The following is a 144,179-nucleotide window of genomic DNA, read 5'->3' on the forward strand; positions in this document are numbered from 1 at the left end:
TGTCCGAATATAGTCGTCCAATATATCAATCTTTATGTCTCGACCATTTCGAGACTCCTCGTCATGTCCGTGATCACATCCGGGACTCCGAACAACCTTCGGTACATCAAAACATATAAACTCATAATATAACTGTCATCATAACTTTAAGCGTGCGGACCCTTTGGGTTCGAGAACTATGTAGACATGACCGAGACACCTCTCCGGTCAATAACCAATAGCGGGACCTGGATGCCCATATTGGCTCCCACATATTCTACGAAGATCTTTATCGGTCAGACCGCATAACAACATACGTTGTTCCCTTTGTCATCGGTATGTTACTTGCCCGAGATTCGATCGTTGGTATCTCGATACCTAGTTCAATCTCGTTACCGGCAAGTCTCTTTACTCGTTCCGTAATACATCATCCCGCAACTAACTCATTAGTCACAATGCTTGCAAGGCTTATAGTGATGTGCATTACCGAGTGGGCCCAGAGATACCTCTCCGACAATCGGAGTGACAAATCCTAATCTCGAAATACGCCAACCCAACAAGTACCTTTGGAGACACCTGTAGAGCACCTTTATAATCACCCAGTTACATTGTGACGTTTGGTAGCACACAAAGTGTTCCTCCGGTAAACGGGAGTTACATAATCTCATAGTCATAGGAACATGTATAAGTCATGAAGAAAGCAATAGCAACATACTAAACGATCGGGTGCTAAGCTAACGGAATGGGTCAAGTCAATCACGTCATTCTCCTAATGAGGTGATCCCGTTAATCAAATGACAACTGATGTCTATGGCTAGGAAACATAACCATCTTTGATTAACGAGCTAGTCAAGTAGAGGCATACTAGTGACACTCTGTTTGTCTATGTATTCACACATGTATTATGTTTCCGATTAATACAATTCTAGCATGAATAATAAACATTTATCATGATATAAGGAAATATATAATACTTTATTATTGCCTCTAGGGCATATTTCCTTCAGTCTCCCACTTGCACTAGAGTCAATAATCTAGATTACATAGTAATGATTCTTACACCCATGGAGTCTTGGTGCTGATCATGTTTTGCTCGTGGAAGAGGCTTAGTCAACGAGTCTGCAACATTCAGATCCGTATGTATCTTGCAAATTTCTATGTCTCCCACCTGGACTAAATCCCGGATGGAATTGAAGCGTCTTTTGATGTGCTTGGTTCTCTTGTGAAATCTGGATTCCTTTGCTAAGGCAATTGCACCAGTATTGTCACAAAAGATTTTCATTGGTCCCGATGTACTAGGTATGACACCTAGATCGGATATGAACTCCTTCATCCAGACTCCTTCATTTGTTGCTTCCGAAGCAGCTATGTATTCTGCTTCACACGTAGATCCCGCCACGACACTTTGCTTAGAACTGCACCAACTGACAGCTCCACCGTTCAATGTAAATACGTATCCGGTTTGCGATTTCGAATCGTCCGGATCAGTGTCAAAGCTTGCATCAACGTAACCCCTTACGATGAGCTCTTTGTCACCTCCATAAACGAGAAACATATCCTTAGTCCTTTTCAGGTATTTCAGGATGTTCTTGACCGCTGTCCAGTGATCCACTCCTGGATTACTTTGGTACCTCCCTGCTAAACATATAGCAAGGGACACACCAGGTCTGGTACACAGCATTGCATACATGATAGAGCCTATGGCTGAAGCACAGGGAACATCTTTCATCTTCTCTCTATCTTCTGCAGTTGTCGGGCATTGAGTCTTACTCAATCTCACACCTTGTAGTACAGGCAAGAACCCTTTCTTTGCTTGATCCATTTTGAACTTCTTCAAAACTTTGTCAAGGTATGTGCTTTGTGAAAGTCCAATTAAGCATCTTGATCTACCTCTATAGATCTTAATGCCTAAGATATATGCAGCTTCACCGAGGTCTTTCATTGAAAAACTCTTATTCAAGTATCCCTTTATGCTATCCAGAAATTCTATATCATTTCCAATCAGTAATATGTCATCCACATATAATACCAGAAATGCTATCGATCTCCCACTCACTTTCTTGTAAATACAGACTTCTCCAAAAGTCTGTATAAAACCAAATGCTTTGATCACACTATCAAAGCATTTATTCCAACTCCGAGAGGCTTGCACCAGTCCATAAATGGATCGCTAGAGCTTGCACACTTTGTTAGCTCCCTTTGGATCGACAAAACCTTCCGGTTGCATCATATACAACTCTTCTTCCAGAAATCCATTCAGGAATGTAGTTTTGACATCCATTTGCCAAATTTCATAATCATAAAATGCGGCAATTGCTAACATGATTCGGATAGACTTAAGCATTGCTACGGGTGAGAAGGTCTCATCGTAGTCAATCCCTTGAACTTGTCGAAAACCTTTCGCAACAAGTCGAGCTTTATAGACAGTAACATTACCATCAGCGTCAGTCTTCTTCTTGAAGATCCATTTATTTTCAATGGCTTGCCGACCATCGGGCAAGTCAACCAAAGTCCATACTTTGTTCTCATACATGGATCCCATCTCGGATTTCATGGCTTCAAGCCATTTTGCGGAATCTGGGCTCACCATCGCTTCTTCATAGTTCGTAGGTTCATCATGGTCTAGTAACATGACCTCCAGAACAGGATTGCCGTACCACTCTGGTGCGGATCTTGATCTAGTTGACCTACGAGGTTCAGTAATAACTTGATCTGAAGTTTCATGATCATTATCATTAACTTCCTCACTAATTGGTGTAGGTGTCGCAGAAACTGATTTATGCGATGATCTACTTTCCAATAAGGGAGCAGGTACAGTTACCTCATCAAGTTCTACTTTCCTCCCACTCACATCTTTCGAGAGAAACTCCTTCTCTAGAAAGGATCCATTCTTAGCAACGAATATCTTGCCTTCGGATCTGTGATAGAAGGTGTACCCAACAGTCTCCTTTGGGTATCCTATGAAGACACATTTCTCCGATTTAGGTTCGAGCTTATCAGGTTGAAGTTTCTTCACATAAGCATTGCAATCCCAAACTTTAAGATACGACAACTTTGGTTTCTTGCCAAACCATAGTTCAAAAGGCGTCGTCTCAACGGATTTCGATGGTGTCCTATTTAGAGTGAATGCAGCCGTCTCTAAAGCATAACCCCAAAACGATAGCGGTAAATCAGTAAGAGACATCATAGATCGCACCATATCTAATAAAGTACGATTACGATGTTCGGACACACCATTACGCTGTGGTGTTCCGGGTGGCGTGAGTTGCGAAACTATTTCGCATTGTTTCAAATGTAGGCCAAACTCGTAACTCAAATATTCTCCTCCACGATCAGATCGTAGGAATTTTATTTTCTTGTGATGATGATTTTCAACTTCACTCTGAAATTCTTTGAACTTTTCAAATGTTTCAGACTTATGTTTCATTAAGTAGATATACCCATATCTGCTCAAATCATCTGTGAAGGTGAGAAAATAACGATATCCGCCACGAGCCTCAATATTCATCGGACCACATACATCTGTATGTATGATTTCCAACAAATCTGTTGCTCTCTCCATAGTTCCGGAGAACGATGTTTTGGTCATCTTGCCCATAAGGCACGGTTCGCAAGTACCAAGTGATTCAAAATCAAGTGATTCCAAAATTCCATCAGTATGGAGTTTCTTCATGCGCTTTACACCGATATGACCCAAACGGCAGTGCCACAAATAAGTTGCACTGTCATTATCAACTCTGCATCTTTTGGCTTCGACATTATGAATATGTGTATCACTACTACCGAGATTCATTAAAAATAGACCACTCTTCAAGGGTGCATGACCATAAAAGATATTATTCATAAATAGAACAACCATTATTCTCTGATTTAAATGAATAACCGTCTCGCATTAAACAAGATCCAGATATGATATTCATGCTCAACGCTGGCACCAAATAACAATTATTTAGGTCTAAAACTAATCCCGAAGGTAGATGTAGAGGTAGCGTGCCGACGGCGATCACATCGACTTTGGAACCATTTCCCACGTGCATCGTCACCTCATCCTTAGCCAATCTTCGCTTAATCCGTAGCCCCTGTTTTGAGTTGCAAATATTAGCAACATAACCAGTATCAAATACCCAGGTGCTACTGCGAGTATTAATAAGGTACACATCAATAACATGTATATCACATATACCTTTGTTAACCTTGCCATCCTTCTTATCCGCCAAATACTTGGGGCAGTTCCGCTTCCAGTGACTAGTTTGCTTACAGTAGAAGCACTCAGTTTCAGGCTTAGGTCCAGACTTGGATTTCTTCTCCTGAACAGCAACTTGCTTGCTGTTCTTCTTGAAGTTCCCTTTCTTCTTCCCTTTGCCCTTTTTCTTGAAACTAGTGGTTTTACTGACCATCAACACTTGATGCTCCTTTTTGATTTCTACCTGCGCTGCTTTTAGCATTGCGAAGAGCTCGGGAATTGTCTTATCCATCCCTTGCATGTTATAGTTCATCACGAAGCTCTTGTGGCTTGGTGGCAGTGATTGAAGAATTCTGTCAATGACGCAATCATCCGGAAGTTGAACTCCCAGTTGAATCAAGTGATTATTATACGCAGACATTCTGAGTATATGCTCACTGACAGAACTATTCTCTTCCATCTTGCAGCTATAGAACTTATTGGAGACTTCATATCTCTCAATCCGGGCATTTGCTTGAAATATTAACTTCAACTCCTGGAACATCTCATATGCTCCATGACGTTCAAAACGTCGTTGAAGACCCGGTTCTAAGCAGTAAAGCATGGCACACTGAACTATTGAGTAGTCATCAGCTTTGCTCTGCCAGACGTTCATAACTTCTGGCGTAGCTCTTGCAGGAGGCCTGGCACCTAGCGGTGCTTCCAGGACGTAATTCTTCTGTGCAGCAATGAGGATAATCCTCAAGTTACGGACCCAGTCCGTGTAATTGCTACCATCATCTTTCAACTTAGCTTTCTCAAGGAACGCATTAAAATTCAACGGAACAACAACACGGGCCATTTATCTACAATTAACATAGACAAGCAAGATACTATCAGGTACTAAGTTCATGATAAATTTAAGTTCAATTAATCATATTACTTAAGAACTCCCACTTAGATAGATATCCCTCTAATCATCTAAGTGATTACGTGATCCAAATCAACTAAACCATGTCCGATCATCACGTGAGATGGAGTAGTTTCAATGGTGAACATCACTATGTTGATCATATCTACTATATGATTCACGCTCGACCTTTCGGTCTCTGTGTTCCGAGGCCATATCTGCATATGCTAGGCTCGTCAAGTTTAACCTGAGTATTCCGCGTGTGCAACTGTTTTGCACCCGTTGTATTTGAACGTAGAGCCTATCACACCCGATCATCACGTGGTGTCTCAGCACGAAGAACTTTCGCAACGGTGCATACTCAGGGAGAACACTTTTATCTTGAAATTTTAGTGAGAGATCATCTTATAATGCTACCGTCAATCAAAGCAAGATAAGATGCATAAAGGATTAACATCCCACGCAATCAATATAAGTGATATGATATGGCCATCATCATCTTGTGCTTGTGATCTCCATCTCCGAAGCACCGTGCTTGTGATCTCCATCTACGAAGCACCGTCATGATCACCATCGTCACCGGCGCGACACCTTGATCTCCATCGTAGTATCGTTTTCGTCTCGCAAACTAATTGCTTTTACGACTATCGCTACTGCTTAGTGAGAAAGTAAAACTATTACATGGTGATTGCATCTCATACAATAAAGCGACAACCATATGGCTCCTCCCAGTTGCCGATAACTTGGTTACAAAACATGATCATCTCATACAACAAATTATATCACATCATGTCTTGACCATATCACATCACAACATGCCCTGCAAAAACAAGTTAGACGTCCTCTACTTTGTTGTTGCAAGTTTTACGTGGCTGCTACGGGCTTAGCAAGAACCGTTCTTACCTACGCATCAAAACCACAACGATAGTTTGTCAAGTTGGTGCTGTTTTAACCTTCGCAAGGACCGGGCGTAGCAACACCCGGTTAAACTATAGTGAGAGAGACAGACACCCGCCAGTCACCTTTAAGCAACGAGTGCTCCGAACGGTGAAACCAGTCTCGCGTAAGCGTACGCGTAATGTCGGTCCGGACCGCTTCATCTCACAATACCGCTGAACCAAAGTATGACATGCTGGTAAGCAGTATGACTTATATCGCCCACAACTCACTTGTGTTCTACTCGTGCATAGCATCAACGCATAAAACCAGGCTCTGATACCACCGTTGGGGAACGTAGTAATTTCAAAAAAATTCCTATGCACACGCAAGATCATGGTGATGCATAGCAACGAGAGGGGAGAGTGTTGTCCACGTACCCTCGTAGACCGACAGCGGAAGCGTTATCACAACGCGGTTGATGTAGTCGTACGTCTTCACGATCCGACCGATCAAGTACCGAACGTACGGCACCTCCAAGTTCTACACACGTTCAGCTCGATGATGTCCCTCGAACTCCGATCCAGCCGAGTGTTGAGGAAGAGTTTCGTCAGCACGACGGCGTGGTGACGATGATGACGTTCCACCGACGCAGGGCTTCGCCTAAGCTCCGCAACGGTATTATCGAGATGTAATATGGTGGAGGGGGGCACCGCACACGGCTAAAATATCGTATATCAAGTGTGTATAGAGGTGCCCCCCTGCCCCCGTATATAAAGGAGCAAGGGGGAGGCCGGCTGCCCTAGGCTCGCCAAGGAGAGAGGGGGAGTCCTCCTCCTAGTAGGAGTAGGACTCCCCTTTCCTAGTCCTACTAGGAAAAGAAGGGGGGAAGGAAAGAGAGGGAGAGGGAGAGGGAAAGGGGGCTGCGCCCCCCTCTCCTAGTCCAACTAGGACTCCTCCTGGGAGGGGGCGCGCCACCTCCTGGCTGCTGCCCTCTCTCTCCCCTCAAGGCCCACTAAGGCCCAATACTTCCCCGGGGGGTTCCGGTAACCCTCCGGCACTCCGGTTTATTCCAAAACTTCTCCGGAACACTTCCGGTGTCCGAATATAGTTGTCCAATATATCAATCTTTATGTCTCGACCATTTTGAGACTCCTCGTCATGTCCGTGATCACATCCGGGACTGCGAACAACCTTCGGTACATCAAAACATATAAACTCATAATATAACTGTCATCGTAACTTTAAGCGTGCGAACCCTTTGGGTTCGAGAACTATGTAGACATGACCGAGACACCTCTCCGGTCAATAACCAATAGCGGGACCTGGATGCCCATATTGGCTCCCACATATTCTACGAAGATCTTTATCGGTCAGACCGCATAACAACATACGTTGTTCCCTTTGTCATCGGTATGTTACTTGCCCGAGATTCGATCGTCGGTATCTCGATACCTAGTTCAATCTCGTTACCGGCAAGTCTCTTTACTCGTTCCGTAATACATCATCCCGCAACTAACTCATTAGTCACAATGCTTGCAAGGCTTATAGTGATGTGCATTACCGAGTGGGCCCAGAGATACCTCTCCAACAATCGGAGTGACAAATCCTAGTCTCGAAATACGCCAACCCAACAAGTACCTTTGGAGACACCTGTAGAGCACCTTTATAATCACCTAGTTACGTTGTGACGTTTGGTAGCACACAAAGTGTTCCTCCCATAAACGGGAGTTGCATAATCTCATAGTCATAGGAACATGTATAAGTCATGAAGAAAGCAATAGCAACATACTAAACGATCGGGTGCTAAGCTAACGGAATGGGTCAAGTCAATCACGTCATTCTCCTAATGAGGTGATCCCGTTAATCAAATGACAACTCATGTCTATGGCTAGGAAACATAACCATCTTTGATTAATGAGCTAGTCAAGTAGAGGCATACTAGTGACACTCTGTTTGTCTATGTATTCACACATGTATTATGTTTCCGGTTAATACAATTCTAGCATGAATAATAAACATTTATCATGATATAAGGAAATATATAATTCTTTATTATTGCCTCTAGGGCATATTTCCTTCAGGGGCATGCGTAGTAGTACTTTGCTTCGAGGGCTAATAAACTTTTGCAATAAGTATATGAGTTCTTTATGACTAATGTGAATCCATGGATTATACACACTCTTACCTTTCCGCAATTTGCTAGCCTCTACGGTACCGTGCATTGCCCTTTCTCACCTCGAGAGTCAGTGCGAACTTTGTAGGTGCATCCAAACCCCGTGATATGATACACTCTATCACACATAAGCCTTATTATATCTTCCTCAAAACAGCCACCATACCTACCTATTATGGCTTTTCCATGGCCATTCCGAGATATATTGCCATGCAACTTCCATCGCTTCCGTTTGATGACTTGAGCATTCATTGTCATATTGCTTTGCATGATCACATAGCTCACATAGTAGTTGTGGCTCAGCCACCATTCATCATTTTTCATACATGTTATGCTAGATCATTGCACATCCTGGTACATTGCCAGAGGCATTCATATAGAGTCATATTTTGTCATAGGTATTGAGTTGTAATTTTTATTTCTTTTGAGTTATAAGTAAATAGAAGTGTGATGATCATCATTATTCATTTTTAGAGCAGTGCCCCAGTGAGGAAAGGATGATGGAGACTATGATTCCCCCACAAGTCGGGATGAGACTTCGGACATTGAGAGAAAAAGAAAAAGAAAAAAGAAAAGAAAGAAAAGAAAGAAAAAAAAGAAAGAAAAGAAAGAAAGAAGAAAATAAATAAATAAACAAAGAGAGAAGGGGCATTGTTAGTATCCTTTACCACACCTATGCTTCAAAGTAGCACCATGTTTTTCATATGGAGAGTCTCCTATGTTGTCACTTTCATATACTAGTGGGAATTTTTCAATATTGTATTAGATGCACACCCACTTAGTTTTCATATTGAGCTTTCATACACTTATAGCTCTTAGTGCATTTGTTGCATGGCAATCCCTACTCCTCACGTTGATATCAATTGATGGGCATCTCCATAGCCCGTTGGTTAGCCGCGTCGGTGTGAGACTTTCTTACTTTTTTGTCTTCTTTATATTTACCCCTATCATCATACTCTATTCCACTCGTAGTGTTATATCCATGGCTTGCACTCATGTATTGCGTGAGGGTTGAAAAAGCTGAAGCGCGTTAAAAGGTATGAACCAATTGCTCGGCTTGTCATCGGGGTTGTGCATGATAAATTCTTTGTGTTAAGAAAGCCGAGCATGACAAGACTATATGATTTTGTAGGGATAACTTTCTTTAGCGTTGATATTTTGAAAGACATGATTGTTTGTTGGGATGCCTGAGTATTGATGTCTTTATGTCAAATTATAGACTATTGCTTTGAATCACTTATGTCTTAATATTCATGCCATGATTAGATATATGATCAAGTTTATGCTAGGTAGCATTCCACATAAAAAAATATCTTTTTTCTATCATTTACCTACTTGAGGATGAGCAGGAATTAAGCTTGGGGATGCTGATACGTCTCCGTCGTATCTATAATTTTTGATTCTTTCATGCCAATATTATACAACTTTCACATATTTTTGGCAACTTTTTATATGATTTATTGGACTAACCTATTGATCCAGTGCCCAGTGCCAGTTCCTATTTTTTGCATGTTTTTTGTATCGCAGAATATCCATATCAAACGATGTCCAAATGCAATAAAATTTTACGGAGAATTATTTGGGAATATATGTGATTTTTGGGAGTTGGAATCACCGCAAACGGAGGCCCACACAGCCCACAAGACACTAGGGCGCGCCAGAGGCCCCTGGCACGTGGTGGTGGCTTGTGCCCTCGTCAAACGTCGGTTGGAGCTCTACTTCAGGCGCAAGGAAGCTTATATCCGAAAAAAATCATGTTAAAATATTCACTCATCTTAATTAGCGAAATATTCACTCATCTCTTATCACAGTCCGTCGGTCGTTGTTAATCACAAACAACAACAACAAAGCCTTTAGTCCCAAACAAGTTGGGGTAGGCTAGAGGTGAAACCCATAAGATCTTGCAACCAACTCATGGCTCTGGCACATGGATAGCAAGCTTCCACGCACCCCTGTCCATAGCTAGCTCTTTGGTGATACTCCAATCCTTCAGGTCTCTCTTAACGGACAATTGGGTTTCATCTCCATAAGAGTGGCTGAGTTTTTACGTTGGCTCGCCAAGCCTATCACAACCCTCCTCCTTTACCCGGGCTTGGGACCGGCTATGCTGAGACAGCATAGGCGGAGTTCCGTCGCTGTTAATCAATCGACGAAAATCGCCGTGGAATCATTTTTGTTCTAGCTGATTTGTGGGTGTTCATTCATGTGTCCACAATGCGAGCACAAATCGGGCAACTGTGGTCGTGGACAGTCGGAAACGAAGTTCTATCTCACCATTCCAGATGACTTCAGGGAGTGCTCTGTCGGAACTAGGGTTCCGGCAAAACCCTTACGGTTCGAACTCTAGGGTGCGCGCGAAGTTCTTTCCCTCCCACCGATCCACGCCCTAGCTTGCTAAGAACTCACGGACAAACTCAACGAACTCGCAACACAGAAAGACACGAGATTTATACTGGTTCGGGCCACCGATGTGGTGTAATACCCTACTCCAGTGTGTGGTGGTGGATTGCCTCGTGGGCTGATGATGAATAGTACAAGGGAAAGAATAGCCTCCTGAGGTTGAGGTGTTCTTGTGCTTGGTGCACTTGTGCGGTGAGAGTGCGACTTGATCCTCCTTTCTACTGTGGTGGCTAGCTCTACTTATATAGGCCCTGGTCCTCTCCCCAAATATTGAGCGGGAAGGGAGCCAACAACGGCGGGCAAATTTGAAAGGGGACAGCTAGTACAAGCTATCCTGACAAAAGCGGTCTTTGCCTGCAAAAGGCTCTGGTGATGACGCCGTCTTGGGCTCCATGGTGACCTCCGTCTTGCCGTCCTGCTGGTCTCGGTCTCGTTGAACCGATATGGAAACCTTTGCTTGACGCCTTGGTACTCCGCGCCTGCACCTGCTTCCTTAGCACCAAAGAGGAAAAAAGGACGCTGCGCGCCCTGGCGCCCGCCTGGCGCCTGCCTGGTGTCAATCGTCATGGCTCACGTCACGAGAGCCTCGTGAGGTTTGCCCCGCCTTGATATCTCCGCTCCTCGTGAGCCTGCCTGGCTAGGCCGCTCCTGAGGAGGTCTTGCATCGTCCGCCTTGTGAGGCTTGGCCCCTCGCGAAGGTCTTGATTGCCTTGTTGATGAAGATGGGCCGTACGGCCCGCTAGCCTAGCCACGCCATGGGCCGCAGGCAGGCAAGTCTGGGGACCCCCATTCCCAGAACGCCGACAGTCGCCCCCGGGCCCAAGGCGCGCTCAGGCTTGGCTTCGAGGCGAAGCCAAGGGTCAGGTACGGAGCGCCACGGGCCCCAAAAGGCTGCGGCCTCGGTTGACTCGTGGCGGTTGATTGGACGTGGGCGTCTCCACTTCCCCACGCTGCCTCGGCAATTGCCCAACTTAACAAAAGGCTGGCGCAGACAGCGCTTGCCTTCATTGCTTCTTCCTCGCCTCGCTCCAGATCCCATTTCTCTCTTCCCACCACCAATACCTCCAGATCTGCTCCAATCTTGTTCTGCACCCGCGACAGATGGCGCCGCGTAGGGTCCAGTCCTCCACGGCGCCGGCTTGGTACGAGCCAGCTCTCGAAGTGCCCACCGTCACAGAAAAGAGCGTCGCTTCCACGCACCTGCTAACGACGGGGGAGAGCAACGAATGGGGGAAGACGGAGCTCCGGCTTGCCTCTGACGTGCCGGAGCCTGAGGGGAGCACCTTCTCCCCGTTTTTCTCGAGCAGCGTCACCGTCGGGTTGGTTCCTCCCTTCTCTGATTTCTTTTATGAGGTCCTCGACCATTACGGGCTGCAGGCGCTGCACCTCCATCCCAACTCTGTCGTCCTCCTGTCCTTCTTCGCCTACTACTGCGAGGCGTATCTGGGCGTGATGCCGTCCGTGGGGCTCCGACGCCACTTCTTCCTCCTTCACGTCAGTGACGGACACGTCTCCGGGTGCGCCAATTTTGTCGCGTCCGGCAAGGCCAACTCAATCTCGAGCACCGGGAAGAGGGCCGACAACATCCGGGCCAAATGGGTCATGATGGACGCTAAGCGCGCCCATCCGCGCCTGGTACTGCCGACAGAGGCGCCCCAGTCCAACAAGGGGTGGCTCCGCGCAGAGCTTGCCAACTAGCGAGCATTGCCGGTGTTGGCGGAGATGCAGGCGGACCTGAAGCCTGGCAACGCGAAGGCGGCGAAGGTTACAGGGGCCATGCTCCTGAGGGAGTTCCTGGTGCTGTGCGTCGCCCCGCTTCAGGCGCGTGCGCGTCCCTTGTGGGAGCTCGGAGATGATGAAGACAAGACCCGCCTGAGACAGGGGGCCCTTCTTGGTGTCAAACTAGCCGTTGTCCTGCGCCTCCTGGTTGGGGAGAACCAGGTGTACCCGCCGAGCGTCTTTACTCCTTTGTTCCTGCGCGAGGACTGGGAGCCATTTGCGGTTTCCAGGCCGACCTTCGATGCGTGCGGGCTGGTGCCGCCAGCGCTCGCTGGAGCTTCCGCAGCACCGAATCCGGTGGACGTGTCCTCTGACGAGTCCCGTGGGGAGGAGGAATAAGAGGTGGACTCAGAGAAGACTCTGGAGGAGGTGGGGGAGACTCCTCATTGGAGCAAGGCCGAGATCGTCCGCGGCCTTCTTGACGACGCCGAGGCCAACGCTCACCAGGAGGAGAGGGAGCGACCTCTAATCCCGACAAGGGGTAGGTCATCGTTGGTTCCTCGGGATGCTGCCTCCGTCTTGATGCCTCCTGAGGCCGGCTCCGGCCCTTCTGCCGCCGGGGCCCGCGCGCCCACTTCTCAGGCCCCCACGCTGTCCGGCTTCAAGCTCCCCAAGAGGAAGGTGGAATACGTCGCGGTGGATGGGTAAGAGCCTTGAGCTTCGTCTTGTCCCTGCTTGTACTCGTCATTTCCTGACGTTCACCCTTGGTTGATCAGGCCGGTGCCCTCGGCGAAGAAAAGGAAGGAGGATGCGACGGCCGCGCCTCCCTCCGCAGGGAAAGGAGGTAGCAGCAGCACTCGCACTTCCCCAACCCGGTCACCCTCGCGAGGCCTAGAAGGGAATCGCCGTGTGGAATCAGCCCCCATGCCCCCACTGGCCCCGGAGGTGCCGGTGTCTGGCTTGGCTGGAGGGGTCCCGGCTGCTCCGGAACCCGTATCCTCCCAGGCCTTGGTGACGACGTCGCCTCCTCCCACTGCTGCACCTCCACTCCCAGGTTCTTCTGCTCCTGCTGCTGTTTTGGAACACGCTCTTTTGGAGATGACCCAGTTGCGGACAGATCTCCTAAGCGCGGACCCGCGCATGGTGGCCGGGTGTCTGGAGCTGGCCTCTGGCTGGCTTCACTCCGACTTGGCGGTCCGCGCGGCACTGAGCCAGGCCGCAGCATCTTCCGAGAAGGAGAAGCGAAGTGCCGTCAACGCTGCAGCCGATCGTGAGGCGGCGCTAAAAGACACTAAGGCCGCCCGCGACCGCTGCCAAGAGCTGGAGGACGAGTTGCAGAGCCTGCGCGACAAGCACGCCGAAGAAGCGCGCGGCCGCGTAGCAAAGGAGGAGGAGGTGAAGGCCCGGGAAGACACCATCAAGAACCATGACGCTGAGCTGGTGGAGCTTGGGAAGACGCAGGCCACCGAGCGCGTCCGGTTGGAAGAGCTGGAGCGGAAGGTGAAGGCGAGGGAGGCCGATCTTGACGCCAAGGCGCGGGTCCTGGCCGAGGACCGCGTGGCCTTTGCCGATCTCGAGAAGAGATCTCGCAAGGCACTGAAGACGCTCTATGAGCACAGCCTGGAGAAGTCGCTGGCCACCGATGAGGATGGCCCCGCCCGGCTGCTTCCTCTCTTGGTGAAGGCGCTCGAGGAAGTCGTTGATGGTGTTGGTCCCATGGCGGAGGCAGAAGCTCGCATCCTGTCTTCAGCTGCATTGACTCGCGTCTTCAGCCATCTGTACCTCCGCGACCCCAACGCTTGTCTTGACGAGCTGCTGGAACCCGTGGCTGAAGATCACAGCGCAGCCGCAGCCGTGCAAGGTCAGGTGGAGGCTTTGCTGAAGAAGTTCCGCGGCTTTGTCTCCGCACCCTTGTCCGGCGATCCTACGGCTGATGGTGCAGGTGAAGACGACGTCACCCACGGAGGAGCACCTTCCGCCGGTGATGGCAGTGTTCAGGGGTGACCTGCGGCTAGTTTCCTGTTTCGTTCCTGCAACATGCATCAGGCCTCATGGAGGCGTTTAGACTTTTCATTTGATATTGTGAGGACAATATGTTTGGAATATTTGCTTCAAGATTTGGTGCTTTCCTTCCTATTTGCTTTGTGTTCTGCGTCGGCAGGGCCCGGCCCCGCGCATACCTCAACCGCCGTTGGGCCGACCGGAGACCACGACGGACCAAGGAGTGAGGGGCTACGTGACCAGTTAGGCTCCTGAGTCGGGATGCTCAGGAGTCCCCCTTGACGTGCAAATAGCTTATAGGGAGAGTTCGTGGGGATAGATTAATGTTCTACGTCGGCAGAGTCCGGCCCCGCACATACCTCAACCGCCATTGGGCCGACCGGAGACCAGGACGGACCAAGGAGTGAGGGGCTACGTGACCAGTTAGGCTCCTGAGTCACGATGCTCAGGAGTCCCCCTTGACGTGCGAACGGCTTCCATACCTGTCCTGGCCGAGGCCTCGGGAGGGGCGTGCGACGACCAGGTCCGGAGACCTGGTTGGGTGGCGTGCGCTTGGGCGTGACCCGAGCGCAGCCCCCGTGCCCAGCCCCCTCGCGCGGCTCTCCCGAGGGGAGGCGTTGCGGTGAGGTCGGACGCTGAGCTCTGGGGCTCCCTGAGGTTGGTACGACCATGAGCCGCCCTCAGTTGTTTATCACCAGCGCGGAGCATAGTGCTTCCGCTTGTGCACGGGCATAGCCGCTCCTCGGCAGTGTCGACGGCCAGCGCGGAGCATGGTGCTTCCACTTGTGCATGGGAGGGGGCCCCCCTCCGGGAGGAGCCCCCGGGGCGTGTACAGCCCCGCCCTGACACGTGGCTTGCACGGCAGGGCTGCGAGGTGTATCTGGGCACTTGTGAGCCAGCGCGGGACTCGCGAGGCCCTACCTCAAGGCGGGTTGCGCCTGGTCTTGAGTTTTGATGGCTGTATGTTCCTACAATGCGGTTAGGTGCAAGCACTCTACGTCCTCAGGTCCCGGCCCTCGAGCGAGCACAACCGTCGCTGGTATGCCAGGTCGCGATGTTGTGGTCAAGGCCAGGGGGTGAGGGCTGGAGAGCCAGTAAGAGCTCCTGAGTCGCGATGCTCAGGAGCCCCCCTTTTAACGTGCAAGCGAATTGCACGGGATGAATGGACCCATGGTGGGTGGCGATCGAGCAGGTGGTAATCAGGCAGATTAAGCACAGAAGGCAAACCAGCTTAAGTAAATGCAGAAAGATACATGCCACTGAGTCAGGCCCGAGTGGCTTGGGGATGATGCAGCCCGAGGGGCGCCCCCAGCAAGGTAAGCTAAAGACATAAGCAAAGGATACATGCCACAAGGACGGACCCACGCGGCCTGGGAATAATGCAGCCCGAGGGGCGCTCCCTGCTAAATGAACTTGGAAAATGTCACCTGGTTCTGTCGACGAAGAAGAGTTGGTGCAGCTGAAGGCGTGCGTCGAAGGAATGGCTCCTCACGAGCCACTGGGGCCCTGAGCCTCGGGAGGCTCTAGGGGCTCAGGTGGTTCCCTGAGGACCATCTCCATCTCCGCCAGGACGGCGTGGTGCCTGGCCTCCTGAGCTGCCATGATGCGCTGCATGTTGTGCTGATAGGCTGACGATACGCTCGGTAGGCCAAAGGGCATGCGAACGTTACTGTGCGGCGGACCCTTGCAGTGCCCCACGCGCGAAGTCCAGAAGAGCTCCTGTGATGCAGCCCGGTTGAGCCCTGGGACGTCGATGCAGACATGCGGCCCAGCATCCTCGCCTAGATGGGGGGCTGTGCCTCGTGAGCGGCGGTCGCCGCGCATGACCCTTGCGTCTTGCAGTTCCTGAGTGGTCTTGGTGATGAACTCGTGAGCGGTGGGTGCTCCCTTTCCTGTGATCTCCTGAGGGAAACGTGGCACGAAGCACGCCTACAAGTGGTGCCCAAGCGCCTCCCTAGTGATGTGGGCAAGGTCCGAGGCCTTCCAGAAGAAAGCCCCCGAGCCCTGCCCGAGGAGGGCGCCGGGCGCGCCTTCCTATGTGACGGAGGGAGGCGCCCCTGAAGCGGGCGCTGATCCTGATGAGGTTCCAGCTGCGATGCCACCCTCCTGAGGCCCGACACGGCGCAACTACTTCTTGGGGATGGCCTCCGGAGGGCCCTCACTTCTGCTGTCGGGGTCGTCGATTGCTGCAGGTTGGAAGGCGCGCTCGAGGGAGTACACCGCATCTCTTTCTTCACATGGGACCGTGATGATTCCGCCGCTTCATGGCATCTTGAGGACGTTGTAGCCGTGGTGGGTGACGGCCATGAACTTGGCCAGGGCTGGATACCCGAGGATGGCGTTGTACGACAGACAGATATGGGTGATATCGAAGTCGATGAGCTCGGTGCGGTAGTTCTTGTGTTCCCCGAAGGTAACAGGGAGGCGGACCTGCCCAACCGATGTGGTGGAACCGTCGGTCACCCCTGAGAAAGGCTTGGTAGGCTGAAGTTGCTCGTATGGCACTTCGAGGTTGTCGAATGTGTCGACGGACAGGACATTGAGCCCCGAGCCGCTGTCGATGAGGGTCTTGGTGACTTGTACATTGCGGATGACTGTGGAGCACAACATCGGGAGGGCGCCAGCAGTGGCTGCGCACTTGAGCTGATCTGCCGAGTTGAAGGTGATGGCGCACTAGGACCACTTGAGTGGGCGCGTGGCCTCGAGCTTGGGGAGGACTGCGTTCACTTCACGGGCAAACTGTTTGAAGATGCGCTACGAGGCTGGGACCTGAGCTCCGCCCAAGATACGGGCGATTGCACGCGGCTCCAGGAAGCCCCCAGCCCCCTCCTCTTGGTGGTGGTCGTTGTTCCTCCTTGGCGGTGGCGGCAGGGGGGGAAGACCGGCATTGCCCTGAGGGTGGTCCTCGCGAGGCTGGTCTCTCCAGGCGCCCTCACGAGGATGATCCTGCCTGCGGTCCTCACGAGGACGGTCACGCCACTCCTGGCGTGGGCCACGGTCGTCCCAGCGTCCACCATCACGTCCTCCTCCAAGGCCGTAGCCACGGTCGCTGCGTTCGGGGCGTCGACTGAAGCGTCCCTCACGGATGGCTCTGAGCTCTTGACAGTCACTGGTGTTGTGGGTGTTCAGGTTGTGGAAGGCGCAGAACGGCCGGCTGTTCTTGGATGACTCGGGCTGATCTCTGTCCCGCATGGTGTCGGGCTCCGCTGCGAGCACGGCCGCTTCCTTGCGTTCACGTCCTTGGCCTTGGCCTTCTTTTCCTCTGCGCCCCCAGCTGGCAGCTCGAGGAGGGAAAGGCGCCCCTCCTGAGCTCTTGCGCACTTGGTCGCCAGGTTGAACAACTCCTGAGACGTGCACAACTCCTCGTGGATAGCGAGCTCTTCCTTCATTTTGACGTCACGGACGCCGTCGGAGAACGCGGAGATGATGGCCTCGTCCGTGACCCTGGGGATCTTGAGGCGAGTGTTCTTGAAGCGCTGGATGTACTTCTGGAGGGTCTCTCCTGGTTGTGGCTTGATGCGGCGCAGGTCGCCCGCGGCCGGCGGGCGGTCACGGGTGCCCTGGAAGTTGGCGACGAAGCGGTCGCGCATCTCGTCCCAGGAGGAGACCGAGCCATGCGGCAGGTTCAGGAGCCAGGAGCGGGCACCATCCTTGAGAGCCATAGGGAACCAGTTCGCCATGACTTCCTCATCGCCGTTGGCTGTTTCGATGCTCAGCTCGTAGAGTTGTAGGAACTCCGTGGGGTCGGCGGTGCCGTCGTAACGAGGGGGCAGATCCGGCTTGAACTTGCCCGGCCAGGTGACGCTACGCAGCTCGAGGGCCGCCTCAGAGGTGGAGCCTAGTCTTGATGAGGTCCACGCGCCGCCACCGCAGGTAGCGCGCGGTCTTGACGAGGTGGCACGGGGAGCGCAGGTGCAGCTTCTCGCGGCCGAGGGATTTCTTGGCAGCTCCTCTCTTCGTGTGCGGGCAGCGGGCGTGGTGGATCGCACCGTGGGGCCGCGCGCCTTGGCGCCAAGGCACAGTCTTGGGGCAGAGGTGGTGGAGGCGCGCCATGGGCCACGTTGCCCGTGGCTGGCGGAGGGTGAGGCAGAGAGAGGGACGGCGCCAGGGAGCCCCTGCGGCGCAGACGAGCTCGGCAATGCGGTCGAGCCACTCCTCGTAGAGGTCGTCGACCGGGCGGTAGCGCAGGAGCTCGTTTGCCGTGAGGAGCGTGGCCCGCGCGTCCATGGGAGCGCGGCGTGCATGAGACGTAGAACCGGCCGGGGTCAGCGATGGAGTGGCGGTGCGGCCGTCCTGCCGCACCGATGAGTGTAGAGAGGATGCTTACTGCTCGTTCCCCGCCGGACTGGTGGCGGCATTGGCGGCGGGAGATGGAGAACGATGAGGTGGCCCGCCGACGGGAGCCGTCTGAGCAAAACGGGCGGTGAGGGCAGCCCGACGCTCAGCTCGAGCGCGGCGAGCGTCCGCCATGGCAACGATGGAGCGACGGAGCGACGGATCGATGAAAGGGAAGCTACGACGCACCCCTACCTGGCACGCCAAATGTCGGATCTAGGGTTCCGGCAAAACCCTTAAAGTTCGAAATCTGGGGTGCGCGCGAAGTTCTTCCCCTCCCAACGTTCCACGCCCTAGCTTGCTAAGATCTCACGGACGAACTCGACGAACTCGCAACACAGAAAGACACGAGATTTATACTGGTTCGGGCCACCGATGTGGTGTAATACCCTACTCCAGTGTGTGGTGGTGGATTGCCTCGTGGGCTGATGATGAATAGTACAAGGGAAAGAACAGCCTCCTGAGGTTGAGGTGTTCTTGTGCTTGGTGAACTTGTGCGGTGAGAGCGTGACTTGATCCTCCTTTCTACTGTGGTGGCTAGCTCTACTTATATAGGCCCTGGTCCTCTCCCCAAATATTGAGCGGGAAGGGAGCCAACAACGACGGGCAAATTTGAAAGGGGACAACTAGTACAAGCTATCTTGAAAAAAGCGGTCTTCGCCTGCAAAAGGCTCTGGTGACGCCGCCGTCTTGGGCTCCATGGTGACCTCCGTCTTGCCGTCCTGCTGGTCTCGGTCTCATTGCACCGATATGGAAACCTTTGCTTGACGCCTCGGTACTCCGCGCCTGCGCCTGCTTCCTTAGCACCAAAGAGGAAACAAGGACGCTGCGCGCCCTGGCGCCCGCCTGGCGCCTGCCTGGTGTCGATCGTCATGGCTCACGTCATGAGAGCCTCGTGAGGTTTGCCCCGCCTTGATATCTCCGCTCCTCGTGAGCCTGCCTGGCTAGGCCGCTCCTGAGGAGGTCTTGCGTCGTCCGCCTCGCGAGGCTTTGCCCCTCGTGAAGGTCTTGATTGCCTTGTTGATGAAGATGGGCCGTACGGCCCGCTAGCTTAGCCACGCCATGGGCCGTAGGCAGGAAAATCTGGGGACCCCCGTTCCCAGAACACCGACAGTAGCCCCCGGGCCCAAGGCGCGCTCGGGCTTGGCTTCAAGGTAAAGCCAAGGGTCAGGTACGGAGCGCCGCGGGCCCCAAAAGCCTGTGGCCTTGGTTGACGCGTGGTGGTTGATTGGACGTGGGCATCTCCGCTTCCCCATGATGTCTCGGCAACTGCCCGACTTAACAAAAGGCTGGCGCAGATAGCGCTTGCCTTCATTGCTTCTTCCTCGCGTCGCTCCAGATCCTCTTTCTCGCTTCCCGCCACCGATACCTCCAGATCTGTTCCAATCTTGTTCTGCACGCGCGACAGATGGCGCCGCGCAGGGTCCAGTCCTCCTCGGCGCCGGCTTGGTACGAGCCAGCTCTTGAAGCGCCCACCGTCACAGAAAAGAGCCTTGCTTCCACGCGCCTACTGACGGCGAGGGAGAGCAATGAATGGGGGAAGACGGAGCTCCGGCTTGCCTCCGACGTGCCGGAGCCTGAGGGGAGCACCTTCTTTCCCTTTTTCTCGAGCAGTGTCGCCGTCGGGTTGGTTCCTCCCTTCTCTCATTTCTTTTATGAGGTCCTCGACCATTACGGGATGCAGGCGCTGCACCTCCATCCCAACTCTGTCCTCCTCCTGTCCATCTTCGCCTACTACTACGAGGCGTATCTGGGCGTGATGCCATCCGTGGCGCTCCTACGCCACTTCTTCCTCCTTCGCGTCAGTGACGGACACATCTCTGGGTGCGCCAATTTCGTCGTGTCCGGCAAGGCCAACTCAATCTCGAGCACCGGGAAGAGGGCCGACAACATCCGGGCCAAATGGGTCATGATGGACGCTAAGCACGCCCATCCGCGCCTGGTACTGCCAACGGAGGCGCCCCAGTCCAACAAGGGGTGGCTCCGCGCAGAGCTTGCCGACGAGCGGGCATTGCCGGTGTTGGCGCAGATGCAGGCAGACCTGAAGCCTGGTAACGCGAAGGCGGCGAAGGTTACAGGAGCCATGCTCCTGAGGGTGTTCCTGGTGCTGCGCGTCGCCCCGCTTCAGGCGCGTGCGCGTCCCTTGTGGGAGCTCAGAGATGATGAAGACAAGACCCGCCTGAGATAGGGGGCCCTTCCTGGTGTCGAACTGGCCGCTGTCCTGCGCCTCCTAGTTGGGTAGAACCAGGTGTACCCGCCGAGCGTCTTTACTGCTTTGTTCCTGCGCAAGGACTGGGAGCCATTTGCGGTTTCCAGGTCAACCTTCGACACGCGCAGACTAGTGCCGCCAGCGCTCGCCGGAGCTTCCGCAGCACCGAATCCGGTGGAGGTGTCCTCTGACGAGTCCCGTGGGGAGGAGGAAGAAGAGGTGGACTCGGAGAAGACTTTGGAGGAGGTGGGGGAGACTCCTCCTTGGAGCAAGGCCGAGATCCTCCGCGCCCTTCCTGACGACGCTGAGGCCAATGCTCGCCAGGAGGAGAGGGAGTGACCTCTCATCCCGACAAGGGGTAGGTCGTCGTTGGTTCCTCGGGATGCTGCCTCCGTCTTGATGCCTCCTGAGGCCGGCTCTGGCCCTTCTGCCGCCGGGGCCCGCGCGCCCACTTCTCATGCCCCTACGCTGTCCGGCTTCAAGCTCCCCAAGAGGAAGGTGGAAAACGTCACGGTGGATGGGTAAGAGCCTTGAGCTTCGGCTTGTTCCTGTTTGTATTCGTCATTTCCTGACGTTCACCCTTGGTTGATCAGGTCGGTGCCCTCGGCGACGAAATGGAAGGAGGATGCGACGGTCGCGCCTCCCTCCGCAGGGAAAGGAGGCAGCAGCAGCACTCGCACTTCCCCAACCCTGTCGCCCTTGCGAGGCCAAGAAGGGTATCGCCGTGTGGAATCAGACCCCATGCCCCCACTGGCCCCGGAGGTGCCGGTGTCTGGCTTCGCTGGAGAGGTCCCGGCTGCTCCGAAACCCGCAGCCTCCTAGGCCTTGGTGACGACGTCGCCTCCTCCCACTGCTGCACCTCCACTCCCAGGTTCTTCTGCTCCTGCTGCTGTTTTGGAACGCGCTCTTTCGGAGATGACCCAGTTGCGGGCAGATCTCCTGAGCGCGGACCCGTGCATGGTGGCCGGGCGTCTGGAGCTGGCCTCTGGCTGGCTTCACTCCGACTTGGCGGTCCGCGCGGCGCTAAGCCAGGCCGCAGCATCTTCCGAGAAGGAGAAGCGGAGTGCCGCCAACGCTGCAGCCGATCACGAGGCGGCGCTAAAAGACACTAAGGCCGCCCGCGACCGCTGCCAAGAGCTGGAGGACGAGTTGCAGAGCCTGCGCGACAAGCACGCCGAAGAAGCACGCGACCGCCTAGCAAAGGAGGAGGAGGTGAAGGCCCGGGAAGACGCCGTCAAGAACCGTGACGCTGAGCTGGTGGAGCTGGGGAAGACGCAGGCCGCTTAGCGCGTCCGGTTGGAAGAGCTGGAGCGGAAGGTGAAGGCGAGGGAGTCCGATCTTGACGCCAAGGCGCGGGTCCTGGCCGAGGACCGCGTGGCCTTTGCCGACCTCAAGAAGAGATCTCTCAAGGCACTGAAGACGCTCTACGAGCAAGGCCTGGAGAAGTCGGTGGCTACCGATGAGGACGGCCCCGCCCGGCTGCTTCCTCTCTTGGTGAAGGCGCTCGAGGAAGTCATTGATGGTGTCGGTCCCATGGCGGAGGCAGAAGCTCGCGTCATGTCTTCAGCTGCATTGACTCACGTCTTCAGCCATCTATACCTCCGCGACCCCAATGCTTGTCTTGACGAGCTGCTAGAACCCGTGGCTGATGATCACAGCGCAGGCGCTGCCGCAGCCGTGCAAGGTCAGGTGGAGGCTTTGCTGAAGAAGTTCCGCGGCTTTGTCTCCGCACCCTTATCCGGCGATCCTGCGGCTGAAGGTGCAGGTGAAGACGGCGTCACCCCCGGAGGTGCACCTTCCGCCGGTGATGGCGGTGTTCAGGGGTGACCTACGGCTAGTTTCCTGTTTCGTTCCTGCAACATGCATCAGGCCTCGTGGAGGTGTTTAGACTTTTCATTTGATATTGTGAGGACAATATGTTTGTAATATTTGCTTCAAGATTTGGTGCTTTCCTTTCCTATTTGCTTTGTGTTCTGCGTCGGCAGGGCCCGGCCCCGCGCATACCTGAACCGCCGTTGGGCCGACTGGAGACGAGGACGGATGAAGGAGTGAGGGGCTACGTGACCAGTTAGGCTCCTGAGTCGCGATGCTCAGGAGTCCCCCTTGACGCGCAAACAGCTTATAGGGAGAGTTCGTGGGGATAGATTAATGTTCTACGTCGGCAGAGCCCGGTCCCGCGCATACCTCAACCGCCATTGGGCCGACCGGAGAACAGGACGGACCATAGAATGAGGGGCTATGTGACTAGTTAGGCTCCTGAGTCGCGATGCTCAGGAGTCCCCCTTGACGAGCAAACGGCTTCCATACCTTTCCTCGCCGAGGCCTTGGGAGGGGCGTGCGACGACCAGGTCCGGGAGACCCGGTTGGGTGGCGTGCGCTTGGGCGTGACCCGAGCGCAGCCCCCGTGCCCAGCCCCCTCGCGCGGCTCTCCTGAGGGGAGGCGTTGCAGCGAGGCCGGACGCTGAGCTCTGGGGCTCCCTAAGGTTGGTACGACCACGAGCCGCCCTCAGTTGTTTATCACCAGCGCGGAGCATAGTGCTTCCGCTTGTGCACGGGCATAGCCGCTCCTCGGCAGTGTCGATGGCCAGCGCGGAGCATGGTGCTTCCACTTGTGCGTGGGAGGCCCCCCCTCCGGGAGGAGCCCCCGGGGCGTGTACAGCCCCGCCCTGACACGTGGCTTGCACGGCAGGGCTGCGAGGTGTATCTGGGCACTCGTCAGCCAGCGCGGGACTCGCGAGGCCCTACCTCAAGGCGGGTTGCGCCTGGTCTTGAGTCTTGATGGTTGTATGTTCCTGCAATGCAGTTAGGTGCAAGCACTCTACGTCCTCAGGTCCTGGCCCTCGAGCGAGCTCAGCCGCCGCTGGTATGCCAGGTCGCGTTGCCGTGGTCAAGGCCAGGGGGTGAGGGCTGGAGAGCCAGTAAGAGCTCCTGAGTCGCGATTCTCAGGAGCCCCCCTTTTAACGCGCAAGCGAATTGCATGGGATGAATGGACCCGTGGTGGGTGGCGATCGAGCAGGTGGTAATCAGGCAGATTAAGCACAGAAGGCAATCCAGCTTATGTAAATGCAGAAAGATACATGCCACTGGGTCAGGCCCGAGCGGCTTGGGGATGATGCAGCCCGAGGGGCGCCCCCAGCAAGGTAAGCTAAAGACATAAGCAAAGGATACACGCCACAGGGACGGACCCACACGGCCTGGGAATAATGCAGCCCGAGGGGTGCTCCCAGCTAAATGAACTTGGAAAATGTCACCTGGTTCTGTCGACGAAGAAGAGTTGGTGCAGCAGAAGGCGTGCGTCGAAGGAATGCCTTCTCACGAGCCACTAGGGCCCTGAGCCTCGGGAGGCTCTGGGGGCTCAGGTGGTTCACTGAGGACCATCTCCATCTCCGCCAGGACGGCGTGGTGCCTGGCCTCCTGAGCTTCCATGATGCGCCGCATGTTGTGCTGATAGGCTGACGATACGCTCGGCATGCCAAAGGGCATGCGAATGTAGCTGTGCGGTGGACCCTCGCAGTGCCCCACGCGCGAAGGCCAGAAGAGCTCCTGTGATGCGGCCCGGTTGATCCCTTGGACGTCGATGCAGACACGCATCCCGACATCCTCGCCTGGATGGGGGGCTGTGCCTCGTGAGCGGCGGTCGCCGCGCATGACCCTTGCGTCTTGCAGTTCCTGAGTGGTCTTGGTGACGAACTCCTGAGCGGTGGGCGCTCCCTTTCCTGTGATCTCCTGAGGGAAACGTGCCGCGAAGAACTCCTCCAAGTGGTGCTCAAGCACCTCCCTCGTGATGTGGGCAAGGTCCGAGGCCTTCCAGAAGAAAGCCCCCGAGCCCTGCCCGAGGAGGGCGCCGGGCGCGCCTTCCTATGCGACGGAGGCAGGCGCCCCTGGAGCGGGCGCTGATCCTGACGAGGTTCCAGCTGCGATGCCACCCTCCCGAGGCCCGGCACGGCGCAACTGCTTCTTCTTGGGGATGGCCTCCAGAGGGCCCTCACTTCTGCTGTCGGGGTCGTCGATTGCTGTAGCTTGGAAGGCGCGCTCGAGGGAGTACACCGCATCTCTTTCTTCACATGGGACCGTGATGATTCCGCCGCTTCCTGGCATCTTGAGGACGTTGTAGCCGTGGTGGGTGATGGCCATGAACTTGGCCAGGGCTGGATACCTGAGGATGGTGTTGTACGGCAGACGGATGTGGGCAACGTCGAAATCGATGAGCTCGGTGCGGTAGTTCTTGCATTCCCCGAAGGTGACAGGTAGGCAGACCTGCCCAACCGGTGTGGTGGAACCGTCGGGCACCCCTCAGAAAGGCTTGGTAGGCTGAAGTTGCTCGTATGGCACTTGGAGGTTGTCAAATGTGTCGACGGACAGGACATTGAGCCCCGCACCGCCGTCGATGAGGGTCTTGGTGACTTGTACATTGCTGATGACTGGGGAGCACAGCAATGGGAGGGCGCCAGTAGTGGCTGCGCACTTGAGCTGATCTACCGAGTTGAAGGTGATGGCGCACTGGGACCACTTGAGCGGGCGCGTGGCCACGAGCTTCGGAAGGACTGCGTTCACTTCACGGGCAAACTGATTGAAGATGCGCTGCAAGGCTGGGGCCTGAGCTCCGCCCAAGATACATGCGATTGCACGCAGCTCTTGGAAGCCCCCAGCCCCCTCGTCTTGGTGGTGGTCGTCGTTCCTCCTTGGTGGTGGCGGCAGCGGGGGAAGACCGGCATTGCCCGGAGGGCGGTCCTCACGAGGCTGGTCTCTCCAGGCACCCTCGCGAGGATGATCCTGCCAGCGGTCCTCACGAGGATAGTCACGCCACTCCTGGCGTGGGCCACGGTCGTCCCAGCGTCCACCACCACGTCCTCCTCCACGGCCGTAGCCACGGTCGCTGCGTTCGGGGCGTCGACTGAAGCGTCCCTCATGGATGGCTCTGAGCTCTTGACAGTCACTGGTGTTGTGGGTGTTCAGGTTGTGGAAGGCGTAGAACGGCTGGCTGTTCTTGGATGACTCGGGCTGATCTCTGCCCCGCTTGGTGTCGGGCTCCGCTGGGAGCACGACTGCTTCCTTGCGCTTCAAGTCCTTGGCCTTGGCCTTCTTTTCCTCTGCGCCCGCAGCTGGCAGCTCGAGGAGGGAAAGGCGCCCCTCCTCAGCTCTTGCGCACTTGGTCGCCAGGTTGAACAGCTCATGAGACGTGCACAACTCCTCGTGGATAGCGAGCTCTTCCTTCATCTTGACATCACGGACGCCGTCGGAGAACGCGGAGATGATGGCGTCATCCGTGACCTTGGGGATCTTGAGGCGAGTGTTGTTGAAGCGCTGGATGTACTTCTGGAGGGTCTCTCTTGGTTGTTGCTTGATGCGGCGCAGGTCGCCCGCGGTCGACGGGCGGTCACGGGTGCCCTGGAAGTTGGCGATGAAGCGGTCGCGCATCTCGTCCCAGGAGGAGACCGAGCCGTGCGGTAGGTTCAGGAGCCAGGAGCGGGCACCATCCTTGAGAGCCATAGGGAACCAGTTCGCCATGACTTTCTCGTCGCTGTTGGCTGCTTCGATGCTCAGCTCGTAGAGCTGTAGGAACTCCGCGGGGTTGGCGGTGCCGTCGTAACGAGGGGGCAGATCCGGCTTGAATTTGCCCGGCCAGGCGACGCTACGCAGCTCGGGGGTGAAGGCGCGGCAGCCGGCCATGGATGCCGGGGCTCGCCTCAGAGGTGGAGCCTGGTCTTGATGAGGTCCACGCGCCGCCACCGCAGGCAGCGCGCGGTCTTGATGAGGCGGCGCGGGGAGCGCAGGTGCAGCTTCTCGCAGCCGAGGGATTTCTTGGCAGCTCCTCTCTTTGCATGCGGGCACCGGGCGTGGTGGATCGCGCCGTGGGGCCGCGCGCCTTGGCGCCAAGGCGCAGTCTTGGGGCAGAGGTGGTGGAGGCGCGCCATGGGCCACGTCGCCCGTGGCTGGCGGAGGGTGAGGCAGAGAGAGGAACGGCGCCGGGGAGCCCCCTGCGGCCCGGACGAGCTCGGCGACGCGGTCGAGCCACTCCTCGTAGAGGTCGTCGACCGGGCGGTAGTGCAAGAGGTCGTTTGCTGCGAGGACCACGGCCCGCGCGTCCATGGGAGCGCGACGTGCATGAGACGAAGAACCGGCCGGGGTCAGCGATGGAGTGGCGGTGTGGCCGTCCTGCCGCACCGATGGGTGCGGCGAGGATGCTTGCTGCTCGTTCCCCGCCGGCCGGTGGCGGCGTTGGCGGCGGGAGACGAAGAACGACGAGCTGGCCCGCCGACGGGAGCCGTCTGAGCAAAACGGGCGGTGAGGGCAGCCCGACGCTCAGCTCGAGCACGGCGAGCGTCCTTCATGGAAATGACGGAGCGATGGATCGATGAAAGGGAAGCTACGGCGCACCCCTACCTGGCACGCCAAATGTCGGATCTAGGGTTCCGGCAAAACCCTTAAAGTTCGAAATCTGGGGTGCGCGCGAAGTTCTTCCCCTCCCAACGTTCCACGCCCTAGCTTGCTAAGATCTCACGGACGAACTCGACGAACTCGCAACACAGAAAGACACGAGATTTATACTGGTTCGGGCCACCGATGTGGTGTAATACCCTACTCCAGTGTGTGGTGGTGGATTGCCTCGTGGGCTGATGATGAATAGTACAAGGGAAAGAACAGCCTCCTGAGGTTGAGGTGTTCTTGTGCTTGGTGAACTTGTGGGGTGAGAGCGCGACTTGATCCTCCTTTCTACTGTGGTGGCTAGCTCTACTTATATAGGCCCTGGTCCTCTCCCCAAATATTGAGCGGGAAGGGTGCCAACAACGGCGGGCAAATTTGAAAGGGGATAGCTAGTACAAGCTATCCCGACAAAAGCGGTCTTCGCCTGCAAAAGGCTCTGGTGATGACATCGTGTTGGCCTCCATGGTGACCTTCGTCTTGCCGTCCTGCTGGTCTCGGTCTCGTTGCACCGATATGGAAACCTTTGCTTGACGCCTCGGTACTCCGTGCCTGCGCCTGCTTCGTTAGCACCAAAGAGGAAATATGGACGCTGCGCGCCCTGGCGCCCGCCTGGTGTCGATTGTCATGGCTCACGTCACGAGAGCCTCGTGTGGTTTGCCCTGCCTTGATATCTGCGCTCCTCGTGAGCCTGCCTGGCTAGGCCGCTCCTGAGGAGGTCTTGCGTCGTCCGCCTCGCGAGGCTTGGCCCCTCGCGAAGGTCTTGATTGCCTTGTTGATGAAGATGGGCCGTACGGCCCGCTAGCTTAGCCACGCTATGGGCCGCAGGCAGGCAAGTCCGGGAACCCCCGTTCCCAGAACGCCGACACGCTCGGTATGTTCAATCTCAACCTACCACGGTAGGCATGGCCTAAATTTGTGAACATATACCGTCTGTTGCTACATTATCTATATATTTGCATCAAATCTTTGTTACATTATCTATTTTTAATTCTATATTTTTGTACTTTGCTTTCATCTATATACATCTGGGCTATTCTGTTACACGTAACAGAATATTATTCCGTTCCCCTACTTGAACTGATGAATTCAAGCCGTTGAACTGATGAAATTCGAGCGGTTGAACTCATGCTTTGTGTTCCTGTTAAAAATCGTCTTCTTTAGTTCAAATTTTTGTGCAATGTTTTTTGTTGAAACGTGGTGTGTAATATATCGTTGGAAAGCTCTTGACATCCACATTACAATCTTTTAATTTGTTTTTGCAAAAAATTATGATTTAAGAGCAGTTTTGAAAAAACCGTTTTTTCCAAACCGAAAACGCGAATCGTATTTTGGACTTAATTTTCAAACAATTCGTCGGAATTGAGCAAATGAGATGGCGTTGGAAAGCTTGTGAAAATCCACATCTTCCATATATCTACTAGTTTTTCAAATTCTATATGATTTAAATGTAATTTGAAAAATGGTGAAATTCTGGTCAAAATGTTTTTTCACTGTTTTTTGCAAACGGCTTGTCGGATTGACGCAAATGATACGGCGAAAGCTATGTAAAATGCGCAACATTTGCGTATAGAAAGTTTTTTCTAATTCCTTACGGTTTAAATACGAATTCAAATTTGGTTAAAATTGATTTTGAACGCGTTTTTTAAAAAGTTTGTCGAAATGGGGCAAATAATATACCGTTGGATAGCTATCGAAAATGCAAAACTTAGTCATCTTGGACATTTTCTCTACTTCGCAACCGTTTAAGAGTAATCTTGAATACGGCATGACGGATCCTGTTGTTTTCTCGTCTGAAAAACAGAGTAGTCGTACTAATATATGTGTATGTTTGTACTGAGCTATTTTTTTAGAGTAATTTTAAATGGTTCCGAAAAAAGGTACTTGTACTGATGCTTGCATGGGTTTGTACTAAGCGTGTTATCACTAACTAGACTTTGCTCTGTTTTTTGGGTAATATTTTTCTCCTAAATTTTCAACGGTTTACTGTATCCTATCCCTGAACTTGCATGGTTTATATTGTTGAACTGGATGTTATTGTATCGTCGGCCCTGTACTTGCATGGTTTATATCATCGAACTGAATGATATTTTTTTCAAAAAGAAAATGTTTTTTATTCTTTTTTTGAACTAAACATTTTTTTACAACGATGTTCTGGACTTCTCTTATTTTATGACTTGTACTTTTACCATTTGAATTGCATGGGGTTTCCTTTTGCTTGAACTTTTACAATTTGAATTTCTGTCCTTTTATTCCGAACGGACCATCGTTTTTAATTTGTACTGATTAATATTTTTAATTAAACCAATTTTCCTTTGTAGAACGGACCATCGTTTTTGTTTGTACGGATTAGTTGTAGAACTTGAACGTCAATGTCACAGAATTAATTTGTGATCTTCTCATGTTTCCTTTTAAAGTTGTTTTTTCCCTCGAACTTTATTGACACCAAATTTTCTTTTCCGTACCTCTCGAACTGATGCGATTTTTTTCGACGAGTATGTACCAAATTTCTCTGTACTGTTATGTTTTTAACACACACACATATTGAATTGTTCCCACATTTCATTATGAATTTATTATATATAATAGTTGAACTATACGACACTTTTTAAATGAATCTAACAACTATTTTCGCTTGCTAAACTTCCAAATGTTTTTCCGTTGTAAACTCAAGTCTGAACAGCTGTAAATACTTCAAAATTGAACTGAAATAAAATATAGGAACACTCAAGTCTGAACAGTTGCAAATAGTTCTAAATTGAACTGAAATAAAATATAGGAACTGAACTGAGTGTATTTTCAGATTTCTGCTAGCATGCATCAAGACATTTTATGTCTTTTACAGTAGAACATATACTAATTTTTTGCCAAATAACTTCAAACAAAACAAAAGTGGAGCTTCATTTACAAGAATAGAACAGAACATATGCTAGTTTCGATCCATACAAGGTTTTCTCAAATGCTTATTAAGGCATAACACAAACACCTAGTGTACTATAGAATCGTTAAATAGGTGAACTAGAAAGCACACAAAACATGTACTTTAAAAACACAACATGATGAGCGCTGCATCGTCGAACGACCTCCTGTGGCAGAGGTGAACGCCTTGCGGTGGCAGAGCTGAACGGCCTGATCGCTGCACAAAGATCAACGCTAGTAATTTTGTACTTAAACGGCTTAAACAAGACAACAATGATCACTTGAACTGATGGGACAATATCATGGGAACTTATAGCAATTGATCATTTGAACTAATAGCAATAGAAATTAGAGATTTGTACACGGATACAACTTATTGGCTGAGGTAGAAACAAGAACAAGAATTACAAGAATGAACCAACCTCGATCCAAACCAAGCATCACAAGAATTAACACTTAATGAAAGTACAAAATATTTACCATACAGAAACTGAGAAACATAGTGATGGCTCGGAATTTATATAATATTAAAAGAAAGTAACCATGTATAACATGAGTATTCAACAATCACAAAGTGGTAGGGGGGGACCTGCTTGAAGCTCCTTGTGTCCCAGGCTCTGATAGTTCCATCACCAGAGCAAGAGCATATCACTTGCAGCGAAGACGGAGCTGAAAAGGCAATCTCATGGATACTCCCTGTATGGCCTGTGCATTCCCCCAAATACTGTCCAGTTGCTGGAGCATAGAACTTGAGTGCGTTTGTTGACAGGGACACTGCGAGCGTTGAGATCTCCTGGCTTGTCATGAGATGTACGAAATTAGATGCAACTATATATATCAAGTTACTTGTCATGAACTGACAGATTTACACAAGTAGACCAACCAATGGCGAAATCTACTAACCGATTTTAAAAGAATCAGTAATTTGGTGCGCGTTGGGGATTCGTGTGTTTCGTTGTATTGAATTTAATAACCAAAATGCACATGCATACAAAAAACATCCAAAAAGAAGTGAAAGCACCTAGGTGGAATAAAGTTGAAGCCGACAGCCATGGACTGCTGGTCGCGACGGACTCGACCACCCTGATGCCATGGGGTTGGACTGAGGACGTCACACATGCGCCCTTGACGATGGCAAAGAGCGTGGGAGACTACAACTACCAGCACTACAAAAACACATATCGACTCTGTAGGCAGAGACTACAACACACACACCCATTCCTGAATTGCAAATTTGCAATACATATTTACATTCTACAACAAGGTGGTATCTCTGTACTTACAAACTTTATGGAAGGTGAACTCACAAATTTTCTTTTTAAACTTTGTTTCATTTTTCTCTGAACTGAAACAAACTTAACCACGTACTTGTGTGATTTTATTTTCAAACAACACAAGAGAAGAGCTTTATTTACATCATCGATACATGTCCAACCATTTCATTTCTGGAAAAAAGCAAACATCTTTGTCCTATTTATATAACCCAACCTTTTTTTGTAGAACTGAAGTAATAATAGAGCAAAAACTAGAAGCTGATCGTGAATAGTATTAGAAGTTCAGTGCACACATAAGAAGAAATAGTAAATACGAGTATGGAGCAGCAGCAGTACGAATATGTAAAACTTCTAGAATTTGATTAAAAAATGAAGTAGCTTGATCTGGTTAGTACTATCGTAACTAGATACATGTAAAAGTTAAGTGACAACAAGTTCAAAAGAAATTCAGAAAATGAAACCGAATTGATGGGCTTACTTCATGCATTAAATTGTACACCACATCATCTTGTCTGGATGTACACGAAGGAGCTGGCGGGCTACACGTCGAGCCACGCTGTGCAGAGAACTGGTGTCAAATGATTCAGTCTTGGCGGGCTTGGAGCATGCCATTGCTGCAATCAGAGTTTTTCACCATTGATTTCTGAATAGTAGGTACGAGAATCACAAAAAGTTGGACTGATGAAGCTCTAGGAATTTTAGCTCGAAGAACAAACGCGTTTAAGTTCAAAGATGAAACATAGTTTGAGCGTTCCTCAGTGTGCTTTTCTCCATAAGGAAAATCGCAGAAGCAACATAGTTGGACTGAAGCTCTAGCAACCTAGTTGAACTTCGGAAATTTTCCACCGGCCGGCCCTATGAACAAGTTACCATTGATAAATAATGCCCAACCTCAGCGCTAGCATTCTTCAAGTTACATCTAAGAGGAGCCAATTTTTTGATCTGTTATCATTGACGAGAGCTAAAGTAATTACAAAATTATCCTAACCAGCATATGCTCAAATAAGTTGAAGTTTCTTTTACTTGGGAACAACTTCAATTCAGGTGTCTCTCACATAAATAAATTTTGTTTAGGCTTAAGAGACAGTCGGCCGATGTTAACTGAAAACAACTCAAGTTTAACATGGCACATATCCTAGAGATACATGCTTCTCAAGCCTGAACAAAGGCAAAAAATTGACTTTTCAATGCATTGTAGGCAAGAACGAATCCGAGTAAGAACTGATGCCATTTATTCCATCGAACTACTACGAATGTTTCTCTATAATGATACGTTTTTAACATACAAGTATTGAACTGTTTACTGCCTTTTCATTATGAATTGATGGCATAACACATGTTGAACTGTTACACAAGAGCCAAATTCAGAAATACATATATATTGGCGTAATCCAAATATGTGCATTTTCAGGAACAAAACTCTCTGAACCTTCTATAGGAAAGAACTTGAACGATCAGTCCAAAACATATTTGAAGTTGAATGATCATTTTTAATTACCGAGTGTTAAGGAAAACGAAACCAGAGACGATCTCGCCGAAGAACTTGGACTGACGAACTTGCACACGGCGAGCTGTAGGGGGTAAGGGAGGGCGGTAGTGTGCGGGGTTCTGAGGCGGCGAATGGAAGTGGAAGCAGGGAGCGAGCCGCCGACGCGGTGGAAGCATAGGGATAGTAGCGCGTGGAAGTAGGGGATGGGGTGGCGATGTGTGGAATCAGCGGGGAGTGGTCGGCAACGCTTGGAAGGAAGGGGAGGAGGGCCGGCGACGCCTAAAATCAGGGAGGGAGCGGTCGCCTCCGCGGTGGTTGGTAGCCATGGCGACTGGTGCGAGGTGGTGGACGCGGCGGCCAGCGGGGGCACGTTATTTCGCCGGTAGGTGGGAAGGGGGTGCGGCGAGTCGCCGGTAGGTGCGAGCGGGGAGAGGTGGGGGCGGGGCTGCAGCTGGTCGCCCGGGAGGTGGGAGGCGGGGGCACGGCTGGACGCCAGGGAGGTGGGGCCGGGGCCGCAGCTGGTCGCCGGGGAGGTGGGAGGCAGCGGCACGGCGGGACGCCGGGGAGGTGGGAGGCGGGGCCTCGGCTGGTCACTGGGGAGGTGGGTGGCGGGGCCGCGGCTGGTCGCCGGGGAGGTGGGAGGCGGCGGCACGGCTGGTCGCCGGGACGTTTTTTTAGCAGACGCCAGGAGGTGGGATGCGTCTGCGAGGAGGTGGGCGCGTGGGAGGATGGGCTCGGGGGGATTACGCCTGACGGCCTTTTTCCTGGAAATTAGTTCGATCGCTCCTTATAGGGCCGAGGGTAACAGAATAATATTCTGTTACTAGTAACAGAATAGTCCAGCCATATATATATATATATATATATATATATATATATATATATATATATATATATATATATATATATATATATATATATATACACGGATCTATTCTATCAGTTACTCCCATATTTGCCTCTTACTCTGTTATTTCAATATATCTAATTTACGATCTTAATTTTCATTTCAAGCAGTACATCCCTTGCTTTGCAAGAACAGGAGTAGAAGAAAATCTTGGGCTTTACTTTGCTGATGACTCCCAGGATGTCATATTGACCACGCAGCATGGATTTACAATGACGGTTAGCGTAAAACTTGATAAAGATGGTCACTCCTATTTCAATGCGGACCTTTGGAGAAAAATGTCTAAGTGTTATGAACTGAAAGCTGGCAATAAAATTCTAGTGCGTGCACCACAGCTTGGTCTAATTAACATGGATGTTTATTTCCCCATTGTCATCAGCTGATCAAAGTCTGATCGAGGTTAGTGTCCTTTCAACTTTCTCCTTGCTGTCATATTACTATTTAAGCAACCAATTGATCACTATTTAAGCAACCAATTATGATATCATATTCTGACTCCGTTCCTAGGTAGTAACAAATTCTATTTACCAATTTATGCGCACTATATATTCTTCTGCCATGTTCTGAATAAATAATACTTTTCCACCTTTTAAGCAGGATATGTTGGATACATAGTGAACGATCTGTATGTTACTAAGCATACCAAATTTCACTGGAAGGACATGAAGCATGTCATAAACTTTGTTGATAATCTGACAGAGATAGCACAACATATGAACGCTGGATTTTGGATGGGATTAATTAGACCTATGGTGCACATACTGAACAAGACCAATTGTGTGCACAAAACTGTTGGGGAACGTAGTAATTTCAAAAAAATTCGTACGCACACGCAAGATCATGGTGATGCATAGCAACAAGAGGGGAGAGTGTTGTCCACGTACCCTCGTAGACCGAAAGCGGAAGCATTAGCACAACGCGGTTGATGTAGTCGTACGTCTTCACGATCCGACCGATCCAAGTACCGAATGCACGTCACCTTCGAGTTCAGCACACGTTCAACTCCATGACGTCCCGCGAACTCCGATCCAGCAGAGCTTCACGGGAGAGTTCCGTCAGCACGACGGCGTGATGACGGTGATGATGTTGCTACCGACGCAGGGCTTCGCCTAAGCACCGCTACGATATGATCGAGGTGGATTATGGTGGAGGGGGCATCGCACACGGCTGGGAGAGATCAACTGATCAACTTGTGTGTCTACGGGGTGCCCCTCTTCCCCCGTATATAAAGGAGTGGAGGAGGGGGAGGGCCGGCCCTCTCTATGGCGCGCCCTAGGGGAGTCCTACTCCAACCGGGAGAAGGATTCCCCTTTTCCTAGTAGAACGAGGAGCCCTTCCAAGTAGTAGGAGTAGGAGAGAAGGAAATGGAAAAGAGAAGAGAAGGAAGGAGGGGGCGCCGCCCCTCCCCCTAGTCCAATTCGGACTAAGCCTTGGAGGGGGGGGCGCAGCCTCCTCTCTCTCTATCCCCTAAAGCCCAATAAGGCCCATATACTCCCCGGCGAATTCCCGTAACTCTCCGGTACTCCGAAAAATACCCGAATCACTCGGAACCTTTCCGATGTCCGAATATAGTCGTCCAATATATCTATCTTTACGTCTCGACCATTTCGAGACTCCTCGCCATCTCCCCGATCTGATCCGAGACTCTGAACTACCTTCGGTACATCAAAACACAAAAACTCATAATACCGATCGTCACCGAACTTTAAGCGTGCGGACCCTATGGGTTCGAGAACTATGTAGACATGACCGAGACACGTCTCCAGTCAATAACCAATAGCGGAACCTGAATGCTCATATTGGCTCCCACATATTCTACGAAGATCTTTATCCGTCAAACCGCATAACAACATACGTTTTTCCCTTTGTCATCGGTATGTTACTTGCCCGAGATTCGATCGTCGGTATCTCAGTACCTAGTTCAATCTCGTTATCGGCAAGTCTCTTTACTCGTTCCGTAATACATCATCCCGCAACTAACTCATTAGTTACAATGCTTGCAAGGCTTATAGTGATGTGTATTACCGAGTGGGCCCAGAGACACCTCTCCGACAATCGGAGTGACAAATCCTAATCTCGAAATACGCCAACTCAACAAGTACCTTCGGAGACACCTGTAGGGCACCTTTATAATCACCCAGTTACGTTGTGATGTTTGGTAGCACACAAAGTGCTCCCCCGGTAAACGGGAGTTGTATAATCTCATAGTCATAGGAACATGTATAAGTCATGAAGAAAGCAATAGCAACATACTAAACGATCAAGTGCTAAGCTAACGGAATGGGTCAAGTCAATCACATCATTCTCCTAATGATGTGATCTCGTTAATCAAATGACAACTCATGTCTATGGTTAGGAAACATAACCATCTTTAATTAACGAGCTAGTCAAGTAGAGGCATACTAGTGACATTCTGTTTGTCTACGTATTCACACATGTACTAAGTTTCCGGTTAATACAATTCTAGCATGAATAATAAACATTTATCATGATATAAGGAAATAAATAATAACTTTATTATTGCCTCTAGGGCATATTTCCTTCAGTCTCCCACTTGCACTAGAGTCAATAATCTAGATCACGTCGCCATGTGATTTAACATCAATAGTTCACATTACCATGTGATTAACACCCATAGTTCACATCGTCATGTGACCAACACCCAAAGGGTTTACTAGAGTCAATAATCTAGTTCACATCGCTATGTGATTAACACCCAAAGAGTACTAAGTTGTGATCATGTTTTGCCTGTGAGAGAAATTTAGTCAACGGGTCTGCCACATTCAGATCCGTATGTATTTTGCAAATTTCTGCACGGAGCTACTCTAGCTAATTGTTCCCACTTTCAATATGTATCCAGATTGAGACTTAGAGTCATCTGGATCAGTGTCAAAACTTGCATTGACGTAACCCTTTACGACGAACCTTTTGTCACCTCCATAATCGAGAAATATATCCTTATTCCACTAAGGATAATTTTGACCGATGTCCAGTGATCTACTCCTAGATCACTATTGTACTCCCTTGCCAAACTCAGTGTAGAGTATACAATAGATCTGGTACACAGCATGGCATACTTTATAGAACCTATGGCTGAGGCATAGGGAATGACTTTCATTCTCTTTCTATCTTCTGCCGTGGTCGGGCTTTGAGTCTTACTCGATTTCACACCTTGTAACACATGCAAGAACTCTTTCTTTGACTGTTCCATTTTGAACTACTTCAAAATCTTGTCAAGGTATGTACTCATTGGAAAAAAACTTATCAAGCGTCTTGATCTTATCTCTATAGATCTTGATGCTCAATATGTAAGCAGCTTCACCGAGGTCTTTCTTTGAAAAACTCCTTTCAAAAACTCCTTTATGTTTTCCAGAAAATTCTACATTATTTCCGATCAACAATATGTCATTCACATATGCTTATCAGAAATGCTGTAGTGCTCCCACTCACTTTCTTGTAAATACAGGCTTCACCGCAAGTCTGTATAAAACCATATGCTTTGATCACTTTATCAAAGCATATATTCCAACTCCGAGATGCTTGCACCAGTCCATAGATGGATCGCTAGAGCTTGCTCACTTTGTTAGCACCTTTAGGATCGACAAAACCTTCTGGTTGCATCATATACAACTCTTCTTTAAGTAATCCATTAAAGAATACAGTTTTGACATCCATTTGCCAGATTTCATAAAATGCGGCAATTGCTAACATGATTCGGACAGACTTTTAAGCATCAATACGAGTGAGAAAATCTCATCGTAGTCAACACCTTGAATTTGTCGAAAACATTTTTGCGACAATTCAAGATTTGTAGATAGTAACACTACTATCAGTGTCTGTCTTCCTCTTGAAGATCCATTTATTCTTAATGACTCATCGATCATCGGGCAAGTCAATCAAAGTCCACACTTTCTTCTCATACATGGATCCCGTCTCAGATTTCATGGCCTCAAGCCATTTCACGGAATCTGGGCTCATCATCGCTTCCTCATAGTTCGTAGGTTCGTCATGGTCTAGTAACATGATTTCCCGAAAGGATTACCTTACCACTCTAGTGCGGACCATACTCTGGTTGTCCTACGAGGTTCGGTAGTAACATGATCTGAAGTTTCATGATCATCATCATTAGCTTCCTCACTAATTGGTGTAGAGATCACTAGAACTGATTTCTTTGTGAATTACTTTCCAATTCGGGAGAAGGTACAATTACCTTATCATGTTCCACATTCCTCTCACTCACTTCTTTCGAGAGAAACTTCTTCTCTAGAAAGGATTCACTCTTAGCAATAAAGATATTGTCTTTCGGATCTGTGATAGAAGGTGTACCCAATAGTTTCTTTTGGGTATCCTATGAAGACACACTTTTCCGATTTAGGTTTGTGCTTATCTGGCTGAAACTTTTTCACATAAGCATCACAACCCCAAACTTTAAGAAACGACGGCTTAGGTTTCTAGCCAAACCATAGTTCATACGGTGTCGTCTCAACGGATTAGATGGTGCCCTATATAATGTGAATGTAGTTGTCTCTAATGCATAACCCCAAAATGATAGTGGCCAATTGATAAGAGACATCATAGGTTGCACTATATCAAATAACGTATGATTATGATGTTCGGACACACCATTATGCTGTAGTGTTCCAGGTGGCGTGAGTTGCGAAACTATTCCACATTGTTTTAGTTGAAGACCAAACTCGTAACTCAAATATTCGTCACCGCGATCAGATCGTAGAAACTTTATTTTCTTGTTATGATGATTTTCCACTTCACTCTGAAATTCTTTGAAGTTTTCAAATGTTTCAGACTTATGTATCATCAAGTAGATATACCCATATCTCCTCAAATCATATGTGAAGGTCAGAAAATAATGATACCCGCCGCGAGCCTCAACACTCATCGGACTGCATACATCAGTATGTATTATTTCCAACAAGTTTGTTGCTCGCTCCATTGTTCTGGAGAACGGAGTCTTAGTCATCTGGCCCATGAGGCATGGTTCGCAAGCATCAATTGATTCATAATCAAGTGATTCCAAAAGCCTATCAGCATGGAGTTTCTTCATGCGCTTTACACCAATATGACCCAAACTGCAGTGCCACAAATAAGTTGCACTTATCATTATTAACTTTGCATCTTTTGGCTTCAATATTATGAATATGTGTATCACTACGATCGAGATCCAACAAACCAATTTCATTGGGTGTATAACCATAGAAGGTTTTATTCATGTAAACAGAACAACAATTATTCTCTAACTTAAATGAATAACCATATTGCAATAAACATGATCAAATCGTATTCATGCTCAACGCAAACACCAAATAACACTTATTTAGGTTCAACACTAATCCTGAAAGTATAGGGAGTGTGCGATGATGATCATATCAATCTTGGAACTACTTCCAACACACATCGCCACTTCACCCTTAACTAGTCTCTGTTCATTCTGCAACTCCCGTTTTGAGTTATTAATCTTAGCAACTAAACTAGTATCAAATACTGAGGGTTTGCTATAAACACTAGTAAATTACACATCAATAACATGTGTATCAAATATACCTTTGTTCACTTTGCCATCCTTCTTATCCGCCAAATACTTGGGGCAGTTCCGCTTCCAGTGACCAGTCCCTTTGCAGTAGAAGCACTCAGTCTCAGGCTTAGGTCCAGACTTGGGTTTATTCACTTGAGCAACAACTTGCTTGCCGTTCTTCTTGAAGTTCCCCTTCTTCCCTTTGCCCTTTTCTTGAAACTAGTGGTCTTGTCAACCATCAACACATGATGCTTTTCTTGATTTCTACCTTCGTTGATTTCAGCATCACGAAGAGCTTTGGGAATCGTTTCTGTTATCCCTTGCATATTATAGTTCATCACGAAGTTCTAGTAACTTGGTGATAGTGACTAGAGAACTCTATCAATCACTTTCTTATCTGGAAGATTAACTCCCACTTGATTCAAGTGATTGTAGTACTCAGACATTCTGAGCACATGCTCATTAGCTGAGCTATTCTCCTCCATCTTGTAGGCAAAGTACTTGTCAAAGGTCTCATACCTTTCGACATGGGCATGAGTCTGAAATACTAATTTCAACTCTTGGAACATCTCATATGCTCCGTGGCGTTTCAAAAACGTCTTTGAAGCCCCGATTCTAAGTCACAAAGCATGGTGCACTAAACTATCAAGTAGTCATCATATCAAGCTTGCCAAACGTTCATAACGTCTGCTTTTGCTCCTGCAATCGGTCTGTCACCTAGCGGTGCATCAAGGACATAATTCTTCTGTGCAGCAATGAGGATAATCCTCAGATCACGGATCCAATCCGCATCATTGCTACTAACATCTTTCAACTTAGTTTTCTCTAGGAACATATCAAAAATAAAACAGGGGAGCTAAACGAGCTATTGATCTACAACATAGATATGCTAATACTACCAGGACTAAGTTCATGATAAATTAAAGTTCAATTAATCATATTACTTAAGAACTCCCACTTAGATAGACATCCCTCTAATCATCTAAGTGATCACGTGATCCAAATCAACTAAACCATGTCCGATCATCACGTGAGATGGAGTAGTTTTCAATGGCGAACGTCACTATGTTGATCATATCTACTATATGATTCACACTCGACCTTTCGGTCTCCAGTGTTCCGAGGCCATATCTGCATATGCTAGGCTCGTCAAGTTTAACCCGAGTATTCTGCGTGTGCAAAACTGGCTTGCACCCGTTGTAGATGAACGTAGAGCTTATCACACCCGATCATCACGTGGTGTCTCGGCACGACGAACTTTGGCAATAGTGCATACTCAGGGAGAACACTTTTATCTTGAAATTTAGTGAGAGATCATCCTATAATGCTACCGTCAATCAAAGCAAAATAAGATGCATAAAGATTAAACATCACATGCAATCAATATAAGTGATATGATATGGCCATCATCATCTTGTGCTTGTGATCTCCATCTCCGAAGCACCGTCATGATCACCATTGTCACCGGTGCGACACCTTGATCTCCATCGTAGCATCATTGTCGTCTCACCAACTATTTCTTCTACGACTATCGCTACCGCTTAGTGATAAAGTAAAGCAATTACAGGGCGATTGCATTGCATACAATAAAGCGACAACCATATGGCTCCAGTCAGTTGCCGATAACTCGGTTACGAAAACATGATCATCTCATACAATAAAATATAGCATCATGCCTTGACCATATCACATCACAACATGCCCTGCAAAAACAAGTTAGACATCCTCTACTTTGTTGTTGTAAGTTTTACGTGGCTGCTACGGGCTGAGCAAGAACCGTTCTTACCTACGCATCAAAACCACAACGATAGTTTGTCAAGTTAGTGCTGTTTTAACCTTCTCAAGGACCGGGCGTAGTCACACTCGGTTCAACTAAAGTTGGAGAAACTAACACCCGCTAGCCACCTGTGTGCAAAGCACGTCGGTAGAACCAGTCTGGTGTAAGCGTACGCGTAATGTCGGTCCGGGCCGCTTCATCCAACAATACCGCCGAACCAAAGTATGACATGCTGGTAAGCAGTCTGACTTGTATCGCCCACAACTCACTTGTGTTCTACTCATGCATATAACATCTACGCATAAACCTGGCTCGGATGCCACTGTTGGGGAACGTAGTAATTTAAAAAAAATCCTACGCACACGCAAGATCATGGTGATGCATTGCAACAAGAGGGGAGAGTGTTGTCCACGTACCCTCGTAGACCGCAAGCGGAAGCGTTAGCACAACACAGTTGATGTAGTCGTATGTCTTCATGATCCGACCGATCCAAGTACCGAACGAACGGCACCTCCGAGTTCAGCACACGTTGAACTCGATGACGTCCCGCGAACTCCGATCCAGCAGAGCTTCACGGGAGAGTTCCGTCAACACGACGGCGTGATGACGGTGATGATGTTGCTACCGACGCAGGGCTTCGCCTAAGCACCGCTACGATATGATCGAGGTGGATTATGGTGGAGGGGGCACCGCACACGGCTGGGAGAGATCAACTGGTCAACTTGTGTGTCTATGGGGATGCCCCCCTTCCCCTGTATATAAAGGAGTGGAGGAGGGGGAGGGCCGGCCCTCTCTATGGCACGCCCTAGGGGAGTCCTACTCCCACCGGGAGTAGGATTCCCCCTTTCCTAGTAGAACTAGGAGCCCTTCCAAGTAGTAGGAGTAGGAGAGAAGGAAAGGGAAAAGAGAAGAGAAGGAAGGAGGGGGCGCAGCCTCCTCTCTCTCTTTCCCCTAAAGCCCAATAAGGCCCATATACTCCCCGGCAAATTCCCGTAACTCTCCAGTACTCCAAAAAATACCCGAATCAGTCGGAACCTTTCCGATGTCCGAATATAGTCGTCCAATATATCGATCTTTATGTCTCGACCATTTCAAGATTCCTCGCCATGTCCCGGATCTCATATGGGACTCCGAACTACCTTCAGTACATCAAAACACAAAAACTCATAATACCGATCATCACCGAACTTTAAGCGTGCGGACCCTACGGGTTCGAGAACTATGTAGACATGACCGAGACACGTCTCCAGTCAATAACCAATAGCGGAACCTAGATGCTCATATTGGCTCGCACATATTCTACGAAGATCTTTATTGGTCAAACCGCATAACAACATACGTTGTTCCCTTTGTCATCGGCATGTTACTTGCCCGAGATTCGATCGTCGGTATCTCAATACCTAGTTCAATCTCATTACCGGCAAGTCTCTTTACTCGTTCCGTAATACATCATCCCGCAACTAACTCATTAGTTACAATGCTTGCAAGGCTTATAGTGATGTATATTACCGAGTGGGCCCAGAGATACCTCTCCGACAATCGGAGTGACAAATCCTAATCTCGAAATACGCCAACTCAACAAGTACCTTCGGAGACACTTGTAGAGCACCTTTATAATCACGCAGTTACGTTGTGATGTTTGGTAGCACACAAAGTGTTCCTCCGGTAAACGGGAGTTGCATAATCTCATAGTCATAGGAACATGTATAAGTCATGAAGAAAGCAATAGCAACATACTAAACGATCAAGTGCTAAGCTAATAGAATGGGTCAAGTCAATCACATCATTCTCCTAATGATGTGATCCCGTTAATCAAATGACAACTCATGTCTATGGTTAGGAAACATAACCATCTTTAATTAACGAGCTAGTCAAGTAGAGGCATACTAGTGACATTTTGTTTGTCTATATATTCAGACATGTACTAAGTTTCCGGTTAATACAATTCTAGCGTGAATAATAAACATTTATCATGATATAAGGAAATAAATAATAACTTTATTATTGCCTCTAGGGCATATTTCCTTCAAAAACACTGGAAAAACGTCTTATTTTAATGTTGATGCTCATAAACTATATATATCTTCAACGATTTTTACAATTGTTTTTTATTCTACATGTCAACAGAAATTGCCCCCTATCGCAATTCCTGGATCGATTTCCCGGCGTGGTTGAATTACACTTGTGCCTACTAATAACGCCAAAGTGATTGCAAGGTACTGCATTTCCCGCAGAAATGGAACCATTCAAATTAACAAGTTCTCGCTTCTCGTGGCAATGCATCCATATTGGAAAATTGGAGACACTGTTCTACTCATGATCTACCAAGGCACAAGAGGGCTCTTCCTTTTCATTGACGAGATGCCGAGTCGCCGTGATCAAGCTGCTTCCAGTGGATAGTTGTGGTTGTTGGCCCTCAGCCTCTTAAAATGTGCTAGCTGTTACTATATATGTTAAGTATGTAGATATGGACCATATGATTGTTGGCCCTTAGCCTCTTAAAATGTGATAGTTGTTACTATGTTAAGTATGTAGATATGAACCATATGGTTGTCAAAACTGTGTTATGAAGATCCTCCTTTTGTCGAATAGTGTAAATTTTCATGGAAAGTATTAGTATCGTACACAGTTCATTGAGTTTAAGCGTGTGCCCGATTACCAGAAGGCATTTGCAGATTAACTGTCCATATTGCAAATTCACACACATGTTAACATAAGGAAACGTATGTGTAACATACTAATCATCGCACACGAGTACTCGCAGACGCATCGTGTGCGATACTCCGCCACCGCAAGCAACTAGTTTGCATTTTTCAAAGTTTTTTGTACACACAGAATCGCACACGAAGTAACTGCATTGACCGTCTGTGTTGTAATTTCACATTGCAAACAGTTCATCGAGTCGGCTGTTTGCCACGTATCACACACATCTTTTTTACACGACTCGTCTGTGTCCTTTTGGCTCATCGCAAACAGTTCATCCATGTGAACTGTATGCCGCATATCACACACATCTTGTTAAGTTGAACCGTTTCTGTTGTGTTCCCTAATCAAAAACAGTTCGTCCGAGTTAATCGTATGCCGTATATCATACACACATTGATATGGTTGCCCGCTTCTGTTGTTCTACCTCATCGCAAACAGTTCGAACGGATTAACCGTGTGTCCTGCATCACACACACATTGTTATGGCTGCCCGTTTCTGTTGTTCTGCCTCATCGCAGACAGTTTGAATGGATTAACCGTGTGTCCTGCATTGCACACGCAACTAAAATCTGAACCGTGTTTGATGGTTCCGCCATCGCAAACATTTTTCACCTTTTTGATGGTTTTTTACACCACCGTTTGCAATTATTGCATCGCACATAGTTTCGGCAAAGGGTCTCTGATCGTAGTGTCGCGTTAGCAGTATCCTGCAGTAGTGAATGATCTATGGCTATCCTATGATGTTTGAGTAGATCCTTTTTGTCCTGTGGGTTAATCGTGATCTTGGTTGGTATGATTGTATATTTTATTTATGGTGCTGCCCTACGGTGCCATCCGTTCTCGCGCAAATGTGAGGAGCCCCCACTGGATGGTGTTGCAATATGTTCATGGTTCGCTTATGGTGGGTTGCGAGAGTGACGGAAGCTTAAACTCGAGTAAGTGGGGTATGACGTATGGGAGTAAAGAGGACTTGATACTTAATGCTATGGTTGGGTTTCACGACCTTAATGATCTTTAGTAGTTGCGGATGCTTGCTAGGGGTCCAATCATAAGTGCATATGATCCAAGCAGGGAAAGTATGTTAGCTTAAGCCTCTCCCTCATATAAAATTACAAGAATGATTACCGGTACTTGTTATCGATTGCCTAGGGACAAATAACTTTCTTGTTGACACAAACCCTTTTACTAAACACCTAACTTTTATTATCTTGCAAAGTACTTCTAGTTTTATTCTTGCAAAGTGGTTCTAGCATCACTCCTACAAACTATTTTCATACTTGTTTTCGGTAAAGCAGACGTCAAGTGCGCGTAGAGTTGTATCGGTGGTCGATAGAACTTGAGGGAATATTTGTTCTACCTTTAGCTCCTCGTTGGGTTCGACACTATTATTTATCGAAAAAAGGCTACAAACGACCCCCCTATACTTGTGGGTTATCAAAGCCCTAGGGGGGCGCCCCCTACCCTGGGCGCGTCTGGGAGGCTTGAGGCCACCCCGTGAGGTGGTTGGTGCCCTTCTTAGGTCGCAAGAAAGATAATATCCGGATAAAAATCATGTTAAAATTTCAGCCCAATCAGAGTTACGGATCGCCGGAAATTTAAGAAATGATGAAAGGCTAGAAAAGAGGAACGCGGAAACAGAGAGAGAGATCCAATCTCGCAGGGGCTCCCGCCCCTCCGCTGCCATGGAGGCCATGGACCAGACGGGAAACCCTTCTCCCATCTAGGGGGAGGCCAAGGAAGAAGGAGGGGGATCTCACCTCCTCTCTCCCGGTGGCACCGGAACGCTGCCGAGGCCATCATCGTGTCGACGATCTACACCAACAACTTTGCCGCCGTCATCACCAACTCTCTCCCCTCTATGCAGCAGTGTAACACGTCTTCTCCCCGCTGTAATCTCTACTTAAACATGGTGCTAAATATTATATATTATTTCCCAATGATGTATGGCTATCCTATGATGTTTGAGTAGATCCGTTTTGTCCTATGAGTTGATCAACGATCGTGATTGGTTTGAGTTGCATGTTTTATTATTGGTGTTGTCCTATGGTGCTCTCCGTGTCGCGCAAGCGTGAGGGATCCCCGCTGTAGGGTTTGCAATATGTTCATTATTCGCTTATGGCGGGTGGCGTGAGTGACAGAAGCACAAACCAGAGTAAGTAGGTTGTTTGCGTATGGGAGTAAAGAGGACTTGATACTTTAATGCTATGGTTGGGTTTTACCTTAATGATCTTTAGTAGTTGCGGATGCTTGCTAGAGTTCCAATCATAAGTGCATATGATCCAATTAGAGAAAGTATATATGTTAGCTTATGCCTCTCCCTCATATAAAATTGCAATAATGATTACCGGTCTAGTTATCGATTTCCTAGGACAAATAACTTTCTTGTGAAAAAAGCTCTCTAGTAAAACTAACGTAATTGTTTCTTTATCTAAGCAGCCCCTAGATTTTTTTACGTGATCTTTAGTAGTTTCTTTATTATCTAGTTTCATACCTGTTCTAGGTAAAGCCAACGTAAAGTGTGCGAAGAGTTATATTGGTGGTCGATAAAACTTGAGGGAATATTTGTTCTACTTTTAGCTCCTCGTTGGGTTTGATACTCTTACTTATCGAGAAAGGCTACAATTGATCCCCTATATTGTGGGTTGTCAAGATCTTTTTCTGGCGCCGTTGCTGGGGAGCAATAGCGTGGGGTGAAATTCTCGTGTGTGCTTGTTTGCTTTATCACTAAGTTGATTTTATTTTTTGTTCTAAGTTGTTCTCTCTCTTAGTTATGGACATGGACCACGAAATACCAAAACAATTAGGTGTACGTGCTACTCATGGAGATGGGGAACCTCCCAAAACCCTCAATGCTCGTTATGTGAAAAATATTAAACACTACTTTGATAATCCTGAGAAAAACCCATTCAACTTGATAATGGGAGACACATTGGATCAACGTGAATACTTTAGGGATTATTGCTTGACACAAAAAGGGAAACTATTATGGGATCCAATTCATATGTTGCATTGGTATGCTTGGAATTTATGCTTGAGATATGATTGTACTTGTTGCTCTAGGATGAAGGCTCCACACCTTCCCTTTTCATGTAAATTTAGTGGTAATGAAACCTTAGCTTCTTATGCTGATGGTATATATGATTACTATGATGTGGAACAAATAGAAGAATTTGTTGCTTTTAAGGGTACTTATGAAATTGAATCTTTGTTTGAAAAGTGTGAAAATTATGATGATGCTGTTTATAGACCTGAAAATTATGCTATACTTAAATATTGCTATGAGAATTATGAATATAATGTCGATATTAATGAGTTTATTGAGAAAGTCTCCGCTGTCCAAGAAGAGACTAATATTTTGCAGGAATCTATGGAAGAAGAAATTGATGACACTATGAGCTCATTAGATGAAAAAGATGACGCGGAGAGCGAAGAACAAAAGGAGGAAGAGTGGATTAGCTACCCTTGCCCACCTTCTAATGAGAGTAACTCTTAAACTCATACATTGTTTAATTTCTCTTCATGCTTATCGAAGGATGAATGCTATGATGATTACTATGATTCCTTGGATTCATTTGAAATATCCCTTTTTGACGAAATTGATGTTTGCTATGCTTGTGGCCATGATGCCAATATGAATTATGCTTATGGAGGTGAACTTGCTATAGTTCGTTATGTTAAACATGAGATTGTTGCTATTGCACCCACACTTGATAGGCCTATTATCGTTTTGAATTCTCCCCACTAGACTATATCGGAGAAGTTTGCGCTTATTAAGGATTATATTGATGGGTTGCGTTTTACTACTACACATGATGATTTTGATAGATATAATATGCATGTGCTTGCTGCTCCTACTTGCAATTATTATGAGAGAGGAACTAAATCTCCACCTCTCTAGGTTTCCAATACAATAAAATTGCAAGAAACTATTTATGCTATGTATCAGCCTTTACTATGTGTGCATGAATTGTTCTTTTATGACATGCTGATGCATAGGATGAGAGTTAGACTTCGTTGTTGCATGATATATATTACTTTGTGATCAATACTAAAATACAAATCATTGTTAATTAAAATTGGCTTTGATATACCTTGGGATTCGGGTGGATCCATTACTTGAGCACTATATGCCTAGCTTAATGGCTTTAAAGAAAGTGCTGCCATGGAGACAACCCGGAAGTTTTAGAGTGTCATTTTCTTCTGTTGAGTGCTTTTATAAACTTTAAAAACAAAAAAATATAGAGGGGAACCTAAAAAAATTTCCAAAAAGAAAAGCGAAAGTGAGAAAGACAAGCATTGTTAAAGTGGGAGCTAGTCTTGAACTTTGTTCAAGACCATGGAAACTTTGTGAACCTTGATTACGGAAACTTTTCAACAAAACTAATTATCCCCTTGTACAAATTCATTGTATTATAAAAATAATGTGCCAAGATTTGCCTTTAGGATGATTAGATTGCTTGTTTGGTATGTGCGGTGCAAAAACAGAAACTTTTGCGCCTAGTAACAGAATAGATCTGAGCTGCTAGAACATGATAAATTCTTGAATATTTTACATAGTATTGCTATACAAATTGTTTATTTTCCTAATGTTTCAGAATATTTGGAGTAACATAAGTATGATTAAAGTTCAGATTGCTACAGACGGTTCTGTTTTTGATGCATAGTTTTGCGTATTTTCATGAATCTATCACTACAAAAAAAAGACACATCCGTGTCATTTTGGGCCGAACGAATTTTTTTTCCGTCATACTTACGACACTTCTATGACAATAATTGTGACAAAACACGGTATCATCATAGATGTGGTGGGGTCCTACTTCTATGACAAAAAATCATGACAGAAAATGGGCTTTTCGTCCTGGGCGGGCCGGAGACGCAGCTGCATGACATTCTTTGGGCCGTCCATGACGGAAAAAACCGTGGTAGAAGCGAGGGTGAGGAAAATATCGGGGTGTTCCCAGTTACGGTGGGTGGTCGGGGCCGAGCGATGCGCGTTTCTCTCATACACGCACACGCGTGGGTGCGAGGCGTTGGGCTCTAACTGAACCTGAGCGAGGCGTTGGGCTCTAACTGAACCCGAGTGGTTGAACAGGAGCCCGTGGAGAGGGCTGGTTGAACAGTAGCCGGTGGAGTAGCGTGCGGTGGAGGCTGGATGAACAGGAGCCCGTGGATGAACAGTCGCAGGTGGAGGCTGGAGGATGTCGACGGTGGATGAACAGTAGCCCATGGAGGCTGGAGGGGGTCGACGGTGGAGATGAACAGTATCCCGTGGAGTCTTGTTTTGCGGTACCCCACACCCCTCCCGATGAATAGGACCCCCGTTTTGACCATAGCGCTCCAACACAAGTCCGTTTCCTCCGTTTTGCGGTATGCCACACCCCTACCGATCAACAGGACCCCCGTTTCGACCGTAGGAGGTCCGTTTCCTCCGTTTTGTGATACGCCAGACCCCTCCCGATGAACAGGATCCTGTTTCGAACGTGGCCGGTCGAACACAAGGCCGTTTCCTCTGTTCTGCTGTACGCCAGGCCTCATTTCCATCGGCTGTTCCGTCCAAGCCGGTTGGCTCCCACGTGTTCCGTTGCCTCTCGATGAACACGACGCATTCCGTTGCCTCCCCATGAACACGACGACGACGCAGTTTCTCCGTTCCGACCCAGCAATGTACATGAGCCCTGGCCGTACGTACGCGTGCGTAGGCGTTCGAGACCCCGCCCGTATGTACGTACGTGGCCGTATTTACTTTCTTGCACCCTGGCCGCTGTACGTACATGTACATGCTACATGCGCGCCTCTACTACGACATGTGCGCGCCTCTACAGCGACCAATATGTACGTACACGTTCGTGACCAGAATGACAATGCTACGTACGCTTCGACTAGGTGGGTCCCGACTGTCAGGCACTTCCTTGCGTGCGAAGATGTAGCTGGTGGGTCCCAGCAGTCAGGGGGGCGAATCGTTTTTTTTTGCTGGGACGCACTTCCTTGCGTGTGAAGATGTCGCTGGTAGGTCCCAGCAGTCAGGGTGGAAACGTTTTTTCGCGAAATATGGTTGCCCGTCCGGTGGGTCCCTGCTGTCAGGTGGAGGAATCATTATTTTTCGTGTAATAAGGAGGCACTTCCTTGCTGCGGCCATGGACCCAGCTATCAGCCTCTCCATGTACAGTCCATGTCCGATGGAAGCCGTTCCTTGACCACGTTGACCACGCCGCACCGAGAGCACCAGGGCGGTGGACGACGGCGAGGCCTAGGAAGGGGACGACGCGGAGCCGGGGAAGACGCGGCAGTGGATGCCCACGCATAGAGGAGTATGAGTGTTCACTGGTTAACTGCGGTGTGAGGCTACCATCGCCGCAGAATAACAGGGGGTGTGGGTGAGTAGAGGGATGGCCTGGCCAGCGGTGGGAGTAGTAGGGGGCGGTGAGGCCTCCGTGACATCGCAGCCGGCCACGGGAGGCAGGAGCACGAGGCACGACCGGCGCTGCTTTGGGCGGCTGGAGCAAGAAGACGAGAGGTTGAAGAAGCACTACGGCCGTTGGATGGACATCGTACGGTCACTGGAGCTAGAATCGTTCATATTGACTAAGTTGACAAAGCCCTCCGTCCCCGTCAACTTAGTTGGCCCACAAGTCAGCCTCCCACTATTGTGGGTCCCAGCTAGCAGGAGGGTATTCATTTTTTTGTGCGTGATAAGGAGGCACTTCCTTGCGTGCGAAGATATAGCTGGTGGGTTCGACCTGTCAGCGGTGGGAACATTTTTCGCGAAATACAGAGGCCCTTCCGGTGGGTCCCAGCTGTCAGGTGGAGGAATCATTATTTTGCGTGTAATAAGGAGGCATTTCCTTGCGTGCGGCCATGGACCCAGCTGTTAGCCTCTCCACGCACAGTCTACTTCCGATGGTGTCGTTCGTTGACCATGTTGACCACTCCGCGCTGATCGCATCCAAGGTGGTGGACGACGGCGAGGCCCCGGGCAGCAAGGAGCCGGAGATGGGAAGATGCGGGAGTAGAGTCGCAGACGGAGAGGTGTACGAGGGTTAACTGGTTCTGGTGCGGTGTGGTTCGGCAGTCAGTGGAGAAGAACAAGAGGTGTGGACGGGTGGAGGGATGGCCTGGCCAACGGTGGAGTAGCGCTTCACAGCGAAGCATGCTAAGCAGAGCTGCTAGCAGCAGGAGGCGGGAGTAGGTGGTCACGACGGCGCTGGAGGAAAAAGACGAGAGATTGAAGATGGATGCCGGTCGTTGGATGTAAATCCAACGACTAACGATGTCAGAATCATTTGTTGACTAAGTTGACAACGACTTGCATTGGCTTCGACCTATTGCCCCACATTTCAGCCTCCAAAAATGTGGCACGTATTCAACCCATTTTTTCAAAATTTACAGTCTTTTTTTTGCGGGGTAGAATTTACAGTCCATTTGATCTCTTTTTTTGAATTATAGTCCATTAGCTGGGCTGGGTGAACAAATAATGTAGCGTCCATGCGGCCCATTTATGTTTTTCCTAAAAAATTACAGGCCATTTGCACTTTCTCGAAATACACGATTTTGCTGGGCTTATTCTAATTATAATGTTGGGGTGGGCGCAGCAATGTTATCAAAAAATAAACAGGGGCTGAGCATTTTGTTATATATATATATATATATTTAAATAATAATTGATTTATTATTACATTGCTCCTTAAATCTTACCAAGCTTTTGTACACAATTACCAGGATTTTCTTTGCCAAAAAAAATCCAGGATTTTATTGTTAAGAAATTATTTTTATAAGTTAATAAGATGTGGGATATTGTTTTCTTAGATATGTAAGTATCTGTTAAATATATGATGACAATAACAATAATATATAACAACATATAAAATAATTTAAATATATATAATATAGTTAGAAGGGAAACATAAGTTGGACTAGGCGTTCCTATTCTTATATAGAAAAATAGAACAGACCTTTGCGTTTTCTTCAAAAAAATACATAAATTGGGCTGCCGATGTTTCAGGAAAAATAAAACCTCGGATGGGAGGTCCATAGGCCGGTCGATACATGACGGCCCTCAAGAAAATACAAACAGGCCTATGGACAGAGGTCGTGGGCTGCGCATGTTAAAAAAGAAAGCCTAGACGGGGAAGCCCAAAACCCAGCTGATACTTGCTGCCCCAGTGATAATAAATGACACCTGCCAGCTCCCCGGCTTCGTTGTGAATTTATCTCCTATAGTAACTACGTTGAAGCACCTAAAAAAATGTAACTATGTTGACAAACCCGTGGGCCCCAACGTCAGTATAGCATTAGGAGGAAGTATTCTTTCGATGGAGGCACTTGCTCGTACGGCCATAGACCTGGTGGGTCCCGACTGTCTGCCTCTCCATGTACAGTCCTCTCCAGATTCCTCTCGTTTGTTCAGCATGTTCACAACGGCAGACAGCGGCGTCGCAGCGAGTGCCCAAAGGCGCAGGAGGAGATCCGACCACCTGAGGAAGTGCCTTATTAGTAACGAAACAACTGAACTAGCCTAGTGGCCGTGTGACACTACCCGACAGCTGTTCCGCCCGGGTTCGATTCCACCTGTGCAGAGAAAATATCTCCAAATTGTTTGCCTCTGCCTTTGTTGACATGTGGGGCCCAATTGTCATCTACGCACACCACGTCCAACACTTGCCAAAACTTCGTCCCTCGTTTTCTCCGTTTTTTGCACACGCGACATTGTGTGGGCATCTTGAAAATAGCATATCTTTTTGACTGTGCATCATATGAAGATGTGCTATGCATGAATGTTGATCAGCATGATGTTAACTGGCTGGTAGTTCCAGTTTCGACCATGAATAAAACTTCCAGCATGATGTTAACACTGTTTGAAAAGGTCATGTTCATATAAATGCTCTTCCTCTGAAAGTTGCAGTTTCTTATCTGAAACTGAACTTGGAGTTTCTTATCTGAAACTGAAACTTGCAATTTCTTCTGTGAGAATCACATTGTCTGCACTTTTATACTCCTATGAAACTACATTTTTTAACTGCTAAAAACAGATCTCTAGAATTCATAAAATACTTCATATGCTCAATACTGCAAATCTGAAATTCAAAAGACATTCATATCTGAAAGTACTCTCAAAATACACAACACAAAACACAATTCACAACAACCCTAAACTCCTCCTGACAATTCACAACTTGCCCGACTATTGGTCTGGGGGGGCAATCCCTCCTATTCCTCGGTGGCAGACAGCCGCCCTGTGAGATGATGTGAACGGCGAGGGAGAGGATGGCGGGAAAGTGTCGTCGGGCCAACTGTTTTTCTCCTCTTGCAATTGGGTTCGGTCGACGAAGACTCCACCAGCTCGCTCTGGCACGACACCCTCACAAACGGCATCATGTAGATGCTCGATCCTTTAATCTCTGGTGGATGCTCCATCTGGGATCGATACTCCCACCACCGATCCCTCACGATCGGATTCGGTGAATCTGTTTGCTCCATGGCCCAGAGGATCAGCTCTATGTACTCCCGCGCGACTCCCTCCGGGAGTATTGCCGCCTCTTCGCTCTGTTGCAGATATTTGGCCATGGATGTTGCCGTCGCAGCTAGTTGGTCCTTGTTGTCAAACCAAGACTGTATCTCCAACATCCTAGCTAGCTTCACAGGGTCGCCGTCTGCGATCCTCACGTATCAGTTGTACTCCTCCACTGATATACTTCTCCACAGAACCTTCACTCGCCGGCGGTGGTTTTTGAATGGAAGAGGAGAGGAGCAGCGCTGGTTTTGGTTTAGAACGGGAGAGGAGCGACGCTGGTTTTGGATTGGAACAGGAGAGGAGGGGCGGTAGTTTTGAAATGGAAGAGGAGAGGAGCGGTGCTGGATTTAGATTAGACAGGAGAGGAGCGGCGGTGGTTTAAGAGGAGAAGCGCGGAAGAGCGGCGCTGGTCTTGGAAGTATTTTTTTGTTTTGCGTATTTTGGCTCAAAGTTTGACCATGTACTGTATTTGACAAGCAAAATGTGAATGCATGTCACCAAAAATTGTATCGTTTGGTTCGTATCTGAATGTACTTTCAAATTATATTATTTTTGCAATGTATAACATATATTTTATTTGCGAAAATCATGGTCAATTATGACCCAGAATAAAAGGGAGACTAGTTAATGTGGAGTCGCTTTCTTAATTGCAGGGTAAATTGATTTTGATTTTGATCCAGTCACAGCGCGCCGACCCTCTCGTCCAATCCTAAATCGTTGCCGCACGCTCCTCTCCCTCTTCTCCATTGCAAAACCACCTCTCCTCTCCATCATCTCCATTCCAAAACCACCGTCTTGCCTCTCCCTCTTCTACATTGCAAAACCACCTCCTCTCTCCTCGGACGAGGATCCCCTGACGTAGCCCATCCTGCCATTGAGACACTGACACATGGGTCCCACCAAGCGCGGGGCCCACCTGTCAGTGACCGAAAGGCAGGGGAACCTCTCCTCTCCATCATCTCCATTCCAAAACCACCGTCCCGCCTCTCCCTCTTCTCCATTTCAAAACCACCCCCTCTCCTCTCCATCATCTCCATTCGAAAACCGCCGTCTCGCCTCTCCCTCTTCTCTATTGCAAGACCATCGTCTCTCCTCCCATCTTCCAAAGCTAGCACCGGACCACTCAGAAGGACATCTATGGAGGGGATGCAGCAGTGAATCAGGCAGATAGCCGGCGGCGACCAGGCAAAGTTAGCCAGGTTGAAGGAGATCCTTACTTGGTTTGACAATGAGTGGGAGATTTCGAGGACGGTGAGGGCCATGTGGCAATGTATGCGAAAGAGCGAGACGACGGCGATGAGGGCGGCGATGTACTCCTTGGCGGCAGTCGCGTCGCAGTCCTTCGAGTTCATCGAGTATCTCCTCTGGGCGATGGAGCAGACAGATTCTCCCGAGGCGAAAGTCAGGCGGAGGTGGTGGGCGTACAGGTCGAAGGTCGAGCACCCAGAGGATAACGAATCGATCGAGTACGGTGTGCCGTTCGTGAGGGCGCAGAGCCAGCTGGAGCCACAGGAATATTCGTTCTCCCACCGCAAGAGGAGGCCGGATGGTGCGACGTCGCTTCCCCGCCGTTCTCCACGGTTCCCTCAACACTCGCCTCGTTTCAACGGCGTCGGTAGGGTTTAAGGTAAGCTTCACACTAACCTAATCTTCCATCTGCTCATGCTTACAATCAGTGTGACAACTAATAAAATCATGCTTCCAATCAGTCTCTGAGTACTACACCAATCACCCTAAGATAGCTCTGGACCTTTGGGTCAAAGTTGTGACACTGTGTACAAATGAAGAAAAATAGATTGGTGCTTCTTTCAGAAAAGAGTACACCCCTACAAAACTGCCAATATGAGCTACTAGTATTTTTTAAGTCTAAGCTACTAGTATTTGGTTAGAGGATTTGCTGCCGAGAAAGATCCGTCCACAGTGAGCGCCACACATCCCACTGATGGTGGTGGATGCCAATGCTTAGATGGAGCAGGGTTGGTGTTGGTAATTTTTACTTGGCACCTCACACTCTGCATATATGTCGGTTCCATCCGTACATTTGTGCAGTTCCACCAAAATGCAGCTGAATAACCCTGTTTACACAGATAATGAAAAGGCGTGATTACATTATAGTGGCACTAGTTGATGAAACATACACTAATAAACAGAAGAAAATATTACATCATACTGGAACTCGACCCAAGTCTCCCCGATACACCTTCTGCTAGTGATGAACATCAGTGTACATCGGTCGTACAAGGAGGGGCCTTGAGACATTCAAATCTCTATTTTTGTGCAGATCAACTAAAATTAAGCACCCCAGTTTCCAGAAACGCTTAAACATTAACAATGGGACTAGTTGATGAAACATACATTAACAAAGAGAAGCACTTTCTTTATCTACATTGGAAATGAAAGGATAGAGAGGACACTCGCTCTATTTTAACTGTATTATTACTTCATTTTATCAGTGACACTAGGGTCGAGCAGGTGGCAAACGAGGTGTACCGTGCATCACAAGGATGAAGGCCGGGGGTGCTTAGACTGGGATGCTGAAGCTGGCTCTTTCAGTCCCTATCTTCCCCCTGATGTTTCTATGGTAGCATTTGGGTTGTAATCCCAACTTGGTCGAGCTGGTGCTGCGTCCCCCTACCTGCCTAACTTATGTGGTGAACTTGTCTCCTTCTAGTACTAAGTTCGTTCTAGTAGTAGTTGCATAACTGCCCGTTTACACTGAGATGTTGTCGGATAATGGTTCTCTATGGTTGGGTTTCTTTAATGAAATCAGAGGGAACCCCCTCTTTCGATATATAAAAAAAAGTGGCACTAGCGGTGCCAAAGCATTGCCTCAAATTAATAGTGCCACTAGATTAAGGTGCAAAATAATAACATTACTGCTTTATCATGGCAGTGCCAAAATAGTAGCACAAGAGCAGGATCAACATGCAGGATCTTTGGCAAACGGTCAGACCAAAAAGGAACATACCTCGTGATGGGAACCATATCTGCAGTCAACGCCATCGTAGAAGGGATGAAACCAGTCACCAAAATGGATGATTCAATTCATGGGACCTTTTTGGTGCAGTTCACCTAAAATGAAGCAATGTCCCATGAGCTAGCAGCTTCTTCTTCTTTTTTTTAAGAAAAGGGCTCCAGCCCGGTTCCATTTCCATCAGAAAACTAAACCCACAGAGCTTCTTCTTCATTAGTTGCAATAAAATTGAGCAACATCAAGGTTGGTCGTGAAGCTCCTAGAGAGTAGGCAGACCAGGATAGTTGCATCTCTAATGAAAAGAAGCAACTTATCTTAATGGGAAATTTAGCAGGACATGAAAAAAAGTGCCATTGATTCATATTACTGGAGGCATTACATTGAAAACAACATTGGTTTAACGTGTCCTTACTTTTAACAGTGCAACTGCTACATTTTACCAGTGGCATTACATAAGAGCGGCTCGGGGCACCAAACATCAGAAGAGGATATCAGGGTTGGTCCCATTTTTGTTCGGTATATAGCCACCTTATACTGTGTGAGGCTAGCAAATCTAGTGCTGGACTTACTCTGTTGACTTGTCCCCCAGTCCCCACTTTCTTTCCATTTTCAACCAATAGATAAGGTTTATATTGAGTTTGTACTGCGTTCCCTTTATTTCCCTATTAGACCTAGAGACCAGTTGGATAGCCAGTCTCTGCTACTTTACGCCCCCATTATTTCCTCTTTCGTCCAAGTCCTAGATTCAGGTAACAAATCTTCCCCCACTCCCACCCCCTTTCTTCCTTGTTTGAACCAAGTACTACTAGGTTCGAGCGCATGAACTAGTTTTACCTCTTAACAGTAAAAAATTAGGTGGTTTTTGAACAGCCGATCGATCCTATCTACACAATGGGGCCTGAGAAATAGTAAAAGATACAAATGCAGCGACGTCAGGAGCTCGGTGTAACACCCCGGATGTAACTTTCCATATTTGTAACTCCAACTCTTGCCATTTTCGGCTATGTGTTATGATATTCCCTCCGTGGTTGGGTTTTGTCTTTCGTTTTGCATTTTGTTCATGTCATGCATCTCATATCATGTCATCATGTGCATCTCATTTGCATACGTGTTCGTCTCATGCATCCGAGCATTTTCCCCGTTGTCCGTTTTGCAATCCGACACTCCCACATGCACCGACGCACCCCCTCTTGTCTCTTTTCGTGAGCGGGTGTTAAACGTTCTCGGAATGGACCGAGTCTTGCCAAGTGGCCTTGGTATACCACCGGTAGACCACCTGTCAAGTTTCGTTCCATTCGGAGGTCGTTTGATACTCCAACGGTTAACCGGGTAACCGCAAAAGCCTTTTGTGTGTTGCAGCAAAACCCCTCTCCAAACAGCCCAATAACCCATCTAAGCCCCCTCCATGCTCTCGGTCGTTCGATCACGATCGTCTGGGCGAAAACCGCACTCCATTTGGAGTCTCCTAGCTCCCTCTACCTATATAAACACCCCTCCCCCGAAAATTCCGGATCAAAACCACCCCTAACCCTAGATCAATTCCCCTCCGCGCCGCCGGACGTTTCTTCCTCAGCCGGCCGGACATGTCCGCCGCCCTCACCGCGCCACGTGGCGGCTCCTGATTCGCCGAGCCGCCGCGCCCACTTCGCCTGCGCGCCCGCACGCCGGCCCGCCGTGGCCCGCGCGGGGCCCTCCCGGCCAGGGATGCCGCCGCCGCTCCGCGGGCGCCCGGACCCCGCGCCTCGCCGCTCGCCGTCCTCCGCCTCGGCTCCCCTGCGCGCGTCGGCTCCGCCACCCGCCGAACTCCGCCGGCCGCCCGTGCCCGTCGCCGGCAACCGCACCCCGTCGCCCCGTGCGCCGCCGCCTGGCCCCGACTCCGGCGCCGCCCGTCCGGTCGCTGCCTCCGTCCTCCGAGCTCCTCCACCGCGGCCGCCGTCTCCCTCTTCCCCTCCGTCTCCGGCGGCAGCCCTGATCTCCGGTGAGCCTCGAGCCGGCTCGATCCAGATCGAGACCGAACGGTTGACTTCTTCCTCCCCTTGATTTCTCTAAGTTCTGAAATTATTGCATTATGTTGCATACTTTGACGCACCATAACTCCTTGCATACGAGATGCTCTTCATTTTGTTCCCTTGGGCCATGCTCGTTTGAGCTCATCTTGATGCCCAAATCTCTGATGCAAGAGTGCTATGTGATGTTTACTGCTGTTACTTAACAGAACTTGGTGTTTTGTTATTTTTGTTGCATTTAATGTGTGCATCTTATGGGCATGAGCTCTACATGTGTTTTGATCTATGCCATGCCATCTTTACAAAGGTGTATGCCATGTATTTTTGTGATCTATGTGGTGACTAGCACAAGCATGCTAACTAGGCGTCGTGATGTTTCTGTTTTCAGGGACTTGGAATTTTGCTGTCTTTACCTGCTGTTATTTTGTTGCCATGTATCCATGTGTCTACAGTGAGATCCATGCTTCTTTTGTGTATGTTCAGTAAGGATGTTTTGTAGATATAGTTGTGCTCTATCCATCCATGCCCTTGTTTGCAATTATGGAGTGTCATAACATGTCTTAAGCTTGCTCTACTTTTGCTATAAAATATTCCTGGAAGGAATGTTAACTTCATATTCAATTTTGCCAAGGTTGTTGTAGTTGATCCATACATGCTATGAACATGCACTTGCCATGGGTAGCTTCATAAACATGCCATCTTACTGTAGGTATGCTTGTTTTGTCACGCATTGCCTTGTGATGAGTGAATCAAGCTCACCAAGATGCTTTCATAATGCTGTTAATGTCATGTTCTGTTTTCTGTCAAGTCTGGAATCTGTTAACGAAATTTGCTATGTTTACATGGGTGCCATCATATCTTTTGATCCTTTTTGGCTCATGGTCAGTAAGGGACTTTTGTTCTATGCATTTAGTAGATTCATGCCATGCCTTTTTTTCTATGTTAAGTTCCTGTAGCATGTTGATTGCTTGGTCTGAACATTGCTACCTGATGCTGTTTCAGCCATGTTCAGTATTTTCACCAAGTCTGTGAAACTGATATCTTTTGCACTTTTGCCATGCTTGTTTGAACCTGTTATTCTGTGATCTAGCCGTAGCTCAGTGTTCATCTTTTGTCAAGCATCTCCTGTAGATCACTGTCATATGCTTTGTTGCTATGTTGGGGTGCTGTAGCTTAGTTACTTGATGTATTGTAGTTGCTATCATGCTGTTAATTGCAAAATTATGTCATTCTTGTTTTGCTTGCCATTTGCAAACCATGCATCCGTTTCCGGTGATCTTTATATCGATTTCGACCGAAATTATCTCATCTTTCCAGTGGAATACTTGGTTTGCCAAGTTACTGCCTTGTTCATCCTTTTTCTTCCGGAGCACGCATACGCATCACATATCATATCTCGCATATCATGCATGTATTGCATCATGTTGTTTGTGCATTTCCCGTGATTGATTGTGGTTCCATTGCTTGTGTTCTTGCTGTGGGTAGAGCCGGGAGATGGGTTCGTGAACAAGGAACCTGTTGAGTACACTTACGAGGATCAAGCTTTCGACAACTCTGAGAACCTTGCAGGCAAGATGACCATACCCTCGAAATCACTTCTATCTTTGCTTTGGTAGTTGTTCGTTCTATTGCTTTGCTGCGCTACCTACCACTTGCTATATCATGCCTCCCATGTTGCCATGTCAAGCCTCTAACCATTCTTTCCTAGGAAACCGTTGTTTGGCTAAGTTACCGCTTTTGCTCAGCCCTTCTTATAGCGTTGCTAGTTGCAGGTGAAGTTGAAGTTGGTTCCATGTTGGAACATGGATATTTTGGAATATCACAATATCTCTTATTTAATTAATGCATCTATATATTTGGTAAAGGGTGGAAGGCTCGGCCTTATGCCTGGTGTTTTGTTCCACTCTTGCCGCCCTAGTTTCCGTCATACCGCTATTATGTTCCTTGAGTTTGCGTTCCTTACGCGGTTGGGTGATTTATGGGACCCCCTTGACAGTTCGCCTTGAATAAAACTCCTCCAACAAGGACCAACCTTGGTTTTACCATTTGCCACCTAAGCCTTTTCCCTTGGGTTTTCGCGAGCCCGAGGGTCATCTTTATTTAAACCCCCGGGCCAGTGCTCCTCTGAGTATTGGTCCAACCTGTCAGTCGCCGGTGGCCACCAGGGGCAACTCTGGGCTCGCCTATCGGAAGCTTGGACAATCCGGTGTGCCCTGAGAACGAGATATGTGCAGCTCCTATCGGGATTTGTCGGCACATTCGGGCGGCTTTGCTGGTCTTGTTTTACCATTGTCGAAATGTCTTGTAAACCGGGATTCCGAGACTGATCGGGTCTTCCCGGGAGAAGGTTTATCCTTCGTTGACCGTGAGAGCTTATAATGGGCTAAGTTGGGACACCCCTGGAGGGTATTATGTTTTGAAAGCCGTGCCCGCGGTTATGAGGCAGATGGGAATTTGTTAATGTCCGGTTGTAGAGAACTTGTCACTTGACTTAATAAAAATACATCAACCGTGTGTGTAGCCGTGATGGTCTCTTCTCGGCGGAGTCCGGGAAGTGAACATAGTGTGAGTTATGCATGAACGTAAGTAGTTCCAGGATCACTTCTTGGTCATTTCTAGCTTCGCGACCGTTGCGTTGCTTCTCTTCCCGCTCTCATTTGCGTATGTTAGCCACCATATATGCTTAGTTGCTTGCTGCAGCTCCACCTCATTACACCATCCTTTCCTATAAGCTTAAATAGTCTTGATCTCGCGGGTGTGAGATTGCTGAGTCCTCGTGACTCACAGATTCTACCAAAACAGTTGCAGGTGCCGACGATGCCAGTGCAGATGACGCAACCGAGCTCAATTGGGAGTTCGATGAGGAACGTGGTCGTTACTATGTGTCTTTTCCTGATGATCAGTAGTGGAGCCCAGTTGGGACGATCGGGGATCTAGCATTTGGGGTTATCTTATTTTCATTTGGATTTGATCGTAGTCGGTCTATGTGTGGATTTTGGATGATGTATGAATTAATTTATGTATTGTGTGAAGTGGCGATTGTAAGCCAACTCTCGTTATCCCATTCTTGTTCATTACATGGGATTGTGTGAAGATGACCCTTCTTGCGACAAAACCACAATGTGGTTATGCCTCTAAGTCGTGCCTCGACACGTGGGAGATATAGCCGCATCGTGGGCGTTACACTCGGGAAGTAGAGCAAGGCCGGTTTCGAAGGAAGTTATACCTGAGGGTCACCGAGATGTTGCTAGGTGGGCGGCGGGAGGCAGGATCTGCCCACACTACGGCAGCGAGGAAGAAGGGGTGGGAGGCCCTCCCTCGCCAGCGATGCTTGGGAGAGAACGGCAAGGCACGCTGATCAGGACGCGTCGGCAGTGGGTAAGAGCCATCGCCGAGGACGACCGCGTGAACGTTGCACCTTCTCACCTTCCCCGGCGGACAGGATCCGGCTGGATCTGTGACCAGCGGTGAGTAGAGAGAGAGAGAGTGTGGCCACCGTTGTCGTGTTTAGATCTGGAGAGGACGAGAAAGTGTGAAGAGAGCAACACTAGCAAGCAAGCGCGGAGGCTCCTGCCTATATAGTGGAGTACTAGTTTTCTTTTGTCTACCGGCCGGAGCCAGCTTGACCTCGGCAATGACTGTCGAGAAGTCTTCATGCACGTGCCCCGGAGGCGCAGTTGTCGTCATTTTGATCTGAAGCACCGGATTATAACATATAACACGAAAAAATGCCACATGACAAGAAATCATAACCTCACTGCCCAAAGGAGACAAGATGAATCCCGACGGACAAACTAGACGAGGATCAAAGCTCAAATTAAAGATAAACTCATAGAAAAGGGGTCCGTCGATAGATGTCCTAATTAACATAGCCGGCTTGACCTAGATGCCAGCCGAGTAGTCTTCGTGCATGTGCCCCCAATGACTAGCCCAACTCAGTTGTCGCTGTTTAACCCTCGCAGTGATCCGAAGCACATGACACCTAATTTTGCAAGATGACAAGAAACCTTTTTTTAGATTTCTCACTAGAACTATAGCCATGTACAACACAGCCTGCACGATATGTAGACAATAGCCAATCCAGGCATGTCAGCTGGAGTCTGGTCACATGAATGGATGAACTGATCTTCCATGTCTTGCAGGGATCGTCCAGGTACCAACGTATGTACTTCTATTAACTCACCCGACTTGCGGGGCCGGGGAGTGTGCCTATGGTCAGTTCTCAATTGTGGTCCCACATGTGTATGCAAAACGCAATATGACGCGCGTTCCATTCGGAGAGCGGCATGCTAGACCGACTGACCGTCTGGGGTGCGACGCGAACGCGACGGGCGTGCTGTATACTCCGTACATGTGTACCGCCATTTTCTTGAGGCTTTGCTCCATGGCGCAATCCATGGATACAAAATTAGTATAATGTACTATTTAAAAGTCGAGGGTGGGGCTTTTCCCTTGCGCTAGGCAGGGCAGTTCCGCCTAGTCAGTTTGACAGAGACGCGAGAAGATGATGGAGTAGGTTGCTGCAAACGTAGGGCTGTGTGATTTGACAGTGAGTTACTGCTGGATAGGTGGGGCCCGGTGATTTGACTTGCCATTATCATTTTAACTCTGGCGCGACGACCGGCTTGAGTCTCCTGATTCCTGACCACCTCCATACAGGTGCCTCTCCCGATGCTCCACCATGTAGAGGCTAGCTCTTGCTTGAGAGCCCAGTCCTCCACTTTTTCCTTGCCTCTTTCCCCCACATATGCAAAAATGCCATGTAAAGCGGGCTTATAGCCCACTATTGTACTTGATCCTACAGGTGCTAAGCCTGCCACATAGGCATAAAGTCTGATGTGGCAAGTTAATTAAGAAGAGAGAGACTAGTTTGGTGACCCCAGGAAGAAACGGTGATAAGCGCGTGTACCTAGATGAAGCAAACTTAGCAACAAAAAACTAAGCACCTATGCATTGGGGACTTGAGTTGCTAAGCCATTTAATGCCCATAGCACCTCATCTAAGCACCATTTTATTGGAAGAGGTCACTCCTTGGCAAATGCAATAAATACTACGAAGAAAGAGATAGAGAGAAGTAAACAAAAAATACTCTTATAGCCAACCTTATAGCTAACCTTGTTGTATGAGTGACTAAGTGATGACTATGTATGACATGCCAACATCAGATAGCCTAACACACCGTGTTAAATCTCCAAGGGCGCGACCGCGCGAGCGAGGCGACGGTTGTGGTAGGCGCGACCATGATACGGGCTGCTGGCAGCCTTGGATCTGAGATCGAACGGTCGCATGCTAAGTTGCTGAAAATTTGCAGAATAACCCTCCAGGATAGGATATTCACCCATAGGTCTAGAATCACGCCATGCAACCATTCGATCTCAGATCCAAGGGCTCTCGGAAGCCCGTATCATGGGAGAAGGAAAGCTTCGTATCACCTGTAATTTTCCCGACGCTTGACATGACATTGAAAGCCATTTAATTGGGCGTCGAGTAGACATGACATCTAATTGGGCCCCCATAGGATTGTGCATGAATCCATTTATCCACCAGGCAAGCCACTACCATGCCATTCGCACGCGCCCCCCACTCGACATTTTTACAATCGATAAACCGCTCCTAGTCGTCCCGTCCTTTCACATTACGGCAGTTCCACTAATCCTAACCCTCCTCCCAAATCCATGGCATCCCAAATCTCCATGATTGGCGGTGAGTACAAGGTTAGAACCATCACCGGCGATGAGTTCGACATCATCTACACCCGTTCTTCCGCAACGGTGAAAGAATGCTTTGCTCGCTTCAAACGCATGTTCGAAAACTCAAATGATGAGTGGGTCGCTGGGCTAGATGTTGAGTACACCACAGTCCTGGGAAGCAAGAAGAAACTAAAGGAGGCAGAGAAGAAGAAGCCCGCCGTGATCCAGGTTTGCGTGCATGAATTATGCTTGGTCTACCACATATGCCATGCCGACGTTGAGTGCGAGGAATTTAAGAAGTTCCTCAAGGGTGGCCGAGTCAAATTCGTTATTGTAGACTTTAGGACCGACAAGGAAATCCTGGGTCGGATAGGCCTCGTTGTAGGCAACCCCTTCGACCTCCAGAAGGAAGGGCTGGTGCCCTCCCTTGACCAGCCTTCAATGCTGACCCTAGCAGGAGCCATGGTTCATCCTTCGTACGGTGAACTGAAGAAACCTCCGCACACGTTTCATCGTGCATGGCAGTGGACTGTACTAGATATAGACCACATCTACTATGCTACAATGGATGGCTACCTTTGTTTCAATATCTACAAGGGTTGGATGAAGAGCAAGAGCCAAGTGTGCAGTTCAAGCAAAGAAGTATCGCCCAAGAGGAAGAGGGACAAGGACGAAGTTGAGGACGTGGACGAGGACTCCGAGTAAGGTGGCAGTGTCGTTGCTCATGGTGGTTCTAATGCAGTCTCTACCGGATTAGTTGCTTAGTTTAATTTCTGGTGTGCTTAGTTTTATTTGAGGGGTGTGTTGTGCTAAGCCCCCAATAGAACTATGTTATGTTTCTTCTCGTTATATTTCGTACATTTCATCTTTTAGTTGGTATAGTACTACCACTCATTTCTTGACATTATATACGTACTATATATATGGCCAACATCATATAGCCAGCAGTTTAGTTGTCAAAGAATTTCAGGGCGCTTAGTTTTGTCAAAGAATTTTGGTGCTTAGTTTATTTGAGGGGTGTGTTGTGCTGGACACCATTAACTTATCATTGTGAGAATCGGCTTATTTTTGTCAGGTAACATGGTCAACGGGTTTGACGTGAAAATAACAATGTCTAATGGCATTTCTGAGCAAACATCTAACTTAACGATGGCATTTTTTAGATATCTAATTGCATTTTTGAGCAGGCATCTCACGGATCGATGGCATTTGTTGAGCAGTTGTAACTTCTAATGGCAAAACTGGGTAGTAATTTTGCTGTCATGAAACTTGGCTTGGTGTCATGACATGGCACCAACATGCTGTGGTAATTTTGCTGTCAGATTTGCGAAGGCGCACACATTAACAATCAACAAAGTCATCTTGGAACAAGTGCTGTCACGTTACAATCGGAAACACAAGTATTATTGAAACCGTGGGCGTTCTATTTACCATTTACGTGCCGCAACGCGTCCCCTTTTTTTATTAGCTAGGAGGCGCCGTGCAGGGTAGCTATTTGAGTACGGGAGGAGTGCGATCAGACCCCTGCGCGTGCTTATCGGGAGGAGAGCCCTTTGACCTCCATCTGCCGTCCACCTCTCTCCCAAGGTCTCCATTAATGGCGCCCGAGCCTCTGTTTAACGGCGTGGCAATGTCTCACTCGACTGAGATTTAAGAGAGAAAAAAGAAAATCTGAAAAGAAAATTTTGCACGGATCTTGATGTAAGAGCTGACGGACCTATATAGCATCTACTGCGACTTATAGCAAGACTGATGAATATATATAAGGACGACGAGAGTGGATAATAACTGTCTTACATAATTAGGAAGATAATTAAAAAAGCCACATGCGACTACGCCCGAAATACACAAGGGCAAAAGAAGAAGGAAGATGCATACAACGATCTGGCTCGCTGATCTCTACTTTCTTTATGCGCTGCCGGTCGCGGAGACTAGTTCTCACGGCGGGCGATGATCTCTTTCATCAGTTTCATGTCCTTAATACGCTGCTTGGCAGCATCCATGGATTCCTCCACCAGCCTGTTGCGCTTGATGCGGAGCATGGCATTCTCGTCCATAAGTTTCTTGATGATGACGCCCATCCTCTGCAACAAGGCAGCGGTCTCCTCCTGCTTCGCCCTTCCGGCGATCTTTGCCCTCAGCAGGTCGCGCTCGCCCCGGAGCTTCGCATTGCCCTCCCCTAGTTGCCGGATGACGCCGGTAGCCTCGTCCTGCATCCTTGCCCAGCCGGAGATCTGATCCATCTGGCTATGGACTATCGCATGCATGCGCCTGTAAGAGTCCTCGCCTGCCCGCGAGAAATTTTCCCAGGCCGCCGCGGCACGGCGGGACCTCCCTGCTGCTTCGGCGGTGCGGCGGGACATCTCTGCTGCTTCCGCGGCGTGGCCGGACCAGTCTACTACATCGACGGCGCGGCGGGACCTCTGTGCTGCTTCGGCGGCACGGCGGGACCTCTGTGCTGCTACTGCTGCGCGGCTGGACATGTCGGCTGCTTTCTCGCGGTGAGGCGGGACATCTCTCGTGCTTCCTCTTCCATGCTCACCTCTCCCTGGTGGAAATCTCTCGACCCAGAACTCACGCTGGCTATGGCTTGATTGACTTGATTGTTCTTTGTGGATGAGGAGTTGAGGAGGAATGTACAGTCATCTTAGCATAGTAGTATTTATAACCGAGTACTACTAATACGCTCCTAAGTGGGAAACCGTTTAGATTGTGATCGGTGTGAACAGGTTTGCAATTAAATATAGCGTGGTAGTAGTAGTAATTTGGAATGTGACGAGACGCGCTCAAAATTTATTGACGGTTCTAGTTTCGAAGTGCGGCACTATTCCCGGATGGCGTAATGTCAGCACGTTTTCTCGGCCGTGGTGTAGCATATGCCATGGTACTAGTTCTTTTTCTACTGTTGTGTACGTGCCAAAACTGGCACCGTCGGATACATATCTCACGCTTGGCGTTCGACAGGAATAGCCTCGTGGCGAGCTATAGACTAGTCTTTTTTTCAGACGCATTACACCTATCTCTCGGGACTTCTCACATGCACCATCACTGCTCCGTAGGTCGATGCCACCCACATACAGTTGTACTCTGAGAAGAGGTGCACGCACGCACTCGTCCTCTCTCACACACGCATCTGTAGCTACGAATTGTAGTGTTCTCAACCATCCAATTGGCTCTATCATAGGTTTCACGTTGCTCCTTGGCCTTGAGATTGAGAAGTTTAAAACGCGGAGGCTAAGATGGAGGCGCGAGGTTTTGGTTAATGTGCGTGCCGCACACGGCACCAACACGACACGAGCTTCATCTGCCTGGTGCGCATGCAGTCGGGTGAGTTGTCCAAGTATAGACACAACCAGGCCCTCGTTGGTATCCGTGCCCCGACTTTGGCTGGTCATAGTGGAGAGTAGCATAGACTAGTTACTAGTCTATGTTACTAGCACCTTCATAGTGGGTAGTGTCATATAGTATATGCATAATTTGGCGACGAGCGCTCTCTATATGTACCACCTTTTTTCTTTAATTACATCATGTTAGTTTTTCTCCATGGCGCAATCCATCGATGCTACTACTGTACAAATGTATACATTTTTAAAAGGCTAGAGGGCGGGGCAGTCTTGCTTGGTCCTTTTCACGAGAGGTGAGGGCCTTTGTGATTTGACTGCTCGTATAAATGTGCCGACGACCTGAGGAGGAGCAAAGAACCGTGCGGTATACTCAAGTTTTCCACTGGAGTACGACGGAGGAGCACGAAACACGGCAGCCCAGTGCCATATCCTCTACTCTCTACTCTTATTATATATTACTAGCAAGAGGCATTGTTCTATTGGCGATAAAGAATGATCTAATTTGCTAGTCATCTCATTTTTAGCATTGTTCTATTCATGCCTCGCAGAGAAGGTGACACGTGCGGCCAAACACCCGAAGAAAAATAAGAAACACAGGAGCAAAAGAAGAAGGAGGATTATCACCCCAAAAAAACAAGGAAGACGCACACACAAGTCTGGGGCGCTGCTCTCACTACATGAAGGGTTGCTGGCCGCGGAGTCGTAACTGCTTCTTCATCGCCTCCACGACCTCCATCTCCTTGCGCGTCTCCTCCGCCATCTTCATCATTGTGTCCATGATGCGGGATTTCTCGACGCGAGCCTTCATCATCTGTTCCACGGCCGCATTACGTACCTTGACAGCAGCCGGGTGCTCGATGCGGAGCTTCGCCAACTCCTCCTTCTGTTCCATGATGAGGGCCTGCAACATCTTCATTGAGGAACTACTATTCTCATGCAGCTTCTTCCAGCCGGCGTTCTCCTCCTTCAGCAGGTCGAGCTCGTGGCAGAGCTTCACCTTGTCCTCCTGAAGTTGCAGGATTTCGCCGGTCGCCTTCTTCTCCGAGGCAATGCTCTTCTTCAGCAGCATCACCAAGCCGGCGGTCAATTCCCCCTACTCATTGAGCTCAGTGGGCATGTCGTCGAGGCTCTCCTTCAGCAGCTCCACCAAGCCGTGGATGAACTCCTTATGCTTATTGAGGTGCTTATTGAGCTGATCGGGCATGCCGTCGAGGGATAACGACTCCAGTGCCGCCATCTCGGCATGTTCGCCTCCACGTCTAGGGTGCTCTTGGGAGCCATCGCCTGCCCGTGAGAGATCTTTCGAGGTCTCTGCATGGCGGCGAGCCCTCTCTTTTTTTTCCGCGGCCTTGGTTGCCGCTCCCTTGTTACAAGTAGTACTCGACCTAGAGCTCTGCACACCGGCCATGGCAAGGACGGACGAAGAAGGAGGACTTATGAGGAAGAAGGTAGAGTAATTTTCGGTTAGGTAGTTCCCTTTTTTATAACCTAAGTACTAGCACTAGTACTAAAACCTGCATAGTGGGAACACGTTCAGGTTTGGTACGTACTGGTAGGTGTGAGCAGGCTTGCACTTAATTGTAGCACTAGTACTTTCGAATGTGATGGGAACAAGGTAAAGATTAATTGATGGTTTTTGGTTTGGAGGCCCGAAACGCCTCCCGATGAGTTTAGTGGAACAGAAATTTCGAGTAGACTACACTGCTCAGAAGCGTAAATATTATGTTACTGTCAAAAATTGACACAAAATACGAAGGAGACCAATGGAAGTACTATTAGCAACCCATGATTTAACTACTCGCATGCGTGCAGTGGAGTAGTAATGTCTTTCTTCCGCCCTCACGTCCACTCAATTTGCATGCGCTGTATTAATTGACCATCAATGAAGTGAAGGACTTTACACGCGTCAAATTATCACATGGGGTGGATCTTGGTACAAAATTGCATCCGCCCGTGTACCCACGTGTGCGTGCGAGGGAATGAGTGCGCGCGTGGCGTGCGTGCAGATCTTCGCTTCGTGCATGTACCGCCAGTGCGGCTCAGGGAGGACGAGTACATTCTTCTGGAACCAGCAGCACGTCACTGTGATCAATCCACACAAGGATGTCGCGACAACGCCTCCACATGTGCCACGTGGCTTTATGAACTGTAAGAGAGACACTGTGTAGCATGCCATTGTGTTTTGTACATACTTGAAGTACTAGTAAGGTACACGTGCATTGCACGCGTCAGATTTTGCAACCAAATTATGAATAAATACCACACTATAGCATGTAAGCTCGAGTCATATATGCCTGATGTAGACCTTCATTTAATTCTTATAGTTCATCTCATTCAAAATCAGTTAGTTTTTATAAAAAACCTAGGGCTCTTTGATTCGTAGGATTTCCAAAACGCGGGAATAGGAAGAACATGGGATTAGAGTGGAATGTCGTCTTGAATCCTACAGTATGGTACGAGTGTTTGATTGTGCATAGAAAAAACGCAGAATTCTTTCAAAGAGGTTTGAGTGGATGGGATGTTTCCTATGAAATCTAGTGCAAATGAATCATATGGAAAAATTCATATGGTTTACAATCCTATGAATCAAACAACCAAGATAGGAAAAATTCCTAAGGATTAGAATCCTCCAAAATTCCTTTGAGAATCCTTTGAATCAAAGAAGCCCTTAATATATTTTATGATTCATGGAATTGTGCGTTGTAAAGCATAAAGTAAAAACAAATAATGGCAATTCAACTAGAAAAAAAGTTTGGGCAGTTATGATACGGAAGATTCTAGAACAAAGGAGAACCGCTGTTGTTTTGAGATTTGTGCATTATGCTTAAGTTCAACCATGGAGTCTGCTAGATTGTACATGTGGCAAAATCCGGTGGGGGCTAGAAGATGGTGCGAGGGGCCGAGTGGAGGGAGACTATGAAGGAGTGCACAACTGCGAGATCGATATTTAGAGAGAGGGGGCGAGAACGTGCGCTATTGCGCGCAGTGGCGGAGCCATGAAAAATGTCCCATGAGCTAGGGGGCCAAGCATTGCTAATCCTTTACGAGGAGGGCCAATTCATCAACTTAAACCATTTTTACCAGCAATTGTCTAATGATCACATTCATATTAGCCTCGATATATGGTGATGTTAGGGGGGCAGGGCCCTTGTTCCCCCTGTCTTCGCCATTGTGCGCGCGTCTGAGAGATGAAGCGGAAGGCATGGATGATGAGAGGGGGCGTTGGATATATAATTAATGTGGGTGTATTAGCTATATATGTAATCCTGTATAGAGAGGTATAGATTGATCGATGTGGACGTGGGAAAGAGGGTGAGACCTCACTAGATATATAGATTGATCGGTTTATGTGGAAAACTATGAAAGACCTAGCTATATACACACACACATAGAGGAACATCGATCGTTGCGCATGCACGTGAGAGATAAAGAATGCCCGATATGATGGAGAGGGGGATGTGTGTGTGTGCTTTCATGGGAGACTGACCTGAAGAAAAAGATTGCATGTGTGCGATGCATAATGCCGACTGGTAGTGTGTGTGCATGCATGCACGAGAGAAAGTTAGTGGTACAATTATAAAGAGAAGACCAATGTATGGGTGTAAAAGACTAGGTGAGGTCATAATCAATGTAAAGTTGAATTCAAATATTTGAATAAGAGATCATGATGTTTGAAACCCATGCATGCATGAATATAACGGAGATCTGCGCGGTGTGGTTTGGAAACGAGCATGTTGTAATGTATACACATTGAACAAGGTCAGACTGGTTTGAATTTGAGATACCGATGGCAGACATTGTTTGGCCACATTGCATCCGTGCATGGACACACTATTCTAATTGGAGATGATGGGTGGCTTTCGCATCACATATCTATATCTATACCCCTATATATATATTTTACATTATATTTTTTTATATAGTGTGCGGATAACTTTAACTTTGAAAGATGGTCGTTGGATGAGGCCAATCGGATGGTGCAGAGCTAGCAAATTTGAGCACTACTGGCCGTTGGATATCATCTAGATTCTACCAGATTTTGCCACATGTACAATCTAGAAGACTCTATGGTTGAACTTAAGCATAATGCACAAACCTCAAAACACAAGCACTTCTTCTTTGTTCTAGAATCTTCCGTATCAGAATTGCCCAAATGTTTTTCTACATGATTTGTTTTTTACTTTATGCCTTACAATGCACAATAATAGATTAGCTTGCTTATAAAAACTAGATGATTTTGAATGAAATGAAGTATAAGAATTAAACGAACATCTACATCATGCATATATGACTCAAAGCTTACATGCTATAATGTGGTATTTATTCATAATTTGGTTGCCAAATCTCATGCATGCAATGCATGTGTACCTTACTAGTCTAAATGGTGTCTGTGTGTGTTGTGCGTGTTAAACACATTGTACGTAGTATATCATACTAGTCTAAATTGTCTTTTTTTTCTTTTGGGTACACGTTAAGCTTGTTCTCCCAAAATTTCAAGCCGCGCCTTGTTATGCCGAAATTTCAAGCTAGCGTCTCTGTCTATCGTGCTGCGAAACTCCCGCCTCTTCAACCCGCGCCTTGTTACCCCGAAATATTTAAGATAAATCTTTGTCTCGTTGTGCTCCGACAACTCCCTCCATCTCAACCCGCGCCTTGCTATTCCAAAATTACAACGCGTGCGAAAACTCCCACCTCCTGTGAAATCCCGACACGCGAAATGCCCGTGATACCCCTGAACCGAAAGAACCGCCTCAAATCGTTGGGGGTACTTTCATAACTTACCCCACATTTTGGACAAGCGCGTCCCTAAGCCATGGTTCCCCACTCCCATCCCATCCGCCCACCCATTCGTACACCGAGGCCGGGAAAATCCGCGAAGCCCCACACCCTCCTCCGTCCGCCACCCAGCCGGAGCCTCTTCCCCGACGACGTCGTCCCCAGCAACACCTCGACGTCCCTCATCCACCGTACCAGATGAGGATCCGTCGTTGATCTGGTCGTTCCGCCGGTTCAGCCACCCCGTCCTCCACCTCCAAGGAGCTGCCCCGATGTTCCCCTCGTCTTTCGCGCCACCTCCATTCCCACACCGCCGTCTTCACCAGCACCACCGGAAGAGCATCGTCATCACCGTTTCCTCGGATGAAGCTGTGGCCTAATCAGCGCCACCAAAGAGGTTGTACACTAATCGCCGCATTTTCTTCTTGATTCGATCTCACGGTGTTGCCAGCGCTCGGTCCCGAGCCGACACAGCGCGGCTCCATCCACGGCGGCATCACCGGCCACTTCCACCACGGCGGTGCTCCCTCGGCGAAGGCGTCCACATCAGTAGGAGCTGCTGCTGCTTTAGCTCTCGCTCACGCTGCTGCTCTGCTCTTGCTCTCGGTCCCCTGCCTGGTCTGCTCTTGCTCGCGCTGCTGCTCTCGCTCTTGCTCTTGCTTACGATGCTGCTCCGATTTAGCTACACTTCAGTCGACTGAATCGACTTTTGGGTGAGTCAATTTTCAGGGGGTGGGGGGGCTCGCCTGAGTTAAGGAAGAACCAGCCGCAGCGGGGAGGGGGGCTCGCCGGAGAGGTACTGTCACGACCGGGTTTTTAGGATATCAATTCCCAGAAAAACGGCCTGTGTGCTCACCAGCCCCAGGATTTACTGTTAGCTGATGAGGCACCAACTTGATACAAGAATTCCAAGCAAGTACAAAAATATGTAGTACAAGACCATTTAGGCCTAGGAGTACAACATTTGGTTTGCTAGTGGTTGATGGCGGAAGCGGTCTGTGGTTCATCTGCGTCTATGGGACTCCATTTCCCACAAGAACAGCTGACCAGGATAACTCCTATCTTCGCGAGGCTGCAAACGTCAACACGTAGGTTCCGAGGTTGTCACCACGGCGCTCATCTCCAAGCGAGGGATCTGGCCAAGACAATAGCCAGGGACAAGCCAGTGAGTACGTTTGAATGTACTCGCAAACATTAAGAACACGGGTATAACATATATCAAACATGCTCCGGGTTAATTAGATGATCACACGTCTGTCACGAAATATACGAAAGACCAAGATGCACACATATGGTTAAAAGTATACCAAAACAAATACTGGGTGCCAAACGAGTGTCTGAATGACTCCTCGAGCGGAAAATGCAGAATAGTAATACTGGTGCCAAACGAGTGTCTGAATGACTCCTCGAGCGGAAAATGCAGAATAGTAATACTGGTGCCAAACGAGTGTCTGAATGACTCCTTGAGCGGAAAATGCAGAAAATAATAATGCTGGTGCCAAACGAGTGTCTGAATGACTCCTCGAGCGGAAAAATTGCAGAAATAATAATACTGGTGCCAAACGAGTGTCGGAATGACTCCTCGAGCGGAAAATGTAGAAATAATAATGCCGCAGTCGGGCGTCGGGGCGACACCACATAAAGGGCTTATAAAAGATAAAAGAACAATAAGCATGCCGCAGTCGGGCGTCTGAGCGACACCACAAAAAGGGCTTATAAAAGAATAATCATGGTGAATATCCAGGAGGTAGAACCATCCCAGGGATACTCAATAAAAATACATGATATAAATGGTTAGTCCAAAATAATAAAGATCACACTTCATACGTGCCATAATCATAAACAATATATAGTACAGTCGTTTCTCCATCCAAAAACCGATAATTTAGTCGAGCCGTATCTCCATCCGAATACCGTTACTACGATCCAGTTAATCGTGTCTCCATGCGAATACCGTTACAGAGTTCTAGTTAAATCGTTCTCCATCCGAATACCGTCCCTAGACTCAACTCAGACTGTGGTCCTTACTCAAGAACATGACTATCCAACAGGATATATCCTCTGCAGAGGGAGTACCATTCTCCACGAGTAACGGGTTTACTTAGTCCCTCGGGACTAATTCCGTCTACGGTCTTTTAATTGAAAACACGCCTGACCTGCACACACCAGCTTAACTCACCAGTGTCTGGAATCACCCACAACACCTGCTAAGAAAAACTCTAAGTGGGGAGGCTACAACCTCGACGTAGCATGGGATCACAAAATTTATACCGCGCGCAAACTGGGGGAGCTACCCCCTTCGGCTACAACCAAAACACCCATGCCCCGGACCGGATGACTGGCTTTAATCCATGGCCATGGGACCCTCATCACGGCCTCTCTGTACGGTGTGTGCTTTGGAAAGGGGTTGACAACCTACTGAACCATACCCTGTCCCCTGCAGGGACAAGCGGTGGTACCAACAAAAAGGAAGCTACTGATCAAGACTCGGTCTACAACCGACTCAGGTGGTCCAAGTATCCACCAACAACGTTACCACTAGTGAAATAAATCACCACTCCTCGAGCCTCACCAAGCCGTACCGGGCATACTCGTCTCGACGAGGGACTAGGGACAAGCTCGTGTCTACCCAAGACCATGACTTTCCCGGCTTCCTACCGGTGTGCAAGAGAAGCTCACGAGGATGACCCAAATCATTAGTGTATCCATTGCTGACCACAAAACAACTCCAAAGTGCACTCATCCACGAGACCATATCGATACAAAAAGCTATCACATACTCCAAGTCCAAAGGTGTTGTGATCGTATCAAAACACCACAACAAAAAAATATTATACCAGAGTTCAGAAATGCTTGCCTTCAAGAGTATGCAAAGGATGCACTTATTGGAAGCTTTCCTTTTCCCTCAAAAAATCCTATTTTGCAAAATACACAAATAACAAATATTTCAAACACAGTACCAAAACCTGTCTCAAATATTTTTGAAATAAATCTTAAAATAAACTAGATGAAATTTGAGAGAGGTAGGAAAAAGAATCAACTCATTTGGAGTTTTATTTTAAAAGTTATAGCCAGTCAAACCTTAGTCAAACTTCTGTTTTAATAAAAACAGAAAAAGGAAAAGGCTGCGGGGAAGAATACGTTTTCAAAACAGAAGAGACGTACTCCAGATCTTCGCGCTTTCATTAAAACAGAGAGAGTGGCCGCGTGGGTCACTGACAGTGGGTCCAGAGGGCCCACTAGTCAGGTTTGACCATCTCTTCCCTCCTTCTCCTCTCTTCTGCCCGACGGGAGCGGGGCTCCGGCGATCGCCGTCGACGAACGGCAGCGCCTCACGGGCATCCAAGGGCGGGGATGGAACGGCTAGACCGAGGCGGTCCTTTGGGTGGTTGATGGGTCGTCGGAGGTGGAAGGAATCGCCGGCGGCGAGCTCCGCGGCGGGGAAAAGCTACGGTGGTGAAGTGACTTTGGTGCTCCGGTGGTCTCCGATCGAAGTTGAGTAGCTGGGCACCTCCGCAAGAACCATAGGAAGCTACTGGTGGCGCTAGCTGGGCGAAAGGGTGGCTGGTTGCGACGAATCGCACCGGAGTTTGGCGGCGGCCGAGCTGGCCGGAGTTGGGGAGGACGGCCCTCTCCGGTCAATCTACTGCTAGGGGAGTCTCACGGGAAGTGTCTGATGTCATCTGAAGCCTGGAACGAGCTCGGGGACCCTTTATATAGGCGCTCGAGGTCGGGCCGTGGCGGCAGAAGATAGGATCGCCGGCGGCAGCCGTTGCTGTAGTGGCAGGGCATCGTGGCGGCGACGAACGCGTTCCGACGAGCGGGAGGATAAGCACGGCCTGTGCTCCGGGGCAGCTGGCGTGCGCTGGTGGTTTGGGCGGCGCTGTCCGCGGCGGAATCTGCTGCCGACGCCGGCGTGCTGCCAAGGCGGCGCTGCAGGGTGCCAGGGGGAGCTTGGAGTGTACTGGAGAGAGGGCGAGTGCCTGGCGGGGTTCGGCAGACGAGCAGGGGTCAGAGATGGGACGCGACGAGGGCGGCAGTGCGGCGTGTCGGCGTAGTGCGCGCACGTGCAAAACGTGCGCTCTGGGCGCGCCCAGAGCACGCACGGCACCTGCTCGACAAAATGCCAGCGCGCTCTAGAGCTCGAGGGTGGAGCTGGCACTGCACAGGATGGAGGTAGGGGTAGCAAGGCGCTCATTGGACAAGGTGGATAGGCCAGGGGTTCAAGTCCACAATGTAAACCAGAGAGCTTGCCAAAATGACTGTGCACACCAGGTGTTTGACAGAATGCCAGATGCACTTAGGCAACTCTTGGAGTGGCCAAAATCTCTAGATCAGTGTCTCTTTAGATGCAGGAGATGGTGGTAAGGTTAGTTTGGCAAAAACGGAAAGTTGATAGTGCAAGTTGTGCAAAACTCCAGTTTTGGACAGAAAGAAAAAGGGTTTAAAGCATGCACTTCAAAACCTCCAATGAGCCCAATCTCCTGGACTTAAGAGTTTGGTAGGGAGGGCTACTAGTAGGAAAAAGCTCAAGGTTACTAGAGCAAGGAAAAATAAGGTTGCAGTACAAATCACCAATTTGGACCAGAATGCAAAAGAGGCTGATCCACTCAAATTTTGCAAGGAACATCACAGGGTTTTTGCTTGAATATGAATGGTATGCATCCACTGACATCTCCAAACACTTGGAAGAATTTTTAGAAGAATATTTAAAAGGGTTGTAGTGCAAAAGTGCCCACTGGACCAGATTGGAAAAGTTGGTGTAGAGCTCAAAATCTCCAATGGCCAGAAGGTATTTTTGCATAAAAGTGATGTGGAACCATCACATGACATCCCCAAATTTTGGTGGAAAATTTGAATGCATTTGCCAAATGTTTGTAGTGCAAATAGGATCCAAATGCAAAAGAAATCATTTTATAAGAACAAAGTTTTGAGAAAGTAAATCTTGCAACATTTGAATCCACTGATGAATAATTGTTTTATTATAGAGAGAAATCAAGTCCAACAATACCTTTGAAGGTTTTTCCCACAAGAGGTATAAATCCAAAATCACAAAAGGTAAAACTTGACAATTGGAAAAGTTTTATTTCCTGGCAACATTTTAATCAATAAAAACAAGGCCAAAATTTTGGGTGTCACAACACTACCCCCCTTAAGAAAAATCTCGTCCTCGAGATTTGTTAAAAGTTGTTTTGAACAAGAATTTGTTTTGAAATAAAATTGTTTTTATCAAAGAAATCCTCCAATTGCACAAAAACAAAACTGCTACAGTGAGAGGGCAATAAGTGGTGTAAAACCACAGTGTGGTATACTGGCGTAGTGTGGAAAAATCCACGGTTAGGGAAAACGAGATATTTCTATGGGGATACAGTAATTTAGGATAAATTCTAAATTACTAAAATACGCTGGTCGCACCCGAGAGCACAGTGCTCTCTCTGGCTGACAGGTGGGCCCAGGGCCCACTGTCGGCCTCTTCTCCTTCCTCTGGCTCTCTCTCTCTCTCCCGCGCGCTCTCCCGCGCTTCCTCCACCGGCGATGCCTAGCTCGTAGGGCATCGAGGCCGTACCGTGGTAGTGCGCGGCGTGCTAGCTGCCGGTGCAGCGTGCACTCACCTCGCGGGCCAGGGCGCTGTCGGCACTGCTCGCGGACTCGCCTCCGAACACCGGCGGCCGAGCGACGAGTGGCGCTGGTGGAGCTCGCCCACCGTACACCGATCTCGGGCTATAAAACGATCGCGGTGCTCCTCTCTTCTTCCTCACACCTGGCCTCGCTTCCACTTCTCCATCCTTCTCCTCCATAGCTGCTGGCAGGAGCTCGAGCCGAGGCTCTAATGGCGGAGGCAATGCCGGACTGTTATGTGGTCCTGGTGTGTGGAGGCTTGGCGGTGCTGCTGGGGTTCTCCGTGCTCCTGTGCGCGATGATCCTGGATGATCGTCGTGATGCTGCCGCTCGAGTGTTAGCTCTTCGCGGTGGCGGCGATCACGTGGATTAGGCGCGGCATCGGGGCTGACTGCCGTCGGAGTGCTGGGGCAGCTCGCGCTCGAATGAACACCCAGAAATCTCTCTTACTGAGATTGTGGTGTCCTCGAGGGTGATTAGATAGGCGCAAAAATGTGCTCATGGATTGTAACAGTGCTCGAGGTCGAGCGGTGGCTGTTGGGAGTTTTCTGTTACGATGACGTGCGAATAAAAATCTATGTCGTGAAAATGTATATACGCAGCAGTAACTCGGGGAAAGAAATCTCCTCAAAAACACGTTGCGAGAAGAAATAATTAAAACCAAACTAATAGCAGCAAAACTGCTCACAGAACAGGAACTAAAGAAAAATCGGATCCGTCGCACAAAATTTTTACGAACATGCTGCAACAAATAAATACAAGTACTGGGACAATAAATACATCGGAGGCGTTTACAAAGAAAACGGTAAAAAGACAGGGTCCTGAGAAAATGCCTCTGGCACTGGGGCACACTCCTCTTCTATCGGGGGAAGCGGGTTGACCAGTCGATGAATGCGCCCTTCTTGGTCAGGCCTCAGTGGTCTGCCAATAGCGATCCGAGGATTTAAATCAGCGAGGCTCTGGAGATAACCCATTACTCGCTGAGTTAAACGCTCCTGAGCGATGACGTACTGGGCAAGGTTGACCAGTACTGGATCTCTCTCAATGCGCCCACCGGGAAAAGATGCAACTTCTCCGGGTGCTGCACGACTCGGAAAATAATAGTATCCTCGCTCGCTGGCATAGGGTACTGCGAATCGAAGACGAGTGAGCGCCTCGTACGCAGCAGCTTCTATAGCCATATGCGGAGTCGGCATGGATTTCCCCACGAAGGAGACTTCCGTTGGATCTTGGTTTGGGTAGGCGGGAGGGATGTGCACCACTGCCCAATATTTCGAGGTGGACGGAGTGATCCTCGATTTGAGCAACTCGTACTGGGGTGTACGGGTGGCACTCATAGCACTGCAGGTAAAGTCCCACAATAACTTGACAAAACTGCCCGGGGTCGCGTCTGGGGTTCTCAGATAAATACTGGGGGTCGACATGGCAAGGAATGGCTGTGGGTGCTGCGCGCAAAGGTGAGGGGTGCTTGGCAAGGTCACGAAGTGGCCTTTATATAGCACCGGGGCTGGGATATCTACCGGGGTGAAGGGTAACTGACTGCCGATCCTGTACTCGGGTCAAAGCCACAGATATACACATCACATAAAGGTGACGCATTACTGTGGGCGCTGACGGGGTTGGTCTTGGCAGCTGTGCCCGAAAAATAAAAATGCAACTGTACGCCAACGTACACATGCATAGCTACTACTCCAAAAATAAGAGCGCTCAAACAGACAGCATGCAACGAAAGCGATACAAGGCCACACATTACAAAGCGTAGGAAAACTACGGCTCGATACAACTTTGAGCGACTTAGTCTACTTCGTTAATGTCTAAGTGGGCTGGCCTTGCGGACGCCGATGCTTCTCCACGGTTCTCACCGTCGGGATTCGTTGGTTGAGGCTGAGGTGCTGCAGGGTCGGGGAGATGGTGATGACCATCCCGGGGGTTGTTGGCCCAAATCCCGTTGGAATGGGTTTCCAAAAGGCGACGAAGCGCTTCTGGGGTCACCAAAGTGCTCTGGTTGAGGGCTGGCGCAGACCTCAAGGGATCGATCGGGTGTCCGAACAGCACGACTGGGTTGTCGGTGTCGGGCTCCGCTTCTCTTCTCGCCGGGGCTCGGCGAACCAGCTCTCCACGAGCTGCGATCAGATCAAGAGTGACCTGGTCGAACAGTTGCTCTAGTGCGCTTACATAGCGCACCAGATGCAACAGCGCAGGATCCGTCTCGTGGTCTCCGTTGGCAACTTGGGGCGGCCTACCATACCCGTTACGACTGGGGTAGTAGTAGAACGAGCGACAGTTAACTCTGGGCGACAAGTGCCGGAGTTGAACTATAGCTTCTCGGGCTGCCAGTTGGATGGCTTGTGGCTCGAAGGGGGTTGTCCTTCCAGTGAACCTGTAGGGGCGTTCTGGCGACAGACCCCTACCGTAGATGTGCACAGTGGCCCAATACTGACGGCTTTCACCGTACATGGGTCCTTGGTACACAACATACTCAGGAGGTTCTTCTAACGCATAGGCACGGCGGGTGAGGTTTGCGAGCATGGTCACAAAACCTCCAAGGTTGGTCGCTGTGGTCTCATTGTGAACAATGGGGCCAGGCATCATGGCTCGGTTTGGGGAAAAGAGGCTGTGTTGTGATTGAGGCTAGCGTGCCCTTTTATAGGGAAAGGGGATGGAGCCTTCCTCCGCACGCTTGCGATAGAGACGGGTTGGGTGTCGGTCACTGGCGCGTGATCGATGGGCTAGGCTGATAGGTTGGGCACCGTCCGCCGAAAAGGGCGTCGGGTCACTGTGGGGCTACCTTACGCGGGAAGCTTGACCGGGTTAAGCTAAGGTCTGATGGTTTGGGTTAACCTAGGTTTATTGACCTGGCTAAGATAGGATTAGCCAATGGTCAGCCTGGCTCTGATACCAAGTCTGTCACGACCGGATTTTTAGGATATCAATTCCCAGAAAAACGGCCTGTGTGCTCACCAGCCCCAGGATTTACTGTTAGCTGATGAGGCACCAACTTGATACAAGAATTCCAAGCAAGTACAAAAATATGTAGTACAAGACCATTTAGGCCTAGGAGTACAACATTTGGTTTGCTAGTGGTTGATGGCGGAAGCGGTCTGTGGTTCATCTGCGTCTATGGGACTCCATTTCCCACAAGAACAGCTGACCAGGATAACTCCTATCTTCGCGAGGCTGCAAACGTCAACGCGTAGGTTCCGAGGTTGTCACCACAGCGCTCATCTCCAAGCGAGGGATCTGGCCAAGACAATAGCCAGGGACAAGCCAGTGAGTACGTTTGAATGTACTCGCAAACATTAAGAACACGGGTATAACATATATCAAACATGCTCCGGGTTAATTAGATGATCACACGTCTGTCACGAAATATACGAAAGACCAAGATGCACACATATGGTTAAAAGTATACCAAAACAAATACTGGGTGCCAAACGAGTGTCTGAATGACTCCTCGAGCGGAAAATGCAGAATAGTAATACTGGTGCCAAACGAGTGTCTGAATGACTCCTCAAGCGGAAAATGCAGAATAGTAATACTGGTGCCAAACGAGTGTCTGAATGACTCCTCGAGCGGAAAATGCAGAAAATAATAATGCTGGTGCCAAACGAGTGTCTGAATGACTCCTCGAGCGGAAAAATTGCAGAAATAATAATACTGGTGCCAAACGAGTGTCGGAATGACTCCTCGAGCGGAAAATGTAGAAATAATAATGCCGCAGTCGGGCGTCGGGGCGACACCACATAAAGGGCTTATAAAAGATAAAAGAACAACAAGCATGCCGCAGTCGGGCGTCTGAGCGACACCACAAAAAGGGCTTATAAAAGAATAATCACGGTGAATATCCAGGAGGTAGAACCATCCCAGGGATACTCAATAAAAATACATGATATAAATGGTTAGTCCAAAATAATAAAGATCACACTTCATACGTGCCATAATCATAAACAATATATAGTACAGTCGTTTCTCCATCCAAAAACCGATAATTTAGTCGAGCCGTATCTCCATCCGAATACCGTTACTACGATCCAGTTAATCGTGTCTCCATTCCGAATACCGTTACAGAGTTCTAGTTAAATCGTTCTCCATCCGAATACCGTCCCTAGACTCAACTCAGACTGTGGTCCTTACTCAAGAACATGACTATCCAACAGGATATATCCTCTACAGAGGGAGTACCATTCTCCACGAGTAACGGGTTTACTTAGTCCCTCGGGACTAATTCCGTCTACAGTCTTTTAATTGAAAACACGCCTGACCTGCACACACCAGCTTAACTCACCAGTGTCTGGAATCACCCACGACACCGGTGTGCAAGAGAAGCTCACGAGGATGACCCAAATCATTAGTGTATCCATTGCTGACCACAAAACAACTCCAAAGTGCACTCATCCACGAGACCATATCGATACAAAAAGCTATCACATACTCCAAGTCCAAAGGTGTTGTGATCGTATCAAAACACCACAACAACAAAAAAAATATTATACCAGAGTTCAGAAATGCTTGCCTTCAAGAGTATGCAAAGGATGCACTTATTGGAAGCTTTCCTTTTCCCTCAAAAAATCCTATTTTGCAAAATACACAAATAACAAATATTTCAAACACAGTACCAAAACCTGTCTCAAATATTTTTGAAATAAATCTTAAAATAAACTAGATAAAATTTGAGAGAGGTAGGAAAAAGAATCAACTCATTTGGAGTTTTATTTTAAAAGTTATAGCCAGTCAAACCTTAGTCAAATTTCGGTTTTAATAAAAACAGAAAAAGGAAAACGCTGCGGAGAAGAATACATTTTCAAAACAGAAGAGACGTACTCCAGATCTTCGCGCTTTCATTAAAACAGAGAGAGTGGCCGCGTGGGTCACTGACAGTGGGTCCAGAGGGCCCACTAGTCAGGTTTGACCGTCTCTTCCCTCCTTCTCCTCTCTTCTGCCCGACGGGAGCGGGGCTCCGGCGATCGCCGTCGACGAACGGCAGCGCCTCACGGGCATCCAAGGGCGGGGATGGAACGGCTAGACCGAGGCGGTCCTTTGGGTGGTTGATGGGTCGTCGGAGGTGGAAGGAATCGCCGGCGGCGAGCTCCGCGGCGGGGAAAAGCTACGGTGGTGAAGTGACTTTGGTGCTCCGGTGGTCTCCGATCGAAGTTGAGTAGATGGGCAGCTCCGCAAGAACCATAGGAAGCTACTGGTGGCGCTAGCTGGGCGAAAGGGTGGCTGGTTGCGACGAATCGCACCGGAGTTTGGCGGCGGCCGAGCTGGCCGGAGTTGGGGAGGACGGCCCTCTCCGGTCAATCTACTGCTAGGGGAGTCTCACGGGAAGTGTCTGATGTCGTCTGAAGCCTGGAACGAGCTCGGGGACCCTTTATATAGGCGCTCGAGGTCGGGCCGTGGCGGCAGAAGATAGGATCGCCGGCGACAGCCGTTGCTGTAGTGGCAGGGCATCGTGGCGGCGACGAACGCGTTCCGACGAGCGGGAGGATAAGCACGGCCTGTGCTCCGGGGCAGCTGGCGTGCGCTGGTGGTTTGGGCGGCGCTGTCCGCGGCGGAATCTGCTGCCGACGCCGGCGTGCTGCCAAGGCGGCGCTGCAGGGTGCCAGGGGGAGCTTGGAGTGTACTGGAGAGAGGGCGAGTGCCTGGCGGGGTTCGGCAGACGAGCAGGGGTCAGAGATGGGACGCGACGAGGGCGGCAGTGCGGTGTGTCGGCGTAGTGCGCGCGCATGCAAAATGTGCGCTCTGGGCGCGCCCAGAGCACGCACGGCACCTGCTCGACGAAATGCCAGCACGCTCTAGAGCTCGAGGGTGGAGCTGGCACTGCACAGGATGGAGGTAGGGGTAGCAAGGCGCTTAGTGGACAAGGTTGATAGGCCAGGGGTTCAAGTCCACAATGTAAACCAGAGAGCTTGCCAAAATTACTGTGCACACCAGGTGTTCGACAGAATGCCAGATGCACTTAGGCAACTCTTGGAGTGGCCAAAATCTCCAGATCAGTGTCTCTTTAGATGCAGGAGATGGTGGTAAGGTTAGTTTGGCAAAAACGAAAAGTTGATAGTGCAAGTTGTGCAAAACTCCAGTTTTGGACAAAAAGAAAAAGGGTTTAAAGCATGCACTTCAAAACCTCCAATGAGCCCAATCTCCTGGACTTAAGAGTTTGGTAGGGAGGGCTACTAGTAGGAAAAAGCTCAAGGTTACTAGAGCAAGGAAAATAAGGTTGCAGTACAAATCACCAATTTGGACCAGAATGCAAAAGAGGCTGATCCACTCAAATTTTCCAAGGAACATCACTGGGTTTTTGCTTGAAGATGAATGGTATGCATCCACTGACATCTCCAAACACTTGGAAGAATTTTTAGAAGAATATTTAAAAGGGTTGTAGTGCAAAAGTGCCCACTGGACCAGATTGGAAAAGTTGGTGTAGAGCTCAAAATCTCCAATGGCCAGAAGGTATTTTTGCATAAAAGTGATGTGGAACCATCACATGACATCCCCAAATTTTGGTGGAAAATTTGAATGCATTTGCCAAATGTTTGTAGTGCAAATAGGCTCCAAATGCAAAAGAAATCATTTTATAAGAACAAAGTTTTGAGAAAGTAAATCTTGCAACATTTGAATCCACTGATAAATAATTGTTTTATTATAGAGAGAAATCAAGTCCAACAATACCTTTGATGGTTTTTCCCACAAGAGGTATAAATCCAAAATCACAAAAGGTAAAACTTGACAATTGGAAAAGTTTTATTTCCTGGCAGCATTTTAATCAATAAAAACAAGGCCAAAATTTTGGGTGTCACAGGTACCCCACTATCTATCTTAGGGTTCAGGGTGGGGGCGGTGGTCGCCGACGATGGTGGGGCGGTGGCGTGGGGATCGCCGGAGAAAAAGCTCGGCACGGGGGGGCCTTGAGGGATGGCCGGGGCGGCGATGGACCGGCGGTGGGGAGTGTTTTCGGGGCGGGCGGGGCGGCGCACCGCCGGCCGCAGGCGGCGGGGGGCGGCTGTTTGGCCGGTGGTTGCTGGCGGCTCAGGGGGTGGAGGTTGAAGATGAACTGCAGGCCCTTGATTTCGTATCCAACGACTGCAAAATCGACTAATCAGAGATGAAAAGTCAGTCGCTGACGTGTAGCCTCACCTCTAGTGCGTTCAATTTCGACAATAAAATTCAGTTTCGACAGCAAAATTCAGTTTCGACAGTTAAGTTCAGTTTCGACAGTTAAATTCAGTTTTGACAGTTAAGTTCAGAGATGAGCGGCTGATGTATACATCTAGCTCTTTGTGGTTATGTATTTTACGTCATCTATTGGAGATGCTATTAGAATTCCACTCAGGTTAACGTTGTCTCTCTTGTCCTGCTTCAGCCTCGGCGTCGTACAACTCACCGGAGTTGCTCCAACAACAAAACCCTCCATCACAGCGGAGAAGTACCTCGGGCTCCATCTCCAGACGCCTAAGATCTTAATCCCCTCCTCCGACAGCCAAGTCAGCCGGACCATCCTCACCGGCCAACCCAATCACACTGAGATCGACATGGCATCGCCAAAGAGGTTGTACACTTCTTGTCGTTTGACTTAATCCCACCATGCTTCTTTGCATCCTGTGATCTTCCAATTCTTGTGAACCAAACACCCAGATTGGTAGAAATCCTGTGTTTTTAAATTATCTGTTTTACACGTGCATTCCTATCCTAGTCCTGTCTATTTCCTATCCCTGCATTGTTAGAATCCTCAAATTCAAACAAGCCCTTACACAATTACTTCTATTACAGATATGTGTCAAAGAAAACCTTGTGTGGTTTGTCCTGCTCCTGCGGTGCTGTGTTCCACCCCAGCTCAGCTGCTCCAACGACGGAAGGGTTCACCACAGCAGGGATCCGCTCTCCAGACTGTCTTTCGCCGCCTCAGATCTTCTTCCCCGCCGCCGGCAGCCACGACAACTGCATTACCATCATCAACTGAGGAGATGGCCTTGAGGACTACACGAGTCCGCAAGAGAGGTCGCACTCTTCCGTGTCTGCTTACGTGATGCATTGCTTAATATGATGACATGCTACTTTATCATCGTGTTCACCTATTAGACTCCGACTCAGGTCCAAACTTATGCTGAAACTTGAGTTTTTAAATGGTTGTGGGGTACATATTGGGTCAACAATCAGTACTATCTGTCTACTATCTAGTTAATCTCGGGTGTCTACTATGAGTTTCATGTTGGGTGCAAACAAACATTAAAGGAGCCATTATCTATATTTTTTAACTAATGCTATTATCTACCTGCTATCATTTGTTTTGGGTCTATCCACAGTTTGCTACCATCACTCTGGATTTGTGCATGCACTCCTTACATAATCTCACTATGTTTTATTCCTATGCATGTCAGTTATTCTACACAATGGAACTGAACATGTAGAGAAAAAGAGACGAGCCTTGCGTGGCAATACATTTCATGCAGACGTCGCTCCATGGTGGGCGCAAAGGCAGCCCCCTTCACCCATTTCGAATCGTAATCAAGAGGAAGATAACTATTCTAAGGGGGATTCAGAAGCAGAAGACCACTCCTATTTACCCCATGAGGTCTTCGCTCTAACTTGGCATGCTGATGTTGGTAAAATCATGCATATGGTGCCTTGCATTGCTTGCTGTATACATCTAATATGTCCTCTGCTTAGTTTAGACATGCTTTGTGTCAATGCCATCTGTTTAGTTTCTTTATCGTATATGTGAATCATGCAATGCCATCTTGTTTACCAGGCATCATATATGTGAATTTTGCAATGCCACCCTGGTTAGCCAGTCATCTTATATGTGAATTATATCATGACATCATTTTTTATTACGTGTTAAATTTGTCAACAATTTTAGTACATTCAATTACTCTTCCTGTGCATCAGCCATTTAGCACGGTCATGGAAAAATCTGGAGTGGAAACAAGGTCTTCAGAGCAGACAATGCTATCTGGCGAAGCGCATGTCTTGCTAGTTACAGATAGCTCCTCAGAGGAGGATTCAGAGACAGATGACCAGTCCTATTCACCCCCCAAGGTGCATGCTCTAACTTGGCAGGGTTATGTTGCTCATATCGTGTGTATGGTATCTTGCATTGCTATGTCATTTGCTTAGTTTAGACATGCTTTGTGTGAATGCCACCTGTTTAGTGTCTAATTACCATATATGTGAATTATGCAATGCCATCTTGTTGCAAGACATTACATATGTGAATTATGCAATGCTATCTTGTTGCAAGGCATTATATATGTGAATTATGCAATGCCATGCTGTTTAGCCAAGTGTCATATATGTGAATTATATCATGCCGTCCTTTTTTTGTATTTCTTATTGCTTTTGTTGACAACTTTTGTATATTCAACTACTCTTCCTGTGCATCAACCATTTGAATTGGTGATGGAGAAATCTATAGTGAAAACAAGGTCTTCAGAGTAGACAATGCTACCTGGTGAAGCAGATATCTTGCTGGTTACAGATAGCTCTTCAGAGGAGGATTCAGAGGCAGATGACCAGTCCTATTATCCCCCTGAGGTGTATGCTCAAACTTGGCAGGGTTATATTACTCATATCATGCATATGTTGTATTGCAATGCTTAGTTTTTACATCATATACACGATATTGAATGCCATCTCCTTAGTTGACACATCATATATGCGATTGCCCTCTGCTCACTTCCATAGTATATAAATCATATATTTGAATTATATCATGCCATGATGTTTACATAGACAGCATGTATCTGAATTATGGCATGCCAACCCATTTTCTAAAGACATAATATAGTTATATCATCTCATCCTGTTCACACTTCACATAGTCATCATATTTTGAATTATGTCATTCTATCCATGAATTATATCATGCCATCATGTTTCCATCGACGGCATGTTTGTGATTTATGGCATGCCAACCACTTTAATAGACACATCGTATAGTTATATCATGTCATCATGTTTACATAGTCATCATATTTTGAAGTATGTCATTCTATCCTGTTTAGTTATCCATCATACATGTGAAATTGTGTCATGCTATCCTGTTTAATTAGCCATCATATATGTGAAATTATGTCCTGCTATTCTGTTTGGTTAGACAACATAAATGTGAATTATTTCATGCCCTGTTTTCTTCCCTACTATCCATTGCACCTATCTATCTTACAATGTCTGTACATTCAATTACTTTTCTTGTTTATCAGCCATTTCAATTGGAGGGGGTGATGGCAGTATCTGTGGGAGTAAAAACACGGTCTTCAGAAAAGATCGTGCTACCTGTCGATGGAGATAGAACCACGGCTGTACTTGCCCAAGAACCAGCCCCACCACACATAATCCAGACACACGCAGATTGTACCCCTACCTAGTTGGACAGAGAACCAGCTACACCCCTTCTAACCCCAACCCCAGCAGATAGTAACCCAGTTTCCGTTGACACAGCACCGTCTCCACCCCAGAGCACCCAAACACGAGCAGTTAGTAAGGCAACTGCAGTGCCCAAAGCACGAGGACCACCACTCCGAACCCCAAGTCAACGCTTAAAGCAGAAGAAGAATTGTTCTCAGGTCAGGTTCCGTAGCTATGTTCATACTACTTTGCTCTTGCATCACTGTATTTACTCATACCAACTAATTTCAAATTTGAAGGATGCAATTGAAACTCCAATGGCGCAACAGGTATGTTTTAAACCTGTTTCTTTAACGTGTTTGCTGTTGTAACTTGCTCTATGTTGATTTCAGTTTCAATTGAATGAACAGTTATATTCTTATGCCATGCACCTTAAGTGTTGTTATTGTTGTGTAGTTTCCCACACTTATATTCGGTCTAAGCTGTTTGTCTTAAATAGATATGATTCGAACGGTATCTATCTTGATTTGGCAACATAAACTAGAATGATATAGACCATATAGTGACCATACTACATAGATATATGTTTGTTTCATGATGTTATCCTGTCCACCTTACTACTGAACTGGTTTACCAAAATGAGTTTCATATACTACATTGTAAACCTGTGATGCATTTGTTTGTTTCTCTTTTAGAATGCGGATAAAATATTGGAGAAGAGTACCCCGTTATGCAATGGTACAGGAAGTAATGCAGATAAGGTTCAAGATAGTGAGACATCCCCGTTGGTCTCCAAGAAAGCTGATAAAAACTATATTGAAGACACTAAGACAACCCCAAAGTCCTCTCTTGATGTAGTGTTCGAGTTACTGGCTACTATTGCTGGCACCAGTCGAACTCGCTGCCTGAATCAGTTCGGCTTCTTGAGTCTCAACTTCAAGTTGAAAGACATCGATCAGATGTTATGCGACAGGAAGTCGAAGGACTGAGGAAGTCCCTGAAGAATTCAGATGCATACTTTCTGGTGCAACAGCAAGTGCTGGAGGATTTAGGCGCCAAACAAGAGAAAGTTAATAAGATTGCTAAGCATCTTGCCAGAATTATGGGTACCCAGGATATTGTTTCTTGAGCTCTTCTGAAGTGGTTTCAGCTCTGGACTTGTTTTGCTGCGGCGTTTATATGCTGCTTTGTTCCCTATATTTGCACTGGTGGCGAACTTTGATGCCGAGTGGATGTAATATGTGTAATAGCTGTGATAGCCTAGCGTAAGTTGCTTGCCTATTTATTTCCTTATTGTCTTGTTTATTTGTTTTCTTGTAGTTAGTGCAGTTCTTTTTCCGCGGTTTGCTAGTGGCTGCAATAACCTATTTTTTAAAACTAGGCCACATTAACTATGGGCTACATATTTACTGTAGTTAACATGGGCCTCCTACGGGCCGTAGAAACAATGGGCCTTCTAAGGTCCGTAGAAACAATGGGCCTTCTACAGGGCGTAGCAACCATGGGCCTTATACGGGCCGTTGACACAAAGGGCCTTCTACGGGTCGTATCATCAATGGGCCTTCTACGCGCCGTATGATCGGTTGGCCAAACATGGGCCAATAACAGACCACATTATGGCCGTAAATGGGTTAGAGTTGAAATCGTCCGTTCATGGGCCGACCATATCGGGCCGTCATTAATCGGCTGTATTTGATGACGCTATGAAAATGGCCCAACGTATTAACGGGCCACAAACGGGCCGACTGTAACCACGGGCTGAATTTGGCCCACAAGTAGAAAATGACAGTAACGGACCGAAAGTAAACGAATGCTGGAAATGAGCCCAAGAATAAATGGTCCCTGAGAAGGCTCAAAGATAACATGGGCTGGAAACGGCCCAACAGAATAATGGGCCATTAATGGGTATAAAGTGATACACTGTTCATTATGGGCCAGTTTTACCACGGGCCGTTAATGGGCCGAGGGTTACTAAGGGCCTCATATGGGCTGAAAGACGTCATGGGCCATACATGGGCTGGAATTTAAAATGGACTGGAATTATATTGGACGGCCCAGATGACGCTACTGGGCCTAATTCAGATAGGCCGTAAACGGGCCCTGGGTTAGCGGGCTGTAAATGGGCTATATGCGAACGGGCCATTAACAGGCTTGTCGTGGGCCGGACCGCCACCTTTTGACCAAGTCAAACGGGCCAGCCTTTTCACAGGAATGGGCCTCTATTGGGCCGTGCCACGTGTTGACGTATCATAGGCGCTTTGGGTCCAATGAGTGGATGACATCTGTCCCAACGGCGAGCCGACACGTATTCCCTCCAGCCAATGATGATTTTACACGTGGAAAATCCCCATTGGTCGGGGCTATTAACGGGTTATCGGATCCAAAACCGGACCCGATAGCTTAACGGCGTACCGTTACGGTGGATGCCACGTGTCGGTCACCCTTGACGAAAGCACTTCTGTGACGCGCGATTTATCGTCATGGAAGAGGACACTTCCGTGATGATAATTTTGGTAATGTCATGGAACACTTCTACGACAGCACAGGTATGACTATCTTGATTCTGTCATAAAATTGTCATGGATGTACATGCATGACAGAAAACGTGACCTAGTGTGACAAACACATATCATCACGGAAGTGTATTTTTTTGTAGTGTATGGATTATATCGGTGATATAAGACATGCTGAAATTAGAGTACAATAGGTATAATTCAAAAATAAAATATGAATTGGTTAGCAATAATACTTAAAGTAGTGATTTGTTTTATTATACTAACGGATCTCACAAGGGTTTTGTTAACTTTTGTATGATTGAAGTTTTCAAGTTTTGGGTGAGATCATGATGGATGAAGGAATAAGGAGTGGCAAGAGCCTAAGCTTGGGGATGCCCGAGGCACCCCAAGGTAATATTCAAGGACTGCCAAGCAACTAAGCTTGGAGGCATCCCCTCTTTCTTCTAACGACCATCGGTAATTTTACATGGAGCTATATTTTTATTCATCGCATGATATGCGCATATTCTTGGAGCGTCTTTTATTTTTATTTTTACTTTTTCTTTTATGCACCATGCTGGTATGAGATAATCCTTGGTTGATTTATAGAATTCTCTTTGCACTTCACTTATATCTTTTGAGTATGGCTTTATAGAATGCTTCATGTGCTTCACTTATATCATTTGAAGTTTGGATTGCCCATTTCTTTACATATAGAAAACCGCCATTTGTAGAATGCTCTTTTGCTTCACTTATATTTGTTAGAGCGTGGGCATATCTTTTATAGAAAGAATTAAACTCTCTTGCTTCACTTATATCTATTTAGAGAATCAACAGGAATTGGTCATTCACATGGTTAGTCATAAAATCCTACATAAAACTTGTAGATCACTGAATATGATATGTTTGATTCCTTACAATAGTTTTGCGATATAAAGATGGTGATATTAGAGTCATGCTAGTGAGTAACTGTGCATTGGTATAAATACTTGTGTTAAGGTTTGTGATTACCGAAGCATGCACGTATGGTGTACCGTTACGTAATGATGTCAGAGCATGATTTTTTTATTGTCTTCCTTATGAGTGGCGGTCGGGGACGAGCGATTGTCTTTTCCTACCAATCTATCCCCCTAGGAGCATGCGTATTAGTACTTTGCTTTGATCACTAATAAATTTTCGCAATAAGTATGTGAGTTCTTTATGACTAATGTTGAGTCCATGGATTATACGCACTCTCACCCTTCCACCATTGCTAGCCTCTCTAGTACCGGTGCATTAAACCCACCATATACCCTTCCTCAAAACTGCCACCATACCTACCTATTATGGCATTTCCATATCCATTCCGAGATATATTGCCATGCATCTTCCACCGTTCCGTTTATTATGACACGCACCATCATTGTCATATTGCTTTGCATGATCGTAGGATAGCTAGCATAATGTTTTGATGGCTTGTCCCTTTTTTGATGTTATTGCTACGCTAGATCATTGCACATCCCGGTACACCACCGGAGGCATTCATATAGAATCATATCTTTGTTCTAGTATCGAATTGTAATTCTTTAGTTGTAAGTAAATAAAAGTGTGATGAGCATCATTATTAGAGCATTGCCCCATGTGAGGACAGGATGATGGAAGCTATGATTCTGTCACAAGTTGGGATGAGTCTCCGGACATGGAAAAATAAAAGTGGCCAAAGAAGCCCCCCAAAAAGAGGCCAAAGATCCCAAAACAAAAAAAACTGAGAGAAAAAGAGAGAAGGGACAATGTTACTATCCTTTTCCACACTTGTGCTTCAAAGAATAGCACCATGTTCTTCATGATAGAGAGTCTCCTATTTTATCACTTTCATATACTAGTGGGAATTTTCATTATAGAACTTGGCTTGTATATTCCAATGATGGGCTTCCTTAAATTGCCCTAGGTCTTCGTGAGCAAGCAAGTTGGATGCACACCCACTTCGTTTTCTTTTGAGCTTTCATACACTTATAGCTCTAGTGCATCCTTTGCATGGCAATCCCTACTCACGTGCATTGATATCGGTTGATGGGCATCTCCATAGCCCATTAATTTGCCTAGTTGATGTGAGACTTTCTCCATTTTTTGTCTTCTCCTCACAACCACCTTCTATTCCACCAACAGTGCTATATCCATGGCTCATGGTCATGTATTGTGTCGGTGGAGAACGACACCTATGGGATCACAAGAATCCCTACTACGGTTGCCGGGGCGCGGGGTCGTGAGAAGAGCAGGATTAACAGTCAACACAAGGATCGTTTTACCCAGGTTCGGGCCGCGAGGATGCGTAATACCCTAGTCCTGCTTTGGTGGATGTATTGAGTGTTCTTGAGCTAGCTACGGGGTGCAACTTGCCCAAAAGAGCCGAATCCCTCTCCAGTACGCCATGGGCCTCCTTTTATAGTCGAAAGGGGCTGCCACAGTGGCACACAGGAGGTGGAAAGGCATACAGTGCCGCGAGCTTATCGCCCGTGTTACAGGACAAGACGCATTTAATGCATAGCTTAGGTGTCCCTTAGCTTTATCGGGGACGGGAACGAGGCCCGTCCCGTCCGTTGCTGCCTCGCCTTGCTTCGACACGCGCCCAGGCCAGCGATGCATGCGGCGCCATGTAAGCAGGCAGGCAGCTGAGGTGGCGCGGTGGTAGGGTCTTCACGAAGATCTGCATGCCACCACGCAGGTGCTTGCTGAGTTGGCATAGAGGCCGCCTGTCGCCACGCAGGTGCCTGCCCAGCTGGTTGAGCTAGCAGCTGCTTGGGGACGGCGGTGGAGTCTTGGTCGACGCGGGCCTGGCTGTGGTCCCGCTGACGCCCTCGACAAGTGCCTTGCCGGGGGCCCGGCAAGGGTCTTGCCGTGGCGTTGCAGTCGTCCCCGGCAAGGCGCTTGCCGGGGGTCTTGTGGATCTCCTCGGCAAGGATCCCGCCAGGGGCCGCTGTCTTCTGGTTCTCATCTGATCTCACATCTCCATGGTCTTGACAAAGATCTGCATGCCACCACGGAGGTGCCTCCCGAGCCCTGGTTCCAATGTAGTTGGTTGGGTTGGAATCCGCGGGCTCAAGGGTGGCTCACTCCGTTGGCGTCGGGCGTGCCGCCCCGGCAAGGCTCTTGTCGGGGCTGCCGAGGCTGCCCCGGAAAGGGTCTTGCCGGGGGAGTCTGTTTCGCCCTTCTGTCCTTTGTGTTCTTGGTCTTGGCATTGCCTTGGCCGTCTTGTGCTTCGGCTTCTCTCCGGCTTCCCTCCTTTGCCCTACTACGTGCGGCCGTGGCGCGCGGCTCTGACTGCCCGTGCACAAGTAAAGGGGTCAAAAGGAGAGCCCCTACTTTTGTACACCGACAGGAGCCCCCAGCGTGGGCCACACATAAGCGCGACGCGTTGTTGGGCCAGGGCCAAAAAGGTGCGCGGGCAGGCGGGGCGGATTTCCACCGAGTAACTCTTCGTCCGCTGCGCTTCCCCACGACCCGCGTTGAACACGCGACGTGGGGGGGGGGGGTCGTGCGTGACGTCGGTGGCATGCGTGGGGTGGTTCTCGCACGCATGCGTCACATCGCAGTTAATGGGAAAGGAGGCGGCCTACGCTTTCCCCTAAAAGGGAATAACCGCGGGCGCGCTGCTCACTTTACCCCCTTCCCTACGTCTTCTCCAATCTCAGAGCCGCCGCCCCCTTTCTTCCTCCTTCTCGAGCTCTCGCCTTCGCTCGCCGCCGTTGCGTCTCCGCCGTCTTCTGTCTCTTGCTCCCCCCAGCCGCCATGGCGCCTAAATCCACCAAGGGCAAGGGAGTGGCCAAGGACGCCGGAGCGACAGAGCCACCGGAGAGTGCGTTGGTGGCGCAGCGGATGCAACTCGCCTACTTCCCCTTGACGGTCGACGTCTTCAAGCTCTGAGAGACCTTCAAACCCCTGTGGGGGGTGAAGACGGGGGGAGAGACGACGGGGCATCCAGCCACGCGCGTCATCCCCGCCAATTGCGCCGAGGCCGCTTCAAATCGGTACCCTTTCTTTGTTGACTACTTCTCCTGCGGGCTCTGTCCCCCCTTCTCCGATTTCTTCAACGATGTCATGCACACCTACGGCTTCCATCTTTTGGATTTTACTCCGAATGCCGTGGAGTGCATGGCTCTTTTCGCGCACCTCTGCGAGGGCTTCGCCGGGGTGCATCCCAACACGGCGCTCTTCCGCCACTACTTCTTCCCTCGAATCCAACCGGGGGCGCCATTTCCGGTTGTGTCGCCTGGATCCCACGGGCCAAGGGGGCATACCCGGAGAGCGCCATGAAGGAGAGGTGGGAAGAATGGCGGGGCCGGTGGTGCTGGATTGAAGACAAGGACCCGCCGAACTTTTGCCGGGTCCGCGACGCGCCGCCGGTTCGCCGGGGCGACTGGAGCGACGTTGATGCCGATGATGCGAAGCTCACGGTCGCCACCACCAGGATCCTTCGCCTTACCGAGGCCGGGGCTCACCCTTGAGATGATCGGGGTGGATTTCATCCGCCGCCGGATCGCTCCGCTGCATAACAATGGGAGGCCGGCCTGGCTCTTCACGAACGCCGCCGACATCATGAGGCTTCGCCCCGGCCTCGACCACAACTTCATGGTGATGGGGCACGCCCATTTCTGCCAGCGGCTCTTCTAGCTCGACATGAACCGCGACGGCGAGGTCGAGCGGACCGGCAAGCCCGCGAGGGCCGCCGCGAAGGCCGGCAAGGTCTCCAAGGGGCCCTTGTTCAAGTGGCCGGCAGGAGTGGTCCCGCTGAGCAACAACTCGCGTCGGACTAACATCATGCCGAACTTCAACGCGCACGGCCTTGACCCGAGCTGGGTCGAGCCGGAGGAAATTCAAGTGCAGGAGTTCTTCGACACCTTGCATGAGGGGTACGTCACCGCCGAGGCACGGCTCGTCCAGGACACCACCCAGGCGAAGCTGGACTACATCGCCGCCAGGGCGATGGAGGAAAAGTTTGCCGAGGAGGCCGGCAGTGCCAGTGGCGTGGAGGACAAGGACGCGAAGGAAGCGGAGGAGAAGGAGCTCGCCCAGTGGGCAGAGGCCGCTGGGGAGGTCAGCAGCGCCGGCCCGGGGCTCCTCTCGTCGAGGAGGCGGTCGACAAGTCATCGGAGGAGGAGGCCGAGGCTGTTGACCCTCCGATCACGGGGAGAGGGCGAGTCCTGCGGCGGGCCACTTCTGGCGAACTGGTACGGCCCGTCAAGTCCGCGCAGCGGCCAAAGTCTCCGGAGGAGTCCTCGCGTCAGACGAGGGGCGCGGCGGTGAAGAAGGTGGTGAAGGCCGCGGTGGCGAAGAAGAAAGCATCTGCCTCCTCTTCATCCAAGCGTGCGTAGACTCCGCCCCCTCCCCTCCTCCGGCAGACGTCGACGCGGAGGTCACCTTTGACTTTGGGTCCCTCAGCCCAATGAGGAAGAGGAAGGCAACAGAGGAGGAGGTGGATGACGAGTAAGTATCTTGCTCCTTTCTGTCATCTCCGTCTCCTCAATTTGTGCCGCTTGTCTTGACTTGTTTTCATCTTTGCAGGGATGCGGAGACGCTGGCCCAGAGGGTGAAGAGGGACAAAGCCTCGGGGGGGGGCGGCCAGCCCCCGGTGGGTACTTCGAGGGCACCACTGGTGGTGTTGAGCAGCTCAGACAGCAGCCCCCGGTACAGCCCCCAGGGTAATTTCATCGCTCACCCCTCGTCAACATGTGTTGGGGGCATGATCTCTTGGTGCTGACCTTGCCGTGGTCGCAGGAGGAGGACAGCAGCAGGAGGATCCACAGAGGACTACCCCCAACACGCCGCCCCGAGGGGCGTCCCCGGGAAGGGCGCCAAGCACCGAGCCCATGCGCATGGAGGAGGAGGAGCAGAACTCGGGCACCGGTGGCTTCGCCTCGATGCCCAATGTTGGCGGGGAGGGTACCTCTGCTTCCCAGCCCGGCGCTGGTAAGCCGTTCGCCTTTCGTCCCTGTTCTTTTTCTTTCCTTGCTGGCTCTTGGTCTTGGCTTTGTCTCATCCCCTTCTTGGTATCCAAATCGTCCGTCGGCGGACCAGGAGGACATAGACGCCGTCATCGAGGATGTTGCCAAGGACGCTGCGGCAGAGGCTGAAAAGATCGCTGCCGAGGAGACCGCCAAGGGTGCTGCCGAAGACGCCGCCAAGGGGCCTGCCGGGGAGGCCGCCACCGAGGAGGAGGTGGTCGATGACCAGCCTTCCTCCTCCGCTGCCTCCGGCTCCGGCAGGTATCTGAGGGTGACCGACGACCTCTTCGTCCACCTCCCAGGGGCGTCCAGCTCCAGGGCGCCCATCGAGGGAGAGGTGTTCGACGAAGAGGTGCTTGCCGCCGCCAGGTTCGAGGTCATCGACGAGCCGAGCGCCGGTGGTGACGGCTCTCAGGAGGAGCGGCTTCTCCAGGCCATGGGCGCCAATTTCCGGAAGCACCAGGCGCTCCACCGCGCCTGCCTGGACAAGGCCAAGTCCAGGATGGCAACGGTGGACAAGGCGGAGGCGGACCTTAAGGTGCGCGTCACCGAGGCGCAGACTTGGTTCCGCCAAGCTAGCGAAGAGCTGAAGGCCGCCCAGGGCGAGCTGGCCAAGCGCGACGTGGAGCTCACCATGAAGCTGGCCAACATCAAGAAGGCCCAGGAGACGGCGGAGAGCTTGGCCGCCGCAGCCGAGGCCGCTCGGACTCAGCACCAGGCCGCGCTGAACTCCCAGGAGGAGGATCTTGCCAAATGCGAGGCGGATATCGATGCCAAACTCCGCACCAATGACGAGGAGGTGGAGAAACTTGTCGTGCAGCGGACCCAAGAGCTGGAGCAGAGGCACAGGGAGGCGCTCGATGCCCAGGCTCTGGTTCACGCTAGCAAGGTGAAGGAGCTGGAGGTGGAGCGGGACGAGCTGAAGGGCCAGGCCCTGAAGCTATCCTAGGAGAAGGACATGCTCAACGGCGCCCTGACGGAGGCGCAGGGCACGGCCGTCAGCAGGGCCGGGGAACTCTCCGAGGCCAACAAATCCATCAAAGACATCAGGCTGAAGCTGGAGGGTCTCGAGGGGATGCTGTCGGAGAGCAAGGCCCGGGAGGAGATCCTGGCCAAGGATCTGGAGGCCGAGAAGCTGCAGCAGAAGAACGAAGCCGCCAGCCACAAGGATTTTGTGGAGGGCGAGAATCGCTGGATCAGCCGCCTCGGGGACGTCACCGGTAGGATCACCACACAGCTGGCTACCATGGGGATGCCAAATGTGAGGTAAGCCCCAGAGCGCAGCGGGACCACCAACGCCAAGCTGACCCTGTTCTTCGAGGGTGTTCTCGAGGCACTGGAGCAGTTCCACTCCAACAGGGCGGCTTTACTGGCCAACGAGAACCGAAGGCTCTGCCGGGGTGCCATGACCAAGGTCCTTACCAAGGTGGTGTACTTGAACCCCACCCTTGAGTTCGATGCCGCGCTGGAGAGCTTGCCGGAGGGTACTGACCTCACGCCGCTCAAGGAGCGTATCGAGCCCATCATCAGCCTCATCGACGGAATTCAAAGGCTGGAGGGCCAGCGCCGGGATTAGGCACCCCGTTTCTTATCGCCACTGCAGGTTCATGACCAGGACAATTTCTATCTTTAGTTAGAACCGCGGCAACAATTTGATGTAATATAACTCTGCAGTACTTTTGATACAATGCATGTTATTTTCCACCCTACGTTAACCGGGTAGGCTTGCCGGCGCATAAACCCAGGGCGGCGTCTTGAGGACGGATCCCCATTGGCCTGCCGGGCATGCTTGCTGCCGGGCAAACCACCTTACCACCCTTAACGCGGCCGCCTGAACTGTCGAGATTGACTCGAGTCAGAATCGAGAGCGTTGCCAAGTGTGGAAGGCTACCCTGCCACTCTCGACGCAGCCGCTTGAGCTGTTGAGCGGACTCGAAACAGAACAAGGGCGTTGCCCATTGTGGGAGGGCCCCTTTGCGTGTAGGTTCTCCATACATAGGCAGGTTCTCCGAGGACACTAACCCTATGTATAAAAAGAAATTGCTCAAGGCTCTGGATGACTTAGCTTTTCTGTTGGCGCGCTGGCGTCCTTCGCGCTTGCAGGCGGCACCATTTTCTCCTAGTCGTCTTCTTCTTTAGAAGCCATGGCGATGAAGAACTGCTAGGCTAACTGCTAGACCAGATTCTCACAACTGCGCCCCCTACCTGGCGCGCCAAATATGTCGGTGGAGAACGACACCTATGGGATCACAAGAATCCCTACTACGGTTGCCGAGGCACGGGGTCGTGAGAAAATCAGGATTAACAGTCAACACAAGGATCGTTTAACCCTGGTTCGGGCCGTGAGGATGCGTAATACCCTAGTCCTGCTTTGGTGGATGTATTGAGTGTTCTTGAGCTAGCTACGGGGTGCAACTTGCCCAAAAGAGCCGAATCCCTCTCCAGTATGCCATGGGCCTCCTTTTATAGTGGAAAGGGGTTGCCACAGTGGCACACAGGAGGTGGAAAGGTAAACAGTGTTGCGAGCTTATCTCCCGTGTTACAGGACAAGACGCATTTAATGCGTAGCTTAGGTGTCCCTTAGTTTTATCAGGGACGGGATCGAGGCCCGTCCGTCCGTTGCCGCCTCGCCTTGCTTCGACACGCGCCCAGGCCAGCGATGCATGCAGCGCCATGTAGGCAGGCAGGCAGCTGAGGTGGCGCGGTGGTAGGGTCTTCACGAAGATCTGCATGCCACCACGCAGGTGCTTGCTGAGTTGGCGTAGAGGCCGCCCATCGCCACGCAGGTGCCTGCCCAGCTGGTTGAGCTAGCAGCTGCTTGGGGACGGCGGTGGAGTCTTGGTCGACGCGGTCCTGGCTGTGGCCCCGCTGGCACCCTCGGCAAGGGCCTTGCCGTGGCGTTGCAGTTGTCCCTGGCAAGGCGCTTGCCGGGGGTCTTGTGGTTCTCCTCGGCAAGGATCCCGCTGAGGGCCGCCGTCTTCTAGTTCTCATCTGATCTCACATCTCCATGGTCTTGACAAAGATCTGCATGCCACTACGGAGGAGCCTTCCGAGCCCTGGTTCCAATGTAGTTGTTTGGGTTGGAATCCGCGGGCTCAAGGGTGGCTCACTCCGTTGGCGCCGGGCGTGCCGCCCCGGCAAGGCTCTTGTCGGGGCTGCCGAGGCTGCCCCAGCAAGGGTCTTGCCGGGGGAGTCTGTTTCGCCCTTCTGTCCTTTGTGTTCTTGGTCTTGGCGTTGCCTTGGCCATCTTGTGCTTCGGCTTCTCTCCGGCTTCCCTCCTTTGCCCTGCTACGTGCGGCCATGGCGCGCAGCTCTGACTGCCCGTGCACAAGTAAAGGGGTCAAAAGGAGAGCCCCTACTTTTGTACACCGACATATTGCGTGAAAGTTCAAAAAATTGAGAACATCAAAAGTATGAAACAATTGCTTGGCTTGCCATTGGGGTTGCGCATGAGAAAATACTTTGTGTGATGAAGATCGAGCATAGCCAGACTATATGATATTGTAGGGATAACTTTCTTTTAGCCATGATATTTTGAAAAGACATGATTGCTTTATTAATATGCTTGAAGTATTATTGTATTTATGTCAAATTATAGACTATTGCTTTGAATCACTCGTGTCTTAGTATTCATGCACATATGAGATTATATGATCAAGATTATGCTAGATAGCATTCCACATCAAAAATTATCTTTTTTACATTTACCTACTCGAGGACGAGCAGGAATTAAGCTTGGGGATGCTGGTACGTCTCTGTCATATCTATAACTTTTGATTGTCTCATGCCAATATTCTCCAACTTTCATATACTTTTGGCAACTTTTTATATTATTTTTGGGACTAATATATTGATTCACTGCCCAGTACCAGTTCCTGTTTGTTGCATGTTTTTTTGTTTCGCAGAATATCCATACCAAACGGAGTCCAAACGTGATAAAAACTTACGAATATTTTTTATTGTGATTTGTGAGATGATGCCCGAGGGGGCCATGATACGTCTCCATCGTATCTACTTTTCCTAACGCTTGTCCTCTTGTTTTGGACTCTAATTTGCATGATTTGAATGAAACTAACCCGGACTGACGCAGTTTTCAGCAGAACTACCATGGTATTGTTTTTGTTCGGATTGTAACAATACTTTTTGGAGATTTATTTCAGAATAAAAGAAAAATACTGGAGCCAAGAACCACCGAAGGGGGCCCCCTAGGTGAGCACAACCCACCAAGGAGCGCCCCCCCTCCAAGCGCACCTAGGTGGGTTGTGCCCACCTGGTGGCCACGCAGACCCTGATTCCGACTCTACAAATACCTAAGAAAATATTATCGCATTTCACGAGACAGAGCCGCTGCCACCTCCTGTTCTTCATTGGGGTGCCACATCTGGAGTCCGTTTGGGGCTCCGTAGAGGGAGATCTTCGATCTTCGTCATCACCAACCCTTATCCATCGCCAATTCCATGATGCTCCCAACCGGGAGTGAGTAATTCCTTCGTAGGCTTGTTGGTCGGTGAGGAGTTGGATGAGATTCATCATGTAATCGAGTTAGTTTTGTTAGAGCTTGATCCCTAGTATCCATTATGTTTTGAGATTGATGTTGTTATGACTTTGCCATTCTTAATGCTTGTCACTTCGGGCCTGGGTTCTATGATTTCAAATCCGAACCATTTATGTTATCACCATTATATCTATGTTCTTGATCCGATCTTGCAAGTCATATCCACCTACTACGTATTATGGTCCGTAAACCCGGGAGTGACAATAGTCGGGATACTTTCCAGTGATGACCGTAGTTTGAGGAGTTCATGTATTCACTATGTGTTTATGCTTTGTTCTGATTCTCTATTAAAAGGAGGCCTTAATATCCCTTAGTTTCCATATGGACCCTGCTGCCATGGGAGGGTAGGACAAAAGATGTCATGCAAGTTCTTTCCATAAGCACGTATGACTATTTACGGAATACATGCCTACATTATATTTATGAACTGGAGCTAGTTTTGTATCGCCCTAGGTTATGGCTGTTAATTGTATGATGAATATCATCCAATGAGTTCACCGATCCAATGCCTATGAATTTTCAACATATTGTTCTTGCTAAGTTACTACTGCTGCTGTTACTGTTTCACTTGCTACAAAATCATTGCTATGATTGTTACCATTACTATTGCTGCTACTACTATTATCAAAACTATCATATTTATTGTGCTACTAATCATATGCTACAGATTTTTGATCTCCAAGTGTGGCTCAATTGACAACTCAACTGCTAATACTTGCAAATATTCTTTGGCTCCCCTTGTGCCGAATCAATAAATTATGGTTGAATACTGTACCCTCGAAAACTGTTGCGACTCCCTATACTTGTGGGTTATCAAGACCTTTTTTTGGCGCCGTTGCCGGGGAGCATAGCTATATTTGTTGAGTCACTTGGGATTATTATCTATTTATCATTATGAAGAATCTGAAAGATACCAAGACTAAGATTTTTCCCTCTAAGACAAGGGGAGGTAAGGAATGATACGTCTCCAACGTATCTACTTTTCCTAACGCTTTTCCTCTTGTTTTGGACTCTAATTTGCATGATTTGAAAGAAACTAACCCTGGACTAACGTTGTTTTGAGCAGAACTACCATGGTGTTGTTTTTGTGAAGAAAATAAAAGTTCTCGGAATGGAACAAAACTTTGTGAGGATTTTTTATACAATAAATAAGAATTTCTGGAGGCAAGATCCACTGAGGGGGGCACCTGGGTGGGCACAACCGACCAGGGCGCGCCCCCCTCCCGACGCGCCTAGGTGGGTTGTCCCCACCTGAGGGAGTCCTGGATTAGGGGGTCCTTGGGCGTCCGGGCTATGCAACATGAGCCGGACTAATGGGCCGCGAAGGTACAAGATAGAAGACTTTCCCCCGTGTCCGGATGGGACTCTGCTTTGCGTGGATGGCAAGTTTGGCGTTCGGATATGAAGATTCCTTTATCTGTAAACCGACTCTGTACAACCCTAGGCCCCTCCGGTGTCTATATAAACCGGTGGGTTTAGTCCGCAGAGGCAATGATAATCATACATGCTAGACATCTAGGGTTTAGCCATTACGATCTCGAGGTAGATCAAATCTTGTAACCCCTATACTCATCAAAGTCAATCAAGCAGGACGTAGGGTATTACCTCCATTAAGAGGGCCCAAACCTGGGTAAACATCGTGTCCCTGCCTCTTGTTACCTTCGATCCTTAGACGCACAGTTCGGGACCCCCGTACCTGAGATCCGCCGGTTTTTACATCGACAGTTGTCCCCACCTGGTGGCCCCGTAGACCCTGAAACCGATGCTATAAAATCCTATTTTTCCAGAAAAAATCAAAGAGAAAGAATTATTGCGATCCACGAGACGGTGCCGCAGTCACCTCCTGTTTTTCATCGGGAGGCCAGAGCTGGAGTCCGTTTGGGGCTCCGGAGAGGGGGGTCTTCATTCTTCGTCATCACCAACCCTTCTCCATCGCCAATTCCATGATGCTCCCCAGCGGGAGTGAGTAATTCCTTCATAGGCTCGCTGGTCGGTAAGGAGTTGGATGGGATTCATCATGTAATCGAGTTAGTTTTGTTAGGGCCTGAACCCTAGTATCCACTATGTTCCAAGATTGATGTTGCTATGACTTTGCCATGCTTAACGCTTGTCACTTTGGGCCCGGGTGCCATGAATTCAGATCTGAACCGTTTATGTTATCACCATTATATCCATGTTCTAGATCCGATCTTGCAAGTTATAGTCACCTAGTACGTGTTATGATCCGGCAACCCCGGAGTGACAATAGTCGGGACCACTCCCGGTGATGACTGTAGTTTGAGGATTTCATGTATTCACCATGTGTTAATGCTTTGTTTCGGGTCACTATTAAAAGGAGGCCTTAATATCCCTTAGTTTCCAATAGGACCCCGCTGCCACGGGAGGGTAGGACAAAACATGTCATGCAAGTTCTTCCCATAAGCACGTATGACTATTTACGGAATAGATGCCTACATTATATTGATGAACTGGAGATAGTGCCGTATGACCCTAGGTTATAACTGTCTCATGAGGAATATCATGCAACAAGTCACTGATCCAATGCCTACGAATTTATCTTATATTGTTCTTGTTAAGTTACTACTGCTATTGTTACTATTGCACTTGTTACAAAATCACTGCTATCATTGTTACCGTTTGTCGGTGTACAAAAGAAGGGGTTCCTTTTTGCATCCCTTTACTTGTGCTCGGGCAGTCGCAGCCCCACGCCCCTGGCCACGCTTGGCAGAGCAGAGGAAGCAAAGGCACAAGACGACCAGACCAACGCCAAGCCTGAAACACAAAGAGCAGAAGGGCGAGGTGGACTCCCCCGGCAAGGCCCTTGCCGGGATGCCTTGCTGGAGCAACTTGCCCAACGCCAGCAGGGCTGCCACCCTTGAGCCTGAGGGTTCCGATGCCCTCAACCACATTGGAACCTAGGCTCGGGAGGCGCCTCTGTGGTGGCTTGCAGATCTTTGTGAAGACCAAGAACGTCCAAGATCAAATGAGAATCAGAAGACGAAGATCCTTGGCAAGATCCTTGCCAAGGATACCCACAAGACCCCCGGCAAGCCCCTTGCCGGGGACGACCACGACACCACGGCAAGACCCTTGCCGGGGCCCCGGCAAGATTCTTGCTGAAGACATCCGCAGGGCCGCGGCCAAGCCCACACCTGTCAAAGCTCCGCCGCCGTTCCCATGCAGCTGCCAGCCGACCAGCCAGGCGAACACCTGCATGGCGATGTGCGGACTCTACGCCAACTCAACAAGCATCTGCGTGGCACTACGACCGCGCCAACTCAGCAGCCAGCCAGCCAGCATGGCACTACAGGGCTCGTCACTTCGGATGCGCGTCGAGGCCAGGCGAGGCAGCGACAGCTGGGATGAGCTTCCTCGCCGTCCGCGATAAAGCCAGAAGGGCACGTCGGCAGCGCATTAAATGCGTTTTGTCCTACCGTGCCAGAGGATAGGCCCAACCACTGTATAGCTTTCCACCTCATGTGTGCCACTGTGGCAGCCCCTTTGCCTATAAAAGGAGGCCCACAGCGTACTAGAGGAGCATTCAGACTTTTTGGACCCTGCACACCTCGTAGCTAGTCCAAGAACACCAGATAAACAAAAACCAGCAGGAGTAGGGTATTACGCGTGACTTGCGGCCCAAACCCGGATAATCCCCCCGCGTTGACCTCTCAATCCCGCTCTTTCCACAGCCCTGCTTCCGCCAGCCGTAGCAAAAGGGATTCCTCATGATCCCGTAGGTGTCGTTTCCCCTGACATCTTTGGTGCGGCAGGTAGGGGGCGCAAGCTGTGAAAATCCGGTTTGAAGGTTAGCACATCGACTTCATCATCACCATGGCCCCCAAGAAAAAGGGGATCACAGCGATCGGCTCATCCGGGGCCGGCCCGTCCATGCCAGCGCGAGCACGCTGCCGGGTGCCCATGGATGGGGCTGGAGACGTGGCCCGCGAGCATCGACGACATTCTGGCGACCGAAGCCAGGCGAGCAGCGTCGTCCGAGTCCGAGACGACGAGCCACGCCCCGCTGGGTCCAGGGGTGGGGCCGTGCTGCCCATGGGCATTGCAGCAGCCTCTACGACAACCCAGCTGGCGCCCGCGCCGCGCCCTTCCCAGGCCACGCGCGACTAGCAACATCGCGATGCCGGAGCCCCCGAGCACCGCCGTGGAAAGAGTCTTGTGCACCACTCACAGGACGAACCAGGCCAATGTGCACGCTCAGACGCTGGTGCAAGCGGCGTGCGACTACGGGACCACGACAGAGCCCCTTCTAACCTAGTTAGGAGTCGGAGCATGTCATGGTCTACGCAGATTTCGCCACCGCCTACGCCAGCAGAAGTACTGGCACGCGTGCAACTGCTCCTCGACTTCCCCCTGCCGCGGAGAAGCTCGACGAGTGGAGAGCCACCATCCGAAGCCTTGTCAGCTTCGCCAACAAAGACGAGCCGCTCCCAACGGGACCGTCGCACCAGTGTCCTGGCGAGCCTGTGCATGCCGGCGGTGGGGGGACCGGAGGCGCTGTGACCATGGTGCACTCCCCCCTCCCCCGCGGCCGCGACAACAGACACCGGCCCGTCGACCCGACGTCGGTGACAACGTTTCCACAGCGTCGTCCGACCCGCGAACACACCACGACCAATGTCAAGTCCTTCGGGAACGGGCCCAGGAGGACGCTCGAACTACCATCGAACGACGACGGGAGGCGCGCCATCAGTCAGATCGGCGTGCGGGGACTACTATGGACCACCCGGCGCCAGGGGGCCCCGACGACCTGCCTTACGAGGAGGGTTGTCCGGCCTTTACCCGAGAACTGCGGCAGTTCCAGTGGCCCTCCCACCGCACGTTCAAGCCCGATGTTGGCGAGAAGTACAATGGCAAGACCCACCCGTCGGAGTTCCTCAGCATCTACACCATCGCGATGCAAGCTGCTGAGGCTCGCGACGACAAGGTGCTTGCCAATTACTTCTCGTTGGCACTCAAACCCAACATGATGTCATGGTTGATGCACTTGCCAGTGGATTCCATTTCTTCCTGGTCGGATTTGTGTCATGAGTTTGTTGGCACCTTCACTTGAGGCCACCAAGCTCATGGCCAGGCAAGCGATTTTCATATCATCCCCCAGAAGGAAGGTGAAAACCTGCGCAAGTACATACAGAGGTTCAGCTGGGTGCAGTACAACATCCCAGATGTTCATCCCGCCGCCATTATCAGCGCATTCCATCAGAATGTGCGCAACCGCAAGATGCGTGAAGAGTTGGCGATGAACAAGGTCAAAGATGTGGCCGAACTTTATGTTCTGGCCGATAGATGCGCTCGAGCTGAGGAGGGGAGGAAGTACCCCGGCGAGGACGCCGGTGCGGAAACCGACTCCACAGACGAAGACACTGCCGCCCCGACAAAGAAGGGCCGGCGCCGCAACAGGAAGCGCAAGGGCAAGACTGTACTTGCCGTTGAGGGATCCGGCGAGCTCGGCGCTGCCAAAAAGGCCAAGGCTGACGACCCGGCAAGGAGGTTGCCGGGTGCGCCGCCTGTTTGGCCCCGGCGGCCGCCGGCAAACCAGGAGGCTCCGTCAAGCGGTACTGCAAGATCGACCGCACCATGGGCCATGACCTCTAGAACTGCTGACAAGTTGAGCTGCTTACAAAAAAGCAGAAGGCTGAGTATGAAAGGCGAGACAAGGAGAAGGGCCAGGATGGTGCCAAGGGGGCCGCCGCGGCAAAGATAACCAACAAGAGAGGCCCGCTCGGGGCCGCGACAAGAAAGAGGAAGATGATGATCACGACGAGGAAGACGAGTTCGGCGAGCACGAGTTCCAGAAGGCTACAGAGGCTATGTGCATCGACGGTGGTGCCTCGTTGCATACCTCACACCGCCAGCTGAAGCAGTGGGCGTGTGAGGTCACTGTGGCGGAGCCATCGTTCGATGCCCAGAAGCCACTGAAGTGGTCCCGCACGCCCATCGTCTTTGACACCGAGGACCACCCTGACCGCACAACTGCGATCGGGTGTTTGCCGTTGTTGGTTTCACCAATGATACGCAATCTCAAGGTGACCAGAGTGCTAGTTTATGGTGGGGCCGGTCTGAATTTGATCTCGCCCGCTGAGATCAAGAAGCTGCAGATTCCTCATGAAGACCTCAAAGAGACGGGCACGTTTCTAGGGGTCAACCGGGAAGGAGCCAGCCTAAAGGTAAAATCACGCTGCCCGTTACCTTTGGGGGCGAGCTGAACTACAGGACGGAGAAGATCGTCTTTGATGTCGCCAAGATCCCCTTGCCATACAATGGGATCCTTGGCCGCCCAGCGCTGGCCAAGTTCATGGTGACGTCTCACTACGCCTATAACACGTTGAAGATGCCAGGACCACTGACCATCATCACCGTCCCCTCTGACAAGAAAGACGCGCTCATCTGCGCCGATCAACTCTACCGAGAGGCAGTTGCAGCAACTGCCACCAAGGCACTTGCTCCTGCCGCTGAAGCTCCAGGGAGGAAAAAGGCCGGCAAGACCTCTTCCGGCGAGACCTCTTCCGGCAAGAACTCTTGCACCCACTCCGGCAAGCGCACCTCTTCGGAGTGTTGTGCTCCCATTGAGGACGTGCCAGAGAGCTCCAGCGGCAAGAGCAAGAAGACCAAAGCTGCACCACCGGAGACCAAAAAGGTGTCTGTCCAGGAGGACGGCACGGGCGGGGCTTTCACTATAAGCTCCGCCCTCGATAGCAAATAGGAAAGCGCGCTCGTCGCCTTCCTGCGGGCGAATGTCGATGTATTTGCATGGCAAGCATCTGACATCCCCGGCGTTCCCAGGGAGGTGATTGAGCACCATCTTGTTGTCTGTCCTCACGTGCGGCCCGTCAAGCAGAAGGTCAGGAAGCAAGCTTTGGAGCGGCAAGAGTTCATCATCGAAGAGATCAGGAAGTTGGAGGCGGTAGGCCTGGTAAGAGGAGTACTCCACCCCACGTGGTTAGCCAATCCGGTGGTGGTGCGTAAGGCAAACGGGAAGTGGAGGCTGTGTATTGACTACACTGACATCAATAAAGCCTGTCCAAAGGATCCCTTCCCTTTGCCACACATGGACCAGATTGTAGACTCCACTGCCGGGTGCGACCTGCTGTCGTTCCTCGATGCCTATTCAGGGTACCACCAGATCTTCATGATGAAGGAAGATGAAGAGAAGACCGCGTTCATCACCCCATGTGGTACGTACTGTTTTGTACGAATGCCTTTCGGGTTAAAGAGCACTGGTTCGACATTTGCCCGAGCAGTCCGGATCGGTTTTGAGCCCCAGCTACATAGAAATATGGAAGCTTATATGGATGACATAGTGGTCAAAACCAAGGACAGGGCCACGCACGTGCAAGATTTAGAAGAAACATTCGCAAACCTGCGCAAGATTAACCTCAAGCTCAACCCAGAGAAGTGTGTGTTCGTTGTCCCCTCCGGCAAACTTCTCGGGTTCTTTGTGTCTCAATGCGGAATCGAAGCAAATCCCAACAAGATCAAAGCAATCGAGCAGTTTGAGGCGCCGAAACGGGTCAAAGACATCCGTAGACTCGCCGGCTACGTCGCTGCCCTGAGTAGATTCATCTCCAAATCTGCTGAGCGCGCCCTCTCCTTTTTCAAAGTTTTGAAGAAGGTGGGTCCAGTAAAATGGACTCCGGAGGCAGAGGCAGCACTGCAAGATTTGAAGAGGTACCTCTCCTCCACGCCAACGCTAGTCGCGCCTAAACCACAAGAGCCGTTGCTGCTGTACTTAGCAGCAACGAATCAAGTGGTCAGTGCTGTGCTGGTGGCGCAGAGGGAACCTGAGGGAGAAGCAGCAGTTGTAGCACAGCCGCCGGATGGCGGGCCGGGGTCCTCCCCGGCAGGGCCTGACGCCGGCAAACCAGAACCCCCGGTAAGGCCCAGGGACGACGAGGCAGAGCCTGAGCGGATGGGCGAAGTGGGATAGAAGAAGAAGATGGTGCAGCACCCGGTATATTTTGTTAGCTCCCTCTTGCAGGGGACTAGGTCAAGATATTCTGGGATGCAGAAGCTGCTTTTCGGCCTTCTCATGGCCTCGAGAAAGCTGCGCCACTATTTCCAAGCGCACGAGATCACCGTCGTCACCCGCCTCCCGTTGCAACGGATTTTGCACAACCCAGATGCGACAGGAAGGATTGTGGAGTGGGCATTGGAGCTGTCGAGCTTTGGCCTAAGGTTTGAGAGTACTTCAACGATCAAGAGCCGAGCTTTGGCAGAGTTCATAGCAGAGTGGACCGCAACACCCGACGAGGAGATTCAAGAGACCACCCTTCCCGGCAAGGAGACGAGCAGTGAGTGGATTATGTACTATGACAGAGCTTTCTCACTCCAAGGTGCTGGTGCTGGCGTGCTACTCGTCGCACCCACCGGAGAGCGCCTCAAGTACGTAATCCAGGTGCACTTTCCCCGAGAGAGATCAACGAACAATATGACAGTACGAGGGGTTGCTTGCCGGTCTCAGGATCACGGCAGACCTCGGAATCAAAAAGCTCATCATCAAAGGTGATTCGCAGCTCGTCGTCAAGCAAGTTAACAAGGATTACCAGAGCCCACTGATGGAGGCCTACGTGAATGAAGTGAGGAAGTTGGAAGAACGTTTCGACGGCCTACAGGTAGAACATGTTCCCCGAGCGGAGAACAGCATTGCCGACGACCTGTCGAAACGCGCCGCCCTCAAGTTGCCTGTGGAACCCGGTACCTTTGTACTTCAGTAAATACAACCATCCGTAGAGCCATCGGCAGGGCAGAAGAAGCGAAGGAAGACAAGCCCCGGCAAGTACCTTCCCGCCGAGCTCCCGGGAGCCGCCAGCAAGGAGGTTGCCGGGTACCCCAAGCTTGCAGAGGGGCAACTACCTCCGACAAGGCCCCAGGCCCTGACCGTAGAGGCAGCTGCCCCTGTGGCCGAAGATGTGCGTTTGGTCCTGGCCGTCGAGCCCCAGGCTCCGGCATGGGCGCAGCCCACTGTCCGTTTCCTCCAAATAGGAGAGCTCCCCGAGGAGCAGGAAGAAGCAGAGAATGTAGCCCGTCGGTCCAACATGCACCAGTTTGTGGATGATACCCTGTATAGAAGGAGGCCAAACGGAGTCAGGCTGAAGTGCATTCCTCGAGAGGATGGACTAGAGCTATTGGCAGAGATACATGGAGGGATGTGTGGCTCCCACATAGGGTCAAGGGCCCTTGCCTGCAAGGCTTTCCGGCAAGGTTTCTTCTGGCCCACAACCCTCCAGGATGCAGCTGCACTAGTAACCAAGTGTGAAGCGTGTCAGTTCCATTCGAAGAAGCTTCATCAACCAGCTCAAGCCCTTCAAACAATCCCTCTCTCCTGGCCATTTTTGGTCTGGGGGCTCGACATACTGGGCCCCTTCCCCCGTGCTGTCGGGGGCTTTAAGTACTTGTACGTCGCAATAGACAAGTTCACAAAGTGGCCCGAAGTGGAGGCAGTGAGGAAGGTGACAGCACAGTCAGCCATCAAGTTCTTCAAGGGGCTAGTTTGCCATTTTGGTGTGCCGGACAGGGTCATCACCGACAACGGCACGCAGTTCACAAGCCGCACCTTCATGCAATACATCCAGGACCTCGGTAGAAAGGTCTTTTTCACTTAGGTGGCACACCCACGGAGCAACGGCCAGGCAGAGAGGGCAAATGCTGAAGTACTGTGGGGCCTGAGGACAAAGAGTTTTGACAGGCTGCACAAGTGTGGAAGGCACTGGATTGATGAGTTGCCGACGGTTCTTTGGTTGATCAGAACGACGCCAAATCGAGCCACCGGCCAGACACCCTTTGCCCTGGTATACAGGGCAGAAGAAGTTCTCCCCACGGAACTCACATACGGGTCACCTCGAGTGCTCGCTTATGAAGAGCTTGAGCAAGAGCAGTTGCGGCAGGATGACACAACACTCCTTGAGGAAGATCGTCTTCGGGCGGCTGTGCGAGCTGCACGCTACCAGCAGGCCCTGCGCCGCTACCATAGCCGCAAGTTGCATGCCCGAAGCCTTAAGGAAGGCGACCTTGTTCTTCGGCGCGTTCAGTCGGCCAAGAATTCCAACAAGTTGACGCCAAAGTGGGAAGGCCCTTATCGGGTAATACGAGTCACCAGGCCTGGCGCAGTCCGCCTGGAGACCAAAGATGGTGTCTCGGTGAGCAACTCCTGGAACATCGAACATCTTCGTAAGTTTTACCCATGAGGCGCGGTTACCGGGCCTCCCGGCAAGCCACCTTTTGTACAAGCATTGCCGACAAGGCATGTGACCCTTTGTACAAAGCCAGGCGCAGACCCTGAGCATAAATAAATGAAGCGCTGGCGCCCTAAGTTTTAGCATGCATGCTAGGTTAAGTCTCTCTTTGGTTGGGTTGATAGTGCCCGGCGGCAACTAACCCCTAGCATAGAGGTCGGGTGTGCGTATTTCCGTCCTTTCCAGTCTTCTCTTTGGTTCGCAGGCTGCACAGGCATTTCTGCTAAGCCATTTAAGGGCAGGGAGACGGATCGACATCCCCAACCTCGACAAGCCATTGCCGGGGGGCTGCAGATTCAAGCACCCGATCGCGGCAAGCCAAGGTTGCCGGGGGGCTACAGATTCAAGCACCCGACCGCGGCAAGCCAAGGTTGCCGGGGGCTGTAGATTCAGATAAGTCCTTTATCCCTCGTTATGCATTTTCGTATGGAATTGGGATGTATGAACCCTCGTTTATTCCTGGACCGCCGTGCTCCCCTTTCCTGTGCCCAAGAACTATTCTCTGGGCCGAAACTTGGTTGTAGTCGCGGCGACAAGGGAGTAAATGAGAGGCCTAACCCTACTTCGCCCCTGCCTCTGCCAAGAGCGTGAGTATGGTCGTGGATGAAGAGGGGGGACGGCAAGGCCTGTTGTCGGGCGACAATGTTTATCTTAAAAATAACGAGGATTCATTCCTTGGCATGGGCCTCGCTCACGCACGAAGAACCCGGCAAGCACCCTTTTTCATTAATACATTCCAAACAGGTACAGTTCGTACGGAATGCAAACATGAGCAAGGGGATTACAAGGTTTCAATCTTACAAGTGCCCGCAGGCTTAAAAACTAAAAAAATAAGTGCCTCGTGATCCCCGTTTTTGCCCTTTTCCTCCCAGGTGCGGCAGGTGAAGGCAAAAAGGAGGCGACAGGGAACACGCCGATGGAGAGCTTGACGAGGAAACACCTCGGAAGGCGCGAGGCCGAGGGAGCAGGGCGGCACAATCAGTTGGAGTTGGAGCCAGTGTTCTCCCGCCTGACACCCTCGTCGTCGCTGTCACTGTCCTCCTCGTCACTCCCGCTTGAGGAGGAATCTTCATCGTCGGAGTAGCTCTCCACGCAGCACCTTAAGCGAGTTCCCAAGTGCCCAAAGACCTTGACGGAGAGTAGGCCGTTCTCCATTAATTTGAAGTGGAGAACGAGCCCCTCCGACAGGCTATGGGCACGGGCGAAGGCCTTCCATCCACGGCGAAGATATATGACCTGAGGGGCGGGGAAGTCGATGTCGACCCGCATGCTGCCGTTCCCGCAACCCCTCATATGCAGCCTCAAAGCCTGTGGCGGGTCGAGCTCCATCTCCCGAGCAAACGGAGTAGGGAGGCGAAGATGATGACGCACTGGCCTGTACATCCTGATGAAGAATTCGTGGGGCTGGTCTCCGATATGGCCCTCTGTTGGGGGAGGGGCCGCTGGCGGAGGCGAGGCCGGTGAGCCGCCCTGTCCTCCTCTTCCCCGAGCACCACGGCGGCCTCGGCCTCGTCCCTTCCCCCTTCCTCTCATAGTTGGGTCCGCCGCCGCGAGCTCTTGGGAAGGGGGGCGCGCTGTCTGGCAGAAGCCCTCGTCGCCGCCATCGGAGTGCCAGCACGCCCTCTCACCATAACAGAAGAAAGGAAGGAGCCAAGGTGGAAGGTGATAAATGGTGGGGGATTGAGGGGTGCCATCCCCCTCCCCTTCTTATCAAGGGGCGGGGCCAGGGCTCGGCCGCCCCACTTGACCAATCCGGTCACCAAGGGCGCAGGGAATCGAGACCAACCTGCTGCTCCAATCAATGACGACCCGTTTTCCCGCCTCGCCATTCAAGGCCCGTGCCCCCCCCCCGCGTCCACCACCTGCCATCTTCGGGGCATGGGGGACATGTGGCGAGCAAGCCGAAGTCGAGAAGACAAGTGAAGCGACCGTTTTCCACACCGTGATCGTGGGGCACGGGCGTCTTGAAGGCCACAACTCGAGTCCACTTAGTAAATGAGCCATGCCCATGTGTTTTCCTCTTTTTTATGGGGAAGGCGCAGGCCGCCTCTTTACCATTTACTGCAATTTGATGCATTAGGGCAGCAACTGCCCCATGCATGACCCCCACGTCATGCACGACCCCCACGCCACGCATTCAACACGGGTCGTGGGGAAGCGCAACGAGCGAGGGAGTTACTGCGGTAAAAATTCCGCCGCCCGTGCGCCCGCGCACCGTTCTGGGCCTCGCCCAATAATGCCCCACACTTATATGTGGCCTAGGCCCGGGGGCTCCTGTCGGTGTACAAAAGAAGGGGTCCCTTTTTGTACCCCTTTACTTGTGCGCGAGCAGTCACAACCCCACGCCCCTGGCCACGCTTGGCGGAGCAGAGGAAGCAAAGGCACAAGACGACCAGACCAACGCCAATCCTGAAACACAAAGAGTAGAAGGGTGAGGTGGACTCCCCCGGCAAGGCCCTTGCCGGGGCGGACTCCGCAGCCCCGGCAAGAGCCTTGCCGGAGCAACTTGCACAATGCTAGCAGAGCTGCCACCCTTGAGCCTAAGAGTTCCGATGCCCTCAACCACATTGGAACCTAGGCTCGGGAGGCGCCTCCGTGGTGGCATGTAGATCTTTGTGAAGACCAAGAACGTGCAAGATCAGATGAGAATCAGAAGACGAAGATCCTCGGCGAGATCCTTGCCAAGGATACCCACAAGAACCCCGGCAAGCCCCTTGCCGGGGACGACCACGACACCACGACAAGACCCTTGCCGGGGCCTCGGCAAGATTCTTGCCGAAGACATCCACGGGGCCGCAGCCAGGCCCACACCTGTCAAAGCTCCGCTATCGTTCCCATGCAGCTGCCAGCCCACCAGCCAGGCGAACACCTGCGTGGCGATGTGCGAACTCTAGGCCAACTCAACAAGCATCTGCGTGGTGGCATGCAGATCTTCGTGAAGGCTCTACCATTGCGCCAACTCAGCAGCCAGCCAGCCAGCGTGGCACTACACGCCTCGTCAGTTCGGACGCGCGTCGAGGCTAGGCGAGGCGGCGACAGCTGGGATGAGCTTCCTCGCCGTCCATGATAAAGCCAGAACGGCACGTCGGCAGCGCATTAAATGTGTTTTGTCCTACGGTGCCAGAGGATAGGCCCAACCACTGTATAGCTTTCCACCTCCTGTGTGCCACTGTGGCAACCCCTTTGCCTATAAAAGGAGGCCCGCAGCGTACTAGAGGAGGATTCAGACTTTTTGGACCCTGCACGCCTTGTAGCTAGTCCAAGAACACCAGATAAACAAAAACCAGCAGGAGTAGGGTATTACGCATCACTTGTGGGCCGAACATGGATAATCCCCCGCGTTGACCTCTCAATCCCGCTCTTTCCACAGCCCCGCGCCCGCCAACCATAGCAAAAGGGATTCCTCGTGATCCCGTAGGTGTCGTTTCCCCCGACACCGTTACCGTTGCTGCTGCTACTATTATCAAAATTATCATACTACTTTGCTACTGATCACTTTGCTGTAGATAATTAATCTCCAGGTGTGGTTGAATTGACAACTCAACTGCTAATACCTTCAAATATTCTTTGGCTCCCCTTGTGTCGAATCTATAAATTTAGGTTGAATACTCTACCCTCGAAAACTATTGCGATCCCCTATACTTGTGGGTTATCAAGACCTTTTTCTGGCGTCGCTGTCGGGGAGCATAGCTATATTTGTTGAGTCACTTGGGATTATTATCAATTTATCACTATGAAGAATCTGAAGGATGCTAAGACTAAGATTTATCCCTCTAAGACGAGGGGAGGTAAGGAACTCCCATCCAGTTCTGCTTTCGATTCACCTTCTGTTATAAGTAAACTGGCACCACCACCACATGCTCAACTCTGATATGTCGCAAGTTATTGATGATGCTACTTCTACTACGGATAATGTTATGATGATGCTAGTACCTTGCTTGATAATGATGATGTGCCACTTGGTGACTTTCTTGATGAACAAATTGCTAGAGTAATACAACATGATGTTGTTGAATCTGATGATGAGCTTGAAACTGAAACTCCTGAAACACCTGCTAGAACTAGCCTTCCTAGATATGAATTTCCTAAGGTACCAGAAGGTTATGTTATGAATGAGGAGACAACTAGAGATATTCTTGCTTGTAGGGAAAGAGACGGTCTAGAGAAATTATTAAGCAAGTATAAAGAAAAATCTTTGAATTCTAGAATGAAATATGATCCTAAGTTTGCTACTTCACTGATCTTTATTGATGATAAGGATTATCAATTCTCTGTCGACCCAGAGTTAATTACTTTGGTTGAATCTGATCCTTTCCATGGTTATGAAACTAAAACTGTCGTGGCACATCTTACTAAGTTGAATGACATAGCCACCCTTTTTACTCATGATGAGAATACTCGCTATTACTTTATTCTCAAATTATTTCCGTTCTCATTAAAGGGTGATGCTAAAGCTGGGTACAATACTCTTGCTCCTGGTTGTGCGCGTAATCCCCAGGATATGATTTATTACTTCTCTAAAAAATATTTCCCTGCTCATAAGAAACAAGCTGCTTTATAGGAAATATTTAACTTTGTGCAATCCAAAGAAGAGAGTCTCCCACAAGCTTGGGGGAGGCTTTGCCAGTTACTTAATGCTTTTCCTGATCATCCTCTTAAGAAAAATGAAATACTTGATATCTTCTATAATGGACTAACCGATGCCTCTAGGGATTACCAAGATAGTTATGCTGGTTGTGTTTTCAGGGAACGCGCTGTTGGACAAGCTGAAGAATTATTGAATAACATATTGAAAAATTATGATGATTGGACTCTTCCTTAACCACCGCCTAAGCCCAATCCGAAGAAGAGGGGTATATTATATATCAGTCCTGAAGATATGCAAGAGGCAAAGAAATCTATGAAGGAAAAGGGCATTAAAGCTGAGGATGTTAAAGATTTACCTCCGATTGAAGAAATACATGGGCTTAATACACCACCACTGCCTAAGGTGGTAGAGGTAAATTCTCTAATGAAGTTCAACGATAATGACAATCCTCACAATATGCACCCTAGACAATGTCTTTATGAGTTTGAAAACTATATTAGAAAACAAGATCACTTCAATGCAAATGTTATGAAACAATTGAAATATAATTCTGATATGATTGCTCGCTTCAGTGACTTGTTATTTAGAATCTCAAATGATGTTAGAGGCGTTGGAAAGCATGCTTCCATGGTTCAAACTCAGTTAGAACAAGTTGCTATATCTCAAAGAGAATTCCTGATGAAATGAATAACAATATACATGACTGTGTTGCCAGAGTTGCAACTAGAGGAGGAAAAATGACTCAGGAACCACTTTATCCTGATGGACACCAAAAAGAATAGAAAAATATTCACAAAGAGGTAACACTGATGCACCTAGTCCTTCTAGAAAGAAAAAGAAGAAGAAAAATGATAGGACTTTGCATGCTTCTAGTGAACCTGAAATAGAAAAACCTCCTGATAATGCTAATGAAACTTCTATCTCTAATGCTGAAACTCAGTCTGGCAATGAACACTCACCTTCTGATAATGAAAAAGATAATGATGAGGTTCACGAAGACACTCAAACAAATAATAAAGAACCAGACAATGATGTTGATATAGAACCACCTCTTGATCTTGATAACCCACAACCTAAGAATAAAAGGTATGACAAAAGAGACTTCATTACTAGAAAACACGATACAGAAAGAGAACCATGGGTTCAAAAACCTATGCCCTTTCCTCCTAAGTCAACTAAAAAGAAAGATGATGAAGAATTTGAATGCTTTGTTGAAATGCTGAGGCCAGTCTTTTTGCGTACTCGCTTGACTGATATCCTTAAAATGCCTCCTTATGCAGAGTATATGAAAGACATCATCACTAATAAGAGAAAAATACCAGACGCTGAAATCTCCACTATGCTTGCTAATTATACTTTTAAAGATGGAGTACCTAAAAAACTTGGAGATTCGGGGATACCTAAAGGAAATATGCCCTAGAGGCAATAATAAAGTTGTTATTTATATTTCCTTATATCATGATAAATGTTTATTATTCATGCTAGAATTGTATTAATCGGAAACTTAGTACATGTGTGAATACATAGACAAAACAGAGTGTCCCTAGTCTGCCTCTACTTGACTAGCTCGTTAGTCAAAGATGGTTATGTTTCCTGACCATAGACATGTGTTGTCATTTGATGAACGGGATCACATCATTACAGAATGATGTGATGGGCAAGACCCATCCGTTAGCTTAGCATAATGATCGTTTAGTTTTATTGCTATTGCTTTCATCATGACTTATACATGTTCCTCTGACTATGAGATTATGCAACTCCCGAATATCGGAGGAACACCTTGTGTGCTATCAAACGCCACAACGTAACTGGGTGATTATAAATATGCTCTACAGATGTCTCCGAAGGTGTTTGTTGGGTTGGCATAGATCGAGATTAGCATTTGTCACTCTGTGTATCGGAGAGGTATCTCTGGGCCCTCTCGGTAATGCACATCACTATAAGCCTTGCAAGCAATGTGACTAATGAGTTAGTAACGGGATGATGCATTACAGAACGAGTAAACAGACTTGCCGATAACGAGATTGAACTAGGTATGATGATACCGACGATCGAATCTCGGGCAAGTAACATACCGATGACAAAGGGAACAACGTATGTTGTTATGCGGTTTGACCGATAAAGATCTTCGTAGAATATGTAGCAGCCAATATGAGCATCCAGATTCCTCTATTGGTTATTGACTAGAGATGTGTCTCGGTCATGTCTACATAGTTCTCGAACCCGTAGGGTCCGCGTGCTTAACGTTCGATGACGATTTGTATTATGAGTTATGTGATTTGATGACCAAAGTTTGTCCGGAGTCCCAGATGAGATCACGGACATGACGAGGAGTCTCGGAATGGTCGAGAGGTAAAGATTCATATATAGGATGATGGTATTTGGAGATCGGAAGTGTTCCAGGTGATACCGGGTCATCGGAAGGGGTTCCGGGCAACCCCCGTCAAAGATATGGGCTTAATGGGCCAAGTAAGGGAACACACCAGCCCACAAGGGGCTGGTGCGCCCCCTATAGGGCCAGCCACGTGGGGAGAAAGGGAAAGGAGAGGAGGAAAAGGAAAGTATGAAGTAGGACTCCTACTTCCTTCCCCTCCCCCCTTCCTTTCCCCCTTGTCCAAATATGGTAGAGGGGCCGAATTGGACTAGGGGCCCAAGTAGGATTCCTCCTACTTGGGCGCGCCCTAGGCTGCCTCCCTCCCTCTCCCTCCTTTATATACGTGGGGAGGGCACCCCTAGAACACACATCAATTGTTCCTAGCCGTGTGCGGCGCCCCCCTACATAGTTAACACCTCGGTCATATCGTCGTAGTGCTTAGGCGAAGCCCTGCGCCGGTAACTTCATCATCACCGTCGCCACGCTGTCGTGCTGGAGGAACTCTCCCTCGTCCTCAACTGGATCAAGAGCTCGAGGGACGTCATCGAGCTGAACGTGTGCTGAACGTGGAGGTGCCGTACTTTCGATGCTTGGATCAGTTGGATCACGAAGACGTTCGACTACATCAACCGCGTTACTAAACGCTTCTGCTTTCGGTCTATGAGGTTACGTGGACAAACTCTCCCAGCTCGTTGCTATGCATCTCCTAGATAGATCTTGCGTGTTCATAGGTAAATTTTTTGAAATACTGCGTTCCCCAAGAATACCAACTATACCTTGCTCCATTAAAAAGAATTATGTGAAAACTGCTTTCTGTGATTTAGGAGCTGGTGTTAGTGTTATGCCTTTCTCTTTATATAAAAGACTTGATTTGAATAAACTCACACCTACTAAAATATCTTTGCAAATGGCTGATAAATCAACTCCAATACCTATCGGTATCTGTGAGGATGTGCCCGTTGTTGCTGCTAATGTTACTATTTTGACTGACTTTGTTATACTTTAGATGCCCGAGGACGACAACATGTCGATTATCCTTGGTAGACCCTTCTTGAATACCGCAGGGGCTATTATTGATTGTAATAAAAGCAAGGTCACTTTTCATATCAATGGTAATGAGCATGCGGTGCACTTTCCGAACAAACAAGTCCAAGTGAATGGTATTAATGTTATTGAAAAATCTCGGACAATCACTATTGGAAGTTTTCAATTACCTCTACCTACTGTCAAAAAGAAATATGAAATGCTTATTGTTGGGGACATTCATATCCCCGTTGAGGTAACTTAGTGAATTACGAAAGTTCTTCAGTTTCATGCTAATCGAAAGTGGTTGTTAATAAGACTTGATCAACCTTATTAATGGATCATTTTTGAGAGGTATGAAGTTGATGAATTTAGTAAGAACTACCTTCTGGCCCTACCTTTTGTTTTATGTTTTTATTAGTTAAATAAAATAAAATGCCATGTTTTGTCTGTTTTCTGAATTTCCCGTGCAAAAAATGACCCAAAAATAAAAGTTCTCAGAATGCTCTGAAAATTTAATATGACTTTTTCTGGATATTAAGAATTTATGGTGCAAATAATATCAGAGGGAGGTGCACCAGGTGGGCACAACCCACCTGGGCGCGCCAGGACCCCCAGGCGCGCCCTGGTGGGTTGTGGTCCCCACGTGGCCCCCCTCACTTATCCCTTCACACCACATCCTCACTCACCTCCAGAAAAAATTCACCTTTGCTCTCTCTCCCGTGTTCTTGCTCTCAAACCCGCGGATTTCGATCTCTTTGCTCGAAGCTCTGTTTCCGAAACTGTTTCGGGGGATTGTTGCTTGGTATGTGACTCCACCATTTGTCCAATTAGTTTTTTGTTTTAGTGGTTTATATTTTGAATAATTAGCTACTCTTGGTGCTGCTGTAGATGAGCTTACATGTTGAATTCTTAGAGTTCTAAGTAGTTTGAATGCTTGCTATGGCCTCTATGTATCCCTATGAGTAGTTGCTATCAATTTTGTGAAGTTTTGTTGGAAAAAATTTTGGACTAAAAAATTTAGAATTTTGTTCATAGGAAAAGGATGAATATTGTTGGGATAATTGGTTTTATGCCCCTAGTTGTGTCCCACTCGCCAGGATTGCCCCTAATTTTCAAAAGCCAGTGGTTCTGTCCAACCCACTTTGGTCATCTTGTGCTTTTGCCCTTTGACCGTTTGACCTCACTTTGAAAACTTTGTAATTATTTCATACTAAATCAGAAAAATGCAAATAAGATACCAAAATGTTTGGGGAAGCATCACCTACATGTCAATGTCATTTGCATTCATGACAAAAGTGTTGGAAAGTGCCCATCCGAGTTTTAGCTCTTATCATACCACCATGAACGGTAAAATCTAAAAAAATCAAAAATAAATTTGGTGGCAAAGAATGGCAAATGTTTTAAGTGCTTGCCAAGTTTTATCGGGGAATGACATTCGTGGAAGTCTTGAGAATAAAACAATCAACAATCCAAAATAGATTTTTTTGCCACGACTTCCACGAGTGTCATTCCCTAATAAAACTTGGCAAGCACTTAAAACATTTGTCATTGTTTGCCACCAAATTTATTTTTGAATTATTTAGATTTTACTATTCATGGTGGTATGATAAGAGCTAAAACTCAGATGGGCACTTTCCAACACTTTTGTCATGAATGCAAATGACATTAACATGTAGGTGATGTTTTCCCAAACATTTTGGTATCTTATTTGCATTTTTCTGATTTAGTATGAATGAGTTATGAAGTTTTCAAAGTGACGGTCAAACGGTCAAAGGGCAAAAGCACAAGACGACCAAAGCGGGTTGGACAGAACCGCTGGCTTTTGAAAATTAGGGGCAATCCTGTTGAGTGGGACACAACTAGGGGCATAAAACCAATTATCCCAATATCTTTAGGAAGTTTTCTTCTAAGAAAAACTCCAAGGGTGTTCTCGGGGAGTCGTCTGATAGTGATCTCCATCCTCGGAGGTTGGCGGAGGTACGGCCGTGCGAATGGCCGCATACCCACTTCATGGAAGAGGCTGGAATCCTTCAGGAGTTCACACAATATGCTGCTAATGCCGGCCTCACCAACTTCATCGCATATGAGTGTGAACAGTATCATCTCCTCACAAACATCTTTGTTCAAAGTTTTACTTTCTTTCCTAGAAATAATCCCCCTGAGGTGCAGTTTAGTTTATATGCTGAAACCCGCCAGATACAACTTATTGAATTTTGTAACATATGCATGATCCCTTCTGACGGGAGCTTAGCCGAGCCTAGGCCAGCAGAGTTTGAGGCCTTTTATCGCACCTTGACAGTGGGAGATGAGAGAGAAGTGTCAGCTATCAATGCCGCTAGCTTGCATTTTCCTGATGTTCATTACTTTACTCTTTTCATTGCAAAATGCTTGCTTGCTAGAGAGAAGGTGGGTGCACTCAGTTCACCAGACCTTGCTGTTTTACTCGTGCACTAGAGGGCGACAACACTTATAGCTTGGGAGCTATTGTGGCTCGTCGCCTCCACATTAATAAGTCCAAGGGTAAAATACATGGTGGGATTTTCGCTACTCATTTGGAGGCTCACTTTAATGTTGAGATACACCCTCATGATTACCCTCTGACCAATGTTTACCTAGAGCGCGCAGCCATGGAAAACCACCATTTTATTGCGCGAGATTACCCTAACATTCCTATTCCTTATAACCTGGTTTTTTAGCATTGAAACTCATGATATTATTCCATTGCCTGCTCCTTCTTTGTTTGATCCTGTTGCCAGGGGCGGATATAGGATTATGCCTGTGGATATCATCGCCTACCGGAATGACCAAGCTGCAGCAGAGGAGGAGGAAGAGCCTCCATAAGCTACCACGCCAACTACTATCCAGGCTACTGACTTCTTACCAAGTTAGGCCAAAAGCCTAAGCTTGGGGGAGTACGTGTTTCTCACCAACATTACATTCATGTTCACGCATTTCATTCCATTTGTCGGTGTTCACACTTTTTCGTTGTATCATCCATGCTTAGATTTATTTTCTCGCTTTTTTCTTCTGTGTTTGAAAAACTTGAGAAAAACCAAAAAAAATAGTTGTAGTTAGTTTACTTTCTTTGAATGCTTAGTTGTGTTACTAAAAAGAAAACCCAAAAAAGATTTCGTTGTTCTTCTTTTGCTTGTTGGGAGCTTTCCCGTGTAAATAGTTTTTCTAGTTTTTGTTTTTCTCTTTTATTTGCTTGCTCAAGCAAACCAAAAACTCCAAAAATATTTCAGTACGTTTCTCTGGATTTCTTTTCTTTTTTATTTGAGTCATATTAAGGAGAAGACCACGATGAAAATGTTGAGTGGATCTCATATGAATAACTATCCATGTAATAAAGAGCCCATTTTACCTTGTCTTCTCCTGTTGAATAAAATGTCTGCAGATTCCAGCTTAGTCCATGGGACTATTGCACTATTATTATTTTCATATCATTCGGTCATGCAAGTGAAAGGAAATAATGACGATATTCGATGAGCTGGCCGTGGCAGAGAGAAACGGGTATGAACTCGACTTGTTCTGTTTGTGTAAATATGTTTAACCTAGTATCCATGATTCAGCCCATTATGATTAAACATGTTTGCAATGACAATTAGAGATTATAGTTTCTCATGCCATGCATAAGTAGCTTGGAGTGGATAGTGATTTATCTTGGATAGCAACATTGCGTTAAAATGATTGTGATGTAGTATGATGATATAGTATCCTCCTCTGAATGTTCGAGTGGCTTGACTTGGCACATGTTCATGCATGTAGTTCAATCAAAACCAACATAGCCTCTATGATATTTATGTTCATGGTGTTCATATCCTACTCATGCTAGTGTCCAATGTTACTTATGCATAATGCATGTTCATGACCCTTGTTGCTCTCTAGCTGGCCGCTTCTCAATCTAATTGCTAGCCTTTGCCTGTACTAAGTGGGAATTCTGCTTGTACATCAAAAACCTTGAACCCAAAAGTTATTCCAGATGAGTCCACCATACCTACCTATATGCGGTATTACCCTGCCGTCCTAAGTAAATTTGCATGTGCCACCTCTACAAACTTCTAATAAATATCCTTTTGTGTGCCTGGATCGTTCATGGAACGACGGGAGGTGGTCGGTATCTTCCATGCTAAGCGGGTTATTCTCAGGTCGAGTGTTTATTCACTCGCCATCGCACGAGAAAAGGGCGGTAATAGGGATACCCAGTCCCAAACTCCAAACAGAAAAAGCTTACAAATAATCAAACAAAAATTCCCAATGGAGTCAAAACCTTTACTTTTATAGCTTGGGAACTACCACTAGCATGCTTAGCATGGAAGATATTGATAACTGGTAGTCGTGAAGTAAATGAGAAGGGTGCCTGTCTCAAAATATCATTTACCTCTGTTTTAAAAACTTGAGCTCTGGCACCTCTACAAATCACTGCTTCCCTCTGCGAAGGGACTATCTATTTACTTTTATGTTGTGTCATCACCTTCTAAAACAAGCGCCAGAACCTGAGAGCACTGTTGTCATGACTTATGCATTGTGTGTAGCTAATGTTGAGTGCATCATGACTGGATCTTTTCTACCATGAATGACAATGTTTAGTCACTGCTTGAACTATGGAGGTGCTCTGCATTTATGTTTTGCGGTCTCAGAAAGGGCTAGCGACATACCACTATTGTCATATTATATCATGGTTGTTTTGACAACATGTTGCTGTCTGAGATATCTTATTATTGCTCGCTAGCTGATTATGTCATTGATATGAGTTAATATAATCTATAAGAGTTATTGTCGGCATGGTTAGTTATAATTTTGGCTGAAAACATGGGTGATGTTTAAGCTTACTTATGCAAACAAGAGCAAAGGAGTTCGTAAAAGTTTTTCTTTTTCACTTTCAGTTTATCAACTGAATTGCTTGAGGACAAGCAAAGGTTTAAGCTTGGGGGAGTTGATACGTCTCCAACGTATCTACTTTTCCTAATGCTTTTCCTCTTATTTTGGACTCTAATTTGCATGATTTGAACGCAACTAACCCCGGACTGGCGTTGTTTTTAGTAGAACTACCATGGTGTTGTTTTTGTGCAGAAATAAAAGTTCTCGGAATGGAACGAAACTTTGCAAGGATTTTTAATACAATAAATAAGAATTTCTGGAGCCAAGATCCACTGGAGGGGGCACCTGGGTGGGCACAACCCACCAGGGCGCCCCCCTCCTGGCGCGCCTAGGTGGGTTGTCCCCACCTGGTGGCCCCGCAGACCCTGAAACCGACGCTATAGAATCCTATTTTTTCAGAAAAAAAATCAAGGAGAAAGAATTATCGCGATCCACGAGACAGAGCCGCCGTCACCTCCTGTTCTTCATCGGAAGGACGGATGTGGAGTTCATTTGGGGCTCCGAAGGGGGGGATCTTCATTCTTCGTCATCACCAACCCTTCTCCATCGCCAATTCCATGATGCTCCCCACCGGGAGTGAGTAATTCCTTTGTAGACTCGTTGGTCGGTGAGGAGTTGGATGAGATTTATCATGTAATCGAGTTAGTTTTGTTAGGGCCTGATCCCTAGTATCCACTATGTTCTAAGATTGATGTTGCTATGACTTGGCCATGCTTAATGCTTGTCACTTTGGTCCCGGGTGCCATGAATTCAAATCTGAACCATTTATGCTATCACCATTATATCCATGTTCTAGATCCGATCTTGCAAGTTATAGTCACCTACTACGTGTTATGATCCGGCAACCCCGGAGTGACAATAGTCGGGACCACTCCCGGTGATGACTGTAGTTTGAGGAGTTCATCTATTCACCGTGTGTTAATGCTTTGTTCCGGTTCTCTATTAAATGGAGGCCTTAATATCCCTTTGTTTTCGATAGGACCCCGCTGCCACGGGAGAGTAGGACAAAAGATGTCATGCAAGTTCTTTCCATAAGCATGTATGACTATTTACGGAATACATGCCTACATTATATTGATGAACTGGAGCTAGTGCCGTAATGCCCTAGGTTATAACTATCTCATGATGAATATCATCCAACAAGTCACCGATCCAATGCCTATGAATTTATCTTATATTGTTCTTGCTAAGTTATTACTGCTATTGTTACTGTTGCACTTGTTACAAAATCACTGCTATCGCTGTTACCATTACCGTTGTTGCTGCTACTATTATCAAAACTACCATACTATTTTGCTACTGATCACTTTGCTGGAGATAATTAATCTCCAGGTGTGGTTGAATTGACAACTCAGCTGCTAATACCTTCAAATATTCTTTGGCTCCCCTTGTGTCGAATCTATAAATTTGGGTTGAATACTCTACCATCGAAAACTATTGTGATCCCCTATGAACTGCCATCTAGCTCTGCACTTGATTCACCTTCTATTTTGAGTAGATTTGCAACACCACCACATGCTAGTAATCCTGATATGCTGCTAGTTATTTATGATGCTACTTCTATGAATGCTACTCATGATGACGCTAGTACCTTACCTGTTGATAATATGCCACTAGGTGAATTTCTTGATGAACAACTTGCTAGAGCTAAAGATATTGAGAATGCTTAAACTGATGAAATTATTGAAACCGATGAGGTACTTGAAACTGAAAATCTTGAAACACCTATTAGGCCTAGCTCTTCTAGATATGAATTGCCTAGGATACCTGAAGGTTATGTTATGGATGAGGAGACAACTAGAGATTTTCTTGCTTGCACCGATAGATATGATCTTAAGAAATTATTATGCAAACTGAAAGAGAAAGCTTCGAATGCTAGAATGAAATGTGATCCTAAGTTTGCTACTTCACCTATCTTTTTTGATGATAAGGATTTTGAATTCTCTGTCGACCCAGAGATAATTACTTTGGTTGAATCTGATCCTTTCCATGGTTATGAAACTGTTGTGGCACATCTTACTAAGTTGAATGATATAGCCACCCTATTTGCTCATGATGAGAAAATTTGCTACTATTATATTCTCAAGTTATTTCCGTTCTCATTAAGGGGTAATGCTAAGACTTGCTATAATACTCTTGCTCCTGGTTGTGTGCGTAGTCCCCAGGATATGATTTACTACTTCTCTAAAAAATATTTTCCTGCTCATAAGAAACAAGCTGCCTTACAGGAAATATTTAACTTTGTGCAAATTGAAGAAGAGAGTCTCCCGCAAGCTTGGGGGAGGCTTCTCCAATTGCTGAATGCTTTGCCTGATCGTCCTCTTAAGAAGAATGAAATACTTGATATTTTCTATAGTGGACTAACCGATGCTGCTATGGACTACCTCGATAGTTGTGTTGGTTGTGTTTTCAAGGAACAAACTGTTGAACAAGCTGAGGAATTATTGAATATATATTAAAAAAATATGATGATTGGACTCTTCCTGAACCACCGCATAAACCCATTCCAAAGAAGAGGGGTATCTTATATCTCACTCCGGAAGATATGCAAGAGGCAAAGAAATCTATGAAGGAAAAAGGTATTAAAGCAGAGGATGTTAAAATTTTACCTCCTATTGAAGAGATACATGGACTTGACACACCACCACCCAAGGTGGTAGAGGTAAACTCTTTAATGAAATTTGGTGAAAGGGACAATCCTTATAATATGCATCCTAGTCAATGCCTTTATGAGTTTGATAATTACATTAGGAAGCAAGATCACTTCAATAAAAATGTTACGAAACAATTGAAATACAACTCTGATATGATTGCTCGTTTGAGTGACTTGTTATTTAGAATTTCCAATGATGTTATAGGTGTATGAAAACAAGCCTCTATGGTTCATACTCAGTTAGAACAAGTTGCTAACTCTCAAAGAGAATTACTTGATGAAATGAATAATAATATGAATGATCATGCTATTAGAGTAGTGACTAGGGCAGGTAGAATGACTCAGGAACCACTTTATCTTGAGGGACATCCTAAAAGAATTGAACAAGACTCTCGAAGAATTAATACTGATGCACCTAGTCCCGCTAGAAAGAAAAAGAAAAACAAATATGATAGGACTTTGCATACCTCTAGTGAACCTGAAATAGAAAAACCTCCTGAAGATAGTAATGATGTTTGTATCTCTGACTCTGAAACTCAATCTGGTAATGAACATTAATCTAGTGATAATGAAAAAGATAATGATGATGTTCTTGAAGACACTCAACCAAACAATGATAAGGAACCAGATAATGATGTTGAGATAGAACCTGCTGTTGATCTTGATAACCCACAACCTAAAAATAAAAGATATGATAAAAAAAGACTTTCTTGCTAGAAAGCATGGAAGAGAAAGAGAACCGTGGGTTAAAAAACCCATGCCCTTTCCACCTAAACCAACTAAAAAGAAAGATGATGAAGAATTTCAACGCTTTGCTGAAATGCTTAGGCTAGTCTTTTTGCGCACACGCTTGACTGATATTTTAAAGATGGCCCCTTATGCAAAATATATGAAAGACATCATCACTAATAAGAGAAAAATACCGAAAGCTGAAATCTCCACCATGCTTGCTAATTATTATTTTAAGGATAGAGTGCCTAAAGAACTTGGAGATCCGGGGATACCAACTATACCTTGCTCCATAAAAAAACTATGTTAAAATAGCTTTGTGTGATTTAGGAGTTGGTTTTAGTGTTATGCCTTTGTCTTTATATAAAAGACTTGATTTGAATAAACTCATACCTACTGAAATATCTTTGCAAATGGCTGATAAATCAACTGCCATACCTATCGGTATGTGTGAGGATGTGCCCTTTGTTGTTGCAAATGTTACCATCTTAATTGACTTTGTTATACTTGAGATGCCTGAGGACGACAAGATGTCGATTATCCTCGGTAGACCCTTTTTGAATACTACAGGGGCTGTTATTGATTGTAATAAAAGCAAGTTCACTTTTCATATCAATGGTAATGAACATACAGTGCACTTTCCGAAGAAACAATTCCAAGTGAATGGTATTAATGTTATTGAAAAATCTCCCATAATCATTATTGGAAGTTTTCAACTATCTTTACCTACTGTCAGAAAGAAACATGATATACTTGTTGTTGGGGACATACATATCCCTGTTGAAGTAATTGGTGTTTTTACGAAAGTTTTTGGGTTTCATGCTGATCGAAAGTGGCTGTTAATAAGACTTGATCAACCTTATTAATGGATCATTTTTGAGAGGTATGAAGTTTTTTAATTTAGTAGGCACTACTTTCTGTCCTTACCTTTTGTTTTCTATTTTTCTTAGTTAAATAAAATAAAATGCCATGTTTATCCTGTTTTCTAGATTTTCCCTGCAAAAAAATGACCCAAAAATAGAAGTGCTTAGAATGCCCTGAAATTTTAATACAATTTTTTTCTGAATTTTTAGTGTAAATAACATCAAAGGGGGGTGCACCAGGTGGGCGCAACCCACCTGGGCGCGCCAGCAGCCCTAGGCACCCTAGTGGGTTGGGGTCCCCACGTGGGCCCCCTCACTTATCTCTTTAGCCCATGTCATCACCTACCTCCAGAAGAAAATCACCATTGCTCTCTCTCTCTCTCTCTCTCTCTCTCTCTCTCTTGTGTTCTTGCGCTCAAACCTGCGGATTTTGATCTCTTTGCTCGAAGCTCCTTTTCCAAAACTGTTTTGGGGGATTGCTACTTGGTATGTGACTCCTCCATTGCTCCTATTTGTTTTTTTGCTTTAGTGGTTTATATATTGAATAATTAGCTAACTCTTGGTGCCGTTGTAGATGAGCTTGCATGTCGAGTTCTTAGAGTTCTAAGTTGTTTGAATGCTTGATATGGCCTCTATGCATCTCTATGAGTAGTTGCTATCAATCTTGTGAAGTTTTGTTGACAAAAAATTTGTGGACTAAAAATTTCAGAATTTAATCTATAGGAATAAGATGAGTTTCTTTTGGAAGTTTGCCTCCAAGAAAAATGCCAAGGGATTCATTGGGGAATCATCAGACAATGACCTCCACACTCAAAGAAGGGCGGAGGTGCGGCCGCGCGAATGGCCGCATAACCCCTTCATGGATGGAGTTGGGGTCCGTTAAGAGTTCGCACAATTTGCTGTTAATGCTGGCCTCACCGACTTCATCACAGCTGAGTGTGAACAATACCATCTCCTTATAAATTCCTTTGTGCAAAAATTTCATTTACTTAGTAGGAATAACCCCCTTGAGGTGTAGTTTAATTTATATGCTAAAACCCGTCAGATACCACTTACTAAATTTTGTGATATATGCTTGATCCCTTCTGACGGGGAAATAAGAGAGCCTAGGCCTGCAGAGTTTGAGCACTTTTATCATACTCTTTCAAAGAGGGGTGTCGTGTGTTACCGCGCTAGCTTGCAGTTTCCTTTTGTGCATTATTTTGCTCAATTTATTGCGAAGTCTTTACTTGCTAGAGAGAAGGTTGGTGCACTTAGTGCCCCTGATTTCGCTGTCCTACACCGAGCACTATACGACGATAACACCTTTAGCCTAGGGGATATTATTGCATGTCGTCTACACCTTAACAGGACCAAGGGTAAGATTCATGGCGGTATTTATGCTACTCGCTTAGGGAGCCACTTTAATGTTCAGATACGCCAACATGATCATCATTTGCCCAAGGTTTACTTAGATCATCATGCGATGGAGCTCATTAGTTTATTGATGGCCAGGACACTATTAAAAACATTCCTTACAACCTGGTTTTCATTGTGGTTACCTGTGATATTATTCCACTGCCTGCACCTGCTTTGTTCGATTCTATTGCTAGGAGCGTATACAGGATCATGCCAGATGACATCATTGCCTACCGGAACGCCAGGCAGTGGCGGAGGAGGAGCCCCAGGAGTGGGATGCTCAGGTGCCGCCGCTGCAACACTTCGATACGGGGCCCGATGGCTACTACGGGTGGTGATTACCAAGCTAGGCCAAAAGCCTAAGCTTGGGGGAGTACGTGTTTCCACCGACATTATGTTCATGCTTGATTTATTCATTTCATTTGAGTTATTGGTGCTCACACTTTTTCATTGTATTATCCATGCTAGATTTATCTTCTCGCTTTCTTCTTGTGTGCTTGAAAAACTTTGAGAAAACCCAAAAAATGTTTCTTGCTTCTTTTCGGTTTTTCTTGCTAGTTTAGTTAGTTGTAGTATTAAAAAGAAAACCCAAAAAGATTTCCTTATTCTTCTTCTTGCTTGTTGGGAGCTTTCCCATGTAAATAGTTTTTCTTGTTTTGTTTTGTTTTTCTTTCTTTTTAATTTGCTTCCTTCAAGAAAAAGTAAAAATTCCAAAAAAAAAATTAGTGTGTTTCTCTGAAATTATTTTCTTTTTATTGAGTCATACTAAGGAGAAGGCGGCGATGAAAATGTTGAGTGGCTTTCATATGCATTATTGTTGATCTAACAAAGAGCCCGTATTACCTTGTCTTCTCCTTTTGAATAAAAAGTTTGCAGATTCCAGCTTAATCCACGACACTCTTGCACTATTATTAGTTTCATATCATTCGGTCATGCAAGTGAAAGGCAATAATGACGAGATTTGATGAACTGGCTGTGGTAGAGAGAAACGGGTATGAACTCAACTTGTTATGTTTTTGTAAATATGTTTAACCTAGTATCCATGATTCAGCCTATTATGATCAAACATGTTTGTAATGACAATTAGAGATTATAGTTTCTCATGCCATGCTTAAGTAGCTAGGAGTGGATAATGATTTATCTTGGATGTCAACATTGCGTTAAAATGATTGTGATGTGGTATGATGATATGGTATCCTCCTCTGAATGTTTCAAGTGGCTTGACTTGGCACATGTTTATGCATGTAGTTGAATCAAAACCAACATACCTCTATGATATTTATGTTCATGGTGTCCATATCCCACTCATGCTAGTATCCAATGTTTATTATTCATAATGCATGTTCATGACCGTTTTCGCTCTCTAGCTGGCCGCTTCTCAACCTATTTGCTAGCCTTCGCCTGTACTAAGCAGAATTACTGCTTGTGCATCAAAATCCTAAACCCCAAGTTATTCCAAATGAGTCCACCATATCTACCTATATGCGGTATTACCCTGTCGTTCTAAGTAAATTTGCATGTGCCACCTCTAAAAACTTCAAATAAACACTTGTTTTTGTGTGCCTGGATTGTTCATAGAGAGACAGGGGGTAGTCGTTATCTTCCATGCTAAGCGGGTTATTCTCATGATGAGTGTTTATTCACCCGTGCTTGCATGATAGGGACGGTAATAGGCATGCCCAGTCCCGAATTCAAAAATGGCAAATAATTAAACAAAACTCCCCCAGGACTGATGTCGGTATGGACGGTACCAGTGGATTCAGCTAGCCGTGGAGTGTGTTTGTTGGCGGAGGGTGAGTAAACCTTTACTTTTATCACTTGGGAACCGCCACTAATGTGTTTAGCATGTAAGATATTGATAACTTTCGGTCATGAAGTGAACAGGAAGGGTGCAATTCCCAAAATTTCATTTATCTCTATTTTAAAAATTAGAGCTCTAGCACCGATGCAAATCCCTGCTTCCCTCTGCGAAGGGACTATTTATTTACTTTTATGTTGAGTTCTCACCTTCTCAAATAAGCGCCAGATCTGAGAGCACTATTGTCATCCTCATGCATTGTGTATAGTTAACGTTGGGTGCATCATGACTGGATTTTTTCTACCATGAATTACAATATTTAGTCGCTGCTTGAACTTTGGAGGTGCTCTGGATTTATGTTTTGCGATCTCAGAAAGGGCTAGCGAGATACCACTGTTGTCATATTATATCATGATTGTTTTGACAAAGTGTTGGCATTTGATATATCTTATTATGGCTCACAAGTTGATTATGCCATTGATATGAGTTAATATAATTTTAAAGAGTTATTAGTCATGATCCTTGCTAAAAACTTGGGTGCTACTTAAGCTTATTTATGTAAACAAGAGCAAAAAGTTCGTAAAAGTTTTTCTTTTTCAGTTTCAGTTTATCAACTGAATTGCTTGAGGACAAGCAAGGGTTTAAGCTTGGGAGAGTTGATACGTCTCCATCATATCTACTTTTCCTAACGCTTTTCCTCTTGTTTTTGACTCTAATTAGTATGATTTGAATGAAACTAACCCGGACTGACGATGTTTTTAGCAGAACTAGCATGGTGTTGTTTTTGTGCAGAAATAAAAGTTCTCCGATTGGAACGCAGATTTTTGGAGATTTATTTCAGAATAAAAGAAAAATACTAGAGCCAAGAACCACCGGAGGGGGGCCCCTGGGTGAGCACAACCCACCAGGGCGCCCCCCTCCAGGCGCGTGCCCACTTGGTGGCCCCGTAGACCCTGATTCCGACTTATATATACCTATTTTTGGAGAAAAAATCAGGGAGAAATAATTATCACGTTTCACGAGACGGAGCCGCCACCACCTCCTGTTCTTCATTGAGAGGCTAGATCTGGAGTCTGTTTGGGGCTCCGGAGAGGGGGATCTTCGATCTTCGTCATCACCAACCCTTCTCCATCACGAATTCCATTATGCTGCCCACCGGGAGTGAGTAATTCCTTCGTAGGCTCACTGGTCGGTGAGGAGTTAGATGAGATTCATCATGTAATCGAGTTAGTTTTGTTAGGGCTTGATCGCTAGTACCCATGATGTTCTGAGGTTGATGTTGTAATGACTTTGCATGCTTAATGCTTGTTACTTTGGGCCCGGCTGCCATGATTTCAGATCTGAACCATTTATGTTATCATCAATATATCTATGTTCTAGATCCGATCTTGCAAGTCATATTCACCTACTACGTGTTATGATCCGTGAACCCCAGAGTGACAATAGTCGGGATACTTTCCGGTGATGACCGTAGCTTGAGGAGTTCATGTATTCACTATGTGTTAATTCTTTGTTCCGGTTCTCTATTAAAAGGGGCCTTAATATCCCTTAGTTTCCATATGGACCGTGCTGCCACGGGAGGGTAGGAAAAAAGATGTCATGCAAGTTCTTTCCATCAGCACGTATGACTATTTACGGAATACATGCCTACATTATATTTATGAACTGGAGCTAGTTTTGTGTCGCCCTAGGTTATGACTGTTACATGATGAATATCATCCAATGAATTCACCGATCCAATGCCTATGAATTTTCTACATATTGTTCTTGATAAGTTACTACTATTGTTGTTACTCTTTCACTTGCTACAAAATCATAGCTATCATTGTTACTGTTACTATTGCTACTACTACTATTATAAAAACTTTCGTATTACTGTGCTAGTGATCATATTGCTGCAGATATTTAATCTCCAGGTGTTGTTGAATTGACAACTCAACTAATAATACTTGCAACTATTCTTTGGCTCCCCTTGTGTCAAATCAATAAATTTGGGTTGAATACTCTACCCTCAAAAACTGTTGCGATCCCCTATATTTGTGGGTTATCAGCACACAAGCCCTAGGGGCGCGCCCCCTACCCTGAGCGCGCATGGGAGGCTTGTGACCACCCCGTAAGGCAGTTGGTGCCCTTCTTCGACCGAAATAGAGATAATATCTGGATAAAAATCATGTTAAAATTTCAGCCCAATCGGTGTTATGGATCGCCGGGAATTTAAGAAACGGTGAAAGGCTAGAAAAGACAAACGCAAAACAGAAGGAAAAAGATAGAGAGATCCAATCTCGGAGGGGCTCCTGCCCCTCCGCCTTCATGGAGGCCATGGACCATAGGGGAAACCCTTCTCCCATCTAGGGGGGAGCCCAAGGAAGAAGAAGGAGGGGGCTCTCTCCGCCTCTCTCCCGGTGGCGCCGGAACACCACCGGGGCCATCATCGTGTCGACGATCTACACCAACAACTTCGTCACCGTCATCACCAACTCTCTCCCCCTCTATGCAGCGGTGTACCACCTCTTATCCCTGCTGTAATCTCTACTTAAACATGGTGCTCAACGCTATATATTATTTCCCAATGATGTATGGCTATCCTATGATGTTTGAGTAGATCCGTTTTGTCCTATGGGTTAATTGATGATCGTGATTGGTTTGAGTTGCATGTTTTATTATTGGTGTTGTCCTATGGTGCTCTCCATGTCGCGCAAGCGTGAGGGATCCCTGCTGTAGGGTTTGCAATATGTTCATGATTCGCTTAGGGTGGGTGGCGTGAGTGACAAAAGCACAGGCCCGAGTAAGTAGGTTGTTTGCGTATGGGAGTAAAGAGGACTTGATACTTTAATGCTATGGTTGCGTTTTACCTTAATGATATTTAGTAGTTGCGGATGCTTGCTAGAGTTCTAATCATAAGTGCATATGATCCAAGTAGAGAAAGTATGTTAGCTTATGCCTCTCCCTCATATAAAATTGCAATAATGATTACCGGTCTAGTTATCGATTGAGTAGGGACAAATAACTTTCTTGTGAAAAAAACTCTCTATTAAAACTAACGTAATTGTTTCTTTATCTAAACAGCCCCTGGCTTTTATTTACGTGTTCTTTATTATCTTGAAACCTGTCCTATCAGACCTACAAAGTACTTCTTGTTTCATACCTGTTCTAAGTAAAGCCAACGTAAAGCGTGCGTAGAGTTGTATTGGTGGTCGATAAAACTTGAGGGAATATTTGTTCTACCTTTAGCTCTTCACTGGGTTCGACAATCTTACTTATCAAGAAAGGCTACAATTGATCCCCTATACTTGTGGGTTATCAATCTTCAAGAAAGTTTTTATTATATCCCTCTTGAATACCTGTCACTTTGGGACTAGTTTCATATATTGCTTTTGATAAGCTCAAACAAATCTAAGTGAAGAACATGAGCATAAAAGTTTCCGTCTCTCAAAATAATATAAGTGAAGCATGAGAGTCTTTTTTCAAAAATTTACTAACTCTCAAATAAATCTAAGTTAAGCATGAGAGTATTTCTTCAAAAATATTAAAGCACACCGTGCTCAAAAAGATATAAGTGAAGCAGTAGAGCAATTCCATAGCTCATAAAATTTATGTGAAGCATAGAGAGCAATTCTAACAAATCATAGCATAATTTTGGCTCTCTCAAATAGCTATGTTCAGCAAGGATGCTTGACACAAAAAAAAATCAAAACAAGCAAAGACTCGTATAATACAAGACGCTCCAAGCAAAACTCATGATATGTGACGAATAAAAATATAGCTCCAAGTAAAATACCAATGGTCGTTCGAAGAAAGAGGGATGCCTTCCAGAGCATCCCGAAGCTTAGTTGCTTGGTTCTCCTGGAATAATAACTTGGGGTGACATGGGCATCCCCAAGCTTTGGCTATTTTCACTCCTTATCTTACACCCTCCAATACAATCCATAGATTCATCAAAATAAGCACACAATTCAAAGAAAACAGAATCTGTCAAAAACAAGAACAATCTACAGTAATCTGAAAACTAAGAATACTTCTGTAACTCCAAAAATTCTGAAAAATTCAGACAACGTAGGCAATTTGTATATCAATCTTGTATACAAAAAAATCAGGATTTTATCACGCTTCTATGATTTTAAACAATTCTGTTACTGGACGCAAAAGTTCCTGTTTTTCGACAAGATCAAATCAACTATCACCCAACATGATCCCAAAGGCTTTCCTTTTCCCAAACACTAATTAAAACATAAAAAAACACAATCATAATAGTAGCATAATTGTGCAAACACTCAATAACAGAAAGAAAAAGGCAAAAATAAAATGTATTCATTGGGTTTCCTCCCAACAAGCGCTATCATTTTACGCCCCTAGCTAGGCATAACACATAGATTGAAGTGTTGTCATCTTTGGTGTTTGCTAGTTTTGTAAGGGCCTTTTCAAACCCGGAAGGCTCTTTACGCTTCCCAAGACTTTTAGGAAAAGAGACAATCTTGAGATCTAAAATATCCAAACGTTTATTGCAAAGAGTAATCAAAGTATTCATGCGGTTGAGATTTGCACTGATATGTTTAAGAGGTTTGTTATATTTTTGTAACTCAACCAAATGTTTATGCAAATCACTCAACTTGACTAGAATTTGAGCCCCTTCTTGGGAAAAAGAAATCCCCTTTTTGGTTGGCGGAATTACCAAAATCCCCTCTAGGATCTCGTAAGCGGTATTAGCATCAAGCTCAATAAAATTCCCTTTAGCAGCAAAATCCAAAAGTTGTCTATGATACAAAGCTAATCCTATATAAAAATTTCGAAGCAAAATAATTGCATCCCCTTTTAGATTGCTAATGCGATAGGATTCCATTAGCCTATACCAAGCATCTTTCAAATTTTCTCCTTGTTTCTGCTTGAAGTATAAAACTTCAAAATCAGGTGACAAAGGAGTAGTCATGCTAGCCATAGTGACAAAGTAAGCAAGAAAGATCACACACAAAAAGATAAATCTGACGAGAAAGCAGCGAAAGAAAAAGAGGGCAAATAAAACGGCAAATTTTTGTGAAGTAGGGGAGATGAAAACGAGAGGCAAATGGAAAATAATCTAAATTGCAAGGAGATGAGATTTGTGATTAGGAACCTGATAGATGTTGATGATGTTTCCCCGGCAACAGCGCCAGAAATTCCTTTCGGTGTTGCTTGAACTACGTCGGTATTTTCCCAAAGAGGAAGGGATGATGCAGCACAGCTACGGTAGGTATTTCCCTCAGTTATGAAACCAAGGTATCAATCCAGTAGGAGAACCAAGCAACACTATGTAAACGATACATGCACTCAAAGAAAAAAATACTTGCAACCCAACGCTTATAAAGGGTTGTCAATCCCTTTTAGGGTAACGGCGCCAGAAATTGTCAAGTTGACGGGATAAAAATTGTGGTAGATTGGATAAAACAGATCTCGATAAAATGCAAAATAGAATAAGTAACAAAAAAGTGCAGCAAAATATTTTTAGGTTTTTGTAATAATAGATCTGAAAATAAAATAATAGAAAAATAGATCTCAAAGCAAATGTGGTAAAGAATAGACCCGGGGGTCGTAGATTTCACCAGTGGCTTCGCTCGAGAAAATAGCATACGGCGGGTAAACAAATTACTGTTGGGCAATTGATAGAAGATCGAATAATTATTACGATATCCAAAGCAATGATCAATATGTAGGCATCATGTCCAAGATTAGTAGACCGATTCCTGCCTGCACCTACTACTATTACTCCACATCGACCGCTATCCAGCATGCATCTAGTGTATTAAGTTCATGGAGAAACAGAGTAATGCAATAAGAACGATGACATGATGTAGACGAGATCTATTGATGTAGGAATAGCCCCCTTCTTGTTATCCTTAATATCAACGACACATGCGTGTCTTGCTGCCCCTTCTGTCACTGGGAAAGAACACTGCATGATCGAACCAATCAGAAAGCACCTCTTCCCATGGAAAGAAAAATCGATCTAGTTGGCCTAACTAAGCCAAAGATTCGAAGAATAAATACGAGGCTATAAATAATCATGCATATAAGAGATCAAAGAAGACTCAAATAATATTCAAGGATATAGATCTGATCATAAACTCAAAGTTCATCGGATTCCAACAAACAAACCGCAAAAGGAGTTACATCAAATAGATCTCCAAGAGACCATTGTATTGAGAATCAAAAGAGAGAGAGGAAGCCATCTAGCTACTGACTACGGACCCGTAGGTCTATGATGAACTACTCACGCATAATCGGAGACGCACCAATGAGGATGATGAACCCCTCCGTGATGGTGTCTAGATTGGATCTCGTGGTTCTGGAACTTGCGGCGGCTGGAATTGTGTTTCGTCGACTCCCCTAGGGTTTCTGGAATATTTGGAGATTTATGAGGCACAGAGGCAGTGCAGGAGGCCACCGATGGGGGCACAACCCCCTGGGCGCGCCTGGGCTCCTGGGCACGCCCAGGTGGGTTGTGCCCACATCAGGCCTCCCCTCTCGTACTTCTTTGGCCCATGTTGTGTCTTCTGGTCCAGAAAAATTCTCCAAAAAGTTTCGCTGCGTTTGGACTCCATTTGGTACCGATATTATGCGAAGTAAAAACAAGCAAAAAAACAGCAACTGGCACTGGGCACTATGTCAATAGGTTAGTCCCAAAAATGATATAAAGTTGCTATAAAATGATTGTAAAACATCCAAGAATGATAATATAACAGCATGCAACAAGCAAAAGTTATAGATACGTTGGAGACGTATCAACTATGCAATTGCAATTCATCATATTTTCAGGAAGGGTCTCGTGTCGGAGCCTTTTTGGGAACTCCACATACTCAACCATCATTTAGTCTTCTATGATTTTTAACACTCACAACATATATATGGAACAAAAAGTTCCATCCAGACACATAGAAAGATAGGGGTTTAAAGTTTTGCCTCCCAACTTATTCACCTCAAGGGCGATGTCCACAATAATAACTCATGATCACTCATATCCAACTGGATATATGTGCCTAGATCTTTCCCCGCCACATGATGCCTGCAAAAGAGAAAATTAAAAGAAAGGAATAGAGGAGAACACTATTGACTCTTGCATAAAAATTAAATACATAAAAGTAAAGGATGGGCCCTTCGCAGAGGGAAGTGGAGCTTGTCATGCGCTTTTATTTTTGGATGCACATGCTCTTAGTGCAAAAGAACGTCATGGTATATTGCCCCTTGTGATAGCAACCTTTATTACGCAGTCCATCACTTTTATTACTTTGCCAACACAAGTTCGTACAACGCTTATTTTCCCTTACACTAAAAGATCATACATATTTTGAAGCAATTTTTATTTCCTTATGCACCTATGACAACTTACTTGAAGGATCTTATTCAATCCATAGGTAGGTATAGTGGACTCTCATAACTTAATATTGGGTTTAAGGTTTTTGGATGCACAAGTAGTATCTCTACTTAGTGCGGATTTTTGGCTAGCAAAGATATTGGGCAAGCACCACATGTTGGAGGATCTATGACAATATAGCTTCTATGTGAATATGAACAAACATAAATCATTACGTTGTCTTCCTTGTCCAACGTTGACAATTGGCATAAAATACTTAATGGGTGCTCACAGTCGTAAAAGATGTCCAGCATAGTATATGACTATGTGAATCTTCTCTTCGCTTATTAATTCTTTCATGAATTGCATCATTGACCGATGCTATGTTTGTCAACCTTCAATAAATCTTAGCACTTATACTTTTCTGTATGTAATGTCATTACTTTCCACAAGATTAGCATATGATCTTTTTCATTATTTTCTTTATTTTGATTGAAACATAAAGGGTAAAGAAGCAAAAACTCAGACTAATCTTTATTATATTATATAACTCTCAACTCGATTACATAGATAGATAGATCACAAAACTAACACTCGAAAATAGATCATACTAAACTTTTATTCTACTAAACCATGAGATAACAAAGGATCGAACTAAGATTGGTAAAGATAATAAAGTGATGGTGATACGATACCGGGGCACCTCCCCCAAGCTTGGCACTAGCCAAGGGGAGTGCTCATACTCATGTGCTTAACTCTCCTTCTTGGGTGGTGGTGGTGGTGGTGGTGAAGAAGTAGCATTCTTCTTCTCCAGCTTATGTTTGAGGATAAAATTTTCCTCCCTCAAGTCATCGTTTTCTTGCTCAAGTTTCAATAACTTTTAGCATAATGCCTCCTTGCTTTCCTGCAGAAAATGGGACGGAATAAATTGGATCTTAGATTTTTTTTACTCCGTTTGCAAGACTTGACTTCTTGAATTCCACATGCATATCTCCAGGTTCAGGCAGTGGAACTTCATCTTCATCTGAGATGGCATCCCTCGTTTCCTCCAGGTCGGTATCTTCCTCCTCCTCGATGGACCATAGGCAAGGATAAATCTCCCCAAAGATCTTTGGATCTGCAACACAGTGGGAGACATAGCTCTCTCCATTTGAATCTTGAGATGAAATACTTCCAGATCTGTGAGAAAAATAGCACGAAACAAGAGCAGAAGATTTCTTCGTGATACGGTGGTCAAATCGTCCGGAGGTATATATAAAGAATTTTAATCTTTCAAAACAAGTAAACCATAGGAAAACGGAGTCGGGAAGGTTCTCGAGGGGCCCACTACCCACCAGGGCGCGCCAGGTGAGGTAGGCGCGCCCTGGTGCCTAGTGGGAACTTGGGTTGCCTTCTCGGGTGTTTTTTTCTAATATTCCAAAACTGGCAAAAAATATTTTTGTGGAATTTTTGGAGTCGCTTTACTTACCATATCATGTACCTCTACCTTTTGAGGGTTTTGGAGTGCTCTAGAAGGTCTCTTTTACGTATTCCGGTGTCATGGTTTGAATAATGTTAGTTTCCACATTAATAGGTATACCTGAAATTTAGTGGTTAATTCTTCGCCCATTAACCACCTTCAGATTAGTGCCTTCGGCATTATTGATCTTGATAGCTCCAGATCGATAAACTTCTTCAATGATATATGGTCCTTCCCACTTGGAGAGAAGTTTTCCTGCAAAAAAAATCTAAAATGAGAATTGTACAATAAAACATATTCACCTACTTTTAATTGCCGCTTTTGGATTCTTTTGTCATGTCATCTTTTAACTTTTTCTTCGAATAATTTTGCATTTTCATAGGCTTGGGTTCTCCATTCATCTAATGAGCTAATATCAAATAACCTCTTTTCACCGGCAAGTTTGAAGTCATAATTGAGTTACTTAATTTTCCAATATGCTCTATGTTCTAATTCAAGAGGCAAGTGACATGCTTTTCCATAAACCATTTTATATGGAGACATACCCATAGGATTTTTATAAGCAGTTCTATAAGCCCATAGTGCATCATCAAGTTTCTTAGACAATTTTTTCCTAGATCTATTGACAGTCTTTTGTAATATTGATTTTATTTCTCTATTGCTAAGTTCAACTTAACCACTAGATTGAGGGTGATAAGGGGATGCAATTCTATGGTTGGCATCATATTTAGCAAGCAACTTACGGAAAGCACCAAGGATGAAATGTGAACCACCGTCAGTCATTAAATATCTAGGGACTCCAAACCTTGGGAAAATAACTTCTTTCAACATTTTAATGGAGGTGTTATGATCAGCACTACTAGTTGGAATAACTTCTACCCACTTAGTGACATAATCAACAGCAACCAAAATATGTGTATATCCATTAGAGGAAGGAAAAGGTCCCATGTAATCAAAGCCCCAAACATCAAATGGTTCAATAACAAGTGAATAATTCATATGCATTTCCCGATGTCTAGAAATATTACCAATTCTTTGACATTCATCACAAGATAAGACAAACTTATGAGCATCTTTGAAAAGAGTAGGCCAATAAAAACCAGATTGTAATACCTTGTGTATAGTTCTATCTCCTGCATGATGTCCTCCATAGGTTTCGAAGTGACATTTCCGTAGGATTTGTTCCTGTTCATGCTCAGGTATACAACGTCTAATAATACCATCTACTCCTTTATAAAGATGCGGGTCATCCCAAATTTAATGTCTTAAATCAAAGAAAAACTTTTTCTTTTGTTGGTATGTGAAACTAGGTGGTACAAGTTTAGCAACAGTATAATTAGCATAGTCTGCATACCAAGGAGTGTTACGAGAAGCATTTATGACAGCTAGTTGTTCATCAGGGAAGCTATCATCAATACGTAGTGGGTCATCAAGAATATTTTCTAACCTAGACAAGTTATCGGCTACGGGGTTTTCAACTCCTTTCCTATCACTGATATGCAAATCAAATTATTGTAGAAAAGAACCCACCTAATGAGTCAAGGTTTAGCATCTTTCTTTTCCATAAGGTATTTAATAGCAGCATGATAAATGTGAATAGTTACTTTAGAATCAATTATATAATATCTGAATTTATCACAAGCAAACACAACTGCTAGAAACTCTTTTTCAGTAGTAGCATAATTTCTTTGGGCACTGTCTAGAGTCTTACTAGCATAATGAATAACGTTTAATTTCTTATCAACTCTTTGTCCTAGAATATAGCACCAACAACATAATCACTAGCATCACACATAATTTCCAAAGGCAAGTTCCAATCAGGTGGTTGGACAATAGGTGCAGAAGTTAAAGCTTTCTTAAGTGTTTCAAAGGCTTCTACACAATCATCATCAAAAACAAATGGAACATCCTTTTGCAAGAGATTGGTAAGAGGCCTACAAATTTTAGAGAAGTCTTTAATTAATCTCCTATAGAAACTAGCATGACCAAGAAAACTTCTTATACCTTTAATATCTTTTGGCACAACATTTTCTGAATTGCATCAACTTTAGCTTTGTCCACCTCAATACCTCATCAGAAATTTTGTGCCCCAAGACAATACCTTCATTCACCATAAAGTGGCACTTCTCCCAATTGAAGACAAAATTAGTTTGTTCACATCTCTGCAAAACTCGATCATGGTTGCTTAAGAAATCATCAAAAGAAGTTTCATAAACGGAAAAATCATCCATGAAAACCTCGACAATCTTTTCACAAAAATCAGAGAATCTAGTAGTCATACAGCTTTGAAAGGTAGCTGGTGCATTTCATAAACCAAAAGGCATACGTCTATAAGCATATGTTCCAAAAGGGCAAGTAAAATTGGGTTTCTCTTGATACAGTTGTGATACGTGTATTTAAGAGGAACCAGAATATCCATCAATAAAGCAAAAGTGTGTATTCTTAGATAATCTTTCTAACATTTGATCAATAAAAGGTAAAGGCTAATGATCCTTTCTAGTTGCTTTGTATAATTTTCTGAAATCAATTACCATTCTGTAACCAGTCATAATTCTTTGTGGGATAAGTTCATTTTTATCATTAGGAACAATAGTAATACCTCCTTTCCTAGGGACACAATGAACAGGACTTACCCATCTACTATCAGCTATAGGATAAATTATACCTGCTTCTAGAAGCTTTAATATTTCATTTCTAAGCACTTCCTTCATCTTAGGATTTAATCATCGCTGATGGTCAACAACTGGTTTAGCATTTGGTTCCATATTAATCTTGTGCTGACAGAGAGTGGGACTGATGCCCTTAAGATCATCGAGAGTATATCCTATAGCAGCACGGTTCTTCCTCGGAGTTTTAATAATCTGTTTTCTTCATGCTCTGTAAGGTTAGCACTAATAATAACAGGATATATTTTCTTCTCATCAAGATAAGCATATTTCAAAGTATCAGGTAATTGTTTCAATTAAAAAACATGATCACCCTTAGGTGGAGGAGGGCCCCCTAGAGTTTCAGTAGGCAAATTATGTTTAAGAATATGTTGTTGATCAAAGAACATCCTATCTATTTAATTTCTCTCATGCAGGTGCATATCATTTTCATGGTCAAGCAAATATTATTCTAGTGGATTAGTAGGAGGTACGGCAATAGAAGCAAGACCAATTATTTCATCCTTACTAGGCAATTATTTATTATGAGGTTGCCTACGAAACTAGAGAAATTAAACTCATGAGACACATCACCAAAATTAACACTAATGGTTTCTTTCTTGCAATCTATCTTAGCATTAACAGTGTTCAAGAAAGGTCTACCAAATATAATGGGACAGAAGTCATCTTGTGGAGAACCAAGAACAAGAAAATCAGTAGGATATTTTATCTTCCCACACAAGACTTCAACATCTCTAACAATCCCAAGTGGTGTGATAGTATATCTATTAGCAGCTTGATAGGAACATCAATATCTTCTATTTCAGCTGGTGCAATATCATTCATAATTTTTTGGTATAAAGTAAAAGGTATAGCACTACCACTAGCACCCATATCACATAAGACATGATAACAATCTATACCTACTAATAAAGCAAATAGGTATTCTTAGTCCGTCATGCTATTTTATAGAAACCCCCCTGATGTTTCTGACATTAAAGCTGTAGTACATATCAAATGTTCTTTAAAATACTCATATCTTGTAAACCGTAACTCCAAATTAAACATGTTATATATGGAATTTGATAAAAAATATATAGAATCTAAATATGATGTTAT

At 47.6% G+C, this 144,179-nt stretch overlaps 1 protein-coding gene across 1 annotated transcript; it reads right to left on the reverse strand.

The window, feature by feature from the left end:
• Nucleotides 1-29,968: 29,968 nt before the first annotated feature.
• On the reverse strand, nucleotides 29,969-104,294 carry LOC109762769 (uncharacterized). Its single transcript, XM_073511880.1, has 4 exons — nucleotides 104,231-104,294; nucleotides 32,882-33,658; nucleotides 31,862-31,997; nucleotides 29,969-30,902 (listed from the first exon to the last, which is right to left on the reverse strand). Exons 1-3 carry the CDS (start codon nucleotides 104,292-104,294, stop codon nucleotides 31,870-31,872), a joined length of 969 nt encoding a protein of 322 aa, XP_073367981.1. The 3' UTR covers nucleotides 29,969-30,902; nucleotides 31,862-31,869.
• Nucleotides 104,295-144,179: the final 39,885 nt, after the last annotated feature.

This window comes from Aegilops tauschii, chromosome 3, assembly GCF_002575655.3.
Source record: "Aegilops tauschii subsp. strangulata cultivar AL8/78 chromosome 3, Aet v6.0, whole genome shotgun sequence".
NCBI lineage: Eukaryota > Viridiplantae > Streptophyta > Magnoliopsida > Poales > Poaceae > Aegilops > Aegilops tauschii.

Excerpts from the sequence above, each read along its gene's own strand:
- LOC109762769 (XM_073511880.1), bottom strand. The coding sequence starts at position 104,294 with ATGCAGGTGTTCGCCTGGCTGGTCGGCTGGCAGCTGCATGGGAACGGC. Across the intron at positions 33,659-104,230 it reads CGGCGGCGGAGCTTTGACAG|GAGCGATCGAACTAATTTCC; the intron begins GTGTGGGCTTGG and ends CGGCCCTATAAG. Across the intron at positions 31,998-32,881 it reads TTCGTTTTCCTTAACACTCG|CAATGGCATGCTCCAAGCCC; the intron begins GTAATTAAAAAT and ends CTCTGATTGCAG.